Source organism: Ammospiza nelsoni, chromosome 1 (genome assembly GCF_027579445.1).
Source record: "Ammospiza nelsoni isolate bAmmNel1 chromosome 1, bAmmNel1.pri, whole genome shotgun sequence".
Classification (NCBI taxonomy): domain Eukaryota; kingdom Metazoa; phylum Chordata; class Aves; order Passeriformes; family Passerellidae; genus Ammospiza; species Ammospiza nelsoni.
The window spans coordinates 18,631,935-18,776,113 of record NC_080633.1 but is presented as its reverse complement, the minus strand read 5'-3'; the positions used below and the strand labels follow the sequence as shown (position 1 = coordinate 18,776,113).

The 144,179-nt window shown below is 41.6% G+C and overlaps 3 protein-coding genes across 3 annotated transcripts; all 3 read left to right on the top strand.

The window, feature by feature from the left end:
- Positions 1 to 32,963: 32,963 nt before the first annotated feature.
- ARMC3 (armadillo repeat containing 3) lies at positions 32,964 to 94,788 on the top strand. Its single transcript, XM_059477873.1, has 19 exons — positions 32,964 to 33,102; positions 39,836 to 39,879; positions 44,262 to 44,310; positions 51,701 to 51,818; positions 53,810 to 53,935; positions 54,998 to 55,066; positions 55,405 to 55,580; positions 56,915 to 57,109; positions 57,735 to 57,918; positions 63,144 to 63,296; positions 63,422 to 63,527; positions 75,744 to 75,993; positions 77,138 to 77,274; positions 80,696 to 80,864; positions 81,722 to 81,822; positions 84,634 to 84,696; positions 89,977 to 90,171; positions 92,604 to 92,766; positions 94,329 to 94,788. Exons 3-19 carry the CDS (start codon positions 44,263 to 44,265, stop codon positions 94,527 to 94,529), a joined length of 2,454 nt encoding a protein of 817 aa, XP_059333856.1. The 5' UTR covers positions 32,964 to 33,102; positions 39,836 to 39,879; position 44,262; the 3' UTR covers positions 94,530 to 94,788.
- Positions 94,789 to 107,115: 12,327 nt separating this feature from the next.
- On the top strand, positions 107,116 to 117,216 carry MSRB2 (methionine sulfoxide reductase B2). The gene is made up of 6 exons (XM_059484713.1): positions 107,116 to 107,203; positions 107,296 to 107,513; positions 108,471 to 108,577; positions 109,547 to 109,623; positions 113,568 to 113,715; positions 116,241 to 117,216. Exons 2-6 carry the CDS (start codon positions 107,351 to 107,353, stop codon positions 116,346 to 116,348), a joined length of 603 nt encoding a protein of 200 aa, XP_059340696.1. The 5' UTR covers positions 107,116 to 107,203; positions 107,296 to 107,350; the 3' UTR covers positions 116,349 to 117,216.
- A 23,302-nt stretch (positions 117,217 to 140,518) lies between these two features.
- Positions 140,519 to 141,778, top strand: PTF1A (pancreas associated transcription factor 1a). Its single transcript, XM_059483306.1, has 2 exons — positions 140,519 to 141,143; positions 141,238 to 141,778. The coding sequence occupies exons 1-2, from the start codon at positions 140,519 to 140,521 to the stop codon at positions 141,438 to 141,440; spliced, it is 828 nt and encodes a 275-aa protein (XP_059339289.1). The 3' UTR covers positions 141,441 to 141,778.
- Positions 141,779 to 144,179: the final 2,401 nt, after the last annotated feature.

Here is a 144,179-nt window from a genome sequence, read left to right as displayed (position 1 = left end):
TCCCACAGCTGAACACACCCAGGTGTCTCAGTCTGCCCTCAAGCACGTGATCCAGCTCCATAGCTCCTGGTGGCTCTCCACTGCACCTGCCCCAGTATGTCAATGCCATTCTTGTCCTGTGTACCCCCAAAGAGACACCTCAGATACAGCCTCAGAAGTGCTGAACAGAGGGCAATAAATGCTTTCCAGACAAGTGGCTACATTGTTGTTATAGCAACCTATTTAATCTGTCCCAGATGCAAGATCCCAGACCTCATTTGCCCTTGAACTTCATGAGTTTCTGTCAGATCATTCTCCAGTCAGCCCAGATTCTTTGAACCACAGCTGCTCCCTCCAGTGTCGTATTGCCTACAAACTTGCTGAGAGTGCACTCCATCCCACCACCCAGGTCATGAATAAAGATATTGAACAGTGTTATGCCCACTATGAATCCCTGAGGGAGGCCACTTGTACAACAAGTCACCAGTTCTGCTTCATGTTGTTGATTGCAACTCTTCCAGCATGGTGGTCCAGCTGATTTTCTACCCCTGCTATCATCCACTTCCAGAATCCATACACCACTAATTTGGCTCTAAGAAGATAATGGGAAACCATATCAAAGGCCTTGCTGGAATCAAAGTACACAACATTGACTGCTCCTCCCTTCATCCCAAAGCGAGTCAACTCATCACAGAAGGCAATCAGGTTGTTCAGGTATAATTTACCACTGATAATTCTGTGCTGCTTGTTCTCAATCACCTTCTTATCTTTCCTGTGCTTGGAAGTGCTTGTAGGAGATTCAGTATGTAACATTTCCAGGGAGTGCAGCTCAGCTGAGTGGCCTGTACAGCCTCAAATTCTCCTTGTCCTTCTTGAAGATGAATGCGTGTTTGCCTTCTTTCTTTCTGGCTTCTTTGTAATATTTTATTATTTTAGTCAATTAAAAAAAAAACTACAATGGACCCATATATGCTATTAGAGGGTTACAATCTATCAAGTCTCTCTTTTATGGAAATTTTTCATTCTAATGTAAGAAACTTGTAATATTTAGGTTTCAGGAAATTGTGATATGGTTCTGCTAGAGAAACTTTTACCCTAATAACAATATTGTCTCAAATTCTTTTGATTTACATGAAAAAGACACATTTTCCAGTAAGTATTCTGTAAGAAAATGAAAGCTACACATAGTAATCTCCTTAAATCACTTTCCATTACTTAAAAATGTTCCATGGTGCCAAAATATATTTAAAATATTACTTTTTTATAAAATAAATGCAAACAATCAGCTTTGTAAGTACCAGAATACAAAAGGAAAGAAAACAAATTATGTACTGGTCCATCTAACTACTTTGTAATTACTACATAAAACCAAAGGATTTCAGAGAAGAACAAACTGATTTCTCATGAGACCAGAAGGAATATTGGTATAAGAGCTGCTTAGGCACAAGACCAAAAGAGATTCTAGTGACATCTCCAAGAAACTGCACAAAATGCTGTAGACCAGAGGAGGAAGGTGTTTGTGCATGGCAATGTGCTGCAAACCTGTGCTTGGTCTCATCTTTGGAAGGCCTTTGCAGCTGCCACCCACAAGGCCACACTGCTCTACATGAGGCCATGGTAATGGTTTTGTTCTGTTCACTAAAACTCTTTGTACATGTTTGAAAGCACACATGTACAAGGCCTGATCTACACATTTCTTTTTTGCTGATGTTTTGTTATTAGATGGGTAGTGTAACATTTAATGTAAATAGTTATCCAGGTACAGAGGTAACTGCAACTGTTTACACTAAACAATCTTACTAGCAGAGGTGGGTTATTTCCTGCTCTTGGGAAAAGTTGCTACACTGTAAGAGCACCTGTATGTGCTACATTGTAAGGGCACATGTATGACATCCTCTACCCTCAGCTACTGTAGTGCTTTGCCTGTTCTGGTTTAAAAGAGTACCCTGAACAGAATCATTACAGCTGTTCTAGAGCTCAGGAGGTGCCTCTTTGCCCAGGGTTTCTCCTTGGTAAGCTTTAGCAGTGGAGGTGGCACTTCCTGGCGATTGTGGGGATGATAAGACACTGCTCAGTCAGCATGTGTGGCTTGGTGTCAGTAACCAGAGTCCTGGTGTGAGATTAATTAGCAGGGATTATCAGTGTTGTTCAAGCTCTGTGACCTGTGTGCAGACAAAGCTTTGATCATTATACGTCATAGAAAACTTCATAGCAGTCTTCAGCAGCACATCTCCCAGGTTTGTTATCAGAGCTAACAGGTTTTAGGTTCTCTCAATTTCACTAGAGAAGCATGACAATTTCCAGAAATTCGGCTTTGGAGAAAGCCAGTGGTCCCATGAGGAAAAAGGAGCCATGTAGGTAGGAGCTGGATCAGTTTGTTTGCTCCAAATTGATTATGTTACATTACTACCAATCTGTAGTAGAGGACACTGGAAGCTAGATATGGCCAGGGCTAGGACCAGCACCATTTACATTGCAGGTATTGTTTTGACAAGTAAATGAAAGTAGACTTGCCCAATTTTTCATTGGGAGCAAGATTTAAAAATGGAAAAATATGGCCAAATAATATGAGTTATGTTTTATTTTAAAGTGACACAATATAAGCATGAGATTAATAATAATTTAAAATTGGTTATTAGTGTATTCTTTGTTGTTTTTAACTACCTTCCTTACTTTTTGTTTTCATTTTGGTGTTCAAGAATCCAGTTTGTATTTATTTTCCATGAAAGCAAAATCCAGCAGAGTGGGATGACAATTGACATAGCACAGAGGAAGTGAGGGTATAGAATTATCTATGTGAATTACTATAAGCAAAAAAGAATGTTTTTTCTAAGCACAGAACATACTTTAACCCCAGCTAGTTCCTTTTCTCACAAAAGAAAAAAAAAAAACAAAAGAGCATAGCTCCTTTAAAATCAAAGAAGCTACAATGATTAGTACCAGGAGAGCATCTTGTCTGTGATTAAAGTAGACTTGGAGATTGATTCATTGTGAGGGTGGAGGATGTTGAAGGGGGAAGGACTGAAATCACAGGTGAACAAATATCTAAGCCCAAAGCTCGCTCTCTAAAGCAAATGGGTTTACATGTGTGAGGTGGGTAGGATTAGAGGGCAGAAAATGGAAGCAGAAGAAGAAATACCACAAACCACAGCTCATTTGGCCCTCTGCTTTCTTAAGTTGTCACTGTTTCTGCACTTGGAGATGAAGCTGCAGCCACATTTCCTCTGCAAGGAAAGCAGAAAGGGCAGCTGAGACACTTGCAAACTGCAGAGTTAAGTGCAGCACTGCAGGAGGTTTCATACTGATGAAAATGGCAGCTCTTTGATGTCAGGTACTGCACAGATCTGCAGAAAGTAAGGCAGAGTTCCCATCCTGTGTTGAAGAAGACAACAAGGAAGCCAAGAGGCTTTGTTTTTGCTTTGAAGCAAAGATAAACAGAGGGTGTCTACAAATGAAATATTCACATATTCCAGTGTGTTTTTTAGTTCCTTGAATAACTATGGTTTGGTTTGAGCTCAAGTGTAAGAAATGTTTTAAACTCCCACTCCATGGAAAGAAAAGGCTATAAGGCCTAAAGGCTGTGCTGAGTACAGAGGCAGGATATTGGTGACACTGGACCAGAACTACACTTACTGTTGCAGACACTTATAGAACCAATATTTACTCACAGAAAATTGTCAAAAAAAAAAAAAAAAATCAGACAGGCTTAAATACTTGTAATGGGGCAAGAAACCTTTTCCATCCTACTCACTGTTTGCAGAACCACATGATTTCTGTTCAGGTCCTGCTGGGAAAGAAAGGGGAAGAAAGAAAACCTGGGGCAGATTGTAAAGTCTCCTCTATTTCCAAAGCAGAGAAAACACCTAGTACAAGAGTAAATATAACTATGAAATCTAATATTTTTGTGTCCTTTTCTGTATTATTTTGGCTGCTGAATATTGCAAAGGAGAGCTTTTTTACCATCCTTATAAATGGCAAACAGGCCAGCTCTTCACTAATTGTTGGGCAGAATACATTTTTCAAGATCATTATCTGAGTACCAAAGGATAGTGTTGACACCATTAAAAATTACAAGAAAATATTATTTCTTATCATTTATTGCTTGCACAACTAGGCAGAAACACACACACACAAATACATAAGTTAGAAACACTGCTACAGTGAAGTGCTCAAAAAAAAAGGGAAATGGAGGAGAGACAAGTAAACAATATAATGAAGAGGGAGGGAGAAAGCAGTGGGTGTTTTCTTTCCTCTTCTGCACATTCTTTGTGACAAGAAGATTACTTTGGAGGTTTAGGCATCAGATTTTTTTTTTAAAAGAAGTAGCAGAGAAACCATGAATGAGACTGTTCTTTTGAAACAAGAATTAGCTTATAAATGAAATGAAATATCTTCTACTGGGACAGCAGGTGTCATGAAGTCTGTCATCAAAGTGACCCACTGTCAGATAGCAAGTTGTGTTTCCCCTTTTGCTCAGAGAAAAGAAACAATTTCTATGGCTTATCATGTCAGTATTTTACTAATTTGCATTATTATCCATTTTGGGATGTTTTCTATCAGTTACTAGGTTCCTCTTGGCTCTCTCCTTCATTATGTTCATCTGCAGAAAGTAGTATTAGCTTGAAACAAATCTCTCAAGGAAAAAGATGTATTTCTCTAAGCATTCAAATAAGCCTGAAATACTGTTGCTTCCAACAGTTTCTAAGGAAAAGTAGGAAAAAAGCCAAGTCAGAGTATCTTTTGGATGAGAAACTATTTAAAAATATATGTAATCTTTTGTATGTTAATTTTGTTTCTATGAAGAGAGCAGAGTTTGCATGTCAGGGAGCAGAGTGTATGGTAGAGGAGTGGTTTGAGCTGTGGTTAACCCTAACAGGCTGAAGTGGAGAACATGAGCCCTTCTGTGCCACGCAGGGGGAGCTGCACGGGCCAGCTCTTCACTGCCTTGCAGGAGTGTCACTGGCACCTTTCCTGACAGTTCTCCCTGTGCAGCTTCAGTGCATCCCAGCTGGTACTCACAGAAATTATACACTAAACTGCTACCATCCTTCCAAATACCACACCACTTGTTAGGTATACTAGCAGTAATACCTAAGCAGTAATTATGAATATAGCAGTAGTAAACATTGAAAAGATAAAAATATTCTCCTATGAAACTTATAGAGAAAGTAATTTCTCTACACTGCAGCCAAGATTATTCCCAAGTGTTTCAATAACAATGCTTTAACAATTGTAGGCTGCAGTCTAACAAAGTAGATAGATACATTAAATATAAAATGAATGTAGGATATATGTGGAAATTTACAGCCATGTAAATAACATGAGCATAAGGCATTAAAGCTGATGGCTGAACCAGTTAAAAGCTTCAGTTTCTAAAGGTTCTACCACTGTCCTTGAGAGTTTCATAACTGAATAGAAAATTTCACATGAGTTTCACATGAATACAAAATTTTAACATTTAAAATCTCATTCCTGAATACTGTCTATTAACATGCAGGCATATTTTCCATGATGTCCAGGTGAAATTTTTCAAGCTTAAAAGTAATGATCAATCTCAAAAATCAGCCTCCCATTTGGAGATTCCTTTTCTCTTTTTCTCCACTTATTTCTGACTCTCAGAGTTCAGCAGCATAACTGGTGCCCCCATTGACTTCACCTGGTGAACTGACTGGGCTGGACCTCAGGAAAGAGTTTTAGTCACACCCAAAGTCCTTTCAGAAAGATGAGCTCTGGGCTGTAGGAGGTAGTGAAGCACTGCAACAATATTTCAACCACTTGGGTAAAGAGTCATCTCACCAAATCTATACAAAGGAGGGATCTGAGGAGTAGGAAAGTATCAGTGATTACACATTTCTCACCTGAGCAGAAGTGCACTTGAAAAAACATTCAGATAAAAAGAACTACCTGAAAAAGAGCTATCCTATGCTAAAACTACTTCAAGCTGGTACCTAAAGTGAAGAAAATGTGACTAATGGCATCAAGGACTGGTTCTTTTGATTTTTACTCAGGAAAATCATTCAGATTGAGGAAAATTTACCCAAAGCATGAGATCCTTTGGGTGCCTTGGGGTTTACTTACACTGGTCTTGGCAAAACCGATTTTGCCTTGAAAATAAAAATTGATGGCTTAAAGGAAAGGCCTTTTTCAAAAGGAGGTAAAGCCTTGGGCCACTATGAAGTCAGATACAGCAGGGTCTCGGTGCATAACAAGTGACCACAGCATGGGAAGCTGCTGCAATGAAAAAAGAGGCAGCAGGCAGCCTTAATGTCTGAAATTAAATGAAACCATGCACCTCCCATCTCTAAGGCTAGAAACAACCACTTTGGTCTTTGTTAGCTTCCTGATGGGGAGAAATTTTCAACATTGTGGAAATTTCCAGAATGGACATCTTGCCTGCTGAGAGAAACCTAAAGTTTTAGCTGACAGGACATATAAGGCCCGTTGCTATCTTAGAAAAAGTTTATAACCTTTCCCAAAGGAAGTTACTAGTATTATTTAGTATTTATGTATTATATTAGCATTTTAAAGCATGGAACCAACTACAGTTGATTTCTTAATTAACTGTTTCTCAGCAGATGGGGAAAACAGACATTGAGAGGTTAGAATAGATTTGCCATACAAGTAAATGGCAGTCAGGAACATGAATCAGTATCTTCTGGCAAGCAGGGCACAAGTCTTTGCCAGTTCTGTGACAATATGGGCAAATCTGGTATCCTGTGCTTGCTCGCTCCTGTTTGCCTCCTGCCAAGAGGCAGTGCTTTATGTTTGCCCAGAGGCCCCTCATCCTGGCATGTGGGATGGTCTCACCACAGCCACTGCTCTACCCCACTCCTCTTTACCCAGGGAAGGACTTTTTGTACATGAACAATAAAAGCCTTAAGTTCAAGCTTCTTTCTTCACATCATTGTCAAAACCCTCAGAGACCTGATCCAAAGTAATTAGATTTACTAATGCCTTTTAATCCTCCACTCTTTTAGTAATATTCTAAAAAGTTATTTATGTGGTTCAAATTCTTAATTTCTTGAGATCTCTGAATTTCAGCCAATGAGTTTCAGGTACAGTGAACAGCTGTTCAATACAATCATCTTAAACAGTCTACAACTTATGACTTGGTTTGCTCTGTTAAAAATCTGTTGTTTTCCCCTTCCAGGCTGGAATCTGTCTTGTATGTCTCTCAGGATGACACACAACCTTTAAAGACCATTTAAAAACACCCCTCTGATGGCCTCCCTTTTTTCTGTAGAGAACTTCATTGCCATCTGGGGACACCAACACCAACACCCTACTACAAGGAGAGATGTCACATTGCAGGCTCAGCCCCTTAGGCTTGATTTCTGCCAAACCAGCAGCAGGTCTAATTGTACCTAGTGGGACAACTGCTGATGTTAGAGAAGGACTTGATTTTTGATTTAGGGTTTCAAAGCATTGTTGTCTGGATTAAAATCTAGATCTTTGGGAACAGTTTTCCCAAGATAAAATTGGACTACTCAATTCTTAAAACATTTCCATGTGAGGAGAAGATCAATTTCCGTGAGTCCCAAATCTGAAAATTTCTGCAGATATTCAAAGCATTTCTCATAAAACCACTTGGCCATGTACTAATTCCTTTCAGGGGAGCAACATATCTTCTATCTGTCAGCTTCACATGAATTCATTTTACTCCTAGAAAACTTATTATGAAATATAAAACATTATTCTTGGCATAATTGGAGAAGTACTTCCCTCTTGCAAATATTCAGAAGCATTCTGGATGTGTTCCTGGGCAACTGGCTTTTGGTGTCCCTTCTTGAGCAGAGGGGTTAGACCAGATGATCTCCCGAGGTCTCTCCTAACCTTAACAAGTATAAACATGTCACTAACTAATCTTTTGTCTCAACTTCCACTTATGCTGCAGTTCCATCACAATTTAGCAACTTTGAGTAAGTCCCTGAACTGGTGCACTGTGGATCAGATGAGTACCAACACCAGCACAAGAGAGAGGCGAGGAGGTAGGCAGGGTAATTGATCAGGGAATCACAGCCTTAGGCATTCTCTGAGGTGTGTTTTGGCCACAATAGCCAGGAGCCATCATCAGCACTATACTTCTAAAACACCAGCTTTAGGAGTATGTTCTCTTTCAGTAAACATACTGTTTCTCAAACAGTAAACTTGGAGGTTTTCTGTTTGCCACTGGATATGCAGAGAGAGTCAACAATTTTTTTAAGACCCTTCTGTTTCTCTACATACACTGTCTTTGTCTATCTCTGTATCTCTTTTATTATACTGTGATTAAAGGTGTAGATTAATTGCTCAGCATCTGTGAGAATGAAATGGAATAACCTGAAATTTGCTTGAGACCTCCTGTGATGTGCAAAGTTCTGTTTCTTCCACTCTTTTGTCTTAGGAATAGAAATTTAGACATATTTCACTGTAATTTCACTAATTTTGAGAATCACATGTAATTAAAATGTTGTTACTGTACGGAAGTTCCAGCCTTTTGAGATTAGTGGCGTTTTACAAATATCATGCTCACCATGATGACACTGCAGTTTTGGTTTCAGAGGTCAGTGTGGCCCACTGCCTCTGTGTCCCATTTGTACTCTCTGAAACATTGCTGCTTTTTTGCACTTTCAGAGACTTGGATGCATTCTTTCCTTGCAAATGGCCTAATTTGGACGCCTTGTTCTCCAAATATTGCTATTAAAATCAAAGAATGCTAATGGCTAAATAAGGTGCAACTCAATATTGCTAAATTAATGAGAATATACTCTTCATCTTTTGCAATATAGGAACCTGCTAAAGTGCTGGCTACAAATTTGTCAAAAGAAAAGATACTCAAAAAATATGAGAACTGCATTGGTATATAACTAATTTGAATCTGCCTTAGCCATAACAAGGCAAAAGCAGCTTTTTCATGTCTAATTTTAAAGAAATAGTAAAAAGAACCACAAGGACCACCTTCCTCCACCACACATACAGTAATATTATTTCTTACCCTTTCTAAAGATTCGGGGAAAAAACGGGGAATGGTTCAGTATTCCTTGTCATACTCATAATGTATAAATTGCTGTTGTAGGGGCAGCTTAGGGAGCAGATACTCAGGACATGCAAAGGCACTGAGCAGTTACTCATATGCTAACTGTGTTTTTGCCTTCATATTATCCTGCACACCAGTCTCTACCATTCAAATGTACTTCATCCTTTTGCTCTGTTCAGATCTGATCCCAGATTTTAAATGGAAAAAAATGTATTAATAGAGCCATAATCATATTGCTTCCCCAGGTTCCAATAGCTTTGGAAGAACTGCATTTCATACATTATATGTAACCAAATTAAAAGGCTCAAATTTTTTGTGTGTGATTTCTGGCTCAGAGTGGCTGGGTATAATTATTTCTTCTAGAGTATTGCATTATACTGTAATTTGCACATTGGCCCAAAAGCCTTCCAGTGTGCCAGCAGAATCAAAAACTCCACCACTTTATAGTCAAGTGCAGTGCTGCTGCTCTGCTTGTTTCAGCATGGGTAGACAATTAGATAAATAGGGTAGAATTAACCCCCTCATCCCCAAATTAGGGGTTGTATTAATATATAAAAAGAAACACTGAAGGTGGAACATAAACCTATTGATTTCATTTCATCAAAAGTCACCAACATAATATTAAATAACATACGAATTAATTATTTTGAAGTGTGCAACTTGAAATGTTGAAAAGGTTCTACAATAAATTTTCATACTGAGATTCATGAAATTGTTTCCCCCACACAGCTTTTGAAAGCAGAAACCGTCCTTTCTGTTCTTCTATACGAGTAAAATTAGGTACCACTGAGTCACAGCTGTCTCAGTGGACAGAAAACATTTTCATTGTGACAAAAAGTACCCTCATATGAAGCATTTCAGTAATGCCACCATTTCAGCTGTCAGCTGACATTCAGCTTGACATTTACAAGGTGACTTCAATGACATTTCTGTAATTCGACTAACTAATGAACCTGAATAATCAAGAGATGATAGCCAAGATAAAACCCAAGCATCTGAAGCACATCTTCAACTTACATTTTTGTCACAAATTCCTATAAAATTTTGATGATTTTAAATACTTTAGTGGTCTCTTTAAATCTTGGTTGGAGAATGAATATCACAAAAGCAAAAAATGTAAAGGTAAATTAATCTCAAATCATGGTTAAATTTGTACACCTGGGCTCACCATTCACTTCATACAGAACAGAATAGATTATCCTTCATATCACAGACATTTTTTAATAGCTTATAATAACACTCAAGAGTTTTTCTGGTCCCAGGTTAAATTGTGCTTTCTTGAGATTAGATTATTGCAGTGAATTGACACTTTCAAGACATTGGTTGAAATGCAAACAGTAGCTGTACCAAAGAGAAATGCCAAAAAAGTAAGTTCAACTTTTTTCTTTACTTGTCAAAGCAATTGTTTAAGATCTCATTTAATGAATTTTTGAAGCAATTTCAGAGTTTCCATTATATTCAGAAAATGATGCCAGCTTTCCTGCATTATTATGGGCTTTTTGGATATAGAAAATAAATTCTCAGGGAAGCATATAATATTTTATTTTTCATATACTGAAATGCACAATTTCATATATATTTTCTGTTAGTGTTCTGAGTTCACCTAGTACTTACACTGCAAGTATTCTTTTAAGAATATCTGGATCTGGAAAATTAAGGCATGTCACTGTAATGAGTTGCTGTTGTTACAGCGTGGCTAACATCAACATTGCAAGACATTACATCTATTCTTTAAATATGTTTATTCAGATGTATCCATTTTCTTTTTTACTTTGGAAGTGCTGGAAGCAAAATGTATTCTTTATTATTATAATTTTCTAAAGAAATGCAGTTGCTTTTAAAAAGTCAAAGAAACCTGTTACCTTTTCATCACTTCTCTCCTCTCCTCTCCTCTCCTCTCCTCTCCTCTCCTCTCCTCTCCTCTCCTCTCCTCTCCTCTCCTCTCCTCTCCTCTCCTCTCCTCTCCTCTCCTCTCCTCTCCTCTCCTCTCCTCTCCTCTCCTCTCCTCTCCTCTCCTCTCCTCTCCTCTCCTCTCCTCTCCTCTCCTCTCCTCTCCTCTCCTCTCCTCTCCTCTCCTCTCCTCTCCTCTCCTCTCCTCTCCTCTCCTCTCCTCTCCTCTCCATTTAAGAGGTTGCAGTTCTCTAAAAGCTTTGCTTTTTTGCTTAGAAGCAACTTACTGAATAGCAAAGGACAGGGAGATTTTAATTTCAATAGAGGGTGTTTTGTTCAACTCAGAAGACTTCATCTGAATTAGTTATCTGGACTCCTTTCTAAGCACTGAAGCTCTAATTATCATTATAGCAGGACTGTTGGACCATGCTTGGAAAGTTTCTTTTTCTTCTCAGTGGAATATGCAAGGAGGTTAGGATCACTTGGTCTGACAGACACTCTTGCATTGCCACCCAAAGTTAGAGATGAAGCTCTCCCAAAGCCCTACCTGTACATCAGCCATAAAAGAGCCACTGGAAACTGTCAGTTCTGGCTATGAAGAAAGATGAGCCTGCTTAAAAAACCAAACCACAATAAACAACACGTGGGGAAAAGATTTGTTTGAGGCAACCTAGAAAGAGTAACGCTATTAGGCATCTGGCATTTGGCTCCTATTACAGGGAACAGTAAGGACAGGTCAATGATATGAACAAGAGAAATTAATTTCTTCACAGGAAGTGTACTGGCTGTCTTTTTAATTACTTCTGTTCCAAATGCTTCTGTTTTATGACTTTGAAAGTGCACACTTAATTTTTATACTTCAGTGGGTGATCATGCACCTTTTTAGGTGGGTAACCAGAGTATTATCTAGAATGTTTTTTCAAGGGTGAAAAATCCCCCACATCTCACAGCATTTTGGAGAACTTAGAGTTTAATCGGTATTTTGGGTCATAGAGGCATTGGATGGAATAGTCTCTATTGGTACAGAACTTCTAGGGCATCACCCCAACCCAATTTGCATGATTATACCAGAATGCAGCTGCTTTCATGTAGCCACCCTCACTCTTCTTGTATCTAAGTCTATCTCAAAGGTGCAGTAGCTGCCTCAACTAACCAGATATAATCTGAGAGAAAGAAGTCCCTGAGTAGAGAGAAGAAGCTCAGAAGTCATCCTGACTTGGAATGTTATTTATAGGACTGAGTGGAGATTTTTTCTGAACAGACTGTTTTGTCATGAAATATTTATTTAATTAAAGAAAAAAACATTTGCAGGCATATTTGCACCTCTTTTGTAATGGTTTAGACTGCCAGCCTCCCACTTGCCTCTTGGTTGTTCTGTTGGCTTTTTTTGGTTCATACTTTCCTATTCCACTGTGCTTTTCTGGCTCATTACTTTGTCCACTGATGGGATACATGCCTGGGAAATTGTACAAGCACAGGGCAAGCTTGCAGTCACTCTACAAGTTCCCTAGTAAAATACTCTCAGGTCTCAGTACTCCTTAAGTTTTGTTATTTATTGTGTGTATCAATGGATTTCACATAGGACAGGATCAGTTTCCAGTTCAGCTTTATCTCTTCCAAAGTATAGCTCAACATAAAGAAAGTTCAGCTTTGTCTCTGAGTCCTCAGGTTGCAAAGATGCTCTTGTGAAATCTTGGCAATCCTGGGAGCTGTCAGATATATGACTACCCTAAGGAAGGGGGAATTTGCACATTTTTTACTTTCAAAATGCAAATGTCTCTACTGAACATGAGCAATCTGTGAGTTTATAAGAATTTACAAATCTTTTAAGAAAGGAAAATTGACTGATTTTTTTTTTTTTTTCTGCGCAAGATAGACCTTTTCAGCCACAAATGCTGGGGATGTGCAAATCTACAAGTAAGAGGAGAGAAAAAAATCTATAACAGGAAAAAAAAATCTATAACAGAAAGTATCAGCTGACCATGACAAGTGTGCTGATCTCTGCCCTGCCTCACAGTCATCTGCTGACCTATAGGGCACCACACTCATAGCACAGTGAATTAAGTACTTGAAATGCTGTTCACCCGTTGCTATAGACAAAACCAACATTGTACCACCGTACTAGGAACACATATTACCCTGCTTCCTTCTCTTAACACTGTAAGTGTTGGATATTTGCAACAGCTTGGCTTTCTCTGCCATCCCCTGTGATCTCTGCTCCTTCTGCCCTAGTCACTCAAAACTCAGGAATGATGCAAGTCTCTTTCACTGGGGACTTCAAGCTCTTGTCCCAAGCTCATCCTTCAGCTTGAAATGTAGGAGCCACACTCAAGTCCTAGATCTGGTCATAGCAGTTTTTGTATCTTGGCCACTTCAGTTGATGTTTCATGATGAGAGGCTGCATTTCACTCTGCATTCCAACAAAGTATCATTTGCTGAGCCTGGGGCTAATATCAGCTGAAATCAGCCTTTAAAGCAAGGAGGAGCAGATCCAGCAATCCTCATCTCCATCAGGAGACACTTCGTGTACTGCCAATGTAGACCAGAGAGGTAGACAGGGACTGCTGGTGTTGATGCTGATGTCATGAAGCAGCACAATATTCAGGAAAAGTATCACAGATAATACTGATAAAACGGATACATTTTGGAGGGGAGGGAGGTGGAGGGGAGAGTTTCAATAATGGTTTTTATCACAGTTTTTGCCATCTGTTCTCCCAGCATTTTGAAGAGCTATTTTTGGGCACCACAGTATAAAGCTGTTAGTGTCCAAAGGAGAGCCATGGTGAAGAGTCTGTCGGGGAAGCCTTATAAGGAGTGGCTGAGGTTACTTGGTCTGTCCAGCCTGGAGAAGAGGAGACTGAGGGGAGACCTCATTGTGGTCTTCAACATCCTCACAAGGAGAAGGCAGACATTGATCTCTTCACTCATATGAAGAGTGACAGGACCAGTGACAGGACCTGAGGGAGTGGCCTGAAGCTGTGTCAGGGGAGGTTTAGGTTGGATATCGGGAAAAGTTCTTCACCCAGAGGTTGGTTGGGCACTGGAACAGCTCCCCAGGGAAGTGGTCACAGTACCAGCCTGACAGAGTTCAAGAAGACTTTGGACAATGCTCTCAGGCACAGGGTGTGATTCTTGGAGTGCCCTGTGCAGGGCCAGCAGTTGGACTCAAAAATCCTAATGGGTCTCTTCCAACTCAGCATATTCATATAACCACTATGATTCTGTGATTCTATGTTCTCATCCCTCACATCCCTGCAATATCTTAATCTTTTTGTAAAGCCTTATAATTTCAACAAGGTCTACTTCCACTAGTATACCCCTTATTGCTCTTTATTGCAACATGCATAAAAAGCCAGGCAGCTAACAGAACACTGTACTTGCTTTGAGCCTTCCTCCTATGCACACAATTGCATGTAGGGAAACAATCATCTAAGGACACAATGGATTTTTGTTTACTTCTGTAGAAGCCTGTACAGCTAGCTAGTAAACAGAAAGCTTTAAGACATATTAATGTCTCTGACAGTCTTCAGGATGTATGGTTATTACAACGAAAAATCAAAATATACTAAATTAGTACCAGTGTGAAATACTGTTTATAGTCCATGGTCTGATTATATTTTATTTGGCTAAAAAAAATAAATTATACCACACAAAAGACTAATCCAAATTCCCCCAATACCTCAGTGGGTCTTAATTTCAAACTTATAATCACTGGTGATCTACAGAGGTAGCATATGGTCCATACCTTTAATCTTGATTGATATTAGCAGTTAGCTAATATAATACTCCATATGAAAAGATTTTGCTTACATTAATACAAATACATTAAGTAAAGAGAAAGACAAATGATGATGCAAGTAAGTTAGCAGAATTTGGTAAAAATATGAAGTAGAACATTTGTTCCTCAGATTTGGACAGTGATAGCTTACCACATTTATGAATAATTCCTTACATTTTTTATCATTTTCTGCCCCAGCAGCTAAATTAGTTTTACTTCTATTAATTGAATTGTCTAACTTCACTATGCACTGGGTGATAGAAAGGATTATTAGCTCCACTTTACAGATAAGGAAACTGAGACAGGGAGAGGAAATGATTAACTGGAGATCACACAGGGAATCAGAGACAGATAAATCCCAGATCTCTCCATCCAATGCATTAAGTGCTGAACATTGCTACTTCTCCTCACAAACAGCCATCAGAAATGAGACACATTTCAAAGAGAAACAATTAAAGCAACATTTCATCAAAGATAAAAGCTTCTGAAATTCATCCTACGCTGGTGACCCCAAACATTGTTCTCTTTTGTCTCTGTCACATTGTTTTAAGTGCAGATTATCCCTCCTTCCTTGCTTCCTGCACCATTAAATAGGCAGCACATGCATTTCCATCTCTCCTGTAGGCCCCCTGAAAATTTGTATGTACCTATATGCAGACACTGCTGTGTATGCATAAAACACTATTTCTATTGTACAAAAGCTGCTCATTCCTTAGGACTCCAGTACCTGAAGCACGTCTGCCACTCCAAAAAAGACAGTTCAATACACATGTAGGACATTTTTTTCTATTAAGAAGTTAGTGAGCAAGTTTAAGAACAAGTTGTGCCACATTCAATTCTCTGAGAGGATGAGGAGTGAGGGGTAACAAACAAACAAACAAATAGCAGTATACCTTATACATCAGAGATTTGCTTGGCCTGACCTCACTCACACTCTGGGTGACCAGGAGAGCTCTGGCATATTCAGCTTGTACAGCACTTGACAATTTCAGCTATCACTTCTCTAAATAAGGTTCTTGATTAAATTAATTAAAGTGGTATTTGTTAGCTGACAGCCATTAATAAGCAAGCTGGTTAAACACTTGCCACAATGTATCAATCAACAGATTAGAATTTTCTTTGTTTTACTGTAAGCCTACATGTGTTTTTTATAATTACCTTAGTACTTAGATCTAATCCTGAAATTCCATAAATCAACAGATGTGTTGCCATTAATTTACACAGGAAAAACAACAGGATATCTATTAAAAACTATTTATAAAGCACTGTATGTAAACAAATCAGGTGTCTATATGATTATGGTTTTGAAGAACTTTAGTTTCTGGCTTTAGCACTTCTATGCATACTCTATCCCAAATTAACACTTGTACAAAAATTCTTTGCTCTATTTCTAGCAGAGTGAATGCTGTCTAATGACTTTCATTTAATGGGTCAGGTCTATGCCACTAAAGAAGAAAACAAAATTATTAATAGCAAACATTAGGGCAGGTGTGTAGATTCACATCAAACAAAAAAAAATACTTAAAGAGATAGAATTAACTATTAAAAAAATATTGCTTGAGCTACAGCATTTTTGAAAACCATTCTTAAGTTTTGCTGTGCAAGTTTGTAAAATAAAGACTTTCCAAATAGCAGCATGGATCAAAAATCATTGTATTTTTAAAATAGTTCTTAATGATTGCTAATTTAGTGTGGAAATAGCCTTCCAAAATGTTCAAAGTTAAATAAAAGTATGTTTGTTTGGATTGGTTTAAGTGGAATCACTGGGAATATTATCCGATGAACAACGTGCTTAGCACTTGAAGATTAAGCTTCAAAAAACTACCTGAAAATCAAGAAAATGCAGTTAGATAAAATTAGAGTGACTTACTAATCATTACTGTCACTACGACAGTTGTCTTTGCCTATCGCTTTCCATAATTATAAATAGTCTTCTACTGGATTGTCCTGATGTCTCATACAAGGCCCAGAACACATTCTAATTTACCCATGACATTACTTAGCTAAAAACTACACTGCATTAAATTTTAATATTTGCTCTAGATACGTGAAAAGTCTTTCTTTTGCTTGTGAGGTGAATATTATGATTATTGACTTTTAATTATTCTTGGGACCAGTTCTATTTTGTTGGAACAAACTATAGTATGTAAAGAATGATAGAGGAACACTTTAAAAAAGCCAAAGTGAGTGTGGTTTTTAATAAGACTTTTTCAGGTTATCTAAGAAAAAGAATTTGTAATTAAAGACTTCTGTCTTCTTCATAACAGCTATAATAGTCCTTAAACACAAAGCCACCTGTTTAGACTTCAGCTGCCATTACACACCTGTGACCTTCTCCCACCAGCAGCTGAAGAACTTTCACACTGAATCTTTACCTAATGGCAACTGTGTTTTTTTAAAAAAAGACACCCCCCCCAAACCAAACCAAAACAACACAACAAAAAAACCCCAACAAAAGCAACGAAGCAACCAAACAAAATAAAAACACCCCTGTGCCCAGAATTCTGTGCCCAGAATTCTGGAATGAAGCACTGCCCCACTTCCAGGAGTCCCTGCCTCTATTCTTTCAGGCTAGAAGGGGCTCAGAAATCAGGGAAGTTCTTCCACCAGTGTTATTCTACAGAGGGAAAAATTCATGGTGTATGATCTCATTAAATGCCTAGGGCTGTGTCAAGGCACTGGATCGTCATGTCTGCACACAGATTAATTTTCAAACCCATCTCCAGAAATCCTTCTCATCCTTGCCTCCCAAGTCCCAGTGCAGAGCCTTGGTCTGCTTCAGTTCTATTTTAGATGCCAAGAAGGATTGAATGTTCTGCCACAAAATCCAGGCTACAACTCCATCTCTATTATTGGTGTGTTTTGAGGCAATGGAATTCCTGCACACTGGTGCAGTCCACAGAGCAGTGTTTATGCTAACTGGGTTTCCTTTCAGGGATGTCTATCTAACCTGGTGGTGGTGTTCCACATGGCCAGCAGTTTCACTCCAGCCCTGCTGGGGACATGAGTCTGTAACAGTTCTTGCTGCTCCAGAGCACCACACATTGCAGTGAGTCAGTTCCATCAAAAGTCTGTTTGAAGCAGATCTCCTGGCTGCCCACTCTTGGTTTGCACTGCAGAGGAGGCTCAGAGAGCCTAAACTGGATTCCTTGTAGGTGAAACTAAACTAGAAAATCTACCTAGGGGCACTGCAGCTATTAATGGACATTCAGTGTATAAGATCAGGTGAGATCCAATTTGAAATACATCCTCTGAAACACGTTGAACGTGGTCCTCAGCACCAGCTACTCCCCTCTGCAGGCTGCTTTTCTTGCAGCACACAATCTGCTAACTTAGACACAGCCTCAGAGAGTTTCAGATCATATCTGTGGTCATGATGATTGTGGGGGTTTGGCAGTCTAACTTCAAACTGCTGCACAGTAAAACCCCTGGACTGCACATAATGCAGATGTACAGGCCTCAGAACTGTTCAGTTCAATAACTCTTCCTTTTATTGCACCAAATTACTCACTAATGTGGACACAGTAGAGAGCTCTTTGCCATTAGACTTTGCCATTAGCTCTTTGCCTCTGTCAAGCAAACAGGTGTTTTAGACCTGTGAAAAAATATATGCCATGTTATCACAATTTTTACACCTGAACACTTCTGCTCATCTCTCTGTTGCTTTAACTGTGTGGCACTATGGACAGTAGGATTGCAAGCAGGGAGAGACCTGCCATCATGGAGACCCTGACATGGGTTGAGAACATTGGTTTTCATATCTCTGCTTAGTTAAGACTAAAATTCCATTATGCAGCTTTTACTAATGGTTTATTTAAATCCGGCAAATGCAGTTTTATTTTATTAATGTACTATACATCAGATTAAATTTTGTGTGGTTTTTTTTTTTTTTTTTAGCTTGGTATATCACCTAGAATTAAAAGTGGAGTCACTGAAATATAAATAAATACATAAGTGAACTCAAATCCACCATAATTCTGCCGGTCTAATTCTGATTTTATGCTAGCATTAATCAGAATTAAAACAACTGAAAAAAAATTCAGAGTGATATACTTCCAGAGCTGGTATGAGTGCACCTCACAGAATCAGAAGGTTGCCACCTAGCAGCACAGCAACTTCTGCTGTTGTAGATTGCAAATACTAAATGAAGAAAGAAATCATGATGGAGCCTAAAATTGATCTGATGCAAGCCCAAGAGAGAGATCCTTGATGATACTAGTCAAAAGAGAACATGAAAAATTCAACCAAGTATTACTGGTCAGGAATTAAAAAGGGAAATGAAGGTTTCCACATACCTCTGACTTCTGCCTTGTGATTTCAGTCTGCAATAGAATAGACGTACAAAAGAAAATAAATTATGACAGAACTACAGACAAAGGCCAAGGCTGCTTTAGATTAAGTTACATCAGGGATCTGCACCATCTGTTTTGTATTCCAAAAGAGCAATATTTTAAAACACGTTTATTTCAATATACTAAGCATCTTAAGAGCTCACATAGTCCTTTAAAATATATATTGAAGTTAAAGTCAAAGTCCAACAGTGGAAACTGAGAGTCCTCAGCATCTTTCAAGAGACATTCAACAATTTCACAATAGCACTGTAAATGGAAAACAAGCCTAATATATATGATTCTTGCCTGAATCCTGTAAAAGTAAACACCATTAGTTATACTGTGCTACTCACATATTTTACATTCATATCCTCATATCTGGAGAATAATCTCTAATCATAATATTTACAGATAAAGTTGTTATACCAGTTTATGGAGAATTTTATAAAACAAAGTATTTGTTTCTTTTTAGTCATGGATGGACCAACTGAATTTTCATACACTAGACTTTAGATAAACTGGATTTAAAATACATATGGCTTTTTATTTTTTCACTGGATAGAAAATTCACTGCTTTTGTTGGTTTGTATAACTTTTCTTTTATTATTCAAACTTCACGATGCCCTGTCGTATGCCTTGGTGAATTCCCTAACTTCAGGTTTTGTTAGCAAAAAACAATTGATGAACCACCATATATTATCCTTGAGCACTGCAGTTAGTTTCCTTTAGACAATTTAGGCAACTCATCCATGCTAGGAGAACTCTCAGAACTCTCAGTTGTTTTTTTAAATGAGTTATCAAACATCATGATAGATATAAAAGGGCCCTCTAATGGGATCTGGAATTTTTAAATGGTTCTCAGAAACTAGGGCTACAAAGATGGCTTCTCTGCAGCTCCCCATTTTCCAGGCTCTGGCTGTCAGTGCAGCAGACCTGATGCCATAGAGCTGCATGAGCAGCAGCACGGCCTCCTGGCTCACAGAACCAAGCAGGCCCCTCTAGTTGACACTCAAGTCCAATTTTGGCAACCACAGTACAAGAACAACACAGGCACACTGGACCAAGCCTGCAGACAGACACCAAGATATTTGAGGGACCAGAAACACAACATACAAGGAGAAGCTGAGGTATCTGGGTTTGCTCAGTCTGGAGGAGAGATGACTAAGTGGGAATCCAGTTTCTGCTTTCAACTGCCTAACTGGGTTTACAGGAAAGATGAAAACAGACTCTTCTGAGAGCTGCACAAGGAAAAGACAAGTCAGGTTGAAATAAAGGGAATTCTGAGTGGAGACAGAAAAAGCTCTTCTGTGAGAGTACTAAAGGACAGGAACAGGTTGCCCAGAAAGAACAGGAATCCATCCTTGAAGATACTCAGACTTCAGCAAGACTACTCACAGCAAACTGAAAGCCAATTCTGCTTTGAGCAGGGGGCTGTATGTGGTGACCTCCAATAGTCCTTTCCAACTAAATTCTAAGCCTGTGTGCATGGCCTGCTACTCCTACCACAGCAATACTTCTCATATCTAGCTTCTATATCTGCATCTATACACTAAATCTGTCATCTAGATCCTCATAATCCTCCATCCTGATTAATTCAAAACTGCTGCTTTCAGGCCATCTGTTGTACATATTCCTTCCTGCCCACCCCCCCTCCACTGAGTATAGACAAGATACAGTGGTTATGGTATTCCCTGACCACAATTCTGACATTACTGAGTTTTTGTGTCTCATCACAGCATTGCTTATCTCTCCCCCACAGCACAGCAGATTTGCTTGCCCATTTGTCAGATTCTGCCACAAGGTTCTGCCTGTGCTGGCAGATCTGCATGGCAAATTGTAGACCGTGACCAGTCCACCGAACTGGTGCGTGAATGCCTTCCTGCCTTCCACATTCTTCTGCACAGAGTTCAATTATTGAGATTTTCTGAAGAGGCTGCCAGATGAGGCATAACTGGAAGGGTTGTGGTGTTTGTCAGCAGCTTTCTTTAAAATGATGTGATACAGATTAGAAGATTAGGGAATATGCAGAATATGCTATGTCAAGAATTACATTCAATTAAATAATTACATGTGTCTAGATAACAATATAAAGAATCCCAGCAGTTTTTCAAAGTATATAAGTTCCCCCAGTACGGGACCTTTGTGGCAAGAGTCTAGGTGACAACAATAAAAATACTGCAAAGGCTCTTCATTAATCTAAGTTCATTTTCAGTCCAGTATTCTTTAGGCATTTTGATGGCTGTGTTTTTGGAGAAGACTGTAGGATATTGTGCTCTATATAAATTCATAATTCTGCAAAATAAAGTCCATCACAAATGTCTGATTCACATACTTGTACACAGGCACCTGGCGATCTCTGAGATGTCCTAATTTCTTGCAAACCCACCACAGCCTCTGTGTGGGCACTACAGAGAGAGAACCAATCATACACTACATTGGGCAGCTACCTGAGAATTCCTGAGATCCTCTGGGATGTCTGAAAAGATACAGAGTACCTTCAAATACAGGGAACTAAATTGGAGGCCCTAGTCCCCAGTTTGCATGTAACTTGTAAAAGAATAGAATAACAAAGGAAACAATTCAACAAAATACAGTGAAATCATGAAAAGAAAATTGTAAGGATTTCAATGGGAAAAAAAATCACCATCAGGTATACAATTTCAAATGTTGGGTGTATCAGTACTTGGCATGCTGGAATGGAAAGTGCTTTCAGTGCTGGTGAGTCTGGTCCCTGCCATTATTGGCATAACCTACAATCCTCTCCAGACCCACAAATTTAGTCCTTGAGCACATATCACCTGCTCTGCCAACTAACAGCCAAACCTGGTAATCAGTTATAACCCCTAGATATATGTGATACAAACATGGGTTATATTTTCCTGGAAATATCTACATTGTGTTTGTTTGTTTAGACCATGATTTTAAAGAACTGTCAAGCTGGTTGTCAAGCTACAAATTATGGAATACTTGTCTCCAACTATCTGACTATAATGTTCTTAGAAAAAAGTGAAAGTACTTTCTAGACAACAACCCTGTATTTTTCATGTATTTCAGATAAAAACTACAAATAATGATGTCTCCTTTTGTACTGCCTCTGTCCATTTTGGACAGACAATCAGTTGATGTTTGGTTTATATTATTCCATATAAAAAGAGAAGAAATAAATTCAGGACAGATCAACACAGAACAAAAACAAAATCCTCAATTTCAAAGTGGTCTGACAAAGTGGTCTGACAAACAACAGCTTCAGTAAGGGAAGATAAGTAATGCAACTAATAAATTAGGATTTTACTGAACTCTCTACCTAATGGGAAGTTAGAAACATTTGGGGCTGGACCTCAAACTACACAGTCAACAGAGGTCAAACCCACTAACTGGAACTGAGATGTGGATTTGATTCTCTTCACAAAGGAAGGGAATGCTGCTAACTTCCCATATTTTTGGCCATCTTTTTGCTTGAAACTCTTCACTGGAAAGTTCAAAAGTTCAAAATAATGTAGAAGAGGAGGACTAAAAACTTAGTGTTTCAAAAAAATGAAGGTAGTCTTCATCAAAACTATAGAGAGCCTTGTCCACCAGACCCCTATGAGGTCCTAGACTGTAAATAACTGCATAGCTCTGTGAATATAACTACAGGGAAAATAATTAATAATCCTGTCTACATTGGTCAAAATATTTGCATATTAAACCCACCAAAATACTCCCAAATGCACCCACACGATCATTATTCAGCACAATATATTAATTACAGATTGAACTTGACAACTATGACCAGCTTCATCAAAGCATTCTGACATTAAGTGTAACCTTTCATTTTACTTATAGTAAAGGATTCTTTTCTGGATTTAGGTGACTTGTTATAACAGTCTCTATCTTTTTTGGGATATTATTGCCATATTCTCTCCTTCTTTAGCAGAGAAATTAAAAATACCTGATGGTGCTAATTTTCTTGCTGTATGCTGCTTCTGGCATAATAAGCACAATGTGGTTACAGCCTTCTATCTCTTTTATCCAAAAGATGTGATTGAATGTACAAGATGCCAGTCTGTGATAATCACATCCATTACATAACTGAATTTAGACTTCCAAGTATTTCACACGGCTTGCAGGGCTCCCACAGTTGGCTCCTGCCTGGCCTTCTCCTGCAGCTGGGGATCCAACACACACATGTATTCAGCACTTACACAGATCCTTTGATTTGGGACATGAGATCATGGAGCAGGAATGAAGCTGCAAGCCCATCCCATCTGCTTGCAGAGGTCCTGCTGGGGGATGTGCTCTCTGGGTGCTGCCCAGTTCCCCAGCTGCATGCTAGCCCATCACTCAGTGCTCCCTCTGTGCCCTGGCCTCTCACAGCATTCTCACAGGTACTGAAATAAATAGGACAGAAAGCACCGATATCTGATACCATGCAATGCACAGAACTTGCAGTTTATTACTAAGCAGACAGTGCAATAAATCCCTCTGTATTATATTTAGTAATGGTATCATTTGTGCCATTCAGGAAAGTGATCTGGATAGTTTTGTAAAACCCCACGGCTTTGAATAAATCACTTCCAGAGGGAAGTATTTGACTGATGAGACACTAACTGTCCTACAGCGAGAAAATTATTCAGGCTGGGAAGATGGCAGGTTCAGAGCCCGAAAAACAATACACCATAGAGAGGCTGGAAAGAACAACATGTACAGAGACCAAAGGGCAATTGTCACTATCCCTGAGTAATGACCATAACAACAGGTGCTAAAACATACAATACAACTATATAGTACTAGCCAATTTCTAAACTGGCAGAAAGCTGAATAGCCAAGTGAAACCCTTTTATAAGCAAGAGAGTCTCATTAGCACAATGAAAGGGACAAATAAAAATGACTAGGTTTTGTTTGCAATACCCATTACAGTCGCCTGCAATGTGAAAGAACTTCCTGTTTTCTACTTATATTTGATTGCCCTATGCCATAGCTAATATAATGGCTGCCAAATGGAAAATAAGTAGAATCTGTTGTTAAAATTGTCTATGGCCTTGCAATGGTTATATTTTTTCCCCATCTTTCTTTCCAATGAGATCTGTGTCTTACCAAATACAATATATAACTATTCCAATTTTCCTTCTCAAAGATGTTTATCCTTTCTTATCTAGCCTGCCTGTCATATCTTATTATAATTTACAGAAATCTGAAATACACTGTTCTGATAAACCTGTCAGAATAATAACAGAAACACATATAGTTAATCATTGTGATAGGGTTTTCATATTATTCTGGGAAAGAGAGAACTGAATATTATGAAAAATGCTAAATATAATTTATATGAATATATAAATCCTTACCAGTGGTTTCAATTTTCTAATAAACTCGAAATTTTATCAGATACTAACTGCTAATAAGCATGATTCATTATGACTTACTATACACAGATTTACTATTTGTGACAGTGAAGTAGACAGCAGACATGGGAACAGAGTATTCCTGAAAATTTTTTAAAAAGGTGTAGCTATCGATAAGTCTGCCTAATATGAAATACTTGTTCTAAAGAATGTCAGTATGCCTGTGTTGGTCTTCAGTAACTTTTTTACTCTCAGCCTTTTTTTTAATATAACATGCAACCAGGCTGCGGTAGCTAGAGATAAGGATTGGCATCAAGCTGTCATTTGGGGAAATATTGCATCTAGATTCTTCAGGTCCAGTCAGGGAGACCTGAAGGGCGATTTATCTTCTCCCATAAATTGCTAATAACTTCAACATTGAATTCACAAGTTTGGAGAACAGAAAATTTAAACCCAAGAGAATGGGGTTTTTTGTTTGGAAGGCACATTAGCTGTAATCCTAAGCATATGACCTGCCCCCTGCACAAATATAGGAAAATCCAACAGAACAAGCAAAACCTTTCTTTGATTTATTTCTCTGACTGTTCATGCTCCAGCTTTGTCATCAAGCAATCCATTTCAGCCTCCTCTGTGCACCTTGCATGTCTTCTCATTTTGCTGTTTTTCACTGCAGCTCTTCTTGCTGCTACTGCCTCCTAAGTCACACACAAATAGATTTAGTAATGAACATTTAATGGCAAAGGCCTTTGAAAATGATAGAACTAATTTTTTTTTTGTCTAGTTGTAGCTTGCAGCACCAAACAAAACAGAATCATTAAACGGTTCAATGGACTAAGATCAAAGGGAGACACCTGTAAGCAAAATCCTCTATTATCCTTTCACTGTCAAAAGTAATTGTTGCTAATTGAACAAGTTTGTTTAATTGTAATATAGCTCAAGAGACCATATCCTGAGCTGCTGGAAATAGATCTGCTTCTGCTGAAGTCAGCTCTGCTAATCTATAGCAACTGAGGAACTGTCACAAGGAAACAGTTAACCCATTGCTTAACTGCATGGGCTGCATCACCAGCTTTTGCAAGCAAAAATGTCTCAAAAGTTGGGCTGAACAAGAAAAAGTGATCACATTAATCTTTGCCCAATTTGATGTGGGAAGCTATTAAATACACACTTTGGTATCAGTAGACTAAAAAACTTCCAATATGAAGGCCAAATTTAAAATATGCCAGCAAGTCTGCAAGCAGACACCAGCCATTCTTTTGTAAATGCTTTTAAAATCTGATTCCCCTTTGCAGGCAAGCCAGCAAGCTTCTCTCCTACCTGCTCAGTTTAACACATCACCACAACAAAGCAGCAAGTGACGAGAAGCAGTGCTAGTGTACAGATTTAAATGTTTAGAAAGCAAGTAATCATAAATCCAGCACATCTTCAAATCAGTCATCTTTATGAAAAGAGGTTAAAAAAAAAAAAAAGGGAATGCTTCTGAGTACCCTGGTTTGAGTGTGGTTAGCTTCATGTGTCTTGTGTCAGGAGCTAAACCCCGTGAAGTCTCTGCCTTGCATCCTTCCCCTTCTCACTCCTGCTTTAATTCTGCAAGACAGTTCCTGAATGTGAATGGTGAAAAGAACAAGATCCTGGGGTACCACGAAGACAGACCTGATTCCATCTGGCTACAGTCATTTGTGTATCTCACTGACCATAAGGTAGGCAACAAAATACACATATATCTAAAAGCTTTTCCCAATATCATTACTCTCTGCATTGGAAACCATATCCTCAAGCCTGAAATTCCCAAGTTCTTTGAAAAGTTTCTGCTCTGCTGTATAAATGAGCCATGTAAGGCAACTAACTTTGAATTATTGCTGTTCTGGACAACAGTGATTTTGCAAAACCACACAGCATTTGGTCCTCGTCCAATTTAAGCATAGCAAAAGGTGCATTAGTTAGTACGTATCCACTCAGAAATTAGGAATGGGCAAGAACAAAACCTGCAATTCTTCTCGAGTCAAAGGGAGTGCCAGATCCAATGACACCTAACTGAACACAGGAAAAGCAGAAAACAAAGGAGGCATGTATTGCAAGAAATGTTAATGTTAGTAAGCATCTTATTTAATATTCTAAACTAAACGCAGCTCTGGACCAATTCTGTGCAGAAATCCTACCAAAACTCCTCAATGCACCCCAACAAACACCTCAAAGGGCTGATGACCAATTTCTTAACATCCAGAAATATGGAGCATTTTGGTAGGCTGACAATATGCCAAGGTAATTTTCAACACAAATAATGCCAAACCAAGAACTGGATGGTAATTGACACAGGAAAGGAAATGTGTGAAATTCAAAATAATTTCAAGTAAAAATGAGAGTCTCATTTATTTCTATGCAGTTCAAGGTTACTGACTAAAGCACGGCTTATCTTGCTTTCTGTGCTCCTCTTCCACTTTGTCTAGCACTTTTAGGAGCAAAATTATAAGAAGAGCTTGGCTGATAGATCTAAATCTATATCTAGATCTAATTGAAAATGTGAATGACACTATTCTAACAGTAAGGCCTGGCACTGCAACCAGGTAGACAGCAGTGCTGGCTCCTTCCAAGTTACCCATTCACTGAGCAGTTGGCCAGCAAGATGCTGGGCTCTCATTCTGGCGGGTCTGGCAAAAGCGCTCCAAAACAAGCATGTGTAGGGTGTGGGAACAAATAGGTGCACTGAATCTTACAAAAGTTCCACTAACTGACTGTGATGGGAGAAGGGAAGAAAGCAGCTTGAAGATATTTTGATATCCCTAAATACAGGTATCTGACTTTTTGCAATAGTAACAGGCTATTGACATACTCTCACAACTTAATATCAGAAAGGACAACAGAGAGATGTATCCTGGGTAAAAGTAAAGAATGTAAGAAAGAATAATTAAAAATAATATATAGACTGACAACTTAAAATATTTTAAATAATATTGGGTTCATTTCTGAACCCATTCTCTAGACATAAAAGGAATTTCCAGTTAAAAAAAAAAAAAAAGCCACAATGGGACTTTCATCCAAACTAGTATTTTTCTAAGGAAAATTTATTGTTATGACTCATGTGCATAACCTCAAGCTTTAAAATGTTTATTTCTTTTCTGTTTGCAGAATTAAACAAAACAAACCCTATGCAGGGGATTCTTTTCCTCTTAAATGCAGTGATATTTTGCCTTAAGATTTTAAAAGTTGCACAGTAAGAAAAAGAAAAACGCAACTGTATTTGTGTACTCTGTACTGGTTTTTTGAGTTGAGAGAGTTATGTAAATTACAGAGTAGATTTATGAAGAGGAACTGAAGAAAAGTGAAAAAATTGCTCAATTTCCCCTACGAATCTGAAAGAAACATAAGGAGAAAAAGAAAGGGACCAAACCCTCAAATTCTGAGAAATCTATATCTATAATTAAAAGAGCAAAGACTTTGATAAAGAATAATTTTTATTTTGAATGCTGCAGTATTGAATCAACTTAAAAATATTCATTAAACTATCTTCTATATTTTGTGACTCCAGCCTTCAAATGCAAGAAAAGAAGGGAAAACAACACTGCCTTGCTGAAACACAGCCTTTGGCAAGGCTTCAGAGGATCGGTGCTGCTACAAGAATGGAAACAATGCAGCACAATGTGTTCTGAGGACACTACAGAATATTTCACCTTTGAAGAATGAAGCTGCACATTGAAATTTGGGCAAGAAAAGTCTTGGGGTTTTTAAAGACAATCTTCATTATTTTTAAGCACAATCTTCATTATGTGTATTCCTTCATTGGCACAGGAGAGTGCGGTCTCTGAGAACACCTGATATCAAACAATCTGTCCAGGATGACACTTAACAGTATCCTGAGAACTGACTCAGTTTAGCCTTTAAAAGGATCTATGTCTTGGGAAAACAAAGTTTAAAATATACTTGCTAAGAGATGTGAAAATATTTAGGCAGAATTATCTGATCTGTGTTAGATATAAAGTCAAAAATTTCTTCACTTTCTTCCCTTCCTTCAGTCATTCCTTGCAGTCATCCTTCAACATCTCTGATAATATCTGCAGTTTTCAAACACCACTTTAGATAAAAACCATACTTGTATATGTTCATTTATATTAGCTTACAGTGGTCACTCCTAACCTACTTTTACAAAAAATGTGATAGTAATGGTGACTCTCATTTTCTTGGGATGCATATGCCCTAAGGAATACGTGTGCCACATATTGATTTCCCAGGTACCAATCAAGCATCTCCTTCCTGATTTTGTAATGTTTATGTGCTGCAGCAACAATTTTTGAGGACTGTAATGAATTTCATCTCAAAACACTGTGTATGATGAAAATTTCAGAAGTCCCCAGTTTCATAGGCAGAAATTCACCAATAGAAACACTGAAGTATTTGGTCATTTCTGTTAAATAACTAAATTGGTTTCATTTTATGCATTTTATTCAAGATTACACAGAAAGTTCTGTGGTCACAACTCCTGGCTTAAAGCTTTCACTGCTGAACCACCTGTCCCTTCCTGAGAGTCTCAAGCTATGAAATAACACATACACCTGCACTGATGTGACATTTCATGACCAGCACTAGGTACAAGGTGTGGCTGCAGGTCATCAGTTTCTAAATGATAGTGCTATGCTATTTGCTAAAAGTTATAATTCATTAATTTAATGTTATTGTTTTATAGCAGAGAATACAACTACTGGGGGAACATTTTTCAATACTCCCATACCATACACTTGTTCAGGCAGGGTGCCTATGAAAAATGAAGACTTACAAATCTCACTTGCAAATTGAAAGAAGGAAAGGCTTGTTCTCCATTTTGATTTTTTTTTTTCCCTAGAGAAAGAGGTCCATTTACATTGATATTGAGTAATTTAATGTGTGAAGTAATACAGAAAACTGAAATGCCAAGATGATGTGTTGTAAATTCATCACTCCTTAAGCCAGCTGCTTCTTGTCAGAAAAGGAAAGTTCCTTTTAAGTGTCTTTTGAGACTGATATAAAACATGTTATATGACAAGACTGTTTGTACTGTATGTCATCAGGTATTTCTTAAAGCATAAATTATGATTTTTTTTTAATGGAAGAAAAGAATTATTTCATACAAGCACTGCAGCAAATAGTAATTCTACTTCTGATGTTTCAGGAAATGAGAAATTACTCCCCCAGTGGCACTTCCAGTAAAAGCAGAAAGATAATTTTGAACACTTCAACATGCAAATTTCCAACACTTAAATTCAACAAGTACTTTGATTTAGCTGTTGCTTATTCATTTAAATACCTTTTGAAATTAAATATTTTAAATGTTTTAAAATGTCGTTCCCCAATATTCTTTCAAATATGTTTTTAATTCATACTTGAGGGGTTTTTTTCAGAACCTTTAAATTAATCAAACTGATTAGCCCTGTCCCTTCATAGGACAGCACACAAATTCTATAGTGGCTTTATCAAAAGTTTAGTCACAAAATTTCATTAAAATGTGTAGTTAATGAAGCTCTTGTAATTATAGAGTTTTTCGCTCTGTTAGGTATTGAGTCTCTAGGAAGTTATTTTATTTCATAATCTCCTATCTTTAATGCAATACGTATTATTTTCGTTTATATATTTTTAGCATTAAAATAAATTATATTTCAATTAAATATTGAGCTCAAGTGTTTGGACAATGCTCTTAGGCTCATGCTGTTATTCTTGGGGCTGTCTTGAGCAGGGCCAAGATTTGGACTCAATGATCCTTGTGAATCCCCTCCAACTCAGAATATTCTGTTTTTCTGTGGATTCTGTCATTTCTGACTCTCTGTCTGTTGTGAGTTTTCATGGCATTTTGTAGCTGTTCTCATTTGTTCTCTCCCTTTGCTTCCTTATTAGTAAGTTGTTACTTAATGACACATTCAGAAAATTTCCACAAAATTAAATTTTAAAATATTTTTCTTGATATATTTGTATAATTTTGCGAAAACACAGGTAAAAATACTGCAATTATATGTCTGTCACACAGTGTTTGATTGCCACTTCTCATGGCAAACACAGATGAAAATAAAAACACCAAGTCTCCTTTCTGTCACTGCAGGCTTGACTTTCTCCTGGTCATCTGCTGTTGTCACCTTCCTTTCTGCTTGACAAAACAGACTCACACTCTTCACAAAATTTGTTAAAAGTCCTGGCTACGAGTCTGACAGTACCTGTGCTTTTCCTACCTGTAGAAGACCCTTTAGTCCTCAAGGACAACCAAGCCCATGGTTCCATGTGAGTGTATTGACATGCAGGGTGAATGTGCACCTGATTACCATGTCCCTCCTCTTCCACATGGACTCTGCATCTCTACATATCTTCTATGTGATCATTTATATGAAATAAGGAAAATATCTAACCAGCTAGCAGTTGGCCAGAATTATGTTTGAAATAGCAACAAGAACTACCATTACTGAAGGCCAAAAAAAAAAAAAAAGACAAGCTTTCCCAGTAATGGGCATTATGTTTGGCATAAGGAGATCCCAAGCAGCAACTATGTACCAGTGGGCTGCTTGATCACTGTACCTCCACACCCACAGCAGGATGCAGGACAGAATTAGAAAAAGAGAAGTGAGAAAAGAACAAATGGCTCAAGATAAAGACTGTGTAATAAATGAAGAAAAGGTTTTAAAAAACTCCAATGATCTGCAAAGACTTAGCACCTCCCAGCAGCAGGCAAGGGCCCAGCCAGTCCCCAAGGAAGACCACCCTCGAGCTTTATAGCTCAGCCTAATGTGATTGGGCATAAAATCGCCCCTTGGTCAGTCAGGGTCAGCTCTCCCAGCTGTGTCCCCTTCCCAAACTCCTGCCCACCCCCAGCCTACCCCCTGGCAGGGCAGTGAGAGAAACAGAAGTGGCCTTGACATTGTGCAAGCACTGCTTAGCAAGAGTGTAATTAGCACAGTTTGGTCACAAACCTACAACATGGCAACATACAAGCTGCTATGAAGACAAGTATCTGCAGCCCAGCCACGTCCAGCATAGAGTTAAACCCAAATTTTTGCCTTTACTATTTACATCCATCTCTTACATTTATAGCACCTACTTGTCACTGTGGTGCCTACCTTTTAGAGAAAAGTCCATGAAGAAGTTAGGGAAGCTGGTGACTTGCCTCTACCAAAAATTTTTGCTTCCTTTCCTGCCAGGGTGAGATTATACTAACCATTGTAAACCTGAGACTTCCATTGGTCAGGCTTTATGGAAAGTCAGCCAGTCAGTCACAAAGTTTCTGAAAACAAAGTGTGATTTCCTCTGTCTCCAGAGGTACCAGTCAGTATAAATTGTTCTTGACTTGTCATGGCAGTTGCTTTCCAAGGAAGACGACTATAAATCTCCATACATTTCCTATAGGAGTTATGATGTTGAAAGTGGAAGGAGATGCCTTTACATGTGTCTTGCCTATGGCTGAAAATGACCCACTGGCTCTTCTGTTATGATGGTACATATTTGTCATAGTGTGAGGCCAGGATATGTTTCTGCCATGATCTCAACAGAATGATATGGCTTATAAAAATAGAACTAAATTTATACTTATAACATTGTAAAAAATCTGGGGAGAAAGCAATGATATTTATGATTAAAAGGAATCACAGGAGAGACACGGTAGCAGCTGTAATTTCTTTACCTATTACTTACCTGACTTTGAGGCCCCAAATGATTATATTTGCCTGATTTCTGTTACTCCTGCAGCTACTGATAGCAATTATGCTGCTTTTCAAGTAGAAAATGTTATTTGATTCCAGAATTCAGCTTAGGATTCCTTCCAAAACAGCCCTGGCTGGCAAAAGAGAACACTGGAATGAATTATTATTGAGACTAGCACAATTGTCCACAGGGCACAGCTTCCTGCACTACCAGCCCAGAGCTGAGGAAAGGAGGTCGCCCCTCGGGCCCACTGTGCCTCTGGGCCGATGTCTGCCCCCACGGGGCTCCGACTGACACAGCTTCGCCTGAGCCGTGCTCTACCTGGGGAGAGGCTTTGCCCATTTCTCCTGAAAGCTGCTGGCTTCCACTTTTTTTTCCTTTTTTTTTTTTTATGAATGCTCTGAAAATAGACAGTGAAACGGGGTAGAGAAAAATCACAAAATTAAGTCGTGAACACAGCAACTTGCAAATTTTAGACAGACTGCACACAGTTAATTTTCAAAAATTGTGTCTTTGGGTGAGTAAGTAGCCTTTTCCTTTAGTCTGCAGAAATAACTGCTTCCTTTTTCCATCATTACCCAGCACCCATCAGCATTTACGACTTGAAGTTTCCCTCAAAGCAGCGTCACCGGCACTTCGGAGTCGGGATACACCGTGAAGAACTGGATTAAACGCGTGTGCCACCGCGAACCGCTTCCCTGAAGGCTTCTGGGAGCTCACACGAAACGCTCGAAGCCGTTGCCCAGGGACAACCGGCAGAGCAGAGGGAAGGAAGGAGGCGCGGCGGCGGCGGGCCCGGCTCCCTCAGGCCCGGCCTCCCTCAGGCGCGGCCGCCGCCGTCTCCCGGCAACGCCGAAGCAACGGCGCGGGCGGCGCTGCGCGATCGCCCCCGGGCGGCGCGGGGGGCGCGGGCGAGGCCGGGCAGCGTTGGCAGCGCCGAGGGCAGCGGGGCTCGGGGCAGTGAGCACAAATCACCGGTACAGCCCCCGGGCCGCGGCGGTGCCGGGCGGCAGCGGCGGTGTCGGGCGGGCGGTGCGTTAGCGGCCGGAGCCCTCGGGCCGTGCCGCGGCTCCCGGGGGGTCTGGCTCCTCGGCGCTTGCCCGTGAACTGAGGGCCAAGTGTCTGTAGACCTTCAAAGTGAGTTAAAGTTTTAACAGTTGGGGGTTTCTTTTTGTTTGTTTTGGTTTTGGCGTTTTTTGGTGTTTTTTGTTGTTGGTGGGGTTTTTTGTTTTGGTTTTTGTGTTGGTGTTTTGGCGTTGATTTTGTTTGTGTGTTTTTGTTTTGGTTTTAGTGTTTTTGTTTGGTTTTTTTTGTTGTTTTTTTTTTTTTTTTTTTTTTTAATATCATCCTTCCAGGTACCAGAAGAGAACTTACAGAAAGGACGGAGCAAGACTGTTTACGAGAGCACATAGTGACAGGATAAGGGGGAATGGGTTTGAGCTGAAAGACAGTAGGTTTAGATTAGATCTTGGGAAAAAATTCTTGACTGAGAGGGTGGTGAGGCACTGGAACAGGTTGCCCAGGGAAGTTGTGGATACCCCGTCCCTGGAGGTGCTCAAGGCCAGGTTGGATGGGGCTCTGAGAAACCTGGTCTACTGGAAAGTGTGCCCTGCCCACAGCAGAACTAGATAATTGTCAAGATCACGTTCCAACTATCATTCTAAGATTCTATAATTCTTAAAGGCATACATTGAAGTTTCCTCCAACCACAGCCAAAAAGCCCACTAAAAACTTACTGTCTGCATGATAAGGATATCTACTAACAGTAGTGGCAATTGCAAGATTTATATTAAAATTGTGGTGTTTAATAACAACTGAAGTGCATTAGTATGAATATAAATAAAATTTAGACCCAGACAGAATATCCTGCACTGAAGGGCTCCTCACACTATTTCATACTAGAAACTGGGAATTTAGGAACTGATGTCAGCAATGAGTGGACACATTCAACTGTACCAGTCTTTTTAGATGTGAATTGGGAAGCAAGAAACTGCAGTAAGGAATGACCTGCCATAAGGAAGCTTAGATGGTAGAGGAAAAAGAATTTTATTCTAAAATCTAGATAGATAATATGGAAAAAGAAAAATAACAGTTCTCTTCAGTGAGACGTGGAATTTCTGTGTGACAGTAACATGAGAGGTCTGAAATCTAAGGTTCTGTGGATTTGAGATGAGAATTTAAAAAAACCCAATTGGATACAGAGGCTTGCTCTAAAAGAACAGTAACAGGTGATTAGGCTATTAGGAGGAAAACCTCACCTCATTTATTAATATTTCAAATGTCTTGGGACTATTGTAGATGGAATTTCAAAGCAAAATATGGATCAGCTTGTAGAGAAGCATTGTCTATAGTACAGAACTCTTTTAAAATCTTTTTGGCTATCTGATGTTATCAATACAAGATAGTCTGAGATTATGCAAGGTAAAGACATCTGCTTTCTATTGTTCATTGACAGTGAGCAAGATCACTTTCACATTTATTGATGAAAGCAAGATTTCCTTTTTTAACTTCCTTTCATTTTTTTATTTTTATCAGGTTGCCATTGTCTGATTATCTAATATTCCTCTAACACAATGAACACTTACATGAGCCTATATGTCCACTGCTGTCCTTAGGTTTGCAAATCTGCTACCTGCATATTTGTCTTAAACTGCAACAAATGTCTTTTTTTTTTTTTTTTTTTACTGCAAACATAATAGAGCCTGGTAAATGAGCAGTTCAAATGAAACAATAGGGCTACCATTGCAGACATAACCATCAAATCATGAACGTGATAGTAACACATCTGAGACGTTTCCCGTGTTGACAAAGAAGTATGAGTACAATTTTGTACGAGGCAGGAGAGGTTTCATCTGGGGTGCTCAGCAGAGGTCATCCATGTTTTCAAAAGGACTTAAAAACGTTTATGAGGATGATCTTTCTAAAGCAAAAATTCAGAAAAGGAAACAGCCAATACATTTCTTTGAAGATAAAATTATTAATGGAAATATTCCTATATTCTTCTTCCTATTAATTCCATATCCCTATATTCTTACTGGGTCTTGGAAAAGTAAGGGCTAAACTTAGAGTTTATCTCATTTCCTGGAGTTCTACTTATGTTATGGTGTTCCTTACTCATAATTCGTGTGTGTGTGTGTGTGTTTTGTGGTTGCTGCCTTATTTTTTTTTTTTTTGAGTCCCCTTTACAGCCTGCAGAAACTCTTTTGTTGCCTTTACTATGTTGCATCATAGCCATTTTTCAGAGCCTATTTATATTGTTTAAAATAGCTTCATTTTCTGAAAAATACTTCATGCTCTTCACCTGTACTTTAGTTAGCCAGATGGTGACATATGGCCATGTCTCTTCTTGCTCTTTTGGTTGTACATGCATAAACTCCATATTTGCAGTGGTAAACTTTTTTACCAAGAAAGAAAAGAACATAGCATTTCAGTATGTGCAGTGTGAGAAGACCTTTGATTAAGGTTGCAGTTTTGTATCCTTAAAATAGAGCCTACTATATATGTAATGTACATATATACATGAAAAATTATTATAGATAATATATATTGTGTATTATATGTGTATTATTAATTGAAATAGAGAGGGGGATAAATATTCTGTTTGTGTTTAATTTAGGATTTCTATTTCTTAAAAGTCTGAATAATTATAAAATTTCACTCTAAGTTATTATAATGTTTTACAATTTTTATTAAAACATTATTCAATGAATAACACCCTGCTGGGACATGATTTTTCTTTCTAAAGCAATCTGAACACTCAACAGCAAGTGTCTTCAGAGAGCTTGGGAAGCCCCTTATTTGAGCATCTTTTTCTGTAGATAAGTTTTTAAACATTCTGGTTGAATTTAGATACATGTTTCTTCAGTTATTTACATTAAAAGAGGCCCTGGGGAAAGATCTGGACTAATTAGAGTATTGGGCAATTACCAGACATGTGAAATTTAATGAGGTCAAGTGTCAGGGACGGGACAGCCTGGATGTATGAACAGGAAGGGGACCTGGGGGTCCTGGTCCATGGCAAGCTGAACCTGAGCCAGCAGTGCCCTGGCAGCCAGGAGGGCCAACCCTGTCCTGGGGGCATCAGGCACAGCATGGCCAGCAGGGCAAGGGAGGGATTGTCCTGCTCTGCTCTGCTCTGCTCTGCGGCGGCCTCACCTCAAGTGCTGGGGGCAGTTTTGGGTGCCACAATGTAAAAAAGACATAAAACTGTTAGAGTGTCCAAAGGAGGGCCATGAGAATGGTGAAAGTCTGGAGAGGAAGCTGTGTGAGAAGCAGCTGAGATCACTCCTCTTGTTCAGCCTGAAGGAGACCAAGAGGAGCCCCCTCTCCCCCCACCTTCACAGGGAAAAGTGGAAGGTCAGGCACTGATCTCTTCTCTGTGGTGACCAGTGACATGACCTGAGGGAATGGCTTCAAGATGTGTGAAGGGAGATTTCTTTTTTAGGAAAAATTTCTTCACCCAGAGGGTGGTTGGAAGAGGTCCCCAGGGACCTGTTCACTGAAGCAGGTCCCCAGGGAAGTGGTCACAGCACTGGAACAGGTCCCCAGGGAAGTGGTCACAGCAGCAAGCCTGACAGAGTTCAAGAAGCTCTTGGACTCTCAGGCACATGGTGTGACTTTTGGGGATGGTGCTGTGCAGGGCCACGAGCTAGACTCGATGATCCTGATGGGTCCCTTCCAACCCAGCAGATTCTATGAGTCTATGTGGGAAGTAAGGAATCTTTCTTTTTGAGGAAAGTAGAATTCTTTAGGCTAACAAAATGAAATGTTACCTTCAGGTAGAGGAAGGGCATGACCAGAGGACTGGAGTACCTGTCCTGTGCAGATAGGCTGAGAGAGTTGGTGGTTTTCAGCCTGGAGAGGAGAAGGCTCTGGGGACACCTTAGAGCACCTTTCAGTACCTAAAATGAGCCCACAGGAGAGCTGGAAAGGGACTTTTTACGAGGGCATGCAGGGATTGGGCACAGGGGACTGGCTTTAAAAATCTAAGAGAGTGGGTTTAGGTTACATAGTCACTCAGAGGGTGGTGAGACATTGGAAGAAGTTGCCCAAAGAAGTTGTGGATCCATCCCTGGCAGTGTTCAAGGCCTGGTTGGGTGGGGGTTTGAGCAGCCATGTCTAGTGGAGATGTCCTTGCCCATGGCAGCGGGGCTGGAATAAGACGATCTTTAAGGGCCCTTCCAACCAAACCATTCTAGGATTCTAAATGTATTCTGATTCTATATTTGTAAATATATGTGGAATTTATATAATATACTATATGGCATGAATAGAATACAGTAAATATATATTTTATAGTATAAATACTTATAATAAATATTTTCATACATGCCAGCAAAGAAAGTAATTGAAATAATTGAACAACTTTTTTTTAACAACTTCTTAATGAGAGAGGTGGGAAAAGTATTTAAGGTTTTTAAGATATAGTGTGATAGGTGGGATTAACATGATGCAGTGGCTGTGATGGGGAGAGGGACAAGTCCACTCATTCAGAATGTCCCTTTCCCCCAGTGTCCCCATGAAACTGACAGGAGGAAGCATTCATTTTAATTCAGGTAGATTGTCACAGCTGGCTAAAATCTTAGGAGTGTCTTTAATTTTTTACTAGTACTTCTTCCTGAGTCAGACCATCTTTGCCTTCTAAATGGGAAGTGTCCGGCTATTATAGTTCAGATTGTGCAACTAGTGTCTCTCATTTGGTTTAGATTAAGTCAATTTTTCTTTAGTCTGTTTTTCATGGGATGAGGGATTTCACTATGCATCTCAGACATTTAGAATCACACTTGAAAATCTCCTCAATTCATCTTGTCACAGCTTGGATTCTCCAAGGATAGATCCTAGGTCTGATGTTATTCAATCTGTTCATTTTAATTTGGAAATTAGCAATAACATAGAGAAATAAAAATATTCTGATGAGATTAAAATAATTTGTTGCAACTAAAGAAGACCTTTAGAAACTTCTGAGAGCTCTTCTGCATTTGGGTGAACAAGTAACACCATGACAAATAAAACTCATTGTTGATGAAAGCAGTGTAATTTATGTCAGGAATACTTAGAACAATATTCTCTTCAGTAGTAAATCTAAATTAATTGTGATCAACTGAGTAAATGAGCTGTTTACCATATGTGGATAACTTAGTGAGAATCTTCACTGAGGAAACTGGGTTAAAAGAAATTCCCTGAAAGTTACAATGTCACTCGAATAAGTCAGTAGTGTTCTAGAATTGATTACAGTATTTCTCCTTAGGTAAGTCACATCTGAGAAAGGTTTCACAGTCACAGAGGGACTCTGAGACAGGAAACATACATGTCTGGAAAAGCTATATGGAAAAAAATAATTAAGACAGCTTAGAAAGGAGGTAAATCAGAATGTACAGTGACTTATAAAGGAAGGTAGAAAAGATCAAGTCAAGGCATCTGGTAACTAAAGTTGTAATATAAGAAGGAGGGATTATTGTGTTGGATTGAATAACACATTTAAACTATTTACATATTTTTAAATCTAAGGAGTAGTTCCTTATACAGGACACTTGACAATTGGATATATGCTGTAGCATGTCTAAGAATGAGGAGTAAAAGGATTAGGCATTTATGTGGACAGTAAAAATAGCTACTATTGTTAGGAAGAACATAAAAACTTTAGGAGATCTAAACCTTGGTACTTTAGGGAAATAGAAACCCTGTAACAGATGGAAGAAATCTGACTTTTGGGATTAGTTTCAGGCATTTATCAGAAACATTTGTCTGTTGTCATTCTGGAGGCTGGATACTGATCAGCCATGTGGAAAACTGTTCTTATTCACTGAATCACAGAATCACAGGGTGGGTCAGATTGGAAGGGGCCGGAGTGGGTCATCTGGTCCAACCTCCCTGCTCAAGCAAGGCCATCCCAGAGCACATTGCACAGGATTGCATCCAGATGGTTCTTAAATCTCTCCAGTGAGGGAGACTCCACACCCTCTCTGGACAATCTGTTCCGGTGCTTGATCACCTGCAGAGTAAAGAAGCTTTTCCTCATTCAGGTGGAACTTCCTCATCATTTTTTCAACAAATATACACATGCACACAGATAAAACAGTGGGTAAATTCAAAGGCCTTGACTTAATTGGTCTCCCATATAATGTATTATTTTCATATGGCACAAATATCTATATCTGCAGGAACTGAATATTAAATTGGACCTGCTATCTCTTTTTAACTCTCTTATTATATGAAGCCAAGTTTTTTAATAGTGTGGTAATGCTTGCACTGTCATGACAACACAGGGAAAGGGAAGTCTATTGATCCATATTTAAGGATTTGGGCAGAAAAAAAGATGAAAGGAGAATTTTGGAGAAGGAAAGGAGTTTCAAGACTATTCCACATTATTCTCTTAGTTAAGGTGAAGCTATCTGAGAATGATGAGGATATTAAGGCTGATATACAGAGGACATATTGTTTTATGGACTCAAGAAAGGAGTGAGATTGTCTGCTGATGATATGATTATCTTTTGATTCCATTGGAGGGCAGCAGTACTAGAATGTCCATACAAAAATCAGTTGGAATAATCAATGATAATGACGGATTTATAGGCAATTTTCACTGTTATCATAAGAAAAAATAATACTTTCTCTGAGACAAAAATAAACAGCTATACTTCAATTAAATTTGCTCAACTAAATTGACATGATGAAATTATCACCTGTAAGGCAAAAAGAGTCTCACTTGTGCATCATTTTCAGTAAGAACCTGAAAATCGTGGCTAGGTTGTACTAACACAGATTGAGACTATCTTTAAGAATTGGACTGTTAATTTGAAAGTGGATCATGTAATAAACAACTGGTTAGAAGCTATTTCTAAATCCTTCTCCTTGCATTGCTTTTCCACAGGGGTAATTGCTCTGAGCCCAGACCTTTGATTCCTTGACTAAGAGGTAAGTTCCACTGCTGGCAGTGCCTCTGACTTATTCCTGTTCTTCGACTCAGCTCTCACACTATGTGCAGGGTCCTAGATTGTTGCAGCTGTTATTTAAGGTTTTAGAAAACAGAAGATGCAAATGGAACAGGAAGTGTTTTTTAAGTGCATTGTCTGATTTAAACCCAGGAAATACTATGTTCTTTAGGTGTATGCAACAGGACTCTAACAGGGTAAAGGAAGTATTTATAAGACTTCAATATTTCAAACAGAAAAACAATCAGAAATATTTCCTCATATTTCAAAGTACAATTTATAGATTCTTTCTTTGTTAAAGCTCACTTGCTAGCCATCATCTTGTATTTTTAAAAAATAAAAAGTGTAGTGACTAGATATAAGTGGATATCTCAAATTTGCAATCTAAGAGACTGAGAAAAACAACTATTCACATTAAAGCGTCACAGTAAAAATAAATAAGTACAGGGATCAGGGCCACCATTATCTTATGATCTAGTACTTGGAGTCTGCTCCTCTGAGCAGGAATCTGCAGCAACTCTTCCAAAAACTAAATAAATTTTCTGTATTTTATTTGACATGGCAGAGATGCCAGTTCCTGATAAAATAGTTTAGAAGTTAGAGGCTTCCACTTTGAACCAAAAAATCTGCATTTGTGACCTTCTGCAAAATCATTTTCCACTCACAGGCAGATTTTTCTGGTCATAGAGATATAACTGGTGGTGTGCCTGTTCCTGCAGCCATTGCAAAAAAGACAAGGTGGCTGTGTTTTTTTATATGCCTGGTTCTGCTGGTGTTCAGTCTGCTATGATAGTGTCTGCCAGACCTAGCCTGGCATGTGGATTCATGTGGAGAAATGGGGTAATAAACTTAGCTCACAAACTTCAATGTCAATGTAAATACATGAGCTAACAACTCCAGACTCTGGTCTTGGTCCAAGGAAAAAGTTACTTTTAAGGTGCTATTCCATTTTAGGTACCTGCTTTAAGATGAATCTGCCTTAAGAGCTATTGAATATGTTGACTAGATCTCCATCAATTATCAAGCAGAGTGATTAACTTTAGTGCTGATACTTAGTTTTGTTTAATGGACACTACTCATGGATTCTGGATATGGGTTTAACTTAGGATGCTCATACTGGAGTGGTTCTGGTCCTGTGGGAAAGCTAATGAAGTTCAGAGTGAAACAGGGAACTGCCTACTGAGCTAAGGCACTAAGAATAGCCAGAGCTGAGGGAGAGCTTTGGGGATTGTGGTTTTGGAATGAGGGTTTAGTTAGACATAATGACTGTCCTGCTGCTTGAGAGACACCACCTGATTGCACCACTGCACTAAAACTGGTTTGGAGAAGGAAAAGCAGGCTAGGTTGTCTACCACTGAGGCAATAAATTCCAGGTGAAGGACAGGAAGTAGCATGGAATGATAACTTCATGGATTGCTTGGCTATGTATTGGCTACATCTGTTAGGTCAAAGTACTTTATTACCTCTAGCTCTACATGATTTAAAACAATCAACCCTTTAATCTCAAAAAACATATGTAGAAAGGGCATGCTCCTATGATTCAGAAATGTGCAGGACATGAAGTAGAGGATATTACTCAAATGAGAATATTATTTTGTCTTTAAAATTTAGAAACACAGAATCGTTTAGTTTGGAAAAGACCTTTTAGAACAAGTCCAACTCTTAACCTAACACTGCCCAGCCCACTACTAAGCCATGTCCCTGAGCACCAACTGTCTTAATACCTCCAGGACAGGTGGCTCAAGCACTTCCCTGGGCGGCCTGTTCCAATGCTTACAATCCTTTTGGTGAATAAATATTTCCTAATATCCAATCTAAACCAGCCCTGGCACAACTTGAGGCCATTTTCTCTTGCTGTAATCCTTGTTATGTGGAAGAAGACACCAGCCCCCACCTTGGTGCACCCTCCTTTCAGGCAGTTGCAGAGAGCAGTAAGGTCCCCCTGAGTCTCCTCCAGGCAAAGTGTTAACCCATCCAAACCATGAACAGCAAGTTTTTTCCAGGAATTAATTAATTTAATTACATGTATATGTAATTACTAGTGAATAATTTTCATTTTTAAAATAAGTTTTACAGGGAACATTAAGCCAGAATTTTATAGGTATAAAAATTTAAGCCCTACTACAATTGTTGTCCAAATTCTAAATATTTAGATTGGTTAACTGAGAACCTACTGAGAAAAAGACAGCATGCAGTTATCTTGGAGAGAAAGGGATTTGAATAAAGAAGCTCTTTTATGGGTCAGTAGCCTTTCAATACCTGCACACATTGATTGTCTGTGATAATTACAGTTCAATGCAGAAGACACATTTTTAATTATCAGTAAGCCAAAGAATTCCATGTCCATCATTCCCTCAAGTCAGAGAATGACCACTGAATACAGAGAGGTTTATGGAAACAAAGCTCACACCAACGTTTGATGGCAGAATGTATTGAAACTTAGATTAGTAACTGCACCGAAGAAACAGACTGAGTGGCATAACTGAGAGTAAAGTAATCGACCTGTTCTCTCTGCTTGTTGCTACAAATCACACTGCTTGTTTTTAAATGAAATTTTTTAAGGAACCAAATATTTCTGAACACTGAGAAATATGTAAAAGTTTCTTTAAAATATGCTCAGAAATTGGATGTATTTATACAGAGTGAAGAAATATTTGCCATTAAAAGCCTCAGTTATTCTTGGTCTTGAAATATATATAATTTGAATCTGAGAACATTAATTATATAACATTATAAATAATTTTGCATTAATTAACTTATAAAATTAGTTGGTTTAAACTTAATTAAACTCACTCAGAATTAAAATTGCCTTTTATGACTGCAGCTTAATTTATATCTGAAATGAATTGAGCTGAACCGAATGATTCTGAGTATGTGTCCATATCTCCATACCGGAATCAGCACAGTCTAAATAACGCAGATTTCCTGAATGTCCATCTAAATTTGGTTCTTGCATCTGTGCATGAGTCTTTCTTTCTACAGTGACTGCATAAATCAGAAGGTAGTATGTCCATCACACCTGTTGAATATACTGTCAGTAAATTGTCCTTATGCTTTTTCTTATATAAATTAATTTGTCTCTGGCCAAAGCTGTGCTTTCTGACACACTGAATTTATGTGTGTGCATTTCATGTGTGTGTGTGTACAGATGCAAAAGGATAAAGCAGATTAGAGCTGAAAAGTCTTTGGCTGTGTGGATCTTCCTCTCAAAATTGTAATTAGTGACCTGCCTATGAAGTTTGAAATTTCATATCTGTTTTTAGGATGTGCTTTATCAACTGCTTTCATTAGTGCTGTGTTAATTTATTTGCAGAGATTGGTAGAGGAGCAGTACTGGAAAATTCAAGAACAGCTTGAAATTTTTGTTTAAAACAACAAATAAGCACCCAGGTTACATCTCATGCTGCACTAGAAAATAATCTCTTATAGCAGAGGTAGGATTTCAATAAACTCTGGCTGAGGGTGAATGTGTGGTCTCCCTTTGAGAAATAACCAAGCAATTAACAAGGGGTACTAGCGGTGCACATTTCACTTTTACACAGTGTTAAAACAAACTTAAGTTTGCCGTAACTTGAGTTATGTTCTATGCTAGTGGCTCATGTTGCCCTTTACTTTTGCCTGTACCTCAACTGGAAGGCTCTGCTGAAGTTTTGCAAGCTACATGAAATTAGGTCCACATGAGGTATTACATCCATATGCTTCAGAAGCTGCTATTAGATGCAGCTGAGGAGGTCTTCTTGGTTATGTGCACGTGTGCTGATACAAAAAGAAAAATTAATAAGACAAGCTGGACTTTGTGTAAATAAATGTAACTTTTTAAAAATCAATGACATTTATACTGTGCAGAACTGTTTCTTAATACCTGCAGACCTGATTTTTGTCTCCTGTGAAATATGAACATAGAATTCAAATTGTATTTGAGCCATGTTTTCAAGGTAGAACTGATTTGTACATTCTGCAGTTGTATGGAATGTTTGACAACATAGAATGTATAGACAAACATGGGGAAATGCCCTAAAGGGACTTTCAAGTTCGTATATGATTTATAGATGCAAATAAAACTAATTTACAGAAAGGGATATTCTGTGTATTTGTACCACATTACAGCCTCAGCCTGTACTGAGTTTTTAGCTATATATATTGTTGACAGATGTATTTTACCAAATGTGTACAAATGTTAGAAAGAAGGACTACTTTCTCTATAGAAATTACTAAGTCAAAGAAATTTTCAGACTGATTTGGAGGGTCAAATGAATAAGAAAGTCTGTCTTAAAAGGTTCCCTGAATTACTGGTAAACTGGTTCCTAAAACACAAAAGAGAGTTTGTTTGCCTGCTTTTATTTTTGTTTGTTTGTTTGTTTTTAGAATGGGTAAAAAAGTAAAGAAGGAAACAGAGTCTCCACCCAAGGATGTGGTAAGTTTATAAACTGCTATGTGCTATAAAATAAACATTACACAATTACAGGCCCAGCTCTACCGTCCTTACATAGTTCCTTATTCTCCCAGTTTACCCACATTATTCTAAAAATGGCTTTTAAAGATGTCTCTGTTTCTGCTTTTCTTGGACAGCATACAAACCAGAGTGACTGGGCATGTGTAGCTCTTTGTAGAGATTGTTGTCTTTGGCAGGCATTGCAAACAGTTATGTATGAAACAATCCTGGCTTCTTTTTATTTGAAGAACAGTGTTAGCTTTCTCTTTGTAAAAATCAAAGGAGAATGGAGAAGAGCAACCTGAAATCTGCCTGTCTTTTTAACTGTGAATACATTCTCTTTCTTTAAGGATGAAAGAGTTAAAAGCCTAGATAGATCTGTGTTTTTTTACAGAACACAAAATTTGACAAATATTTTGAATAATACTACATACTCTGTCTCTTTTGCAAATATGTACAGTCTTAAGAAGCAGTTTAGGTTTTTCTGTTGTCATTGGAAGTAGAGTGAAAAGTAGAGAAGCTGTAGCCCAATATAGAATAATGGTGATAGAGAGACTTTTTTTTTTTCAAAAGGTGGAGGTTAAGGGTCTGATACTAGCACACTTTTCAAGAATTTCTGTAAATTCACAAGGTACAAAGAGGCTCCCAAAAAGACAATTGTTTGAAACACAGCTAGTTTTTAATGTTTAGTTGTTTTCTTCAGAAAGAAGTAGAGGAAATATAGAACATTGAAAAGAGTACAGTATCAACTCTGTGTCAAATAACAAGAAAATTAATGAAAATAGGGACCTCAATGAGTCCCACAGAGGGAGTCCCACTCCTTCAGTGAGTCCCACTAAATGCCAAGTTCTTTACACTGTTTAAAAAACCCAGTGGATTTATGTGTAAAGAGTTGTAGTACTGCAAGAGCTTTTTCAAAGTCACAGAAAAGTCAGCAGAAACTACATTGCAATTTCAATATTAAATAAGCATATATAGTTTTGACTAAGACAGTAATATCCAATGGTCATGATGTCCCTGAGACATAGCAGTTGACATCAGGTTTACCCAGCTGTTCTGTGGAAAGGTGAATATTACAAATGTAATTCATAACCTCCAATCAATAATAAATCCTTATGAAAGGAAATTGCATAAAACCTCAACATAACTTCTATCTGTATAAAGAATATACTCACAAAGAAGGTGTATGTGGATGAGTCTAATTCAAACAGGCCTGAGAAATTAAGACTAAGTATCTTTGCAGCCTAAGAAAAGGTTTGAAGGGCAGGGCAACACATTAAAGTCATACAGAGGAGCTGAAGTAAATAGCTAGAAAATCAGTAGATGCAGCACCACAATTTCTATATCCCAAATATACAATTAGATTTTCCAGAGAAAATGGTGGTACAGCGTGCTAGGTACTACAATAACCTGTGAATACACAGACAAAGTCAGTAAAACTATCAAAAGGAATGAATTGGAAAGAGTGAATTCCAGATGGCATCTACAGCTTTTGGCTTAGTTTTTACCCTTTTTGTACTTCAGCCTAGCATGTCTATTCTGGCAGTTGTAGCAGGAGAAATGTGTCATATCAGGACAGTATTAAACATGGAAATAGATAATTTTAACTATTAATGAAGAAAATCTTACCATAATAAGAATTTTGTTCATAATGATTAAGTAAAATCAAATCTGAAAACTTTAAATTTCACCTGGGTGTTTCAGATGGCAGGAAATGAGATGCAGACAAAATAAAAGATGTATTAGCTATTATCTTGTGATTGATAATCTGTTTATGAAAATGTCAAGTCCAAGAAAAGAAGCCTTGAGATAATGTAGACGGGCTTATAAAAGAAGGCCTTTGTGCATGTGGAATGCTCTGAGAATATATGGTACTGCAGATGACCACTAATTTTTTATAGATTTCTAGGAACAGGTGGGAAACACATCTCTTAGCCTAGCCACTGCTTATATGTTTCAGGAAGTATTCCTGAGGTCTCTGTTTTCACTACCTTTCCTAATTTGTCTTTTAGTATTCTCTGTTCTAAGAATTGGTCTCCAAGAAGAAAAACTTTGCTTTGAGCCACTATCTCTATATGAATGACCTAAGACAGCAATTCAGGCAGATAAAATATGCTAGCTTTGACATAGATTGATAGGGACTTTTCACATGATATCTACATTAGGTTGGTCTAGACAATACTATTATTTGATCATCAGCTAGGTCATGGATATTGAAAGGGGAGCCTGAGATTATCCCTGGAGAAAATATTGAAGTGTTATCACTTAAAGAAAGCTATAGATACCTGAGTATTTCTGAGAAAGGCTTAATTCACAAGACTGATGTTAAAAAAAGTGGAATGTATGAATTGGCCCAGTCAGCTCCTGAAATTGTCCCCACATAAACATCTTCTTTTGATTAACGCCTAAATATTAATTTGACTTGACTTTAGTGAGGCTTTCAAACTGCCTCTTGTAACATCCTCATAGGTAAACTGGTGAAGAGCAGAAGAGATAAACAGACAGTGTGAATGAACCAAAAGGTAGCTGAACTGACAGGCTCAGAAGGTTGTGATCAGCCTCATGAGATCCTGTTAGAGGCCAGGCACTCGTGTTGTGCTCCAGGGGGTGATCCTGGAGCAGATACTGTTCAACCTCTTCCTTAGTGACCTGAATGATGGGACAGAGTGCACACCCAGCAAGTTTGCAGAAGATACAAAATTAAGAGGAGTGATTGACTGACCAGATGGTTGTGCAGCCATTCAGGGGGACCTCAACAATTTCCTAGAGGAATAGGAAATTGGGAATTTAATTAAGTTCAATAAAGGGAAATGGCTAAGTCCTGCACCTGGGGGAAGAATATCCGGTAGAGACTGGGTGAAGACCAGCTGGAAAGCAGCTTTACAGGAAAGAACCTGGTGATTCTGGTGGACATGAACCAGAAATGGGAACTTGGAACAAAGAAAGCTGACAAAATCCTGGGCATTAGGCAGAGTGTTGCCAGCAACCTGGGAGAGGGGACTCTTGTGTTTCACTCAGTTTTGGTGAGTGAGGCCACACCTGGAGTGCTGTGTTCTGTTCTGCATTCTCTGGTACGAGAGAGATGAGGCCTTAGTGGAACAAAGTCTTGGAGCATTTGTCTCAGGAGGAGAGATTGACAGTTGGGACTGCTTGGTCTTGAGAGAAGGTTTGGAGGAGTCTTGTAAGTGTGAAACTTACTGATGGGAAGAAGTAAAGAAATCAAGCCAGGCTCTTCTCAGTGGTGCCCTGTGAAAAGATGAGAGGCAGTAGGCACAAAGGGAAATGCAGGAGGTTTCCATTTAAGCATAAGGAAAAAAATTCTTCTTTTGCCTTAACAATGATGGAGCATGGCATAGGTTGTCCAGGGAGCTTGTGGAGTCTCCATCCTTGGGGTTACTCAAAATCAGACTGTGCACTAGCCCAGAGCTCTAGCTCACCCTGCTCTGGTCAGAGCAGCTGGACCAGATCATCTTTGGAGGTGCCTTCTAATACCAACTATTTGTGATTCAGTGAATATCTTGGGGTTTATTGTTAGGAGATCAGACACTCACAGAACTGAAATAATTAGCATATCTAGGTATCTACTAAAATCTGGTTTTCTAGGTAAAGGGACTAAGAGTAGTGAAGATATCTGTAGTGCTTCTGAAGATTCTATGAGAGGTGAAAGGTTAAAACTGACCTTAAATCAAATATAAGGGATTAAAAAAAAGAAAAACCAGCATGATTAAACAATAGAATAATTAGCAGATAAATGCATCCTTCAAAGTGTGGGATTTTCATCCAAATGAGAAAACAAAAAAATGCTTCCACTCCCAAATGAGAAATAAAAGCACTGTCACCCTGCATCAAAATATTTTGGGAGAGATGCAAAAACTGCAGTAAAGCTTTTTCAAATTGACTAGATGCAAGAAACTTCTTAGGGGAAACACTATTAGGTGATTGCAGTCATGAAAGAAAAGCAAAATTACTTATTTTTCTGTCAAAAGAGAAAGCAATGTGGTAATCCCTAAAATAAATGTGATAAAATTGCCCACGTTGGAATAAATAGTGTTTGCCCGGGTCTTGTGCTAAATGAAAAATAGCTAACATCAGAAAATGTGGTACTGGAAGAATGGATGGTAGAAAATTGTGCTTTTGAAAGGAAATATAGCAATAATTACATGAAGTTTATCTTCTGTGCTGTGTTAATTGGTAGAAATAGTTCTTGAAAAAAACAAAACCAAACCCATGGATAAATATGATAGTAATGGGGAAGAATCATTAGTGCTTGTGTAGAGGAGAGTTTGAGCTATGAAATCTACTTGAATTCTTTCAAGTAGAGGGGTATTTTTGGGATAATGGTATTCTAATTGGTACAGTTGCTTAGCTTTTCCAAAAGTTTTCAGACCAGGCTTTTCACTCTCATAAAGATGAGCAGGTAAAAAGCAATTACTCTTGTAGCAATAATGTCTGGTTATAAAATACGAAGTGAAGGTGAGAAAACAAGTTATTGTTCAGATGTCGTAATGGGGAGAAATTGCCAGTCATGGAATTTTTGTTCTGCAGCTGTCTTCCAGTGTACCAGAATTAATGTGGATATTTTCATGAAAATGGCATCTAGTTCCTAAGTAGGAGAAAGTGAATAAGTACAAAATTTCAAGTTCCAGAAATAAAAGACAAAACATCATATTACTAGGAAATTCCCTGTACATGCACATGAATGCCATTAACAGTTCTGGTGTTCCCATCCCAAAAAGGTAGAGCTGAACTATAAGAAGACAACAGAATGAACAAAGAATGAACTAAGAAAGACCATAAGAACAGACAGGGTGATCTCTGTTTTAGGAGAGATCAAAGGGAGTCAGTTTCTTCATTCTCAGAAGGAATCACTGTGAAGAGGAATATCATAGAAACCTCTGAAATGATAAATATACAGCGAAAGCAAATGAGTGTAATTTATTTAACTTTTTCTTATAGTGAATGAACTGTGGAGGATAAATAAAATTATCAGGTGGTATTTTTAAAACAAAGAAGAGGCACAGTTATTTTATGAATATTTAACTGTGATACTTGTGTCTCAGAATATTAAGAGTGTTAAAATACAGATGGTTTCAAAAATTACGTAGCAAATTTTTCCTGGACTTTTTGAACACAGATAAAATCACTAGATTCTCCAGTTCTCTGGGTTGCAGAGCTGGTATCTGAGAGGGAATATAAGTAAAATTTAATCGTCTGCTTGCCCACACCTATTACTTGGCCCTTGTCAGAAACAGGATGTGGGACTAGGTGGATCTTTGGTCTGACTGGAGACATATTTTGTATTACATTTCATTTCAACTAAATTAAGTTCATGGAAGTAAAAAACACCCCAAAAATGAAAAACAAAACACCCCCCCTCCCCCCTAAAAAAATCCCTAACAGAAACAAATAAAAAACCAAAACAAGCAAACAAACAAACAAAAAAATTCCAAACCAGAACCAAACCCCAAATGCTCTTCAGTTGCTAATGGCTTTGAGGTCAAACATACACAGAAGCCAAGATCAAAGACACATTATAGCTTTCTTTTTCATTTAACTTGCTATTTTCTTAATACAAATGGAATGATAGAAATGTTGTTGCTTATAAATTAGTTAAATTTCTGTGTTTAATTCAAGGTTGTTTGTAACTTCAAATATTTTATTCTAGCACATATAATATGCTGTATGTGCCATTGCAGGAAGAATCTGCAATAATGTATGAAGATTTAGATGCAAGCCTTGGATTAAAAAAAAAGGTGGAACACTAGCTATGCTAACATAATGATAAGGAGAAGTCATAAGCAGTTCTATGATAGTTTTGATGAACAGCATTACCTCCCAGCAAATCACAGAGTGGAAAGGGACCACAGTGGGCATCTGGTCCAACCTCCCTGTTCCAGCAGGGTCATCCCAGAGCACATGGCACAGGATTGCATCCTGTGGTTCTTGGATAGCTCCAGTGAGGGAGACTCCACAGCCTCTCTGGGCAACCTGTTCCAGTGCACAGTCACCACACATTAAAGAAATTCTTCCTTAATCCCTCACTTGCTCAGGCCTCTGATTCTTAAAGATACATTTATTTCAGTGACTATTTTTACTGCGTTTTAAGCACAAAAGTGCTTTTAATAGGAAAGTTCCTATTGAATATTGCATACAGTAATAGCAAATATAATGCCTAATCAAATGGGTAGAGATTAGACTAATTTCACTCTGCTCATGTGCCAACCTGTCATTAAATCCCAGGAATTTTCATTGAGTTGGGGTTCATACAATTACTTGTAAACATGAGAAATGCTGAAAATGGAGCAATGCAGTGCTGACTTTGGTATTAGATCAATGTATAAATAGTATACATGTGCCTCTGTTGTAGCTATTAGAAGCTTTTTCAATGAAGTAAATCAAATGATTGACATTTGTAAACATGTATGTATATATATTGTAATAACATTTAAAATTAATTTGTATTGCTATCTTATAGTCTGCTATATTTTAAACACATTGTTTTTGAAAAACTGCATGACTCCAGTATCTAGTAGTTTCTGTATGTAACACAGATACTGTATAAGCCTGAAGTGTGAGGATACAAACCATGCTAAACATTTAGTTTAAATTCAAGGAAGCTTAAAACTTTTTAATAAGTAGAATTTTCAGAATTCCTTGAGTCTTCTTAGGAAACAAAACGCTTTTTTAGAGGATTCCCTTGCTGAAGTGATGTTAGTCCTAAGGAGTCTATTAAGAGGGTGAAAACTGTCCGATTTGTTGGAAGGTTTCTTTCTGCATGAGGGAGCTCAGAAATGGAAATGAAACCTTTGTATCATTTCTAGCTGGGTGAGCAGGAATTGTATCTTGGAAGTCCTTCATCTAGTACAGGATCATGGTGAGCTGGTGAACTGAGCTGACAAAGGCACAGAAAGTGTTCTTTTATTTTGTAAGCAGCAGCAAAATGATATTGCCACAGAGTAACGAAATCCTCTTCCTTGTACACCTGCTGAGTCCACGGGCTCTGTGTACAGCTGCTCAAAAAAACTTCTCATGTCTGGTTCTGAAGTCTCAGAATGCTCTTACATGTATAACAACTACATAGCTTGTTACCTTCAAAAATTTCTAGATTTGCAGGGAAGCATGAAGGTTTTCCCAAAATCCTCATATGTGATGAAATCATAGTTGGATTTATTTGGAAGTCAATTATTCTTTCTAATTTTTCAAAAATTGACTTTTCCAAGGAAACAGTGACTCATTAATATTTCTTAATCAGTGTAGATATCAAACAAGATTTTATTTTATTTTAAATGAAATGTGGGAGTCTACTGCAGCACACAGGAAGACTCAGTATAAATCAAACTTTTCTATTCCTTTTTTTTTGTTTTGTTTTTAGTTTGATCCTTTAATGATTGAAAGCAAAACACCAGCAACAGTTGTGCTAATGCTTAGTTCTCCTGAAAATGAAGTTTTGGCCAAAGCATGTGATGCTCTATATAAATTTGCATCAAAAGGTTAGTATTTTTGCCATAGGCTTTGTTTTGCGGTGCTTATATTTTGATAGTTGTTTCATTTCCTAGCATTGAAATCTTACTTTCTCCTCAAAGGCATCTGTTGAAGTTTGGGGGAGTTTTTTTGAAATGTCTATCCAACCTGTAGTTGCAGTAATAAAGAAGTCTTGTAGTTTGCATGAAGGAAACTTTCATAATTTTGTTGGAGATTTTTATGTTTACTGTTTAATAGAGCTCATTTTAATATAAGATAGATAGAGGTTTTTATAAGCAACAGATCTGCAGCTGATAAATAATTCTATTTTTATGTTGGAGTTTGAAACATCTGTACCAGTGTAGTAATTTTAAACTTCAGTTTTCAATGACAAGAACCTCTTAGCCTTTTTCAGTTATTTTGACACAAAGTTGTTGTGTTGGTGTTTCTGTACAGGTGATTCATTGGAGGCTGCTCAGCCTCCCTTATCAAGCGTATTTCTGTATGAGCTGGGAATCTAACAAGTCTCCAAGATTCCAAATCTTCCAAAGGTTCCTGTATAATCTATAGCTAAACATCATGTTCAAGGTGCTCAGGAGACAAACAGCTGTATAACAAAGGCTAAAATTTATGTAGCACATAATTTCCTAAGTTGTCTGCTACTTATTCCATGTTATTCAATGTTAGCCACTCACATTGGTATGCACTGGTGGTATTCTTGCTCTGATTAATCTGGTTTAATTTTAATTTCCATTTCATTTGTGTTTTCTTTAAAAATTATGCATTTATATGCTGATTATTAAACTGATGTAAATTACCAACACTGATGAAGTTGTGAGAATGGCTGAAGTCTTTGACAGCTGGCTAGGGGTCACTGGGTTCTGAAAGATATTTAGGTTCTGCTTAATATGGCAAGCTTGGTTGAGGGCATGAGATTGAATTCTGAATATGTGAAGAGAGAATGTGGACTGTAGGGAGACAGCCATGAACCATAAGCTCTTGCTGGCTCCTTCCCTCCTGTCCACAGCAAAATATGTCACACTGCAGAAGGACAGATGTGTTATGTCTTTTATGTTTAAAAGAATAATCCTTTAAATTATTAATGTAGATATTCCCGTAATCTTCCAGAAGAGTAGACTCTAACTTTGTGGTGTGGCACAAGAGAAGGGGTTGTTTTCAGTTAATTAATTGCACTTAATCTATTTTTTGGAGTGTTGCTGGTAAATAAAGTCCCATAATAAATAATACCTTCTCCATTTTAAGCATGTCTTGGCCTGAGAATGAGCACAGATCTCCAGTTTCCTCTCACATTTCTCACTTGTAGCCAGGAAGGGCAGGCACGGTTCATTAGAAAATGTTGTGGGAACTGAGAATAGGAGTAGAATTGCGATTTTGTTTCTTGGGGCTTGTGTGTGTTTTGTGTGAGCAGGAACAGAAAGCTGTCATCACACTAAACTACTCTGTTCTTTGCATGTCCAGCACCTATTCAGCTACAAAACACTTCATTCTCAGGTGCTAGAAATCTCAGGTAGGAATTAATGATGCAAATCCTGGTAGTTGCTTCCCTTGAGGAATAGTAAAGATTCACAGAATCAGTGAACTGTTATGTTGGGAAAAATGCAATTGGGAGGCAAGAGAGGAGGAAAATAAAATGCATATTCACCTGAATTTTATCAGGTGTAGAGTATTCACCTGATACTATTCACCTATACTTTGCTAAGTAGGAAGCTTTCCTTTGTACTTCCACTTCCATTTTTCTCCAACAACTGAGTGGAGTGTCCAATAGACAGAAGCATCCTTTGCTTGAAAAATGTGAATTAATCTGAGATACTATTAATCCTTAAACTATCTGACACATATTTATTAGGGGTGTAAATCAGATGATCTTCAAAGGAGCTGTCAGGCCTCTGTTCTTTGGTTCTGCTGTTCAATAAAAGATTGGTAGTGGTTTTACCTAGATTCATTAGAGCTGTGAGGTTGCTGGCCTTTTTCTTGGGCTTTTAACCCAGTTCCTTTTCAGGTGATGAAAACAAGGTGACACTTCTTGGTCTTGGAGCATTGGAACATCTGTATAAGCTCCTCTCACACGAAGATCCACTTGTACGCAGAAATGCCGTCATGGTAGTTGGCATCATGGCTTCTAATAGTAAGAGTCTCGAGGTTTTACTATTTTTCAGTGTGTGGTCATCAAAACAAGAGGTTGATCATGTGAAAAAATCCTATATTGATGCCCAGACTAAAGTGATGTAAGGTTGAGTTTCAGTGGCTGTTATTTTATAGTGCTTTATAGACCTGTATCTGATTAATGTAATTAAACAGGTCTTAATTTGGTGAATGTCTTACCCAGTTGTCTTCCACGAGGATATCCCAACCACACTCTCAGTCTTTTCATCAGCTGCTTGTCATGCTGCACTGGACCTTGCCCTCTTAGATTACTTTTAATTCAGCATTAGCATATTGTCAGTGGTGCTGCACAAACATGGATTTGAATGAACAAATATCTCCCATTTATATTCACATCTTAATTGTTTTTTTATTTAGAAGTAAATTAAACTCATACCTTTTTTTTTCCTCACATTTCAACATGTTGAATATGTTGATAATAACAACACAGCCCTGTAGGATCACATGAAGTCTGTCCCAAAAAATATTACTCAATTTTTCTATCCAAGGGTTGAGGTTTTGCTACTTTGCCATTGACAACATTAGAAATGCAATCTGAAAGACTTTACTGTGATTTTAGTAAGACCTGTGTAATTCATGTTTTCCATTTGCTGTGTGGGCTGGCATCAGCACAAAATTGCAAAGTGATGGCTTGAAAACTAAACAACAGAAGGATTGCTTTTAATTTGATAATTTTAACCACAAATAATTTTAACTATCAGGGTATGACTTCTTTGGCAGCTAAAATCATGCAATATTTAATCAGTACTTGCTAGATGGAAGTATTTTGAATAGAGTTTCAATGAAATATAGAGGAACTTCATGTGTATCAAATGTCATAGAATGTCATCTGCAACTTGAAAGTCTCTGCTTTTTTTTCTGGGCCCATTATGATCTTGGTCTAACTTGTGTGTCTTTCCCAGTCAGGTCTTTTTGTCACTCAGGGAATAACCATAAGTACATTTTGCTTGGAGAAGATTCTGTTTCCTTACTCAGCTAAGACTGCCAAACAAATGACTTGATATTTGTATTTTCTTCATCGTAGATGATGTGAGGAAGTTACTGAGGGAACTGGACGTCACTAATTCACTTATATCACAGCTGGCTCCAGAAGGTACCTTATAGTATTCATTCCTTGTACAAAAGTACAGTCAGAAATAATTTATGATTGCCATTTTATCAGACAATTAAATAAAATCTATCTTGTAAAATTATATTTCTTAGTACATGTTTAATAGGTAAGTGCTTTTATAGGAGTAGCTCTGTAGCTCACTGAGTAGTGTTTTGTGTTGTACAGATGGAACAAGTATGGACATATTGGGTATGGTTAACAACTATTGTTTATTGATTTCAAATAATGCTTTAAATGAAAATTAATTCTCTATTGGATTAGTGAAAATATTCTGTGCTGAATAAAACTTAATCAAAATGTTTATTTTTTTTTCCCCACAGAAGATGTAGTTATCCATGAGTTTGCTACTCTTTGTCTAGCATATATGGCTGTTGAATATACTACTAAAGTAAAAATATTTGAGCAAGGTGGGTTAGAACCACTTATCAGACTGTTAGGTAGCCCTGATCCTGATGTTACGAAGAATTCACTTGAGTGTATCTACCTTTTGGTACAGGTAAAGTTTGCTCTTGTTTGTTGTGTTAAACTTCAGAGGCAGATAAGCATTTGCACCCCTACCCCTGACATTCTCTATGGGGTTTAGTAATTTTAAAATATTTGCTCCCTTTACTCCACAGTGTTTGTGAATGTTTTTGAAATATTGAGTCCTTGCACCTGAGTCTCTAAATGTTAAATTGGTTATGAATAGAGCTGTTTTTAATTCTGTTAAACTTAATGCAGTTGTCTGTGCTGTACTGCAGTAAAAGTAAAATCAGTAGGAGGTTCCGATTTTTAAAACTAAATAACAATTTGCCTTCTGTCTTAGTTGAAAAATGTTAATCTTAGTAATGAGAGTTGTAATCTGTCTATCCAAAAGGCTGGAATCACCCTGTAAATTAAAGAACTACCAATTGCATTGTTTCTTGTTTTGACCAGCAAGTCCATAGCACAATTTGGAACATCTTTTAATGATAGGTGAATGCTGTCAACAGCTACTTTCCATACTGGGAGGAATAGATTCGTTATTGGCTACTTCCACTAATGTCATCCATATGCTGCTTAGCAAAAGAATGGTGCATTTGTGTGGCAGTTCTTTCCCATGGCTTAAGCGAATCAATTCAGTAATGAATTCAGTTTATAACTCTATCTCTTTTGGGGCATCAGAGCATGTCTATTCAGAATCACATTTTACTCTTTCTCCTTTTTTACTATCTCGCTGTCTTTGTTGCAGGGTATATCTGGATAACTGCACCTGGTGCTTGCTTATATTGATAAGGATAATTGCATGCTGCACATGTGCAATAAGCTATTTAAAAGCAAATTGTAATTTATTTATTTATTTTCTTTTTTAATATAATCAACTACTGTCTTTTTATTAAGCTGCACATTCACTGTTTAAAGTTGAAATTTTAAATTGTCATTTTATAATTACTAAAACAAAAGAAGATATAACCAGGCAACCACAGCAGAGTGCAAAATACTGTTTTCCTCCCACTGAGGTAAATAAAAATGGTGAAACTAAATTTAAAAACTTTCTCAAAGAAACATTTATGTTGAGGCAAACATGGTAAAATAAAGAGTGAATAGGGTTTTTTACACAGGACTAGATTTTGTGGTGAGTATGTCAGTCATGCAGAAAACCTCTAGAATTTCAGGTTTCTGGGGCTTGATTATATTCAGTTTGATTCTTAACTTAAAAGAAAGAAGTCTGCAGAACTGGAAGCTCTGCAGTATTGACTCATTGTTTAATATCTGAATTCAGATTTTTGGTGTTCTTTCTGCAAAGTGAGAAATTGATGTATTGTTATATTCTCTATCACTAACATTCTTTGTTGGACTATTTTACTGCAGGATTTTCAAAACCGTGCTGCAGTTCGGGAACTGAATGTAATTCCACCCTTGCTGGGACTACTGGAATCTGAATATCCAGTCATTCAGTCCTTGGCCCTTCAAACCTTAGAAGTAATTAGCAAAGACAGAGAAACCAGGATATTACTGGAAGAATATAAGGGATTAGATTGCCTTCTGAATATACTGGAAAACAATGTATGGTTTACTTGCCTTAAGATTTTTTTTTGTTCTTGGTGCTGATGCTTGTATTACTACTGAGAAATAATACTTACTTTATGGAAGAGAGATATAAGAATAAAGATTTACTTAGTTGTAGGGAACTTTGATAGAAATAGGATAATTTAGGATATCTAAGAAAAGAAGCAAAGACATTTCCCAAAATGTTTATTATTCAGTTTTTGAATTAAGTTTACTTTATAAAATGGCTTTAGACACAATTTACTAGCATTGTTTCTGTTATTATGAGAATCAGAGGACTACCTGGGTTCAGATGTCACAGTGGGAAATATAATGCACAGAGATACTAGTGAAGTTTTTTAAGATCACAGGCACATTCGGAGTACCTGTCTAGCCCACTTTGATGTAAATTAAAAACTTCTGGGAGTTTTACTATTTTTAATAAATTGTATTGAATCCTAGAGTCATCATCAAATAAATTATATGAAAATATGTATTTTTAAATGTGTACTTTGCTGTATGAATAAACTGTCCAAAAGAAAGTTGCAACAATTATCTTACAAACTTAAAAGCCTAAGATATTTTAGTCCTGATTTCAAGGTTGTTTGGGTTTTTTGCTTTAATTTTTTTTTTTTTTAATTAGGAACTCAACGATCTACATGTCGAAACTCTTGCTGTGTTGGGAAATTGCCTCGAGGATGTGCATACTCTGCAACAGATTCAGCTGACAGGAGGCATTCAAAAACTACTTTCATTTTTAAAAGTCTCTACTGTTCCTGATATTCAGAAGAATGCAGCAAAGGCAATTACCAATGCAGCTTATGACTGTATGTGACTTTTCAACAATCCATAGACATGAAATTGTTTATGAAGTAAATTTTTATCGAGAATGAGGTCATCTTCTCTGGTTGAGGGTAGTACTTGTGTTGAAGAAAGCACTGGCAAGAATTAATTACAGTGATGAATCTTGCCAATCAGAGCAGCAATTGAATGCTAGGAGGTTTTATATCTATATATATTTTAAAATGTTATGGTTTTGCCTCATTTTATTTTCAATTTATTTTTATTATTTTATTTTATAATGGTCTTGTAAAATTATGTCCTCAAAGGAAAATGGACCTCTGAAAATATGATCCCTGTCTTTTATTTAGTGATGCCAGCTGATTGCCATCTTAAGCCACCTTTGCTGGCACTATTTCTGCCTCTATCTGTTAAGACTTCATTGCAAGCTGACTTCCTTTTGCATTCAACTGCTCTTCTAAATGTCAGGCAATTTCAAATACAAATTCCTTTAACAGAGGCATGAAAGGAAACCTTTCAAATGGCTTGCAGATTATTATTCCCAGGGGAGTTAAATAGTTTCATTGTAATCTTTTTATAATTATTCATCCTATAGTTCTTTTTCGTATACTTTTCTTTAATTCACTGAGGAATTCTGAATTAGGCAGAACATGCTCATTATTTATGCCCACAAGGATGCTCTTTTAATCAAACTACATTTGAAATTCCTTCCATACATTGGCTACTGAGTTGCAACGTGCCAAGTAGTGTTGTATAACAAAATGCAATGTAACTAATAACATACTTCTGACTATAGATTTTACTTCTGTCAAGGGACTTTTATGACAGTAGAATTTAAATATTTCATTCATAATTCTGGCACCTTGTGGTTGAATCATGGCTTTATGTGTATTTTAAAAATAGGTCATTTACTTTAATACATGGATAAAATAATCTCTCCTTTCTGCCATATTTCAGACCTCCTTTCATCTCTCCCCATGCTATCTTTCTGATTCTTTTCTCACCTTGCTTAGTTTGATATCCTGAATATTTGTAATTATTTGGATTGAAAATGATACACAGAAAGAATGTCCGAGCATTCTGTAGATTTTTCTTTGCTTTTATCATTATCTGTTAGAAGCTTGTCAAGTCACTGAAAATTGTTTTCATTAATGTTCAGTTATCAAAGGCAGAAAGGGACCTTCTTATGTCAGTATTTTCTTTGTGTATTTTCTGTGTTGTTATTTTATTACGCTACTTAGGACTGTCAGTATCATTTTTATAGTCCTGTGACAGGCTTGTAAGTTGTATGCTAAGCAGATTTATACTTGCTCCCACTGCTTTCTACTGCGTCTTCCTCCTTTATCATATTTATTTTCAAATAACCATAGCCTTCTTTTCCTCTTTCACACTTTTTTTTCAGTTTTTGTGGCCTAATATTTTAGCAGCTGTTAGTAGAAGCATGTCTGAGCACATTTTTAAAGCACGGTTGCAAGAACCACAGATAATATATTACAGTACTGCCTGTGATCTTATATCATGGGATGTTACCGTCAGTGAAGATGCATCTTCTTGTCATGCTTCTTTACAAATGGAGTCAATGAGGTTTCATTATAAAGGTTTGCTCTCTTCTTCAGCCTATGACAGTTAGTATGGATGCAGCAAGCTAGGAAAATACATCAAAAGGAGATTTAAAATATTTGCTTTCAAGCTGTGGAATTTTGGTGACACCCAGTTAGACAACAGGAAACTTCTTGTCCTGGTGCAGTGGAAAACACAGTCCAGTAAAATTGCTGCTCAATGTAGTCCCCAAAAGCACTGAAAATTTTTCAGCTACCCAGAGATACTGGTCTAAAGTCAGCCTTGCAGTGAAAAGAAAAGGCCATTATAAGAAACAGCCCAAGTGCAAAAAGAAAACAGAAATATTTTCAGTTCTTTGATTGGATTGTGGTTGTAAGCATACTAAACAGCCTATCCAAAATGCAACACTAGCATATACTATACTAGTACTTGCCTTGATTTGAATCCAGTATAAGACAACACAGCTCTTAGTTCTCTAGTGACTTTTTCATTAAATTTGCAATAGCTATACCCACATTCTTCAGGCTTGATAATCATGATTGCAATTTACCAACATTTCCTGTATACTTGGGTAAAAAAATACTGCTTTTCATTGGAATGAAAAACCTACTTTTGCCATGACAGAACATGTATCTAGCTGTTTTTTTTTTTTAATCCTGGCAGCTGAGTATACAGCAGTATCTGGTTTTGAAATTATTATTGTTGACAGATGGAATTTGGTTTTGGATTGGGTTTTTTTTTCCTGATAGATGTGATCATAGCAAGCATTTTTGTTTTATGTCCCTTTCAACCCTTTGGAAAGGGACTCTTGTAACTTGGTGTTGTTGTTATAAGAAATATATATATATCCCTTAAGAGTTATTCTCAGTATCAGAATAAATTACACAGTATAAACATGATATTCAGCTTTAAATAGCATCTTTAGGATGCTTCTCTGTTTAAGTACATTAAAATGGATCATATTTCTATACATAATCATTATGCCCTTGTCTCTGAATTTTTTTTTTTGTTCTCTAACATAATTTTGAATTTATTATATTAATTTATTGATAATTTTGTTTTGTTTGCTCAGAATTACACTGGTGAATTGTACTGTAATTCTTGCCTTGCCCACCAAATAATGCAGTCAATTCAGAATGCTAAATTATAATCTAATGCTATAAATTATTGAATGTCTGTGAGTGGATTATCTGGGCTGTTGATTAAGGAGAGCCTGATTTTCCCCTGACAATGCCAGACACACCAGCCACAACAAAATGCTGTGGAGTGTATATGGGGAAAGTGGTGATCACTCTGTGCTAAGCCAAACTTCTGGTTTGAAGCTCTCCACATTCTTTCTGTGTATCTCAGTGCATCTCATGCTCAAAGGGAAGCACACTAAACATGCTCTGTGTCCTGAATAACAAAGGCAATTCATAATACAGATCTTTGTTTATCTCAGTTAGCTCAAGATCAGTGGGAGGTCATGATACTATTTAGCATTAACTTTTTCCATTTGAAAATTGTATAAATAATTACATAAGGTGATGACAGTGACCTGAAAAGTAATCAGTAGAATTCAGATCATGATTTCGGGGTAAGAGGGAGAAATAGGAAAATATATTGAAAAATAAAGGTTGTCTCACCATCAGGTCAGTGCATTAAAATCTGGACTGAATGGTAGATACTACAAACTCTTTTGGAGTTGTGTATGCTTTATTTTCCTTCATGTTAAATCAATGTATTCAAATAATTTAGGGGTCAAGAAATTAATCACTGTAAAATTGGTGTTGGCACTGACGTCCGAAGTACTTCAGTATAAACTATGCTTTTCAGTTGTGCAATCTTTCTAGTCTGTAGTAAAGGACACAAAGGAAACAACTCATGCACACAGAGAGAGGATCAGCAGAAAATGTTCAATCCTTAGGTAGAATTGGCACTTGGATATTGAAATATTAATAATTTTCATTGATCTAACTACCTAAATATACATCCATACTCTATATTGTAAGTTCAATTTCAAGATGACTTTGTTATTATAAAATTCTTTTTCTGTTTAAAGTATTTTAATTACTGTTTTCAGTCATTCAAATTATTTATTCATATTATTATTTCGTATAGGCATAAATTGTCTTTAAAATAAATGCTTACCCATCATCATAGGTGCTTTTAAAAGCAAGAATAATTTAAAAGAAAATCTGTAAACAAATAAGTAACTTGCTGTAGAATAAACAAATTACTGAGGCATGAAGAACCTCTGGAGATCATTATTAGGGATTATGGACTACCTTGGCAAGCAGCAGGCCAGCAACACACTTGACAACTTGTCAAAACAGTCTCTCATCCCAATGAGGCCTTCTCTTGAGAGCTGGCTGATATGCATCAAGCTTGTGGCCAAAGTTCTGCTGATACTTAAAATCCTCCCTGTTTTATTTGTTGCATCTTTGTTTTGAGATTTCATTTGTGTATCTGAGGGTTCTAAAAGAGTTTAAAACTGAGCTGAAGAGGAGAAATCGGCTGCACCTGTCTCATCTCCATGCTTTGAGTAATTTCTGCTCTATTACATTTTTGATCAAACTTGCTTTGCTTTTCATTGACTTTGTGGACTTGTATTTGTTTACTTTTATTCACTACAGATTCAGATCTATCTAAAATAATACTTAAAATATTTTTTCCCCTTTAATTTTTTTTTGGGGGGGGACAGCAATCCAAACAAGGGAGTGATCCCTCAGAATGGTAGAATGCAGTGGTAAAATTTCTAAATATTTTGAAGTCCCACTGAATTTTCAGTCCCTGAAATTCTTTAATACTTTCCAAATTCTACTATGTCGATATAACTTTCAGCATGTAATTAGTCCAGTTTAAATTATGCATATGGTTAAATGTCTATTCTCTCTCCTTGTAGAGTTTCCGTGCTCTCCAGTGCCTTTCTGCATGAGAAAGTTTCTTTCAGGGATCTTTCTAGCAAATACCTGCATTTCTGGTCTCATCAGTTTTGAGATGAGGGAGTTTATCAGTTTGTTGGTATCTACATACAGATGTCTGTAGGTACTTCATGGGTGCTGTGTGTTGTTACTTGTGCAGAGGGAGGAACATCTCTGTCCTTCTACAGCTGCTGCTGGTCAGTGCAGTGTAGGTCAGCAGTGCTAAACTGTAAAATTCAAATTCTCTGCAAAGTGGGCAGAAAATTTTCTTTGTACTACTCCTTGCCTATTTTTGGCTATTTTAATACATTGAGTGATATTTCACCAAGTTCAATTGTACATTTACTGGTATGTTCTTCAGTTTTATACACTTGGACTTTGTTAGCATAAACTGAAGTTCTGCACAATCCTGAATAAGTATGATCTGTTGTGTTGGAAAAGCTGTTTCCATCAAGCCTGTATACACTCTGTGGTTTTAAAGTCTTGCAGAGAACAAACTTTGCATTCTGTTGGGCTATGTATACTGTGGTTAATAGTCATTATTTGGGCTTGGTTCAGAGTTCAATGAAGCCTAATCCAGGAGCTGGATTTTGGATGATCCTTGTGCATCCCTTCCAACTCAGAATGTTCTGTGATGGGATTTGGCTCAGGTCCTTTGTGCATATTTCTTAGTGGCTGGTGCCTCTGTTACCAAAATATTTCCAACAACTAAATTAAATCAAATTAATGTCCTTTACTGATTTAGAAAACAAATGCAGATTAATGCTGTTGTTATTTCTCATTTAAAGCTGAAATACGAAAAATCTTACATTGGGAAGAGGTTGAGACATTTCTCCTAAGGCTTTTGGAAACTAACAATGATGATGTTAAAATTGCTGCTTCCCAAGCCATTTCTGCCATGTGTGAGAATATAGACAGTAAATGTGTCCTTGGACTCCAGGGTAAGTATGGTGGGAAAGGATGAAATATGAATTTGTGTTTTTTCTGTTTATAAGGAGAATATTATAATTTTGCAGATTGCTATGGCTTATTTAAATGTTCATATATATAATTATTTCTTTCAAAGGGATTCCTCAGCTAGTAAAGTTGCTAAGCAGTGATAATGAAGAACTAAAAGAAGTTGTAGTGACAGCATTAACTAATTTGACAACAGCCAATCTTAGAAATGCAAGGTGAGTCTGCAATAATTAAATTATTATTTTAAACACTTATCCAAAGTGTTAATATTTGGATTTTTAAAGAATACCTCATCTTGTTCTTATGCTACAAGGCAGGTGTGTTTGAATTTGACTGTCAGGCACTTTTTGGTGCTTATGAGTCACCTGGAATAACTAGGTTCTCATCAGTGTTACAAGAGTTGTGCTGTCTCTACTAAGGTTAGCGTCATCAAGGAAAGGTATGAAGCAGATGTAATGAAGGCAGAGCTGTAAATCATGTTTTGAAGAGAACATATGAGCAAAATATGCCTTATAGTCTAAAGCATTTGATGTGGAGGCTTTTTTTAAAATCCAAAATCATTGATATATTTTAAAGCTTAATGGTTCATACAACCTTTTTGACTGATCTAAATCCATTCTTTGGGGGAGATAGATCTCCTGAATATTGGCATTGTTTTGCTCTTCCTTTTTGTAATTATTTCCCAAGTCATAGAGAATGCTTGTAGTGCATTCTCTGAAAGAAAAGAAGTGTACCTTCAGAATCCAAACTTACTAACAAAGGTAACAATGGTTAGCTCACTATACATTCCAAAACAATTATATAAACTAAATTCTACTGTCAGCTATGCAGCATTCTTTTATCCCAACTCTACTAGAAGTCTCTTCCTAGAAGAAGAGTAACACAGCAGTGTGATGTATATGAGCAATCACATGTAATTTACAAACAAACAAAAAAAAGCTCCTTCAAAGTTTCTTGGAATATACTTAAAGAAGTTCTAATGGAGTCAAGGGTTTTCTTTGAAGTGAAAAAGTAAAGTAACTCACAAAACAAATTGTTTCAATTTATTGATTCAGCTCTAATAGTTACTCGTATTCACTTAATGTTACCAGATGGAGCAATAATTTGACAAAAGAGAATAATACTCTGCTCTCAGATTCACATAGTACATTTTTTTTGTCTGATATTCTGCTCTCCTCATGTGCTGGACTCTTCAGTTGGTGTCAGTGGGAGTCACACACACATTAAACGAGCACAGTGCTGGAGTCCAGAGGTCAAACTTTCAGCTCTGCTACAGCTGGTTTTCGTAGTGCAGCCCTTTGAGGTTTCACATTGTGAAAAGGGGATCTCTGGAGAGTTTTGAGTTGGTATAGCAGCTTATGCCAACTCATTCCATTTCTTTTGCTAAGGAGATAGTCAGGACATTGTTTAGCTCAACTGCTGGAACAATTCTCTGAGACCTCAGGCAGGGAAATAGCTGTCTCTGTTCCTCTGCATTATAATGAAGTCCGTATTTGTTTCTTGCTGGGCAGAGTCAGGAAATTGTAAAGGTGGCTTACATATACTTCTCTCTCCTTGCAATCCAGCTTCAAGTACAATATGGAAGCACCAGATAATCTAATCAGAGGTCTTCTGTGAAAATCAGGAAGCAATAATTTACATTAAATATGTATATTGGATGAATTCCATGTGACTATATAATTACTTCAAAGCTTCATTTCTAAATCAAAACCATTAATAAGTCACAGAAGGGTCTGAGTGTGACTAGGATCTATAAATGAATATATAGTGTTGAACCCTTAGCTGATACAAATTGGTATAGTTCCAGCTCACTGACTGACTATCAGGCCCATATTTATTTTACATTCACATAATAGGAAAAAAAAATAGTTTGGAGAAAATTCGTTCCATATTGAGTTACCATAATCATATTCCATACCAGAATGTTTCATTTGTATGTCCTGTAGACCACTGAAAATAAGTGTATAAATAATGAAGATGTTGATGCACTTTTATAATAATGTGACTTCACTGTGTGATTATGTTGACAGTATTCTGATCTCAAATGAAACTGATGAGACTAGTGCCCTTTTATCAGTTATGTGTTAGATTCTTGTTATAAATTCTACAAGAATATAAAATCAGAAAGGTAGTAGCAGCAGGTGGACTTTATATAGCAAGAACAAAATGGGTCCAGTGATGGGGAAGACTATTTGCTGTAAGTGCTTTTCACTGGCCAGTCAAATATTCAACGTTGTTGAACTCATTTGCATGCATTCTGCTGTATTTCATTTCATAAGCATTCTTCTATATTATGTTGATTGAAGGATGCCCTTTTATTTGGTACAGTATATGTTTGAGGATATAAAATGAATACAAGATGTTTCTATTTTTGCTGGAGATTTGTTGTTCTTATTAGGTGTATCAAAAGGTGCTGCCAGCTTTTCATATAATACAGAAAAAAATGCAATTTAAAGCAATCGTGTAATTAAAACTCCCACCATCGGTAGCTCATAATGATAAAGTCTTTCATTGATTAATAGCACAAGAGCAGCATAGGCAATGGGCAATACTACCCCCCACTAATGTATATTAACCTTGACCTTTAGGTGCTTCCCCACAGCAATGAAAGGCTGGTTCTATACCCCTACCCAATCAATCCTTTGTTCCTCCACTGAGACAGCTAATAACAGTGTCAAATACGGTGGAGGTTTGGTAATTAGAACACCTGTTCACAATGAACGGGACAGAGACCAGCTTGTCATTTGACACGAGTCCTCAAGCAACCACAATTCAGCAAAAATAAATAAATTAATTAATTACTCTGCTTCCCGGTGTATTTTAACAAAAAATCTAGAGCAGAACAGGACACGAGTCCCATACAAGTGGTTTGGGTTTTCAGGTTTACTGGACAACGTGGATTTTTCAATAGGCTCTCTACCAGAAAACATAGCAGTTAATACAAATAACTTATAAAATGTTTCAGCATTTAGGTTTTTGCTGCAGAGCTGATGTTGTGTCCCACTTCAATAGCACATAGGAAGAAATATGGTGGTCAAATGCCTCCTTAGTTTACAGACTGACATCCTCAGAATATGCTTTTATAAGAATTTTACCATAAGGACAGAGTTTTAATGCTGATCAATATTGATGATAAATCCTTGTTAATACTTAGGCTCAGTAAAAATAAATTTGCAAAGTATATTGCAATTAAAAATCTCATGGGCTCATTCTAATGTCTTATGTTGCTATGTGTGCATAGCTCTGAGGTCATCCTTGATATATATGTCAGAATTTGTTTCTGTGGCCTGCTTCTGGAAAAAAGGAGAATTATGTTCAGCTGGGTATTTGCATCCATCTTTTCTATCACATTTTTTTAATCCAGAGCAATAACTTGCTTTACTGAAAACATTTATTTGGGCAGCAGAATGCCATTTAAAGAATCCTGAAGCTCTGTGGGTTTGCTGTGTCCAGGCACCGGGCAGTGTGGGTGCAGTCACTCCAGTAACGGATGTGATGCACAAGTGGAACAATTGCACATGAACAAAGAAACAGCAGCGTCATCTGTTGGGCAGGAAAATAAGCGATTCTGTGCCACACATCTAATCCTGGAACAAATGGCTTACCTCAGCCTCTGCCTATTTTTTCTCATTTGAAGTATAATCAATTATTTTCGCTTTTCATGTATTTAGGATTAGATAATCATGTTAAATATAAGTACGATATGAGAAGTAGCACATAGAAATCAGCTCTCGTGTATACCAGTTAGTCAGACATGAATTTGACCAGCTCTTTCCTTCAGTATTGTCGTAGCACAAATGCCATTTCTAATAGCTGCCTTCATAAATCTGGCAATGTCTGAATTCTGGGCACCTAATGGATTTGCCACTAAAGGAAAACATATGCTCTGAAATTTAGAACTTTGTGCTGGACAAGAAAACTTATTTTAAGCCTCAATAATATTTGTTCTCAATTGTTTATTTTAACATCAAAATTTATAGCATTCAGTTAGAATTTGGTATGAGGGAAGAAGGAAAAGAATGGTTTTTCTTCATTTGTACTAAGGACTGCAGAAAGTTTTGGTACATGACAGACTTATGGCAGAATATTTCTCCTGATATTTATAATAAATGTCAGGTGACAAAATTCTGTTTTATATCTGGATTCAAGATAGTGAAGTATCATCCCAAAATTTACAAAGTCAGCAAGCTTGATGTAATTTAATTTTCTAATTCTTAAATTCACAGGAATCAGAGAACCTATTTGAATTCACAAAGATTATATCCATATAGGCAGTTCCAGGCATTGGTGCAGCATCTGAAAGTATGCTTTCTGAAATGTACCAAGATTGTCAAGATTTGAGAACAATTTGGGATAGGAACAGAGGTTGGGAACTCATTGGTCATAGACAGTGCCCAGAGAGGAGAAAGTGAGTTGTTCCCTTGACTTTAGTGGGTGTTATATCTTTTATTCCAAACTGAAATTCATACACTGATCTAATGACTCAAAATACATCCTCAATCTGTTTCACCTGTAGTGAGAGCGTCTCACCTTTTTCAGCTGAGATTTTCAGTGCACAATAGATTTTTTTTATTGTTTATAAGACGAGTATGGCTGTCAAGGAAAAAAATTGAAATTGAAGAACATCAGGTTTTTTTTACATTCAAAATATTGTTATTATTAGGAAGTAGGGATTAATACCATTAGGTAGTAATATCTCTAGGTAGTAATCTTCTCTATTAGAAAATGGGAAACTTACTAATAGCTTTTCTCTTTCAAGACTGTAAATAGTACCTAATTCACATAAATATTAAAGTGTTGATATTATTTAAGATAATACATTTGCATCAATATATGTGTTAATTTATGAGAACAGGAACACAAATTTAATAACATAAAAAGATGATGATTCACTGTAGGTTTTGTCTTTTTTTGTGGTTTTAGTTCTTTATGACATAAGTTCGTTTTTCTGAAGGAGGAAATCAACAATAGAATGCTGACTGTATTGTGTAGCAGTAATATGTTTTAATACTGACCCCTAGTGACAGAATTATATTTTTGAGCTAATGTGCTGCAAGGTAAAGGGATGTTTTTGAATTTTTTGGGTTGTGCTGTTACTTTTTTACGTTAGCATCCACGTCTACACTCTGTAAAATACACTTATTTCAGGCCACCAACAGTTTCTTCTTTTTCCTTTCTCTTACTTTATATACATATTATGGGAGGAACTGTTTTTTAAAAAAACAAACCAAAAAAACAAAAGACAACAAAGTCATGACCCACTACCTAAGAGCTCACAAGCTTTTCCCTGCAAGTTCCATCCTGACTTCCATTGAAAACTGCAAAATGTTTTATGACAAGTTTCTCCCTTGGCAGAAGAGCTAAGTCCTGTGCCTGGGATGTCACAGAGAAATGGGCTTCCATTGACTTTAACATCACATCAGATATCTGATACACAACCCACGGACATGGGGCTGTGCCCTGCTGGCAGTCAAAACCTTTCATACAGCCAGCTGTTGTGTTTTTCTCTTAGATTGGGAAGGTGTGGCTGCATGGGAAAGTCCTTCTCTAGGCTCAGGCACTGTAACTGTTTTCTTCCCAGTAGACTTTCACCAAAAAAAGAAAAAAATTGTTATGCATTCTCCTGGATGGTTTTTTTTTTTTTGGTGGTTGTTTTTTAACTTTGGGGTTATATTCAATATAGAACATTTATCTCTATCTAACACAGATCTCATGTCACCACATCCTAAAGTGAATGGAAACCTAAGTAGATCCAAAATAGTTTCAGACAGAACACAGAATGCTTCTGATCTGGGATGATGATAACTGCATAGAAATTTTACTCCTTGTAGATACTGCAGAATGTTTTGGCCTGTTTGTACAACCCTACTTTCAAAGCCTTACAGCATGATCACTGTTTATCTTAGCTGTGGACAGCTGGAATTTCACTTAGAGCATGTTTGTTGTCACCTGTAACTTCCTGTGATGGATTTCTGTGGGATCAGGTGAAAACTTTTTCTTTCTGGATGGAGACTCCTTAGCCTAGGAGAGAAAACTTTCTTTTGTGTAGTGGCACAAGTACCATGATTATTCTTGAGTGTGTATCCTTGCAATGTCATTCAGTGATATGCACTGAGATAATTTATGCTTTTTATGAATTAAAAGTGGCAAGGGTTGTTCTACATAAAAGTAAATATTTCAGACAAATGTATTGGTGCTTTTGTGTACACATTTTCTTTGTAGTAGATTTCTAAGTTAAATTATTTAAGTGTACATTTTCAGGTACTTAAGTATAGTGTGAAGTTGTTTATTTGAAGTAAGGAAATTTTTCTGTAAGGAAATTTCAGGGTTATGACTAACCATGCAAACTTAATTCTGCCCTGCTGTGAATTAAACCTGTGCACTGACTACAACATGTTGGCCACTTGGACTGTCATCTGGTAAACATAGGGTTTCACAAGTAACTTTAACATTTTGACATACAACCTTAGGAATTTTATCATAACATAGTCATATATATGTATTTTCTTAGAGATGTAATTTAAAGAGAGAAAGCTAAAAGCATAAATTTCTGCACTCTAAATCATTGTAAGAGCTTGAGCTTGTAGCAAGGCAAAACAGAGAGCTGCCATTTGAGATATGTTCACAGTTGTCCAGAAAAGAGTTATCCAGAAGTGAAAGCTCAAGTTCAAAATCCAAAGTACTGTGTGTAGAGACTGACTTGACACAGCTCTTTTATCCTTCCTCAGCTGGTGCTTCCAAAGAAGAACCACGGGATCTTTCAGGAGCAAAAAGGGTTTCTATTGTTGAATTTTAAGCCTTTCACATAATAGTGGAAATATCAGAAATTCTTTACAAAGGTTGCAAATATTGTTATAGCTGGAAGTCTCAGGCATCATGAACAGATAGTTCATTACCAATGCTCCTGTAATATTTTAAATTAGGTATATTACAGTTTTAGAACTGAGATCTGTGTAACTTTGTCAGATGAGTTCAATGATAGACATTAGATCTCTGTGAATTGCTAAATGAGAGTCAGGTATTAGAGTCTCTACTAACCCAGACAGTTTAAGTTTTTATTGCATCCAGACTATGAGGTTTATTGAGTTTTGGTTTTGTTACAGTTTTAACAAGATACTTGTCATTATAAAATAGGAAAATAGGCTTCAATTCCTGAAATGAAAAATTAATATGGTTTGTTGATATCATCAATATTTTTATTGGAGCACAAAGGGCCCCCAGATTGTAGATCAGAGTCTCTTGTGCTAGATTCCCTTACTCAGAATAAACATTCTGACATTAATCTCCCTTGTCTAGTGAAGAAAACGGAAGTAATATCAGTCTTTAAATAAAATGTGAGTGACTATTTACAACAGTCAATTGCTTTTGAAAATAATTAAATCACAAAGTGAAATTTTTGATAAGTGCAGAAGACATTTATTGGATGTGATTATTCTGATGGCATAACAAGGCTAATGAAGAATATGAATACATTTCAGGAATAAAAAAGGAAGCTATTTCTTGATGCTTTTTCAAACTTCTGGTTATGATATTCTTTCTCAGACAGAAATTGCATTAGAGAGCTGGATCAAAAATGTCTTGTGTGAAAAAGAAGTCATATGATTTAACACAGATAGAGTTGATTTTAAAAAATGTGTGTAATTAGATGCATAATTCTTATGCATAATTTACATGCAATTATGTATGAAAATTAGCTATGCACAGGCATAAATGGCTAGCTAAGCACCTCACACACAATCACAGTAATTTTGCACAGAAATTAAACATGCAGTTGCAAACACATTTGAAAAAAATGAAGTCCAGTGAGGAGGAAAAATTTGAATTTTTTCTGAGCACAAATTGTGTTAAATCATCAGTCAGGAGTGGGGGAGTAAACAACATAGAAGTGAATAAAAATATAATTGATTACAAACCAGTTTATGTTCAGTCATGGTAGAAGAAACAAAACCAAACATACTTTACCATTTTTATGAAGTGTCAGTCTCACTAGTGTAAATTTAGTACAGTCCTGAGTAAACAGTGGTGTCAAGCTGTACAGCTCTTCTCCTCTCTGTCCCCTCCCCCAGAGGTTGTTTAGCTTGGGGGTTTGAGGGGCAATCTCAGTGTTTTCTGGCAGCTCTTTGAGCACTCTTAGTTGCTTTCTCCCTTAGGCTAGACTTTCTTTTCAGGAAAAAAAGCTAGCTGGATCATTCCTGATGCTCTAAGTAAATAATCTGTTATTTTTCTTGCCATGGCTAGAAGGTTTGGTCACTGACCAGAGCTTTTATGGTCCTGTGATACCAACAAAGAGGTGTTTCTTGCTGCGGAGTGCAAGTAAAATGAAGTATAAAAACCTACAGGATTTTCATCAAATTTTTAGTGCTGATTGTTTTCACAGCACACTCCAGTATCTGAGCTTTCATATCACACCCCTGACAACTAAAGCAACAAAATACTCACTTCAGTGACATTCATACACATCTCTAAAATGTCTGTTAAAAAAAAGTTTATATTGTGAAGTTTTTGGTAATGATTTTGTTGTCAACTTTTAATTTATTTTTGCAGTAAAATCAGTAAAGAAAATGTTTGTTTATCCTCAGTCTTTCAGCATTTATTATTTGAGTTTTGTGCTATCTTTTAGAGAATTTTCAAGAAAATGTCTTAACATTGCAGTGCATATTTAAAATGAATAAATTAAATATTTATTATATAACCTTTTAATATTTGTGTTCCAAATGACAGCTGAAAAAATATTTTAGCTATTCTTGCATACAGTAATTTGAATCCAGTTGTAATCAGAATTTTACTGTTTCACTAAAGAGCATGCTTAGGCTCCTTTGGGTACCTGAACTGTGTATACTTTGATTAAGGTAAATGCCTAACCGTGTTAGGTTAGGCATTCTAAGGATCATAATATGTGCTTATAATTAATAGCATTTAATTTATTTTAACTTTAATTAAACTCTGAAATTCCTACTCCTGTCCTGTATTTTTTCTTCCTGTTTGTAGTTCAAATAGGCAGCTTTCACTTTTGAGGAAAAAAAAGATGATGTGGCAGATGCACCATCCTTTTTTTTTTCTTCTCTTGTTGTTATCTTCTTTCCTTTTCCTAACGTCTTTTCTTCTTGTTTAGGAAAGTATGTTCTTTGAATCTATACAAAACATGGAGGAAAAAACTTGTGAATTCATTTAATTTACTCCTTTCCCACATCAAAAAGTATCATCTTCTTTTCAGCTAAACCAAGGCTCACTTCTTCCTTGAAGTAGTATAGTGGAAGAACTGGTGATAAATTGCACAGTCTCAGTAGGATGTGTCTGAAGGAGAGTGCTCTGGAGGCAGGGAGAGTCTAGTGCTGATCTGCAGTAACTGAAGACAGAGCTGGTAAAAACATTCTCTGACTTTTGTTGGCTCATAATAAAAAAATTACACAGTGCATGTCTCTGCCCAAGATAAAAGGGGAACAAGGACCTCCATACTTAAGTGTTGTGGTATTTCAGCACCTTAAACTTAGCCATGTTCATTCTCTCAGCTCCCTTCTGAGGTCAGGTTCTGTGGGCCAGGGTGACAGTGCTATTTCTGTGTTCTCCAGAGGCCTGTGGAGTAGGAGTGAGTTGAACTACGGATTCCCCATTCCTCCTCCTATGTGCATCTCTGTTAGCAGGACACAGCACTGGCCTCAGATGTTCATGCCCTCTTAAAAACTTATTCTCAAATGTATTGGTTACCTTCAACTCTTGTTACCAGCCATTGTCTCTCCAAACAAATTCTTTTTGCCTTGTGCTCAGATGTGCTACTTGACTAAACTGTGTGCATGAAACTGGGATTCAAAACGAGTCTGCGCAGAAGTAGAGTGTAGGATAGAAATAAATATGTATGATCTTCTAAATCAGTGGTTCTCAACCTTTTTGAAGTTGAGTGGCACTTGAGAAAATTGGCTGTGCTCTGTACCTTGCTGAGGTCAGCTCTGAGCTCATGAGGAGCCGTCACCTTGCTCTTTTGTTAAGTGCCTGTGTACTTGCTGTTTTATGGAAATTATAATAAATCTGCTTATGATGTGAGCTATGTCATTCAGTGCTGTGTATCATTCTGTAGCCAGTCTGTTAGGGACTGTGTGTTTACTAGGAGATCCTGTGGGAGAATATGTGTATTCTTGGGTGTACTGTAGGAATAGTAAGTCCTGTACTTACTGCAGAAATATTGGATATACTACACCTGTGAGATGCAGTGCTGCATTTTATGACTAGTGAATCTGTCCCATAAATCCTGGAATTTCTGTGTATCCATTGTAAAGAAGAAACAGCTTGATTTTGGTTTTGGTTTTTTTTGGTTTTTTTTCCTTCCTGGGTAAAGTGTGTGTATGCATTGCATGACGCAGTAAATCTGATAGCTCATAGACACCCAGCTCACTGTGTGCAGCTCTGTGTGTATAGTGGGTCTCACCCAAGCTGTGCCAGCAGGTACCTCATGCCATTGTTACACATGCTGTTAATGAGATGTTTTCCAGCAAGCCTGTGATACATGTGGTGTACAGCTCACTCTTACATGTGCAATCAGCATGTCCAGAATTTCTTCACATACAGCAGCCTGGATAGAGCTACAACAGTCCTGAAGCTGAAAATTTGGATAACATTTTCATGGGCAAGATAAGATAGTATTAACTAAATAAGTATAGTGGCCTTACCTAAGTAAAAAACCCAAAACAACTACAGGGAAAAAAAGCCACCCAACAAATGAAACATTTTCAGCTCTTCTTGTTCTGGTCAAGTAGGAAAGGGGAAAGAGGACACAAAGGGAAATCCAGCTACTTGAAGGAAGATAGAGGGGTGCAGTGTGGGACATCTGAAAACATGGGAATTACTTCTGAATAGAGACCAAAGTGCTTGCATTAAAGTTACTGGTGTTCCAGGAGGGTTAATTAGAAAACACCAAACTGACCCCGTATCTTAATGCTGCACCTTCAGTCCCTGGATTGCTGCTTTTCCCTGGTTTTCTAAACAAGTTAACTGTTGTCTGCCTGCCAGATATTGTTAGATCCATGCTCCAGCACTGCTTGTGAGCTGCCACTGCCTTGCACCTGAGGCAGAGATGAGAGTAACAAACCCCATTAGGCTCTGCTCGTTCATCGCAGGTATGCTCAGGAGCATCTGTATCCCCCTCTCTGACCATGTGGAGATACTTGCACTAAGATGAGTTCACAGTAAGACCTACATCATCTTGCCCATGTATTGGGATTATTTTAGTAATTATCATTAGTTTCACAGGTTGGTATGTGTTCTACTTTCTGTCCTGTTTGCATAAAAGTGTGACTGTCAGCTTTCCTCATGGTTTTTTTTGTTATCAATGCCAACAGTCTTTGGTAGTATATTGGTTTCTTTTATATGTGATGCTTCTAATCTTGGTTTATTTTGTGACGGTGAAAGTTACCCAAATATTAATCAAATTTTGGTAAGGTACTGTTACAGTAAAGGATTTTCACATAGAGATGCCTTTTATTACTGTGTTCACAGAAATTCGGCAGAACTTATAAAAAGTGTAAACTCTTTTTTTGAAGATTTTTTATGGTTTTGATGTAGACAACATGTAGAGGGCATAAAAAGCAGTTGCAGTGAAAATTCAGCTTTCCATCTGTGCATTCACATTGCTAACAATATTGCCAACTTTTGTTTAACAAACATATTAGCCTTAAGTAAAATTATATATCCTCTAATAGTACAGCACCTTTCACCTTCTGCTGTCTCCTGCTCAAAGTTGCTATTTCATTAATAATGCTTCTTCAACTATTTTTTTCCCTTGACTGCTCTCTAACCTAAATCTATGAGGTTCTCCTTAGGAAAAAATCCCAACCATCTTCCCCAATATTATTTGAAATAATATTAACATATATTGAAATAACAATAAAATAATAGATTATTTTGCACATCTATCTTGGGTCTTGTCCACAGGAGCATTTGTTCCAGCACTGCTGAGGGGCACACCCTTCAGCCATGGATGCAATATCATGTGGTAACAGAGGGAATATGTAAACTGGATCTGCTGTTGATAGACTAGATGATCTGGATACTCTGTTTGCTATAATCCTCATTAGTAGTGCTGGAATGATTATGGGGAGAGGTGGTAAGAGGCTGTAGCAAGAAGCATTTGCCTGGAACTAAAGATAATATGCAGGATTTAATTGACTTGTTCAATACCTCAGAAAAAATCCATGTCCTTGTAAGTTAAAATCCAAAAGTTTGTGACTTGATCTGTCTGTGGTTCTACCTCTTGAACTTCTCACCATGAGTCATATAGAAATCACACAAACACACATGTACATGTACATGTACAGATGCCTACATATGTGTATATGTAAACCTTGAATTGTAATACTAGTTTAGTTGATAAAAACAGCATACTGACAAGAAAAAACGGTCCTAAAATAACAAATATTTTTTCCTGTTTTTCATTTTGCTAGTGTCGTAGCTAAGGCTGAAGGAATTGCGCCATTAATTAAAACCTTGAATGCCCAGAGGGATGGAGCCATTTCCAATGCCATTGCAGTGCTCACCAATCTGGCCCTGCAAGAGCCCATCCGTGCCAGTATCCAGAGCCAGGGCATCATGAGTGCCCTTGTGGGGCCACTGCGCTCAACCAACAGCCAAGTGCAGAGCAAAGCAGCCTTTGCCGTGGCTGCCTTTGCTTGTGATGCTGGTGCACGAGCTGAGGTAAAACTGAGGTTGTGTTTATTGATGATGTTTCTAGATCTGAGGTGGGAGTTATATTGACCAAGAATCTGTTGTGTCTGACCTAGAAGTCCTGAGTTTTCTATGTAGTTACTTATTTTTGTGATACTTGTTCTGCTAAATATAGCTCAGTTTTTTAGGAGATTTTGGAAAGGGTTTTCTTTAACTTGAATTTCCACGACTGTGTTTGCTTGCACCAAATTAATGCTTTGCAGCTTTTCAGTGGCTTCAATGAACTTTAACTAGGGCTATATCTTGATCTGTATATTTAGGAGCATTAAACATCAAGGTTTCTTTCAGCTGCAACTGTCGGCTCAACTTTGAAGATGGGAAGTTCAGTCCTCTTTACTCTCCCTCAGTGTTCTTTTGCCCATTTTCAAGGCCTGAACGGCAATGTCTGACCTTGATTAATGAGATACTGGATGTGCATGGAGTAAATGTATTTCAGACAAAACTCAAAATATAATTAATCCTTTGATCAGTGACATCTAGCAAGTTGAACTCTTTTCTGTTTATGAATTGGTCATAGTATTTTCTTCTCATAAATAAGAATGATGCTATGTGCATTCATAAATCATAAGCTAGGGTTTTCTCATGGGTCAAGGCTATTAATTAGGACATGAATAAGGGGCATAGATAATTAATCTACCTCTTTCAGTGTCCTTAAAATGTCTTTCTCTTCAAAAATCCAAATGAGCAATATTTCCTCCAGCATGTATAGGAAAGATACTGTAGCACACAAGAGAATAGGATGTTAATAAGATTGTCATACATACAATACAAATTCAAATGTATTGTGATGGAAATTAGTTGCTAGGAGGCACCAGAGCACAGAAAAAGCTGTGTAAGTCTCTGTGGCAGTCTTGGGTTGCATAGTCTCTTTGGGTTCCACACTGCAGCCTAATAACTGAAGAGCAGGGCAGAGCCAGAAGGGATGACTGCCTTGTACCACTTTAAAGTTCCAGCCTATGCAGACTTCACAGAAGCACAGAATCCCCATAAATTACCTTTTTTTTCAGTGTGGCTTTTCTACAAAACTTGAATGTTTTGGGAGGTGAATTTCACAAGCTGTTCTTGCTGGAATAGATGAAATATGTAAGTGGCAGTGTTTTCACCTTTTTAATAGTTAAGAAATGTCGGCGGGCTGGGACCACTCGTTGAATTGCTGCATTCCAATTATGAAGAAGTCAGAAGAAATGCCTGTTGGGCTGTTATGGTCTGTGGAAGTGATGAAGTAACTGCTTTTGAACTGTGCAGGCTAGGGTGAGTAGAAATAATATCAAAAGTCAAAAGAAAATTTTTGATGAGAGAACTCAATTTAAGTGAATCTTTGCATATTTATAGCTGAATAACAAAGCTTTCTGATAAGCTGAAACTACTTTTGCACCACAGATGTTACAGATGAAATGGTATTGATTTTAAGGAACAAGATCTTCTGACAAAATATAAGCCTGTTGATAGAACTGTCTAGAATTATAAAACATTTATTGTTTCAGTGACTGAAATAGGCTTTATATTGAAGATAACTTATATCAGTCAATATTAGGGACTACAGTACCCCATACATTTGAAAGTGAAATAAAGGTTTCAGACTAAGTTTAATATACAGTAAATTGCACTTACTACACACAGGCTAGATTTGATTTAAAAGCTCTGGTTAACTGCAGGTGTGCTGAAGTGTCATGGAAAAGTGGATCTGTTTTATTCTTTCTTAGGAACTCCCAGGTCCATATATTAATATCTGAATTAGAAAGGCTGGTTTAGGTTATAAGAATTATGACTCGGGACTCCTCAGTCAAGGCAACTCTTTTAGTTACTGTTAAATTAAAATATTTGTAATTGCCCTGCTCCCTCTGCTGGGCACTTCTCTGGTGGCTGCACAGATACTTTAAATCCATCTATGAGGGAATTTCAGAGACTCTCAGAAATTCAGATCAGGAGGGGCCCTCAAAGGTGATATTATCCATCTATCCTAGTGTAAGACTGAATAAGGTACACTGCCATATTTTGGCTTGGGTAAATTTGGGTGAATACTGATCCTGCTGGAGTTTGACAACATTCTGAGGTAACCTGTTCCAGTGCTAGAATATCTTACACTTAAAAGGGGTTTCTCAGTTCTAAATATCCCTTTAAATGAATCATGTTGACGTGCTTTCAGTGAGATTGAATAACCACTTTTAATAGCAATTTGAGTTTAACTCACTGAATTTTCTCATTCTCAAACCCCCTTGTTTCTTTTTCATGACAAAGTAAAAATGTTAGACAAGTTTTTTTTGTATCATTTCGTCACACATGTCTGAGTTTCTCTAATTTTTTATGCCATTTTGAAGTACCATCTCCCAGCCTGGATGAGGTACTTCAGGTGAGGTCATGCCACCATCAAATAAAGCTCAATAATTATTTTCTCTGTCCTGCATATGGCACTGTTCTTATTTAATCCTTTTTTTTTTTTGACAGTATCCAAGCAGGACTCCAATTTAAGTGTCCTTCAAGTTTGACAGCATATTATTGATAATAATACATTAAGCATAGTTTTTCAGCTAGTCAAGCACTACTTCATGTTATTTTCATGTCGATCATATTTCCCTGACCTGCTCATGAGTATCCAAGTAGGAATAAGTGAAAAGACTTATAAAAGTCAAAATGTATCTCAAATTCAGCTCATATCTCACAACTACTTCTTCTGCCTAGATTTTGAGTCAATTACCCTATTGCAGCAAGGATCAGATTGACTTTTCATGGTTGATTCTTGACAAATGTGTAATGGCTATTTCTCATCTCTTGTTGCTTGCCTGCTGATGGTTTAATAATTTGCTATGGTGTTCTTCAGACACTGAAATTTGGCTGAATGATCTCTATTATAATTTCCTTGTTCGTCGTTTTTTGCAAAACTAGATAGTATCTTTGCCCTTCTCCACTCTCCAGCCGTCTAGCCTAGAATTTTCCTATACAAGTATAAATACTTCCAATGTTGCTTTTGCAAACTAATAAATTGTATGAGGTAAGTGTCCTCAGGGACTGCTAACCCTGTCTCCTCAAACTTATCCTCAACATTTTCAGACTATTGTTTCTACCTCCTTGTTAATATTACTGCCAGGCATCTGCTTGAAACCTTTCTATGAAAACTGAAACAAAAAAGGTATCAGACTCTTCAGTCTTTCTGTGCCATTTGTTATGAGTTTTCTTCCCACATTGAGTAATAGATGTACATTTTCCTCTCTTACTTGGAGCATGTGAAACATTCATTTTTGCTTCAGTCCCTGAATAGTTGTGTCTCATCTTTCAGGTTTGTCCCTTTTTCTATTTTGTTGAAAGTGTCAATGTTTCCATTTCTGTTTGATTCCTGGCATATTTTTCTTTTTTTTTTTTTTTTTTTTTTGCTTTTCAACTCTTTATGGAATTTTTGGTGTAGCCATTTTATTTGTCTTTTGTTTTGGCTTATCTTTGTTCCATATGAGGGTAATTGGGCCTGTAATGTCATTTGATTTAGACCCTGCTGTACACATTTTACCTGCCTGCCTTTATTCATTTTCCCCTTTAAAATTGTTCCCTGTGTTACTTGCTGATTATCTGCGAGATGCTGTGGATACACAGCTTGAACTTCTCTTCCACTATCTTCTCCCACTTCTCTCTACTGTAAGAGAAAGATGTCATTTGCCTTACCTGAAAAACTTCTTCTCTGGAATTCATCCAAATTCATCCCTTCAGAAGTCTACATTGTAGATGTCCACAGCTGAAGACATCTAGTTCACAGAAATATATATATATATATATACTGTATATATAAAATTGATTCCTTGGGACATGAAGAATGTCTGCATGTGTGCATAGTCACACACAGATATTTGAATATGTGCTTTTACACACACATGAGAATATATAATCCTTTTTTCCTAGGTTTTTTTTTTCATTCCTGAACAGTCTTAGAACTGCAGAATGCAATGTTTTCCTGATTCAGTTTCCTTTATTTTTTGGTGATGTTTTCATAAGTTTTTCAGGTCAAAAAGTTGTCAGTTTGTGGATCTCAGCACCAGAAAAAGCTCAGGAAATTAATTCCTGTCTTCCCATGTCCCCATGTTACTATTTGTTTCTATGTCTATACTGCAAAAATCCTGCCGTTCTGGTGGTGTTGATACGACTCCTTGTGTCCTTGTGTTTCCATGCTTGTTCATGTTTAGCAAATATCTGCCAGCTGTGCTCCCCCAAACACTGTAACAATGCTAGACCAGAAGGATTCACACATTGCATAATGCACAACTGAATCTGCAAATTGCCTTGCAGCTGAAAAGAGAGAGGGAGGGAGAGAGGTTGCCTGGACTGTATCATATGGTCAGCTCTGATTATTATTCCTTTTACATGTTTTTTCTCCCAAGCTCTCTGAGGTGCTCTATAACATCCTTCTAGATAAAAGGTTGTGGCATCCTGTCTGCATTTCTTTAGGTAGCATTTAACTACCTAAAGGATTTGCTTTTGAGCACTGCTTTTGCTTTTGAGCACTGTTTTCCTTCCCTAGAGAAGGAATTCTGAGCAGCACAGCCACTCCTTGCTGGCCCAGAGGGCACAGGACCAGCACTTGGAAGTGAATCTATCTTGGCCTTGGTAATGCTGAAAACTAACTCTGAGCTGTATAATAACATTTAATTCGTATTTCATGATTAATTAGCCTTTGTATTTAATTTATCAGTGCTTTAGACATCCTAGAAGAAATTAATCTGTCTTCAAAGCGTAAAAATAAGTTCAGTGAAGCTGCTCTGGAAACGCTACTTGATAATAATCTTTCCCAAAAGTACAGCCGGATGGGATATTTATCACCAAGTAATATCATTACTAATGGATTCTATGATTGTGGTCAGGTAAGCTATTCTAAACAAATTACTCTATTTAGAAAGAGTAGCAGTTTCCTCTTAATTTAGAAAGAGTATTGTAGCAACAGCCAAATTCTGGCTACAGAAAATATATCATTTTCTTGTCCTGAAATTTCACGGCTGTTATACAGATCTCTTTTGATTATCTTTCTTAATGGATGAAATCATCTTCATGGTATTCCCTAGTTGTGATCTTCCCAATCCTATCTGAGCTGTTCAGACCCTTCCAGATCCTTTCTCAAACTTTAGTTCTTCTGGTCTCTCTCCCTGCACTATACTTAATGCTAGCTTGACATTGTATGACCTATGGACATTTTGTTTGTTAATTTTTACATAAGGAAGCAAAGAGTTCATATTTTCACCTTGGGCATGACTCCTTCTCTTACAAAAGAAGTGTTTGTGTATAAAGTCTGACTCCACTATCACTTATTAGTACTGTGCTCAATTTAAATCTGAGAAGGACTTTTCCAAATACTCAGAAAAATTAGAAATACCAGTCTTACTGACAATCAGTAAAATATCTGCTCCTAAAGCACTTGGTTGCTTTTGAAAACTCCATCCTCTGTTGTGAAGCCTTCAGAGGCAGGAACATAACCTTATTCTGGAACAGTTTGGAATGCTTCAAACCAATAACTACATTCTTTTCTAAGAAAAAATGATTAAGAAAATTCAAATTTAGGGGAAAATAATTTCAGATGTTTTGAATAGCTTTATAAGTTCTAACACAGTCTTTGGCTTAGGATTAGGAATTTTAAATTACTGTTTAGGTATCTTTTAAATAGATTTTTCTTTCTGCATCTTTAACTTAGCAGAAAACCTTGTATTTTATGCTAATTTTCTTGTAGGTAAAACATGGAGGGAAATTTTTGTCTTTGGAAGAACTAAGCAAGCAAGAGCTCACTGACCGTCGGGCAATAATCTTCATTAATGCTAAACCCCAAGAAAGGTGAGTCATATTAGATCTGTTAGTATTTGTTGTAATAGCTCATCTTTTTAATGGTTTTCACTGTTTCCAGTACAAACTTCATTCTATCTATCTATCTATCTATCTATCTATCTATCTGTCTGTCTGTCTGTGTCTATCTATCTATCTATCCATCCATCCATCCATCCATCCATGTATCCACACACACATATATATAAATAGCAACGTCTATTTTATTCCCACCATGGTGCTTTTATGTCCTAGGAGTCAAAGCATTCGTATTTTATAAAATAAGAATTCAGAAAATAGCTCATTCAGTTGAATTGCTTTATTTATCTTAGCCTTGAAGACTCATTCATTTAACTCTCTTTGATTCCTGATGATGGGACACCCAGTGTTTTATTAGTTGTAACAAAGCTTGTCATCTGCTGTAATAATTATGTCATCTGAGCTGAATGTCAACATTCGACAGTGAAAGCTATGATTTGATGGTCCTCTTGTACAGACAAATGCATGGAATTTTAACCACATCATTCTAAGGGGTGGGACAAAGCCAAGCATTAAGCTCTCAGGCTTGATAAAGAACCTGTGTCCATTTCTTCTCTGTTTAAGTTGAAGCCAGCCTAACAAATCTTTTTAGATTTGAATGCAGGAAATTGGTATTGGGCTTGTTTAACTGGGAGCCATTTCCTGTAAACAGTCTCACAGATCAAAGATCACTCTACCAACATTTTGCAAGTCCAAAAACTTCTTCTCTGCCAACACATCACATATTTGGGTTACAGTATCATTAGCTTCCCTTTTAAGCTTGTATATGACACCATAAAGATGTCTGGGAATATCTGTGACAAATTAGACTTCCATGCTCTTTGTTGATCCCTCAAGCTGTCTCTAACTATCAGGTCTTCATTCTTTGACTTTGAGACAACTTCTTGCTTTTGCACATTGACAGCAGCCTTACTCCCCAGTTATTTTTGTGTTCATCATTGAGCATTCTCAGAAGTAAAAAAGAATTCTAGCACAGGAACTGGTAGGGCTCATTGGCAGAGCTTTAAACCAGCCTGGAAGGGGGAAAGGGATAAAGCCAGGTTGCCCAGTGATGAGTGATGGGATGGGGTGTCAGTACATGAGGAAAGGAACACCAACAGGATCCCTCAGTCTGCCTCAGGAGGTGTTGGCTACAATGCACCACACCTGAAATGTGTCCACACTAAAGCACCCAGCAAGAGAGACAAACAAGGGGAATCCAGGCTTTGGCCCAGTCCCAGAGATTTGACATCTCTGGAAGAATGAAACCTGGTGGGATGGATCCTGTGCCTGGAGTGCCCTGTTGGATGGTTCCAGGCTCTCCAGGAGGGACAGGCAGGGCAGGAGAGCTGCAGGGGTGGCACTCTATGGAATAGAAGGGGCAGAATGTGTGGAGCTCACAGCTGCCAATGGCACAGCTGAGAGCCTCTGGGTAAGAATCAAGGGACAAACAAATAATGCAGATGCCATTGTGGGAGTTCACTACAGACCTTCTGGACAGGACGAGGATGAATTATTCTTTGAGGAACTAAGAGACACTTCCAAGTCAACTGCCCTTGTCCTTATGGGAGACTTCAACTTGCCAGAAATTAACTGGGAACATCACACAGCTGGTACAACCCAGGCCAGAAGATTCCTAAAAACCTTATGGATCAGGCTTGGAAAGATGCCCTCCTTGATCTACTCCTTGTCAACAGGGTGGATCTTGTGAGCAAGTGGAGATTGGAAGCCATTTTGGCCACAGTGACCAGGAAGAGATCAAGTTTAAAATCTCTGTTAACAGAAGGAAAAATGCAAAAACCTCTCTGGACCTGAGGAGAGCAGGCTACAGACTGCTCAGGGAATTAGTGAGTAAGATCCCTTGGGAAAAAGCTTTTGCAGGTGCTGCAGTCCATCAGTGCTGGTCACTTTTTAAACATCACTTCCTAAGGGCACAGGAGCAGACAATTCCCAAATGTCAGAAGTCAGTCATACAAGGCAGAAGGCCATCTTGGTTGAACAGGATTCTTCTCTTAAAAATAAGGAAAAATAGAAAGGTGTATGCCCAGTGGAAGCAAGGTCAGGTGACATGGGAAAAACAGAGCCTCTGCTGGCCACTGTTGGGAGAAAATTCATGTGGCCAAAGTTTGTCTGGAGTTGAAGCCAGCCAGAACTGGGGGGGGCAAGGAAAAGAGTTTTTTCAAATATATTAAATGGCAACATGCAGTGCCTTGAGGGGAAGCCATGTGAGAAGTGACTGACATCTGTTCAGATTGGAGGAGACTGAGGGGAGCCCTCATGGCAATCTACAACTTCCTCCTGAGGGGAAGAGGAGGGTCAGGCACTGATCTCTTCTCTGTGGTCACCAGTGACAGGACCCAAGGGAATGGCCTGAGGTTGTGTCAGGGGAGGTTTAGGTTGGATATTAGGAAAAGGTTCTTCCCCCAGAAGGTGGTTGAGAACTGGAACAGCTGCCCAGGGAACTGGTCACAGCACCAAGCCCTACAAAGTTCAAGAAGAATTTGGACAATGCTCTCAGGCACATGGCATGACTCCTGGGGATGGTTCTGTGTAGAGCCAGGAGTTGGATATGATGATCTTGATGGGTCCCTTCTAGCTTAGCATATTCTGTCATTCTGTGATTCCATACTTCATTTTTGATCTCTGAATTAATGTCTGGTTTATTAGTAGTTATGTTATTTCTTTCACTTATATACCACCTATGAATATATTTATTGTCCTTTAAAGTCCAAACTCCATTTTCATAGCTTCACATGCAAATATTAACTTTGCAAACAAATGCAAAAATATCTTCTTCTGTTTCAGTGTTGTAGAAGTACCTGAAGTATCACCATCTGTTTCAGGAAGAAGCAGCAAAGAAAAACCAAGGTATGGCTCTCAGATTTGCTAGTTGTCAATGTTGTGTTATTGCTGTAGCATTAGAAATAGAAGTCTGAGAAAATAGTGACAGATAGTTTCTGAATGGAGTACAAATACCTAAACACAATGTTAAATATATTTTGGGAGTCTTTCTGTCATTCTTTCATCTCCTATTTGCAGTAATATTCCTTTGTTTATCTTAGTGATTATTCTTCCTCTCTTCCCATGCTGTATTTGAACAGCTCATGCTTATTTGCTCTTTTTTTTTTTTCTTCATTATCCCTTGGAAGCAGTGAAATGCTGTTATTTTACAACTTAACAACCAAGACACGGAGAAATTACAGTAGAAGTTCCTTCTCAGTTTAGAACCAAAACCCATTAAATGTTCCTACCCTGCCTACAGGCCTCCTTATTTCTAGATTAAATTTCTTCCAGTGCAGTTGACAGATGACTAAAAGCTGAGAAGGATGTGCTCAGAGCTGTCCTGATTTTTAGGCAAGTAGCCTAAAAATGCTTGAGTCTTGCAGCACTTGTCCTGAGCCATACAATGCACCAGGTACAGTGCTGCAGTCTGTCTCTTCGTACCAAGTAGATCAGAACCACTATTCTTGTAGTGGAAAATTAATTTCCTTCTTTTACAGAAAGAGGATTTGAGTCTGTCCCTCACACCTGCAGAGAGCTGACCACAAGATATTTAGGGTTTAGCAGTCTCTTTGTGGTTTGTTGTAGCTGGTCACTAACGATGAGGTGCAATGAACAGGGTGTTTTACTTGACCTGTTCAGGTACTTAACTCTCCTTACTCTCACCAAGACCAGGCTTTTAGTCCTTGTCTAATATAAAATAATTGATCTGTAGTTTGTTCCCGTGGAAGGAAACTGAGCCATGGTCTCCCAGCTGTCCTTCCTGTAAAACAGCTGCACAGTTGTGACCACAACAGTGCCTTCTGCAGAAGGCAGGTGTGCATGCCTGATTCCAGGGGAATCCAAAAGCAGTCCCAATGGAGCCTCCTTGCCAAAAGTGGAATGGCCTCTAGTTTTTGATAGGAATGTCATACAACCTACAACTGTCCTTGGCTTTTCTGTTAGCTAACTTAGTGCAGTGACTATTTATCATGCTGGTTTCTGTGGGTCCCAGGCCTAACTTCCTAATTTTCCATTCTTTATGGTAAAGGGAGCCTTGGTAATGGCTAAGGGCTGTGAGTTCCAGTCAGTGGTGGAAATGCTGAGTGCTTCAGGGTTGGAGAAAAAGGAGAAATGGTGTGTCTGTTGTAGGAGCTGATGTACTGTGTTTCCAATTTTTATTGTGGAGCTCATTCATGAACTGATACCCTACTGTCTGTACAGGTGTTTTATTGACAGAGATAATGGCTTATTTCTGACACTGCTTGTAGGTTTCTGTGTGTGATTGCATCTGCACTTGAGAAATGAAATTTGCAGTAAGAAAATCAAGACAAAACTGAAACCTGCTTTTGATCTCAATAACTCAGTGGTATCTCCAATAGAGGAAAATCTGAAGTTACCTGGACAATGGTGTTCACTCAGCAAAAGCAGCACTAGAGAAAAAGGCTAAAAGTATTATACTTTGAGTTATATTTGAATATGTTTGAATTATATAAATTTGTTTGGAACAGACATGCAATGAGAGAGATGCAAATTACTGACAGATAATAGCTACTGACTGTGAATTTTTGAGGTTTTGACTTAAATCAGGACCCAGATTGTCAGACTAGTCCATCCAAAAGTTATTGACTTACAAGGCAGACATTCCCATTTGACTAGTTATTTGGACTGCAAGCACTTCTGAAATTCAGTTTAAATAATTTTATAGTAGATACCTGAAATGGATTGAAATGGATATGAATTGTGTTGTGGAAGGTTCCTGTTTCAGGAGGCACCAGAGTAGATACAGCAGCTTGAGTGCCTTAGGAGACCTGTCCCAGCTTCTGCCCCCTCCCAGGTCCCCCTGCTGCCCCATGTGCCCTGCTCATGACCCACTGTGCCTCTGCCAATTTAGTCAAAGGGAGCAGAGGCAAGGGGAGATACTGAGCCCCACTTATTTTTTCTCTGCTCCAGTGGGGAGTTCCTTCACCTTGGAAGATGCTTTAGAGTCATAGGCCATTTTATATAGTCTCAGGAGCTGGGAGACCTGTTCTGACAAGATAATATATTTGTTTATTACAGTGTGTGATGAAGATACACTTGGATAGTTGCTTTCTAATGTAATTTATATCACTTACAGTGTAAATGACTGCTCTGTTTGCAACCATAGCTCCTTTGAAAAGCAAAAAATTTTCTTTAGGAAAAAATAAATGCCTGACTCAATTTCCCATAGTAAACCTTGCAGGAGTACAAGGACTCCTTTCTTCAAGTAAGAAATAATTGCTTTTGAATGTCATGATCAAGTTTTATGATTTATAACCCCATTGTCATTCATTTTGAATCCATAATTCATACATCATTATTATTATTAATTTCTGAGATATATGGGAGTTACTTGAAGGTCAGTAGCTGACTCCAAGTCTCAAACATGCTTAGACTTTTTCCTGCATATTTTTTCCTTTGATCATATTTTCTGTTCATCATTATTTTGCAAAGTACTACTGAACACTGTTTAAAACCATTGTTTTGAAAAAGTGATACTACTTTATATAAACCATAGTTGAAAGCCAAGAGAAAGGGCAGTTGTAATTGTCTGCTGGAAATGTTTGAATTAGATGTGAGGAAGTGCTTAGTTGATAGTTTGACATATATTTTCATTGACAGCAACATTTTTAATCAGGCAGTTTCATATCTGATATACACATTGACTGGGCTAAAAGATTGTACTGAATGTAGACTAATAAATGTGTATTTATTCCCTCCTATGTTTCAATACTGCATTTAAGGAAATACTTCCCAATGCCCACTTGCTCCTTTTCAAAAGAGAACCAGGGCATTTAAGCTATGCAAAATGGGAAAGAACATAGGTGTCATGGCCGCTTTTGATGGTAGAATATTGTATTGGCTGCCTTCTTCCTCCAGCTGATGCTCTGGTGACCCGTTGGACTCTTGTACTAAAGTTGCAAAGAATCAGAAACAGCTTGGAGACTATTAAGTGCCATGAGCTCTCCTTTGCAATATTCCTCTGCTTTCACAGCAAGTAGTCTCACAAGTAGGAAGACAGCTCTGAGAAATGAGAGTGATTTTTTTTTTCTGATGTCACAATTCCCACTGGCAAGAAAATGGGGATTAAAAAAGAGGGCAAGAAAAGAGGGCAGTAGAAGTCTCCTGTAGAGGTTACTGGTTATTTTATAGCACTGAGCTGTAAGACTGCAGCTCCACAGTTCCTTATGAGATAAGGATTAGACAGATATGATGAACTGAAGAGTTGAGGAGTAAGAGAGAGACAAGTGTGGAAGACAACCTTAAATCAGCTATTCCTCCAAGGAACACAACATAGTCATACCTGAGAGAAATAAGCAGCAGCATAAAACCTAAACAAATCACTGTTCAAACTCATCTCTCTCAGGTGTTTTGTTCCTGAAAATTGGAAAGGAGGAGAATAAGTGTGATTCTAGAGTCATTTGAATAGGTAGGAATAGGAAACAAATTCTCCTACAGCACTGTAATTTAATGGTGCACTTCTCATAGAGAAAAGAAAGTACTGGAAGGATAGAAGGGAAGAAGGGGGGGAAAGGGAAAATGGCAGAGAAACAAGAATTACAGCATTTGTAAATGTTGTTCTCTTGAAAACCTCCTAAACTGGACACCAGACAGTTGGGAATAATTCAAGATTTTTAAAATACAGTATTTTTGACCATAATGATAAGTATGATAAGAATGATAAGAAATTGATAAGTAGATAGCTATTTAATCTAGCATTATAAGGTTCACTGGCTATAGTTAGATAGAGTTCAAATTAGATAAAGAAAACTGTTTGTGTGCTTTTTTCCAAGTGTAAGTGTAATTAATAACCAGAACAGTTTATTTAAGAGGGTGGTGAATTTTCTATAATTTTAAGATTAAATCTTAATTGGTTACCCTAATAAAATAATGTCCTTTGTGACACGTATTTAAAGGGCTCTTTGTGAATATGGTAAATCCCCGTAGGTTAAAGAAAAGTTTGCAAAGTATTCTGAAGACAAATTGCTTGAATTCAACTACTGATAATGATGTATGCCCTTTTGCTTTGTTCAATGCCTTCCATCTTAAAGAGTGCTATTCATAGTATAAATTTCAAGAATAATTTGAAGAGCATGCAATAATGATAGTGTGTCTTGAAGCCATGTACTCTAGTAGTCCTTTATTTATTTTTTTTTCTTTTTCCTTCCAAGATCACCAGAAGTATTATAGATTTTAAAAAATGAGCCAGAACTGTAAAATTAAATAAAGAAGTTTTGTTTGTATTTCACAGTAAAAATTTTCAGGATCTACACTGAAAAAAGACACAATGCTTACAAAACACTCATTTCATGTGTTCCCACAAATAAAAGATCCTAAAATGTCTGATTGTATAGACCTTAATAATACCTTTTGTAAGATAATGATTTTATAGTTGCTGCTTAACTTGTGAAATGCACAGTATTTAATTTAAGCAGAACAGTAATTTCATTTATACTTATGCTGGGTGCTTAAGATGCCTGTTTAGGATCATAGTAATTTTTCAGATCCTGAGCATTAGGAAAATGTGAAGCATGTGCATTGAAAAAGAGTCAGCAAAACCACAGAATTGTTGTAAAATCTTTCTCTGACAAGCCATGCTCTAGTTTGCATAATGCTTTAAGTACCTGAACTTGCAATTACAGAGGCTGTCTTTTGGGAAGTCCTGTCGAGATTTCAGCTGTGCTTTTGATACCATTTTTTCCTTTATTTGAAGACCAGATTTTTATCAAGTAAAAAATCATTGGAGTTTGTGGTTTTTAGTTCATATCCATACAAAACCAAACCATAACTAAAAATATGCCCTATATGTATATAGTAGGTAAGTAAGTATCTCCTCCTCTATATGATCCATACATGGGAAAGGCATATCAGAGCCATTAACTAAAAATAAAATGAGAATTGACAACAATGTTAATACAGAGCTAGTGGCATTTATTCCTAACCACCTCCTGTAGGCATGTTCCACAAGTGTTCTCTACAGCTTTGTAGATTTTGGATATTTGTTATCAAGATAAAAGATGTCTCCTACCTTCCACCTCTCCCTAGTCAATATGTCTAAATGTCCTGCTGGAGAACTTACGTGTTTGAATTTGAACTTTAGAGAATACAGTATTCTAGATAAGTGTATCATTTTTTTTTCTATGTAAGAAAAGGGAGAGGGAAAAAAGAGGAGGAAAAACCAAAAGTTATTCAAGTTGCACCGACAATCCTGGAGGAAATAAAGCTAGAAAATTCCCATTGGGTACCACCACCTGACTACGTTTTAATGGATTACATTAATGATGCTTCCAAAACAATTCTACCAATAACTTCTACCCGGGAACAGGTTGTGGCTCTTGCACAGTGAGTACCAAATCGTATTTCCATAAGCTGAATTAGTAAAATAACTGTTTTCTTATCCAAAGTCAACTTTTTCAAAATAGTTATTTTCCCATGCTTAAGTGGAATCCAAATCTGCTTTGGCCCAGAATGCTGACATATTTCGATTTTAAGCTTCTTGTTTCTAATTTTGTTGCAATTAATTTAATGTATTTTAAAATAAAGTATTACTTGCAACAAAATAGTATCAATTTCTCATTTAAAAAAATATTGTCATAGACAATTCCAGGTTATTTTTCACATTTATACATCTATACTGATTCTTTCCAGTGAACACATCAACTGCATATAGCATCTACATAATCAAGGAGCCCCAGAGTTCCAAGTTTTGCAAAGCCTAAAAGCATGGTTAGAACCCAGACCTAATAGTCAAAATGGTTGCAAGTGACATGTATCATGTCTGTTCTCCTATCATCTTTTCTGCCTACTTGGTTTTGGAAACCCTTGGGACTGCAACTCTGTTGTATTTTGTTTTCTATTGAACCAAAAGCATAATACAAGTTTTCTAACATAGCTTTTAAGTGCTCTTGTAATTAACATCCTGACGATTTAATAGTGCCAGAATATTGCAGTAGTGCATGTACAGACTGTTGGTATCAATGTGTGATTCATTGGTTGCACTGACTGCTCAGCCTGGGCACCAATCACTGTCACCTCCAAGCAGTGCGTCTGTTTTCATCTTTTCCATAGTTTAACCTTTATATCTTAGCAGTTTCCAGGCTGCCTCCTGAATCTGGAGATTTTGGCATCAGATCCCACTTACTTTCACAAAATTTGTTACTTTTACTAACTCTCGTTTTTAATGAAGTCATCTAATGTGATATGAGGAATGAATTTTCCATTGATTGCAGAATTTGACAGGACAGAAATTCATCCTTAACTATCCATCTGTGTATAAATCATGCTGCCTTCCTCAAGGTGGAATCCATAAAATTCTCTTATAAATCTGCTCTTCTAACACACCAGTGAAATACTTGCAGGCACACAACCCAGTGAAACACTTGCAGGCACACAACCCAGTGAAACAATCATGGAAAATTTACTGGAATGTTTTCTGTGGGGATTTTTCTATCTGTGTTCCATTTCAGGCACCTGCCTGAATAGCATGTGTTGAATAGGGAGTGGGGGAGAAGGCAGCTGCAGCGTCCCTCAGTAGCCTGACAGCCTGGCTGGAGTTCCTCCTGTGCTCATTGGGGATGAGGTCAGGCTACATGAGGGACATGAGAAATGCTGGATGTGTCCTTTGGAACAAACATAGCCCACCTTTGTGGTGGTGAGCATGCTGGCTGGGGCAGCATTGCTCTCTTTAATGAGGGCTGCCCATGGGCACACACAGCACAAGGGGCTGCTGTGCTGCCCCACACTTTCTCAGCTTCACCCAGTAATTGCCAGCTTCAAGATACCCTGTCTGACACGCTTGGTGATAGCTCCCTGTGCCCATGCTATTGCAACCAATGCTTCCTCAACTCTAAATTTTGAAAAGTGAGGCCTCAGAGGTTGCCTTGCTTGTGCTGGGCAGAGGAACACATTTACTGCTTCTGCAGAGGAGGGGATGCAAGTTTTAGCTCTCTGTTGGAAGCAATGGCTTGTGATTTTCATGTCAGCTCTGCAACATCTTGTCCAGAGTGAGACCTCAATAACGCTTGTGCCTGTGGCTGAGGCACTGAGGGGAACAAAGGTCTTTACATACAGTGACCTGCACAGGGGAGATGAAGGTGTGTGTGTATGGGGAGACTTACAAACCAGGGCTTGGTCCTGTGTGTGCACAGTCCCCCAAAAGATGTGGTTTTGGCAGAGCTTGCACTGACAGTGAGTTCTGATCTGTTTCTGAGCCATTTGTTTAAATGGATAAATACTGCTCACCCCCAAAATATTGGCTTCAATATAAGAAAGCACACGTTGAAGATAGTACCTTCAACGAATACAGCTGCTTTTCTCTGCTGGGATCATTGCCTATGGCTTTATTTTTGTCATATATATTCTCATGCCTTTATTACTATTTCAAACAAATAATAGGTCTGGAGACTATAATATGTAACTCACCTAATCTGTTACCTGTAAACATGACCATCAGCTTCTGTAATTACTTCTTCAGTAATTACACTGTTATTGATGACTTTTTCTGGTGACTTTGTGCCTATACTAGAGCTCTCCAGAATCTCTGCTTTTGCACCTTGGTTTAGGTGACAAAATATGAATTACCTAAGTTATGGTTATCTGTTTTAATCAGTAAGCATATTTAAAATACCAATTACTGAATTTAAAAAATTAAGCAAAAGTAGAAAAAGTATTACAGTCTTAAAGGTCATTCACGTCTTGCTTGTATACATTTTATTGTGCTACAGAAATACAAGAGGAATTATAGATGTAATTGATCCCAGTTGCATTTGAAACAGGTTTGTTGCAGAGAGGATGGGTGGCCCTGTTGAAAAAGAGGAACTACATAATTTCTGCTGGGAACTTGACATGAGTGAAATAGAATTTGACCTGAAAAGCAACATTGTGCCTATCGGGAAAATCAAAAGAGGGACATTCTATCACAGGGCTTTACTTTTCAAGGTACACTATCATTTATTTTGCAACATAACATATTGTTGTTAAATGGATAATCTAAACTAAAGTATACTTGCATCATTTTGATACATTATTTATAATCATGTAAAATCTTTGGTATACAGTTTCATAATTTTTCGACAGCAAGGTTGATTTCCCAGTGAATGAAAGCCAGCATCACTTCTTTCTGTAAACATTCTTGTTGTCATTAAATTGTCTTAAGTGATATCAGCAGAATACTTGATAAATGGCAAAAAGCCAAAGTATTTGATTTGGAGTCAAAACATTTTACATTTTCTGTAAACTGCAAAATATTGAATTATGCATCTTGCTTCTTTTTCCATGCTGCAAATGTAAACTTTTTGAGACAATTTTTTATTTGGTATCTATCCAGTATTATGTGATAGTATATAACAGCGTCTATGTTCTAGTTTCTTAGAAGAAACTGGGAAGTTTTATTTCTTTTTTCTTTCTATGAAGATGTACTGGTGCAGCCTGGTTATCTGTCCCATCCTTTTTCCTTGCCTGGATTTTTCTCTTTCTTGAATGGAAAGAAACAGAGAATCAAACACATTACAAAGGAAGAACCTAGGAAAGAGTACACAGGAGAAAGTGTACAACCCTAAATTTATGATATCCATATGGAGATAAAGTTTCCAACTTATTTTATGACATTCTGAGGGTGTGAATTAATTATGCTCCACTGTCCTAAGAAACTTTTGTAGGGACAGGTCATCTCTCTTAAAGCCACAGCACTCTAAGCAATGGGTATCTGTCCATTTGTAACAAGTTAAAAATCTTCCAGGGTTTCATTCCTTCCCAGCAGATGTGTGTTGAAAAAGCAGTTTGGTAGCTGGAAACGATTATAGGTCTGTCTGTGATAGTGCAGCCCAGAGGAAGGGCAGGTGTTTCATCTAGCAGACACTTGCCTCACATTTCATTGCTTCCCACATTTCCAGGGCTGAAAAGCAAGGAGTGTGCTTCAGAGTGAAGCTACAGTCCTAAACTTACACAGATAAAAATGTTACCTTTTTACACTTCATATTTCATGCTAGCTGTATGTGTGCAGCGTGCCTACGCCTCATTGCTTGAATATACTTTAAAATGTTATCTGGAAGTAAGTCTTCCAAGTAGACAAAAAGCATTGCTGGGTACTGTGGGTGTTGCACTTCATTTGAGATCTGAAGGGCTGGCTGATAACCATATCAGTGTTTGAAAAGAGTTAAAATGAATGTTTTTCATGCTGTGCATTGGAAATGTGAGAAATAACATTTAAAAGCTTACATTTTCTACACAAAACCAACAATAAAGGTTTGAGGTTTGGAACACTTGAAAAATTTATAAAGTATATTTCAAGAAAGCTCTAGGCCTTCCAGGTGTTGGTTTTGTTTTTTAAGTATCACTGGGCCTTGCTGTATATCACAGAAGCTACATGAATTAACTGCATTAACTACTTTTTCTTTCTTTTTCAGGTGTTGGTTTTGTTTTTTAAGTATCACTGGGCCTTGCTGTATATCACAGAAGCTACATGAATTAACTGCATTAACTACTTTTTCTTTCTTTTTTAGGTGATAGCAGACAGAATCGGCATTGGCTGTAGTTTAGTTCGTGGCAAGTATAACAGATGTTGGAATGAAGTTAAATTGGTTGAATACACTCCCAAAGGGCTTCTGCTTCCTCCTCAAGAGTATGTTGTAGATGTAATGTTTGAACCAGGCTTATTGTTTAAACAAGGAAGTGCAAAGGCTGATCAATACAAACGAATTTAATAATCTTGATGAATATCACCAAAATAAATATTTTAAATATGTTTGCAGTGCTGTATTTATGAAACATGAGGGGGTTCATATCCAACTATCAAAAAGAAGCGTATCTGGTATGTTTTCTGAAATGTTTAATTAAATGTTGTTTTGGTATCTAGCTTCAGTGCTAAGAAATTTTGTTAATTTTTTGTAGTATTTGAAGACTAAATTGCAAAACTACAGATTAAACTTGGTAATCAATAATATTTGGTGTATGCTAACATTACAATGCTTATTAAATAAGTTAAATTCCAATACAGCATATTCTTTTTTTTTTAATTTTCCTTCAAATCCCGTGCACACTTATAGGAATTTCATGTCCATAAAGCAAAAAAATGTGACATCTGATGAAATGACAAGACACCTAAAAACAACTGGACAATTTTTGTGTGAAATAACCAAATAACTGAGAACTAGAACTACAATAACATTATACTTTCAGCCTCCATAGAAAAAAAATCCCATTTATATTTCTTAAAACTTGGCAGAGTTAATATTTACAGATAATAGGATACTCTGGATGAAAGTATATACTGTTTGTCCTGGCACAGGAAAGACAGATGATTGATAAGTTAGTGCTTGTGATATAAGTTCTTTATTTTTGACTTGGAGATGAAATGGACTCCGAGAAGGCAGCAGTTTTAGACAGGGAATTTGCATTTCCTGCTGTCTGGGGTAAACTGGTGCTGCTGAAGAGTGGTGGTGCTTTTAAGAGAGGTAAAACACTGGCTAGAACACTCTGGGAAACACTTCCTGGTGAAACTGTCAGGGATGCACTGGAGTATTTCAGAGATCACCACTATCAATTGAGTTCACTGTGGAAAGCTGAGAGAATGTACTGTACAGCAGTTAGGCCAGTGCAGGCCTAACAGAACTGAATTTCAGAAGACCAGAACACCTACAACAAGGAATTTACTTCCTGCCTACCAAAAATGTGATTTAAAAAATTGGAGTCTGTATTCTTTTAGCTTTTTAATGTTTGTATAAGCACAGTCACTTGCCTTGACTGCTTTGGTTGAGGAGGAGGAGGTTTGTATCTGTTGTGTTCATTACTGCTCATGAGCATGATCCCACCTCTCCCTCTCCTCCCTCCTCTGACATGCAGTCTGATTTCCTGGTAGCCCTTAGGGGAACATTTTATCTAAATTTATGTTATAAATTTGCTTATATGGCCTCGTGTTCATTTTTTTTTACCTTATGTTCAGCAGTCCTCTAGACATCAGAATGAAAAAGAAATCTGGAAACAAAATGCAAGATGTGCTGGCAGAACTGAGAGAAAGGTGAGGGTGTGTTTCTTATCATTGCTATGTAGCAGGTAGGAGACTGATGGAAGGTCATATGCTCTCACTGACAGGTATGATTTGGTATAGAAACCCACAACTTTGAAAGTCCAGTAAGTTGAAGTAAAATAAGAATTAATTTCCTGCTAGCTATAATTTTGTATAGTTTTCTTACACTGGAATTTCATTATTTTGTATTGGAACCATAATGTTAAAGTATGACTTGCTGTGTTTGAGGAGGTCTTGAAAAGAAAGCAATTTCTGTTGTTTCTAATAAAAATCAATATGAAAAAAAACAGACAAAATGCAGTTTTTCAAAATAAAAATTGGGAATTTTCTAGACATATAAGCTCACTTTACATAAAATAATTATCTACATAAATAAAACCAAATACTCTACCCTGCATTGCATAATGCAGAATTTGATGATCTGGAAATGTAGGATCCAGAAATGTTTTATGTCTTTCACAGTTTTGAACTTTGTACTGTCTGAATTCTGTCACTTCAAAATTGTAATGCACTTGGATGTCAGAATTAAGATCTAGGTAGAACATAAACACTTCAATCTAAAATGGTTACTTTGAAAACTGCACTTTATTTGTCAAGTACGTCAAGAAATGCCACACTTTTTTATTTAATGTTAATCAGGGACCTGTAATTGTGTCCATGGCCTGGTGAAGAATCCCCCCACCTTTTATAAGAGCAGCTCAGCTCACACTCATTCCAGAACTGAATCAGAAAACAAAATGTTTTAACATTTCTACAGAGCTCAGCTGGGTGAGTATTCCCAGGACATGCTCAGCACACACCATTTGGCTTGGGCTGTTCCTGAGGGAATTGATTGCCTACCTTCATTTAAGGAGCAGATGGGGAAGGGCTCGTATTTCCTTTTACATAATAGTTCACTGGGCAGATCAGTCACACAGAAGGAGTCAGGCTTGATGCCTTCCTAAGCACAAACAAAACAGTCTGCAGTTACCTCATTGCAGGATCTGTTCTGGCCACTAAGCACTCTGCATCCCTTTTTAAAGATCTGCTGTCATGCAGAAAAGAGTGCAGGATTAATAGACTACAGAAACAGAAAAGTTGAGCAAGCTCTTCAACTTAATATTTGGAAGCAGCAATTAGGCTTTTCCTTTGGGAAAAAATAGTCTGGGACTCCAGTACCCACTTCCAGAAATGTTCTTATGTTTTACTGCCTAGACATGTAAATATCTACTGTAAAATGTAGAAACTGTACCCTACCTAGAACAAGATCCTCATAATTGGGTGTTCTCCTGCAAGGTGAAAAGCTGTCTTAAGCAAAGGTAAGAACTGAGACAAGGTTCATTCCTCCAGAGCTGTAACCACCAGGCAAAAACACAGAAATGGCCTCATGGCCAGCAGCTGTGCAGAATGAAAACCAAATGAGATGTGCTCAGCTTCTTGAAAGAGAGGGCATGTAGGTGGTTATCCGAGGACAGTGATGGGGACTAGAGATCCTGATTTGAATGAAGCACCCCCAAGTCATCCTTACTGTCATGTCTGTGCTTCTGAGAGAAGCTGGCATGAAGACACTTTCCTCCTGTTCATGGGAACTGCCCAGCTTAGTATTGGCTGTGCAGAAATGATGAAGTGCCCTGCTCAGCTTCCTGCATGGTCTCTTCCAAGGCATCTGCAAGTGACACACCACACATGCACACGCATACACACCCTGCTGCCCCCACTACTCATTAAAAAGAATTTTAGTTTTGATTAGGCATTGAAAAGCACAATACTTAATATATAGCACATCTGCATATCAAGAAATACAAATCTGGGCTGTATTAATAAAAGGTCTGGTATGATTCCTATCTCTCTGATGCATGTGAGTCAGTAAAGCAGCAGACCAAAGTGATGAGGCAATGGGATTGCAACTTCCAGTAGAGGTTTAGGTATGAGAGAGTCTAATGCTTTGGCCCTGCAAACCTCTGCTTTTGCTTGTCTGTGTATCTGGGACCATTGTGTCAAAGGGAGTAATTCCAGTCTCTGCAGATGATTTTTTGGCTGAGACCTGTTTCTGAGGGATGCTTCTGGTAATCATCCCACTGCAGAAGTGGACTCTGCTTCCCCCAGCAGTACAGATTGCTGGCAGCAGCAGTACCAGCTCTTCCATGCTTGTCCTCTATTGCCCTCGATCCTGAGCAGTAGGAACACTGAGGGTAGCTTACACTTGTTTTATCTTGATGCTAGCAGGGAACAACTGCAGTGTAATTTATAGATTTGGGACATTTCAAATGGTTTCTGATTACCTACTACTAAACTAGAGCATTGGCTTGATATCCCTCCCTCAAACTGTGCACTCCCGTGATTGTAGAAATTGAAATGAACTCTTCCTCCAGGACATCTCTGTTGCTGATTAACTCTGGGTCCTGAGAAGAATCCAGAGCTCTCAGAACAAAATGTGTATTTATTTTCAGATGCAAGAGGAACTTTTTTCTGTTACTTTTCTCCCTAAACTTGTCTTCAGGGAAAAACAAGTCTTTTATTAGTAAATGTGGGCTTTGAATGGTGACATATTATTTCATCTACAACTTCTTTGCATGGATCTGCACCTCTTCTACTACATGATTCATTTCTCTGTAAATCCAGCTCATTATCGACACAGAGTGTCAGAATGGAAACTGCAGAGGCAGTAGACATTTACTGGTCAGCATGTCAACTTAGTTAACAAGAAAAGTGCACTAAAACATTTATTATTTTCATAGCTGCCTTGCTGGTTTATACAAAGGTCTTCCTCACAACAACTCTTTGACACTACCTATTTTCCTTCAGAAGACTGAAAAAAAAGAAAAAAATCCCTATATAATTAAAAGCCCAAACACATCGCAACAAAGTAGAAGAAGAAAGCATAGGAATGGACAGACAGACTCTAGCCAGGAGTCTGTCCTTGAAAGTAATCTATCTCCAACAATGGTCAGTTTAGAGAAGGTAAAAAGCATGGCTCAAATACATTTCTGCATTTCCAGAGTACTCTGCTATGTTCAGCACTTCACAGCTGAGGGGATTTCTGTGTGTCTAGGGATTTAATAACACATTACAGAGATGAAAACACATAGCACAGATACACCTCTGCAACCACCCACTGGCACATCCAATACACAAACCCTCTAACTCTGCAGCTGTGGCACTGGACCTCCTCTCCTCCCAGACAGCTGTACCTCCTCCCAGACAGCGCAGATGGAAACAACCAAAGGACTCTGCTCTGGCACTGGCTGTGGCCTTTGCAATACAACTGTGTAAATGGGACATGGGACAGTTCTCCAGAACTGCTACTACAGCAGATCTTTGCAGATAAACTAACAGCTCTTTGGCCCTCTTAATGAGCTTATTATTTTTATATTATACAAACACTGTCTCTGACACTGAAAGATATCAGAAATAGTGGAATAACTTTATCTGGCCTTCCTTGTCCACTGTCACCCAGGCAGAATTTAGACTTCACCTACAGGTAAAGTATGCACAGGAATGAGTGAAACGCAGCTGGAGAGACATACAGGAGAGAGACATGACCCTAACCCTAACCCTAACCTATACACACCCACATATGTGTCTCTGACCTATAAAAATGTATTTGTAGGACATGGAAGAAATTGGAGTATTGGAGATAAAATGAGATAGTAAAAGCTTTTCTTTCATGAAGAGTGAGCTTATTTGCATGGTACTGAACCAGCTGGTTCTTCCAGGTCATTGATGTTTCACTGATATGCTAAGAGACAGCATTTATGGAAACCTTGTACAAAGCAAGTTCTTACTTGAAGTTGGATAGATGTTGGGGGAAATACAGCAAGATGAGAAGAACAATTGTATCAGAGTAGGCAGCAGATCCTGTTAGTCATGCAGCCCTTTGCCCAGGCTAGGCCCCCCTACTCAAATACTGTCCACAAGCAGCTCCCCTCTGCTGCTCCTACCTTGCAAGTGAGCAGAGCAGACCCTGTCTTCCAGCAGACCAAATGCTTGGGCTCCACGGGATCTCTTTGCTTATTTTAGAATAAGAGACAAAAAAAGCTCTTCAGCAAGAGCTGCTCACTGATGGTTTTCACTCCCTCATCCATGCTGCATAAAAGTAACAAAACTCCCCCCAGGTCCCACAGAGGGTAACATCTTTCCTTTTTGTGGTGCCAGTGTTGTGCAAGTTTGCTGTAAAAACATGGTGCCAAGTTCTTGTGAAGCAGAAACTGCTCCAAAGTCACTTCATTCTTTTGTTGCAAGAAAGGTTGAGCTAACCACCCAACCAGAGACCTCAGTTCCTGCTGCTCCCACAGCTTGCAGTCTGGCTGTTCTCCATTTCTTTGTTGCTTTATCTTACTGTTTCCAGGAGACATCCTTAGATTGTTTTACTGTGTCTGATACTCATCTCTTGTGTTTTCTCATCCTGTTGTGGTTTAACATTAGCCATCAGCCCCACACAGCCTCTCATGCACTCCTTCTCCTGTAACTGCAGAGAGAGAATCAGAAAATTCAGTTTAATAGGTAAAACAAAAGCTGCACTTGCAAGCAAAGCAACCCTAGGAATTCATCACCGCTTCCCATGGCCAGGCAGGTATTCAGCCATCCCCAGCCATCCCTAGGAGAACAGGGCTCCATCACATGTTAACAGTGACTCAGCAAGACAAACAGAATCACAGAATCACAGAATCACAGAATCACAGAATCACAGAATCACAGAATCACAGAACCAATTGGGTTGGAACAGACCTCTGAGATCTCTGAGTCCAACCTTTGACCAGACACCACCAAGTCAGTCAGACCATGGTTGTAAGTACCATGTCTAGTCTTTTCTAAACACCTACAGGGAGTGGGCCTCCACCAACACCATAAGGACACCACCCTGAATGTCCTTCCCCTTCCTCCTTCTCCCCCCTGTTTTATACATGGAGCATGATGCTACATGCTATAGAATAATGCCTCTGGTCACTTGGGGTCAGCATCCTGGCTCTGTCCCTCACAGGTTCTTGTGCAACCCCAGCCCACTCACAGGTGGAGAAAGGAGCAGGAAAGGCCTTAGTGCTGTGTAAGGGCTGCTCAGCAGTAACAAGCATCCCCATGTTATCAACAATGTCTCCAGCACAAAACCAAAACACAGCCCCACACCAGCTACTGTGAAATAAATTAACTCTATCCCATTCAAAATCAGCACACCTTTTCCTACAGATCAGCTGTTCTTCCTAGTTATAAGAAGGATTTGAACAAAAACCCCCACACCATAGCATGTTTTTAATTCCTTTTTAGTATGAGCTTCCCTGAACAAGGTGCTTTTAGTGACACAGTCTGAAAGAAGATTCCTTAAAGGCCAGGTGTCAAAAAGATTTTAAAGAGTCAAAAGGCTTTTCAAAATGTCAACTCATTAGTTTTAATTGGCATTAGGGAACATATTATGAAAGACTGGAGGTCTGCTCAGTGTCCCAAGATATAACAGATGTTGGTAATGATACCTAATTTCCAAAGTTGGAGAATTCTCTGACAAATGGGCACTCTTAAGACACGGTTTATCCATGGTAGATCATACAGAAGAATAATATGCTGTGAGTGCCAGTTTCTTTTCATTACACTGTTTCTTCTGCAGACTTCTAATGTAAGTGGGTTTAATCTGAGATTCACCTGCTATTAATGGGAGCTGCATTACCAAAGAGAGACCTAGTGACTAAAGGCTGGCTCCTAGGTATAAATATGTGCAAAAAAAGCCAGGGACTATAAGCCCAAATATTGGGCCATTCAGGTACTAAATTTCTCCAAGAACTCCCAATGACAAGACAGCATCTGGAACTGACAGGGACTTGGACTTTGCAGCACTGGGCCAAATTTAAGGTTGGGCCTAAGTAAGCTCTCTGCAGGTTCCACAGGGCAAGAGCTGTGTGGCATGTGATACAGGTCTAAAACACAAATAATGTGAAATGCAGGGCGAGCTCAGGAAGCAGGGTTCCATGTGACAGGGATCACACTGGTCCAACGCTCAGGGTGCCTTCTTCTGAGCAAAACCTCTGGTTGGAATTCTGGAGTTATTTACACAGGGATTACTCTGTAGCATTTGTTACCATGGCATAGAGGAGGGATGGGAGTCACAGAATCCTAGAATGGTTTGGGTTGGGAGGGCTCCTAAAGATCATCTCATTCCAACCCCCACAGTGGGCAGGGACACTTTCCACTAGACCAAGCTGTCCCAAGCACCATCCAATCAAACCTTGAACATTTCTAGGCGTGGGACATCCACAGTTTCTCAGGGGAACCTGTTCCAGTGCCTCATCCAGGGGCTGCCACTGACTCAGTGTGTTGTTGCCTCTTGCTGTGTATTTGCTGACCATAGAAATTCCGTAGTAGAGAGTAGCACAGGTTTCAGTCAGGTCAGTGCTCAGTTTTGATACTGAAACACTGCTGGACAATTAGGTGTGGTGGGGAGGTATCTTTGCTTGGCACTCAGAAATTAAAGCAATTCACTAACAAATGGGCTAGCAATACCTGGCTTATCAGAATTTTTTCTTGCTAGATGAATGGCAGTATGGTGCAGAAAGAAGAGGTCCATCTGAAACCTAGAGCCTGCTCTGATCCTTTCTACCCTCTTCCTACATAGCAGATAGGGACCAAAACATCTACCGCAGCAGCACTGACTCAGTACACTCTGCCTTTTCAAAAGCTCCTCACTTAAGGCTCCCGCATAAGCAGGTTGTCCCCGCAGATCTGGCCAAATTTTATATGACATGAAGCTGGAGAAATTTTTGCTCAGTTCAGAGTTGCTCAGATAGGTCCTGGAAAAGAAACCCCAACTCCTGTTCCAGTGGGAGCAGGGTGTGCTGGGCCAGATTGCTACCAGGCACTTCATTTTCATGAAGTGGAAAACCAGCTCATGCCTTGAGAACAGAATGGTAGTTTTTCCAACAAAAATAAATCTTTGGGGGCTCACCTAAGAGAGAAGGAAAGGAAGATTCATAGCTTCACTTACATGAATCCCAAATTTAAAAATACATCTAAGATGAATGAGTGGAAATAAAACTTGTTCTAGCGAGCCTCATTCCTCAGTAATTCCCATTTGCTGGGAGAAAGGCAAACTCTCTTATCAGGGAAGTTGCTCTAGGAAGAGAGGCATTTTCCTAATCGGAGTGTGAAGCATGCCCTACTCTTAAATCATTTATATTTTACTTTTTTATGATGCAATCAAGAATCAGCTTTTTCTGTGTTTGTAATGAGAGAATAGAACAGATGGTCAGGGCTTAGTTCAGGGTGATAAATGCATTAAGATAACCTACAGAAAGTTGCTACTGTGACAGTTGCTGCCATTCAATTTTCTGTTCAGGCTTTGGGTACTGTGTGGAAGAACCAACTCAGTTCTTCACTATCTTGGGATAAAAGGGATAAGAAATCACACACAAATTTGTGGAATGTATTATTACTCTCTACATGGTTCAAGGAACTGGACGGTATGGTATAGGGGATGCACAAGGTAATGCAGGGAAATATCCTGGATTTGTTGCTTCCCAATAGCTGCCCTGGAAGCTACACATGCTCCACACAGACTGCATATCTACTTTTAGCTGAACCAATGGCTCAATTGCAGACTTGAGTTTTCTATCAAGGAGTGATTGCAAATTCCCGTTTAACTTTGAATTCATGCCTTCACTTGTGATGCAAGAAATTTCTCAAAGCACTTAGAATCCTGGTATAATTTATACTGGACAGGACCTGTGGAGGGCATTTGGTCTAATCCAACTCAAAACATTTGTCACAGTGGACCAAACCTCTAGGTCTCTTCCAACTATTCTATTCTATTCTATTCTATTCTATTCTATTCTATTCTATTCTATTCTATTCTATTCTATTCTATTCTATTCTATTCCATTCCATTCCATTCCATTCCATTCTATTCTATTCTATTCTATTCTATTCTATTCTATCCTCTTCAAATTCCACCCTTATACTCCAAAAGAAGGCTCCCACTTAAGCTAGCCCACAAATATGACCTATTACTTTCCAAAAACAAACATTAGAACAATCAGGTATCCTTATAGCTTATGATTAGCAAAAAGAGATATTAAACCATAAATCAAACAAAATGAGAAGCTGTGTCTTCATTATTTCTGATGATGTCTTTGACCTAAATCACATCAGGCTGCTCCATAAATTAATCTAAGCAGAATGCATAGATCAGCTTCAGGGAGGTTCAGATCTGCATTCAGTTTCTGTGTGTCTCTGGAAACCAGCAGTACCCTTTTCCAAGGTACTTTGACACTTCTGCTTGTAATAACTGTTGCCAAAATCCCTTTCCATCACTGGAATTCAGCACCAGAGCACTACCACAAATCTTTAGATAGTCCTTCCATGTGGAAACAGTATCTCCATATACCATGAGCTCTTAGTTTATCACACCTGAGCAGCTAGAGGCTGGCTGTGGAGCTGTATCCAATCTATCAGAGGAGAGAGAAGACTCTGCTGAGGAAGGATGGGGAGTTCCTGCAGTATCTCCTACAAAAGCCTTGAGGGTTTCCATGGAGGTGACAGACCCCCCCACTGATACAAGCCACCACTGAAGGGCTCATGCCAGACCCTGCTCTTCACTCCCCGGGCTCCTGGGCACACAGCACCCCACATATGACAGGTCCAAGACAAATTGCTGCCTGGTGAGCTCCCACCTGTTCCAGTGGAACCACCCCATGGGAGGAGACACACATAGGTCTGACAAAGTGAGCTGAGGAAAACTGATTGGATACAAATGCATATAAAATAAAACCACCACAATTTACTTCAGCGTTTTCTTCCATACGTGGTAATGCCATGGGGCTTTATTAACAAAATTTGTGTAAGCAGAGGTTTGAATTTGAACAGTTGTGGTTTTTTTTCCACTTTTTCACCTTGTTGCTGCCTGGCTGAGTGCTCAGTGTCTGCCAGCACAGGCATTACATGATGCTCTGCTTGTCCCCACAGCCACCAGTCCAGGCAGAGCCTGAGCGGGGAAATGGCTGGAGCCTGAATAGATATTAGCAGGATAGTCTGGGCTGAGACTGCTTCTCTCTTGCCTTCTGCTCTCACCTGCACATGTGCTGCTGCTGCCTCAGCACTGAGCCACACTGCAGGAGGAGCTGAGGAGCTTCTCCCCATCCACATGTGTCTAATGGGACACTGTGCTTTGGATAAGTGACCCCGTCCTAGATGCAGCTTGTGTACATGCTGGACGCAGGTGACATTTTAACAATAAAGCTGCTGAATTACAACTCAGGGAGAATTTACTTGGAAATTTACATAATGTAGCTAGGGGAGATTTTTAAATGCTTCCTCTTGTGCATAAGGGAGAAAAAAAATAGGAGGAAAATTAAGTAACAGTTTAATTGGCTTTCAGAACAGTCTATGGGGAGAAAGGCAGGCCGGATGTCTGCCTAGCTACACGGCTTGGTGTGTGCTGTAACCATGGGAGGCAACATTACAGGCATGACAGGACAATGATTTGGTTTTTCAGCACTGAAGATCTGAAAAATGAATTACCTCCAGCTGGGGGGTTGTTTTCCACTTGAGGAAGACCTGTCATGCTGCTTTGGATGACTGCAGGTCAGGCTTCTGTTGGAGGGGAAAATGGAGGATTTTCTCCTGGTCTGCCATGCACCACCTCAAATATGGATCACAGCTGTTGGGATGAATGGGATCTGCCTCTTCCACCACCCCCCTCATTTTAACCAATGTGTGGCTTGTAATGAACGGGGTAACTGAGAGGATGATGAGGCTTGGGCTGATGAGCCTGATGCCTTGTGCTCCTTCTGCTCCCACTGCCCCCCAGACCCCTACTTCCCCGCTCCAGAATCTGGGGAAAATGGTACAGCAGCAGAACTGTGTTGGTTCAGTTCCCACTGCCTCAAAACTGCTGCATTTTGGGATGGTACCAGTAAAAGAGACCTGCAAGAAAGACACTGACAGTTCATTTTTTATTTAATTTTGTCTTTAGAAAAAGCACCAGTTAAATCGATGTCAATTACATGAAAACATGCAAGTTTCAGGAGTAACTACTTTCTCTCAGCCTCCTTCATTTCTCAGATAATTCAGGGAGAACTCTATTGATTACCTGTCCTCCTCAGGAGCAAACACCATCTGAGTGAGATTAAGACCAGGAATGTGAGGGAAATACCTCTTTTCTACAGAACTGGAGACAGAGGCTGGGAGTGACACTGTCACCTGCTACCACTTTCTGGCCTCAAGCCACTTGCCAGAACTGGGGATGCATCAGACTGGGCCTCTCCTCACCAAAGGCTCCCTAACCTGTTCCACCTCCCTCCTGAACCATGGCTAAATGACTGAAATAAGATGCCATAGGGGCAAGCTAGAAAGTGTATGGAAAGATCACAGGATCATCACTTGCCAAAATGGCTGAACATGGAAAAATGCTGTCCCTCTGCCTATAGCATGGATGCTGCCTTCTGCCAGCACCAAAGTGGGGTGGCAAGGCCCTCTCCTCCCTGCCAGCAACACTGCTCTGACAGCCTGACCCACAGTCCTGAGGACTCTCAGGCATCACACCTCCAGGGTTTTTATCCAGGTACTCTGCCTTCACTCCACCGTGTGTTATTGCACAGGACAAAGCCATAAATCAGCCGTGTGCCCTGCTCCCCCCTGCAGCACGGGGGAGCCTCGCTGACATCGTGCTATGCTGCAGTGCTCTGTGGATCCCAGCAGAGGCAGTGGTTGCAGCTGTGGTACTGATCAGATGCTGTGTTGGATGTCCTCAGCTGCCATGGAACTCACTGTCTAAGGCATAAGGATGGTTCAATACAAACGTGTATATACAGGACTGATTACACAGGACTATTTTTTAGCTTTGGTTTTAGAATTAGGCTAGAAGAACTAGATTAAAATTAAAGTAAATTTATTATTAGCTTTGTTTATTATTAGCATCATTATTAGCTTTGTTGTCTAATGTAATCAAAACCCTTCCCCATTCTTCTGAAATTATGAACTAATTCCAAATCAGAAATTAAATTATTGGAAGAGAAGCAGACATTAAGGCTTAATCTAGAAAACTAACTTGTGTTTAGATCTACCTTTAAAGGATGGGCTGCCAAACTAACACACGTGTCCGATTACAGGTATATTTATAGGCCAAGCCAAGGCAGCTGTGACTGCAAATCACTGCAGGAAAGCCTCAGATGGCAGAAAGCAGGAAAGCCTCAGCACAGCTCCTTCGCCATTCCTCGAGCAACAGCGCTGAGAGCAGTGCCTGTAACACACATCCAGGACAGCAAGAGCGCTTTTGCATGCAAGTACCAGACCTGTTCTCCTTAAAAACAACCTAGAATAGCTGCAAGCAAATGTCTCAACGGGATTTTGTTGCGTTTACGGCTGCAGCGAGTGCTCATTTTTAAGCTGCTCTGGGTAAGAAGTGGTTGAAACCTTTACCTGCAAATGCTGCATCGGCATTTAAGCGGGTGCTTTACTCATAGCTTTTATGAGGTCTGATTCTTTAGGTGGAACGCAGGGATTACACACGGCCGGAATCTTTCCCGGTGCCGCCTCGCCGCTATGGCGGCTCGTCCGCTCGGGAGGATGCTCGGGGAGATGCCCGGGAGGATGCTCGGGAGGATGCTCGGGGAGATGCCCGGGAGGATGCTCGGGAGCCGCCGCCCGCTCCTCCCGCTGCGCTCCCCGCTGCCGAGCGCCGCCCGCGCTGCGCACAGAGACACAGGTACCGCACGGGGAGAGGAAAGGAGCCCCTGCTCGCCGGCTCCTGGCCGCTTAGGAAGGGCTGCGTTAGCCTGCTGTAGGTTTTTGTCTTGAACTGGCCAGCTAAGCTCTAGGTTTTATGGTTAAACTATCATGTTCAAATTAATTTCCCCCTGCCCCCAGTCTCACTTCTACCTTGCAAGGGATGAATTCAGGTTCGTTCCTCAGGAGCTGATTGTTTATCAAGGATCCTGTGCTGATGGGAGACAGGCTGGGAGGCACTTCCCCCCCCCTCAGGCTTTTTGATTCGGAGAGTATTAAACTATTTTACTCCCTGTTTTTCAGCCAGTCTATTAATTCTTTGCCAATCCCATACCACCACAAGAGTTCTTGGTGTGTATAAACTCACAGGACATGTTGCTGGAGGTTTGCACCATGATGGGCGACTTCTGCTCTGCTGTTGTGTGTCCCTCACTTAACTGTGGCCCCATTTCTCTTGGGCTGTAGGTGATGCTTTCTTCCAGTCCTCCTTCTTAGCACCACTTTTCACTGGGGCCTGTGGGAGTTGCCAGTGTTCCACAGCCCACAGATGAACATTACTTCTGGTTTCTAAGGGTTTCCAAGAGGTTTGCCAAACCTTTTAGTGCTATCCAAGGATAAAGAAGGAGCACTGGCAGACCAGGGGTTATCCTGAGCCAGGACAGAGGGCTGTGCTGGGAGAGTGGGTAGTACCTGGGCTCAGAGGTGCCCATTTCCTTTACAAGCATTCCCAAGTGGTTTGCTGGAGCAGCTCACTGGATGTAGCACTCCAAATGGAAAGCAGATGCCAAGTCCTGCACGTGCCCCTGCCCATGCCCCTGAACTGCCCTCTGTGCTTTGTCTGTACCCACAGAAACTTTTGGAGAACTGAGATGATGATGGAAAGCATCAATGGAATCTAAGCTATCTGACTAAACTATCTTTCCATATCTAATTGAAGACACAGATCCCCTCACTAAACAAGCTCAAGAAGCTGCTGCTACTGACTGGAAAAAAAAATTGACTCCGGAGCAATTCTATGTGACACGAGGAAAAGGAACAGAACCGGTGAGCAGTGATGCTGATGCTGCCCAAGAGTGAGCCACCTCCTCTGCCTGCTGGGCACAGAAAACCTGCCCTGGGGAGCTCTCACCATTCCCTTTATTCAAGGACTTCCCCTGCCTTCCTGTGGATGAAAGTTAGACTCAACATACGGAACAGGGTGGATTTTGTTCTGACCCAGACTGTTTTGCAGATGAAAAACATTCTGCATTCTTTTCATATTTTATTGGATTTTTTTTCTGGGATACTTTCCTGCCAGATTAACTGTTTGTGTGGTGAGAGTAGAGGCCTGTCCAGAGGGCAGGGAGATCCTCAGATATTTTTATCCTGTAGCCTCCTTTTTATGGCCATATGTAGATTAGCCGTGGAAATCATAAACATAGCACTCCCTTCAAGGGATGGCTTCTCCCTCAGGTGCCAGATCACCCACCCACATGTCCCCACATTTCCTCCTCCTGGGAAGGAAGCCATGTAGCATTGTGGGTGGAGTGCTGGCTGTCCCTAGCCCAGAGACAGGACTTCTGCACACATGGAGCATGTACCTGTGATCTGTGCCCAAATCCATATCTGAAAAATAGGGATCCCAGTACCAGACCATGCAGGGAGGAGGAGAATCTCTTTGTAAAGCCACTTTAAAGTTGTGGCAGTCCATAGCAGAGCCCTGGCCTTTGGGATACTGCACATCTCACCAGTTTCTTGGAGGTCATGACTCCATCTTTGGTACCTGGATGATTTATGCATCTGACTGGTGTCAAAGTTTGTGGGGGTAGGGGGTAGTCTTCACTGCTAGCCCAAAGGTATCCTCCCCTTCATTTTTTCAGGCTGCTAATGTTTGTTCTTCAAAGCCCCCCTGCAAAGCCTTCTTTTTATGTTTTTTCTCCTGTTTTGAATCTGATTCCTACATGCTTCTTCCAGATGGTGAGCTTTTAAAGACCTACATTATTAACTTCTCTTTTTTCCTTCCTTTTTGAAAAGCCATTCAGTGGGATCTATCTGAATAACACAGAATCAGGAATATACTGCTGTGTGTGCTGCAATGCCCCCCTCTTCAGGTAACAGCCTCTGGATTTCCCAGCATCTTTAACATGTACTGATTGTGGCAGGAAGGGCAATGTCTTTTCATGGATGGTATGGAAAATGTTGGTCAGAAGAACAATCCCTTGGTGCCCAAGGGCTGTGTGTAAGTGTTCCAGGATGCCTGTGGTGGCACAGATCCATGGTATGCCTTTTCCTTGAGCTGATGAGGATTGCCCATGGCCAGCACACAGCTTCAGGCTGCAGTCTGCCTGTTTCTCCTGACACACTTCCTTCTAGTTGATAATAATTTTCTGGTTAAAAGGTCCTTAAGCCACAAGCTGCTGCAAAATCCACGTATTTATGCATGAGTATCACTGTGTGTTTGCTCTGTTCTTGTGCTCCTCCATACTCACCTTCTGCCACTCGTGCTGCTGGGCTGGAGAGACCATGGTCTGCCTTTGTCTGCTGTTGTGTTGTTCCCATTGCTGGGTCCCTCACACTGCAGTGAGACCTTCTCTCCACCCCCACCCCCTCCTTGTTCTCTAAATTAAATCCCACTATTCTTGCCTTTTTGGTTACATCTACTTTTTGAAGCCTGGCTGTAAATGATTGCACAGTTAACCTCTATGCTCTTTACAACACTACGTATTTTGCAACTTCATTAATGTCTAAGTAAAAGGAAATAAAGTGCCTTGGAGTAGGATGTGCAGAGAGTGCTCTGTTCTCTGTAACCGAACAAGGAAAGACAGTTTCTCTTATTTTTGGTCTAGAAAATAGTCATTATTTATTCCCAACTGAGAATTGAATGAAATGTGGCTGATTTAAAGGATGAATCACAGATCAGAACTTCAAATTGGATGCTAAGGATCAAGAGATCTGGATAGTAAGAAAGGAGGGGAAAATGTAATGAATGTATTGAAAATAAACCTAAACTAAGCAATTAAACTAATTGTACACAATTTTCATTTTCCTTTGGCTAAGTGCTGAAAACTATTGTTATGCAAACATGCATTTGCTTAAATGTATTATTTTCCACAGAGGTTTGCTAATGAATACTTCCAAATAAATTAATTTCTGGTGTTTGCTCAGCATCACAAAATACTCTGAAGAGAAATATAAAACCTAAAAACCTCTGGAAAATTCAGATAAATTAGAGAAAATGTAAAGTACTAAGCTATGGAAGAGTTCTTTCCATTCCTTCAGGTTTTCCTTCAATTTTGGCCCCTTTTATATTAGACAATTGATATTGACAGGCCAACATGAGGAGAGACAAACACTGGAGGGAATTGCTTCTGTTGTTAAACTGGTAACAAAACAGCAATATAACCAAACAGCCAGGCTGCCCTTTGCACTATCCAGCTCTCAGGGAATATAAGCACTTTCCTTTGCAGCACAAGATAATGCTAAGCCTCACAGACAAAAAAGGCCAAACTTTCTGGAAAAAAAAAATCTTGTAGGAAAAAAGAAAGGAAACTATTAAATGTGAAAAATCACCTGAAAATATATTTTCCATGGAGATATTGTGCTGTGGAGATCACAAGCAATGAGGGGGAGAAGTGGTATTGATTAAGAGATTCATTCATCATATTTATTTTTTCCTAGTCCATTAAAAATGTTCTTGTGAATTTTTGTTTTTTTCAAATGCATTAGATCAATAGCTGCATGTAAACATGAAGTATTTCTTCCTTTCTTTGAAACATGTGTGTATACATTTAAATCATAATTTAGTACCTTCTGCTACCAAATATACATTTGAAAGAGTTGGAAATACATGGAACAAACCCCTAACCTTTACAGATAGCAATTTGTGGTGCTTTAATGAAATCTCAAACCTTCATCAAACCATAAACCTACAGCTGAGATTCATACAGCAAAAAGCACTTTTTAGAATTATCTGGATTCCATCCAGGACAACAGAAACAGGGATCAAAGTAAATGACATGTGCTGGAGGAATGGTGTGTTGAGGTCTAATCTAATGCATATGTTTAGGGAAAGTCCATTTATCCATAAATTAAGTGGTGAAATACTTCAAAGGACAAATATGATCTTGAACAGCAATATTTTTGGGTACTAAAATGTTTCTATTAGGGAGTCTAAGTGATATTACTCTTAATAAAACCACACAGAGACCATTTCTGTTGAGAGCTAGTTTAACAGCTCAAAAGATTGTTCCTTTAGCAGTGGAAAACATCTACAATAAACTTAAGTATTGTGAGTGGCATGTAAGGGACAGAGTCACTCAGGGTCAGATGCAAAACCCACACAGTGTTAAAGACCTTCCTTGACTCTGTGGGTTTTCAAAGAGGATCTTTGTATCTATGTGTGAATAAACAGAAGGATTCCTATGTCAAAAAATAAAAGAGTTTTGATAAAAAGAAACAGGACAGATGTATGTCAGGGAAGCTCAGAAGTCATGTATGGATTTGTGTCCCTCAGGTCATTCTTGGGGACTCTGTGGCTGGTAGGGACAGTGTTCCTGTGGGTTTGTGGCAGGGAAAGCAGGGAGCCTTCTTGAGCTGGAAACAAACAGGCCTGTAGCCCTGAGGACCTTGGTGCACAAACACAGAGTCTGCAAACTGCATTTGCTTCAGAGCAGGCTGCTCCTGTGCTGTGCCCTGTTTCTCTCCAGCTTTATGGAGAGGAGGGAAGGAGAACATTTCTCATGGCTATCTGTGTGTTGATGTAAGCCACTAAGCAACAGCCCACACAAAAACTAGCCTTTGGTCATTCTGTGCTACCAAATCCTCTTTTATTTCCACAGCTGCATTACTCAGCGACAGCCCTGTACAGATGATTATAAAAATGCCGACTCATGCACTGCTCTTTGGCTTGGATTTTTAAAGGTTTTTGTCCAGTTTGTTTGCCTTATCTTTCTAAAAGGCACTGCAATTAAGATTTTCAGTTTTTTCTTTGCCGTGTGAACAACCCACCAAAATATACATGATGTGTATTACATACTTTGTTTTAAATTCTGTCGTAGCTAACCTTTCAATCCCCTTGATCGAGCTGCTAGTGGTGCTGATGTCTCCATCCACCACTAGATGCCAGTAAGAGCATTGGGTTTGCAAAACTGGGAAAAAACCATGAGAAATCGTGAGTAAATGGTTGTGGTGAGTCTCCAGATTACTAATCTGAGAAGTATGTGAACCTATCTTAATTTCTTGTTCTAATTCATGCTAGGTCCCTCTTTGATGAGAGAAGGTTCATATTGCCGTCAAAACTTGCACAATTTTAAACAAAAGGGATTATCTCATTTCTGTACCAAATCTCTAAAATGTATTTTGATCATATTTGCCAACACACTCTGGGTTTTAATACACAGCTAAACAGGGCTGGTCACCCTGGATGTTAACAGGGGCACCCACAAGCTGACAGTCTGTTGTACTGTTTCTTATGGCTGCCATTATCTCTTGGGAAAAGTAGATCTTTATGCTGTGAGGATTTGTCATTGGTTGATTGATGGTTTGAGCAAGGCTCTGTTTGATTTTCCAAACCAGCTTGATGGCTGACTGCAAGACAAAGCCTCCATCATCATCAGGCACGAGCCTGGTCTGGTGGGCCAGCCCAGCCTTTGTCTACTCTTCATTTCTTCTTGCAAACTCTCTTCTCTGGGACTGCTGGATTGAGCCAGGCTTCAAACTGCAGCTCTGTAGGTGTAATTCAGCTAAACACTACAGCACAATGTTAGTATAGCACAGTTGTCAGGAAAAAACTCCTTTTCTAAACTTTATAAATAACAACCTGACATTGAAATAGAAACAGTGAGACAAAAATCTCCTGTTGTGAGCTGATTGAGAATTCCCTTTGGAAGAGAGCTTCCAGCACAGTTTGATGCCAATGAGAAAACTTCTACTGGGCCAAATATCAATATTGGTACAACACAGGAATGAGGGAAGAAACCAATGTTCTTTAATAGAAGCAGACTCTTTTGTAACATCTCTGCTATTAACTAACAAGAAGATCTGGTTTCCACTACAGCTCAGAGAAGAAGTACAATTCTGGCACTGGATGGCCATCTTTTTCTGAGGCTTATGGTACTTGTGGCAGAGATGAAAGTAACACCAATATTGTGAGACGACCAGACAACTCCCTGGGGTTAAGAAGAACTGAAGTTGTCTGCAAACAGGTATGTTTATTTTGGAGATGATACACAAAGACACAAAACTTAGCAGACAAATTTTCTTTGTGCCCATGAATTTACCAAAATGAATCTACCTAAATACAAAGTGAGAATTACAGTATCACTGGAGCCATTCTTTCCAAGTCTGAGCTGAAGAAAAGTATGTGACTGGGGAAAGCAATTGTGTATGTATAGCCAAATGCTGGAGCTCACAGAGAAAATGTACTCAAGGTGTGCTGCAAGGTGTGACAAGAGATGGTAGAAGAGACTGAGATAGGGTCCATGCATTTGGCTCATCATAGGGACAGTTCTTCCTCCTTCAGCCTTACTAAATATTTGCTGTAGATGTTCTTAAAATATTCAGAGATTGAGACACTAGCCCTTGAAACCATTTGCAGCCATTGCTATTTGTCCTGCAGGGTGGTAGCTGTGCTCTGCATCTCCACAGCTATTTTCTGTGGATTCTCTTGTTTCACAAAAGGTACCCTTCTCTTTTTTCTAGCTATTTTGACTCCCTCAGTCATTTTCCCTCCTCTTAGTCATCTCTTTTCTAGACTAGAAAGTTCCAGCTCCTTCAGCTGCTCCTTTTTATGCAGTGCTTTTTAGTGTGCTCGCCATTCTGTTGCTCTGTTCTGCATCCTTCCCAACTGACCCTTTTCCTTCTTGTAGTAGAGTGCAAGGTTGGATGCAGCTGGGCCCAGCCTGCAGCAGGGTTAGAGGCTGTTCAGGTGTGTTAGAAATTATGTTCCTGTCCTTACACCTTTACCTTTCCACAGACCATATTACACAGACACCGATTTATTTTGCAACCTGCTGTAATACCCAGGTTCTTTTTCTAAGCAACTGTCACCTTTAACCATTTCTTCCCAAGCCTGAATCTTTTTTTTTACTTATGTTAAAGTATAAAAGTATGCAATTGAATTTAATGAATTGCATCTTGGATTTGGGTTTTTTTTATGTCTCTGTGTGTCTGTTTTTGTAAACTGTTAAGATTGTTAATACTTCCTTCAGTGTGCTTGCAGCAGGCTTAGGTACCTCTGCAAATGTAACCAGAATTTGATGCAGCCCTTTATCTTGGAAGTGTTCACATTTGCAGCCATATGCAGCAAGCACCTTCAAGAACCCCAGCTGAAGACATTCCAATTTTATAATGTCACTGATAGCTATACTGTGTCTAATATTTTCATGTCAGTAATTTGAGAGGGGAATCCTCAGTTGATCTGTGAGAATGACCTACAGTGACTTATTAACTTGAAATTCTCATGACATATTGAGATGTTTAGATCCTCTCATTTATTTCCTATACTTTCTGGCAATAATACCTTTTGAATGTCTCTTCTGGTATCTGCTTGTTTGGGGGCAGATACTTGCCCACTAACAAAATGTGACTCCTTGTCACTCCCCAGGACTCTCCCACTCACACAACTCCACAGTGATTTAATCATGGAAGTTTCTTAATTCAGGATAGCACAGTAATAATAATGTTGGTCCATAATTCCAATGATAATAATGCAATGACAATGGTTTCTGGTCACCAGCAGCGCTGCCCAGGGCTCAGTGCTGGCACAGCTCTGTTCAATGTCTCTAGCAATGATCCACGTGAGGGGATCCGGGGCACCCTCAGGCCCTGCAGACACACTGAGCTGGCTGGGAGTGTTGAGCTGCTGGAGGGCAGCAAGGCTCTGCAGGGGGATCTGCACAGGCTGCGCTGATGGGCAGAGCCCAGAGCTCTGAGGCCCAACAAGGCCAAGGGCCTGGGCCTGCTCCTGCCCCTGGCTCACAACAACCCCTGCAGCTCCAGCCTGGGCAGAGTGGCTGCAAAGATGCCTGGAGGGAAAGGTGCTGGGGGTGCTGCTCAACAGCAGCTGAACATGAGCCACAGAGTGCCCAGGTGGCCAAGAGGCCAATGGCATCCTGGCCTGGCTCAGCAATGGAGTGGCAGCAGGGCCAGGGCAGAGATCATCCATCCCCTGCACTTGGCACTGGTGAGGCCACACCTTGAGTTCTGTGTTCAGCTTTGGGTCCCTCAGTACAAGAAGGACATTGAGGTGCTGGGGAGAGGCCAGGGAAGGGCAATGGAGCTGGGGAAGGGTCTGGAGCACAACTTTGATGAGGAGAAGCTGAGGGAGCTGGGGATGCTTAGCCTGGAGAAAGGGAGGCTCAGGGGAGACCTCATTACTCTCAACAACTGCCTGAAAGGAGGGTGCAGCCAGGTGAGGGTTGGGCTGTTCTCCCAGGCAATGGTGACAGGACAAGAGGACATGGCTTCAGGCTGTACCAGGGAGCTTCAGGCTGGACATCAGCGGGAATTTCTTCGTGAAAAGGGTTGTTAAGCATTGGAATGGACTGCTGAGGGAGGTGGTGGAGTCACCATGCCTGGAGGTGTTCAAGAAACCACTGGACATGGCAATGAGTGCCATGGTGGTGATCAGTCAAAGATGGGCTCTGTGAATAAGAGGTCTTTCCCAACCTAAATGACTCTGTCATTTTGCAGCAATACAATAATAAAGTGGTAATGATTTCTGTTGCAGTGTGATGCCCATCTAGGCCATGTGTTTGATGATGGACCCACACCTTCTGGGCAGAGGTTCTGTATCAACAGCATTTCATTGAACTTCAAACCAAGCTCTGGTCAGTGAGAGGTGGCTCTCTCTGGCTTCCAGAACATTCTTTCTCTGCTCCTACAGCATGCTTGTGGAAAACTCTCATTTAATATATAACTCAAATTTTAGTATTTATGCTGTAGTAGCTTTGTTTCCCAGCTGTTATCATTGTTGATAAAATACATATTTTTGTTTTAACTCTTTGGCAGTCTGTCTTTTCATTATTAGTGCGGTGTGTTGATCTGCTTATTGTATTTTTAATTTTAAAAAATCTGTGCATTAATTCACATTTGCAGCTATCATCATTAGTTGTATTGAGGCTGTGAAATGAGGTGCTCTCCTGAACCTGACTGCCTGTTCTGAGCAGTAGTTGTGGCACTAAGAAACACAGATGGACATGACTGATCATGGTAAACTCACATTTCTATAAAATCATCATATCCTTCTAAAGGGAAGCAAAAAATAACATGAATCTTCAAATAAGGTCTGAGGGGTTTTTTTCCCATGATGTGAGAGACCCTTAGGTGAGCCAAGTGACTTTTCAGTGAACCCATAAAAGCAAAGTCCTGAAGGAGGACCTAATTAAAACTATTTCAGGCAATGGAACTAGTGGAGACGTGAAGTCTTTCTTCTTTTAAATCAATTATTTTGATTCTATATCCAATAGCAGAGTTGAAATAGGGTTTGCTCCAGAAACTTCTCTTACAGCAATTAAATGATAATAATATAATGATATGTGTAATATTTGCAGACTTCTGTTATCACTTATGTATTTCAGAATCCAAAAATAAAAATCAATATGGTATTTACTGTATTTGGGGGAAATAGATCAGCATTAAAAAATCAGGCTTGGTAAAGTGTTGCTTTTGATGCCTTGTCTGTTCTTGCTTGTACAAGTTTGTAAATACTTCTGTATTCTCCCAAGCATTGTCATTATGGTTTGCCCTAAAAGCAAAATAAATCCTATGTCTGTTAAACTGAGCTTTCCTTCCTTCAGAATTTTTTCCAGGGAAAATAATCTCTGACTCAGAACATCAGCTTCACTAAACTGGCTGGGTTTAAATGCTTCCCTGCTGAGAGTTACTAGGCAACATCTCATTTGGCTTTACCTATAACAGCCTGTTTCCACTCTCCCCACTTTGGTTGCCTCAGTGATAAAAAGGGTGTGTTCATTTACTAGTGTAGTCTTAAAGCTGTTTAGTGTCTTCAGAAAATGGACCTCTACTGCACTGAATTTATTTCTGCTCCTTCCATCTTGGAGCTCTGTGGTTTTTCATTCTCCTCTGCTTTCTACAGGGGAGCTCTACAATTCCCTGACATCATAACTCTACAAATCCAAAAACATCATAGAAGCAATGATCACTACAGCCAACCTAAACCAGAATGGCACAAAGCCCACCAGAGGTGTGGGGCAGCATAAGTGAAGCCAACACTTGGTGCTACTGATTTTATGCAGTGTCTGAGCTGGTGCCAGTCCCATTGCCATCAGAGGTGTCTGTTAACAGCACTAACACCCTGCTGCTGTGCCTGTGCTGCATCCTGCTCTGCCTCTCAGGGCTGCCCTTGCAGCACCCACTGTATTTTCTGTCTGCTCTGGCCAGGCTGTGCATGCCCAGCCTGCTCAGGTCTCTGCTCTCAAGGGTCTCCACAGAAGAAATGTACAGAAATCACAGTCTTTGCACTATCTGAATTCACGTGCCCCCTTATCCTGATATACTTTCATCCACTGTTTGTATGTTTCTTTGTCTTAAAATCCATTGCACCGCAAATGAAAATGTTATTTTACCTTTAAAGGCATTCTTTAGTCAGGCAGCCTCCTCTCCTCTCCCTGCGTTTCCTAGCACAAGAGGGTTCTCTCAGAAAGGGGGAAGGTTTTCCCACAAGGACTGCTGTGTTCAGCCAAGTGCTGGTGGAAGAAGCCAGCACCTGCCTTAGAAGAGTGACATTTGGAGCGACACTTAGAGGAGTGACGTTTGGCTGGGATACCAATGGAAATGCTCCTCACTTCTGCAAGTGGCCTAAAGTAGAACAGAATGGGCAAAATACCTGTTTTTTTCCTGCCCTTAGCGATTCCAGGTCTCACTGACACCTTTTACAAATTTAAATGCCATACAAACAAAACAGACCATGAAGCTGACATAACAAGTATCCACACAGACCTACATGCAAACCACACTCAGTTTAGTACCTTGGATGGGTGGACAAGGTTGGTGGAGATCAGCTCTTAGTAAACTGGCAAGTTAGTGCCTACTACTCACAGAGGGAGCTTGCCAGAGCAGAGAGCACATTTATTTCACACCTACAAAGATCATTGTATGCAACTGCACATTTGGGGTTAGCAGCATGGAGCAGGATGACCTGAGGAAAGAGTCCTGGAAGGCCTCAGTCCACTTGTGCAGTGTTTCTGATACACAATCACATGAGCAGATCCACAGCTCCAAGAGCAGCACTGACCTGCCCTGCACTGGTGTGACACCAAGCAAACACAGCAAGGTCCCACTGAGGGGGGAGTCAGAGATAAGCAGCCTTGTTCTGCTTCATGTGAAACAGGGGAAAAGGGAGAATTTGAGCACGTGTGTAAAATAAGAGCAATGGTACAAGGCCTTCCAGTGCCATGTAAACTGTTGGGCACTTGGAATCTCTGACCAAAAGCTCTTTGGGGCAGGGCCCTTCATTGTCTTCTGTGTCTGTGGTACCAACCACACCAGCACAGATCCCAGCTAAAGGCCCAAAGTGTTATAAGATAATGAAAAATAAAGACTAACAATAATGGAAGGCATTATCAAGGAGTATCATGGGCTACAAGAATTTCCTTGTGTGTCTGCAATTACTTTGTTCCACCATAGTGAACAAAGAGCAGTTGCTTTTCCAAGTGGAATGTACTCTGCCAGGCAACTGCAGATTTATGTTCCATTCTTCATATCTGAGGAGTTTTTACCATGGTTATTTCATTAATTAATTTCAATGGTAATACTTTTTATCCCATTGTGCTTTTAAATAGCCTGTTTATAAACCCTAACTGAGGTTTCTATGTAATTCTTAAGAGATTTTTTACATATTAAATAAACTATTTAATTACTTTCTCAGTCTTTATAGCATCTCTACAAGGCAAGTAACTATTCCCTCTTTTGCTGAGGGAAGACTTGATGAGAAAAATTTATTAGCTTGCTCAAGACTTCAAATTAAATTTGCAGCCAAGCCAGAATTAGACTCTGCATGGCTCAAGACAGCATCCATATCTTCAGACCCTACTTTTTCTTGGTAATTGGTTATTTAGGGGGGAAAGCATGTCTATTGCCATAAAAGAGGAAGTAAATTTAGCATATGTTTGCTAAGCTATGGTGTTAACACCAAGTCTAAGCCAACACAGGCAACTTGGCTCATAAAGAGAAATTTGACCTCTTTCCTAGAGCAAATGCGATAAGGGCTTGGTTAGAAATTATAGAATAAAAGAGAGAAAAGAGGACAGAAGGAGCAGGTTGTTCTTATATTACTAGAAACTTAACTCAGAAGAAAATCAGAATGGGCAGAAATGGGCAGAAGTCGTAATGCCCATTATTTTAGCCATGTATCCACAGAATTGTAGTGGTGCTCTTTTCTACTGCACCATGCTGCAAATCATTTGGACTCTTTTTAATGCTTGCGGACAGCCTAGTCTAATTTTGGTCAGAGCAGGAAAAGAAGGGAGACTACTGTCAGTGCAAACACAGGATTTTTGCCACCCCTAAACACCTCCAGCATAAGGTGGCTCAGGAGATAGCCTGCATGAGAAGGAACTGGAAAAGTTTCAGCTTGAGTTTTTCTTTATTTCTGAGTATTTAGCTGGTACTCCTAAGCATGTTTGTATTTTCTGTTCTTAAACTTTGACCCTAGTGTGTAGAAGGAGTAAGTCCTGTGACATGGCTCCACTGCCTCCTCTTTCATTCACTTTATGGAGTTCTGCACCGGGCAGTGAAGTGTTTTAAACCTTACTCCAGGGCCTGCCCCACCTCCTGCCATAGCCGAGGGATGAGCTGATGGTAACACAACGCTCACAGCACGTCATGTGCTGCTCAGCACCTCATGGATTTATTCCTCAGCTCTTCACACACCAACGGTGCCTCGCCCCAGCGCTTTGAGGTGGTGCTGAGCCACACGTCACGGAATTGGAAGCTGAGGGACAGCTGTGGGAAGTCCCCTGGAGCAGGGCAGGGAAATCTCATTACAGAAAGGGTTCTCAAAAGCTCTCCAAGTGTGAGCTGCTGCCAAAATTCACAAAGCCAAAGCAGTTTAAAAGCAAAGCGCCTTATTGAAGAAGTGCCCAGATTTTTTCAAGACTAAAAGAATTTGTCTCAAGGCAGGTGTGTCCATGGGGACTGGTTTTAGTAGCACTGAGGAATTTGTGTGGAAGAGATTGGCGGCCTGCCACGGGGCAGAAGAAAGAGAAATGCATGCCCATTATTGCGCTCCCTTTTACTGTCTTCTCTTTTGTTGTGATGTTATTTTTTTTTCTGTTGCTTTGTGGTGTTCTTCCTCCCTCCTCCTCCCTGGGCTCTGGGTTTCTTGACTGCACTCACCCTCACCTTGTGCCTGACCCTTCCCAGCTCCGCACTCACTTCGGTCCCCTTGGTGCCCGAGGGATGAGTGAGCACACGGGGCCCACGGAGCACACGGAGCACACGGAGCACACGGGAACACACGGAGCACACACGGAGCACACGGGGAGCACACGGGGAGCACACGGAGCACACACGGAGCACACGGGGAGCACACGGCAGCACACGGGGACACACGGAGCACACGGAGCACACGGGGAGCACACGGAGCACACGGGAACACACGGAACACACGGCAGCACACGGCAGCACACGGGGCACACGGGGAGCACACGGAGCACACGGAGCACACAGGAACACACGGGGAGCACAGAGAAACACACGGGGAGCACACGGGAGCACACGGGGCACACGGGAGCACACGGGAGCACACAGAAACACACGGGGAGCACACAGAAACACACGGGGAGCACACGAGAGCACATGGAGCACACGGGAGCACACGGGAGCACACAGAAACACACGGGGAGCACACAGAAACACACGGGGAGCACACAGAAACACACGGGGAGCACACGGGAGCACACGGGAGCACACAGAAACACACGGGGAGCACACGGGAGCACACGGGAGCACACAGAAACACACGGGGAGCACACGGGAGCACACGGGAGCACACGGGGAGCACACAAGAGCACATGGAGCACACGGGAGCGCAAGGGAGCACTAGTGGTACACGGAGCACACGGTCCTGCAGCCACGTCCGAGCCGGCAGCTCCCTGCCCGTGCCGGGAGTGACTGCGGGGATCCGGCCGGCAGCTCCGGGCTTTGGATCCCCTGCAGGCTCCGGGGTTGGATCCCCTGCAGGCTCCGGGGTTGGATCCCTACAGGCTCCGGGATTTGCATCCCCTGCAGGATCTGGGGTTGGATCCCCTGCAGGTGCTTGGGGTCCGATCCCGGCAGGCTCCGGGGTTTGTATCCCTGCAGGCTCCGGGGTTGGATCCCCTGCCAGAGCAAACCTCGGCTGTGCTCATTCTGCTCGCCTGCTTTGCACACACGGTTTGACAACATTTACAAGACAACTTCCAGAAAAACTTATCAAGGGCAGAGGAGTTGCCACAGAAACCAGGAAAAAGATGGTAAAATGTCACGCGGGATTCTTGCACAGCCTGCTTCATTCAGCAAACAAGGGCTGTGCTGCCCTGTTGCACTATTGATGAATGAGATGTAGAAATGTGGACCACAACCGGGTCATCTTTGCTCAGGTGTCATTTGTGGAAGATCAAAAGATGGATCCAGACATTTTGTAACAGCAGGAAAAGGAACAGGAAAGAACAGCAGCTGTTGCCCACCTTCTATGGAAGAGGCAAAGGCAGCACAGAGGAAGGTGCTGGAGTCAGGGACAACCAGAATTTGTGTTTTCCTTTTCAGAGGAGTCAGCACTGAAAGATGATGACACAGCTGGTGGATGTCAGATGAAGAGCTGTCTGTGAGCTCTCAGAAATGGGAGAGCTGAGATCAATCCTCCCTGGTGTGAAAGTCTCTTGGGGATGGTTCTGCCAGAGACATGGGATGCCTGTGCATTTCCTGGGATTACTGAAGGAGAAAGCCTGGTGAAGGGCTGGGATATGAGCAGGGCTAGAAGCAGGTGTTCATGTTGGGACGTTCGGGAGATTGACCTCATTGTTAATCAGAATACCAGGTGCAAAATGAACCCGCATACGTTCACTGCCCCAGGAATGACCCTATCCCAATCCAGAAAATGTTCCCTCCCTATTTCAGCCTTTACATTTTACCTCTTGGTCCTGGGCCTTTCCTGAATGCACTTGGGTTCATGCTTGGATCCATTATGAACAAAGATTGTTAAACCTTGTCATGTACAATATGTCTAGCTGGAGTTTCCTTAGGCCCCCAGAGAAGGAGAAAAGGGGCCTCCATGACTCTTCTCCTTGGCAGTAGCTAAAATAGCCTCTGCCTCTGGGCTTAGTCTGTAAGAAGGGCATTTTCCAAAACTGGATCACATGTAACTTTCTATGACCTTGTAGCCTTCACTTAAGTTTTATGAATGAATCTCTATTAAAAGCGGGGGGTAAATGTTTTTCTTTTGTCCCTCTTTCAGTTTACAAATTTGTCTTCTCCTATAGCCAGCTGTTAAAAGATTGGTTCTGCCCCTGCTTTCACCTTTCCTGTTTTATCAGCTGAGACGTCAAACTGAGGGCCTGACCACTTGGTCTTAAAGATCCATGGCTTTTTTTGTAAGGCAGTGGCCTGGCCAACTCTCTAAATGCTGCCTTGTCCTACAGTTTGAGTTAGCCTCTCATACCCTAAATCACCAGGCATCCTTGCCTTGAGCAATGAACAGCTTCTCTCTCCTAATTCGGGGGTGACAGCAGTGAAGCAATAGGTGAAAGAAACTGCACATTTCTGGTGTGTGGGCACTGCTGAGAGGCTTGATTCTTTTAGCTCTTGAAAATTGCTTGGCTTGCACAGAGGAAAAGGGCTGTAGAAATACTTATGACAGCTTATTATTTTGATCCTGTTGCTATTTTTATTTCTATTACCTCTGTACCAGTTTATCTTTTCTGCAAAATTTCACCTTTTTGCTCTACACCTGCCTCATGAATAACCAGAAATTGCCAATTGATAAGTGTTGGAGGAAGCAGATGAACTTCTCCAAAGAGGCAATAAAACTCCTCCACTCCACCCATACCACAGTGTTTACCAAAGTCCCCAAAGCACCTCTCCACAGATAAATACAGCTGATCAGAGGGGTACAGCTGTGCTTGGGGTGACTTCCCAGCCTGTGGCAAGGACCTGTCCCTCTGTGCCATCAGAACCACTCCTCTGGATGGAGGAAGGCAAACAAATCTCTTTGGTGGAACCACGGTGGGGTGAGGGGGAACCTGTGCATGCTGGGAAGATGTGACACAGACAGGATGATGATTCGGGGCTGCTCCACAGCAGGAACACCTCACGGGGCGAGGTGTGGCAGAGGGAGAGGTGGGAATATGAGGTGGAGGGTGCGGCATGAAGGAGGTGACATTCTGCCTGAGAAAGGTAACCAGGCAGAGCTTTGGGATCCTGCTCTGTGGAGGTATGGTACATTGTTGGGTGGTTTTGGAGAGAGGTGGACAATGGCTACTGAGAATCACCTCAAATAAATCTGATATTCCAAGGTGTTCTGACAATTTTCCCTCGAACACATTGCGACTCAATGACTGCTCTGCAGTGACCTCTAGGGCACGTTTGCTTTCAGACCTGCTGCACACTCAATCACCTCGGAAAAACAGCTTCCCCAAACACATTATATGGATCTACTTTCTCTTCTAAGAGTGGCTTGTGCCATTGCCAGGCTGAAAGTCCTTCTTCACATAATGCCCTACACAGGGATGTAGAGAAGAGAGGCTTGTTATCTGCAGTTTGCTGGTGCATCAAAGGAAGTTGCAGATGGTCTGCATGAATCTGATCCAACACTCTTTGAAGTCAATGAACCCCTTCCCTCGACCCCTCATTCAGTTCTCTCTTAGCTCCTTATGCAAATCACAGTCTATTTTGTGTGTGTCTCCAACAAAACCAACGTGTTCCTCCCAAGCACATCCCTTTGTGGAACCTGATAGCAAACCTTTCAAAATTCTTGGTGTTCTCTTTTTCTGATGAAGCGTGACTTGAAAGTAGATTGATGCTGTCCAAAGCAGGGGGGAAGAAGTGAGCCCCAACCTACAAATGTGTTTAAGTACTAATTACAGACAGCTATTATCACTGACTGCAGCAGGACTGCTCACCTGGGCAACAGCCAGGAGAAAGAGGCTTCAGAGAGGAACCTGATGAAAATCAGACACAAGGCCAATGAATGCAGGCCACTTGATGAAGGAGGTTGTCAGGAAGCCAAACTGGGAAGTGCTGTCCAAGCCTAAAATGAAATCGATTGCATTTGCTACAAACAAACAAACAAACGGATGGATGGACGGATGAAAGGACAGAGTGCAGACGTCCTAGAAAACTCAGGAGGAAAATGTTGAAAAATTAGACCAAAATTCACAGTGAGGGCTAAACCAAAAAACGGGCAGCCCTAATTGTGGTGCCTGGGACACAATCCTAATGCTTTGTGCCTTACAAGATAGTCCTCATGTATTCATGTGCCAACTGCACCCCCACCCCCAATAACAATTAAAAATCCGGGATACGGATTAAAGCGATAGCAGGTGGCAATCTAATTACTATCAATCTCACATCTGAATCTCTCATTTGTCATATAAGCCCACAACAGCTGGCTCTCAGCCCCGGTTATCCCCGTGGCTGTTACAGCAGGTTCAAAGAAGGTGCGGAGGGATGGGAGGGACGGTCCGGGATCTGCCCGCTGCCAGGATCGAGGGGAGCAGGGGCTGTCCGGTGCTGTGAGGAGGTGGAGGCAGCACCAGTTAAACCTTTGCTCTTTCTCTTCACTGGGGTCGTTCGCGGCCGGGCTCGGCTCCGGCTTCCATGCCATCCATGCCAGGGCGGGCTGGATGGCATCGCCGAGCCCGGGCTGCGGCCGGGCAGCAGCGCAGCAAACGAGAGGCCATTCCAGTGAGAGCTAGGGAGAAAGCAAATCTCTGGTTTTCGGGGCTGTTTCGGTCGTGTCACGGCGGAGCGATCCCAGCGCGGCTCCCGGCCCGCTCCGAGCGCGACACGAGGTGGCGGCAGAGCCCCGAGGCTCCCGCTCCTGGCGCTGCTCCCGGGGGGAATGCGGAGAACTGCCTGGGAAAGGGGGAGTAAACTATCGTGTGGGGAGTTTTGGGGGTGTCTGTGCTCACACTAAACGGAAACTTGGCCGATTTTTGCCGCCAGGTACATCACACACACATCACACACGTTTCCTTCCTAGCAGGTCGCACTTCCACCCCGGAGTGCAATCCAGGCACAAACTTATTCATGGTCTTGAGAGCTCTATATGGCATTTGCCTCTGGAATTAAAGCATGGAGGCTGGCAGCACCATCAGCATCTTCTCTGCCAGCATTTGGTGAGAGACAGTCGCCTTTGAAATGAAGAGGGACAGATCTTGGGTAGGGAAGGAGAAGAGGGAGCAAAAGTCGGTGACAGACACAGGGCAGAAAGGGAATGAGGCACCCACTGAAGTGAGGCAGCATGGACAGGGGTTTCAGCAGGTAACTGGAATGAGTGAAGGAAGAGACTGAGGTCACATTGTAGCATCACAGAATGGTTTGGGTTGGAAGGGACCTAAAGGATCCAATCCTCTATCATGGGCAGGAGCACCTCTCTCTACACCAGGTTGCTCTGAGCCCCATTCAGCCTTGTACACATCAAGAGATGGGGCATCCACAACTTCTCTGGGCAGCCTGTTCCAGTGCCTTACTACCTTTACAGTAAATAATTTCTTCATAAAGTCTAGTTTAAACCTACTCTCAATTTAAAGCCATTCTCTCTTGTCCTAGCACTACACACCATTTTAAATAGTCTCTCTTCATCTTTCTTGTGGGCTCCCTTTAGGTACTGGAAGGTCACAATTAAGTCACTCTTCTCTTTTCCAGTCTGAACAATCCAAATTTTCTTAGCCTTTCCTCATAGGTGGTCAATCCCTCTAATAAACTTCATGGTCTCCTCTGGACTTGCTCCAACAGGCCCACACCTTCCCTGCTAGAGACCCCAGAGCTGGATGCAGCACTGCAGGTGGGGTGTCGCCAGAACAGGGTATGGGGACAGAATCCCCCCCCCCCCCCCCCCCCCTTTACCAGCTGCCCAGGCTGCTTTTGATGCAGCCCAGTGCAGGTTTGGCTCTCTGGGCTGTGAGTGCCCATGGCTGGGTCATGTCCAGCCTCTCACCCACCAGACCCCCAAACCCCTCTGGGCAGGGCTGCTCTCACTCTGCCCATTCCCCAGCCTGGGTTGATACCATGGATAACAGCATCTCTGAGGACTCCTTAGCCTGTGTAACCTGGATGTGTCTTGTGGCTCAAGCTATCCTTGCTAACACAACAACACAAAATACATGGGGATATGTTTACCAGGTAAACTCCATTTGCATCTGATAACACTACAAAAACTGGCAATGTTATAACCAAAAAAGTTAATGTTAACTTAAAATGTGTTATTGTGTCTTGGCTGCTATTCCTAAACAATTGCAGTCTCCAGGGATCCAAACTAAAGGGAGGCAGCATCTCTGCCCTCTGAAGAGAGGACAATCTGGTGTGTGAAACACCAGGCAGGAGCCCTGGGAATGCAGCTGAGCCGTGAAGCCCTATGGAGGATTTGCAATGAATGCTGGCATGGTAGAAAGAGGGCACTGAATTCACACGACTGCCCCGAGCCTTTGTGTGCCAGGGTGCAGGGCCAGCTCTGCTGCCCATCCCACAGCCATAATTAAGGGATTCCCACTCACCACGAACAGGTGCAGCCCCACCCAAACAACAAGGCTGCAGACAAAAGATTACAAATAAGGCCTAAATCCCTCTACTGTACATTGCAGTGGTGAGGGGGGACAGGTGGCCTGGGGCAATTCAGGTTCAGTCCCCATGCTGCAGTGGGAAATTGCAGCAGCTCATTTGGATTTGATAACTCCTTGCTGGCTCTGTTGATTGGGAAGCCGATGGAGCCATGGATTAAATCAAATCAAACAGCCTGTAAGATACTGGCAGTGGAACTTCTTCTACAGGTTTCTGACAGCTTGCAAATAAAGGCACAGATGATGGAGAAGCTGTTTTCTCAAGCTATCCTTTTCTCACACATATTCTATGTAATTTATTCATTCATTAATTCATTAAGCTATAATTGATTATAAAAGCCTCATACATTAGATGAGCCTGACTGTATGCATGCAGGGCATTTGCAGTGCTCACACACCTTTGGGACTTGCTATGTCCAGAAGAGGTCTTGAGAGTTTTGGTAACAAGAAATTGTTCAAAATATTAAATTGTCATCTGATGTGATATTTCCAAATTTATTGCTTATGACTGTTGCATATTTTTGGGTTTGGCATGTCTTGCCACTGGCGTCCTGTCTGTAGATTTGGAGGGAGCTGTTACCCAGCTCATGCAAATTCCCAGTTTCATAGTCTGCACTACTTCATGCATCTGCCTTGGGTGCCTGTGGCTCTGTTAGCACAAATCAGAGTGCTCTGCAAGCTTTCCTCTGGTTATCCTCACCTGAGAGGGAGTGAAAGGCTGTTTTCTGCATTCAGTAGGTAGGGCTGTGTTATGAAATCCTGGATTCTCCTGAATCAAGAAAAACACATAAGCTAAAGTTTAAACCATGCAAGTTCTCTTTGTAGTTGTTAGTGACCTATAAGCATGTAAAGATGGTCTAGAAATAATTTGAATTAGCTTCCTACATGGCATATCTTCAGTAGTGCTAAAAAATCAGCCAGACTAAGTATGGACCAGACTGAGTGCAAGGTGCTTGAGTTCTTCAAAACTCTCGTTAGGCTTTTGAATCATTAATGGCAGGATGCCTTGAGAAACATGTAGCTGCCTAAATACTAGTCCTTTGACTTGCAGGTAAACTGTTTCAGTTCCTTCTGTTGCCAGTGAACCAAGAGTGGCATCTTCAATGGCCACCAGACTCCACCTTAAAAAGGTTCCCTCCTGAGGGTGGTTTGTTGCACCCATCTTTTCCCCTTGACTATAAATGAACACCTTATACTTAGGAGGGCAGTTACATTAGCATAGATGTAGATGCCCAATCCTGTTGTAAATCAGGTATCCCACAAGGACAGCCTGCATGGAAGTTCCAGCTGAGCCCCCAGAAAGGTGCAGGTCTCCTGTTGATCCTGTGTCATATCTGCAAGCCCCAAGTTCTGGATACTCTGTAGTACTTAACAGAGTATTAGACCATGTATGTCATTGCTCTGTGTGAGGGACTGAATCCCTCTTCTAATTAGTGTCCAGCTCTTGACTGGATGAAGTTAATGAGGGCTCACACCCTAAGTGACTTGCTTGAGGACATTGATGCCAGAGGCATGTGTTTACAAGCCTAAAAAAGAGCAAAGAAGAGAGTCCTGGGAAGGATAAATCCATCAGCCTAACGATGATAATGAGAGTCAATTATTAATCAATTTGTAAGCACATAAGTGATAAGAAGGCAGTAAAACATATCAGCATGGATTAATCAAGAACATATCACTTCCAATTAATTCAGTGCTCTTATTTGAAGGACTAACCAACCAAGTGTGTAAAGGCATATATGTAATATATGTCAACTCTGTTAGTGTCCAAAGCATTTACTCTTCTTATAAACAAAGCCATTTAATGAGATCTAAATAAAATAGGGATTGAAATGAGCCTATAAAGTTTGAATAATGTGAAAGTGCTCACCCACAGTTCACTGTCAAAGCTGGATGTGCCAAGTGGAGTCCTGCAGGTGTCTGTTGCAGCTCCAATGTTTCAACAATAAATAGGCTACAAGGAAAGAGAGTGCTTAATTCCACTCCTGAGAGCGCTGGCTGGGAGAGGTTGATTTGGAGAACAGGATTGGGACTCACATTGATCTTCACAGATTGGAGAGCTTGCCTGAAATCAATAAGCTGCACTGTAATAAGACAAGTACAAAATGCAATCTTGGGAGAAAAGACAGATCAAATGCATGATTTGTGAAATAAATAACTAATAAGGCAGCAGCAGTGCAGGAATAGATCAGATAGCTGTTGTGAACTATGCACTATGCAAAATGGGAGATGCAGAAAAAACAAATGTCATTTGAGGGTACACTAATGGCAGTGTTTTGGGTAAAGCACTGAGGTAATTATTCTGCTCTACTTGGCGCTGGTGAGGATTAGCCTAAGTACAGCTTTGGACACTACACTTAAAGAAATGGTACAGGGAAATTAGCAGCAAACACCATAAAAATGTTAATATGTTTTAGAAGTGCACACTTGAAGGGATATGGATTTGCTTAGTCTCAGGAAAAGGTCATTCAGAAGAGACATGAAAACAATCTTTGTTGTAAGAAAGTTTTTCATAGAGTGGCATGAACAGTGTTCTCCCATGCCTCCCAGAAGGTGAGCTCTGGAGAAGAGCTACCAGGCTGAGTAAAACAGTACCTTCAGTGTGTTGACAACTTCCAAAGGAAATGCAGCATCTCCTTGTGTAGATGTTTTTCATGTCCCTGGCTTGGTTAATAATTTGCCACAAAGATAAAAGCCTCAGGGCTAAATGGATGCAGAGATGTGGTTTTGCAATGCCTAAACTGTAGGTGCTGGGCACACAGCCCCAAGGCTCCTGGGATAGTGAGAGGCAGGTGATCAACAAAGAATGTAGGAGAGACCCACTGGGCTCAGTAGGGAGCCAAAAAATATCTCTGACTCTGGGCAAAAATATCTCTGACTCTGGACAAAAACAACTGCATTGAGAAGTGGGGGTTGAGGGATCTTCTGCAGAAATCCTTTCCTGGAACTGAGCAACCATGACAGGTCAGCCATTCTCGTCAAAAGTCATCATGATAGTTTTTACGTGATATTACACCCAAGACTACTCAAAAAAACATCAACTATGTAGAGTATTTCCTTGTGAGAGGCATTTGTAATGTTATGTGGTAGTTGATGGGTGATTCCTGAGAAATGTGGACTCTTAAGGTGCTTTTAAGTCTCTGGTTTTTCCTGCATCTCCAAGCCTTATCTCTTTCCAAGACAGGAATCATAATTTCAAAACTCAGCTCTACTAAACAGTGCCTAATACCTTTAATAAAATTGTTTTAGTTTTAAAAGCCATTAGACAAGTTCATGGAAGGGAGGGAGAGGGAAATGTATCAAGAACTCTTCGACACATGGATCTATGCCATGGCCCAGGATAGTAATCTCATTGCTCTTATGGTCAAAACATAAAATTTTTCAGGAAGAACTGTAGAACAAAAGAAGGATTGTAAACAGTATTTGTCAGTCATGGAGCAGGAAAGGCATCCCATGTGGAAGGGGCTTGAACAATAATCAGAAGAAGCCTAGCACTGTGAGGACCAAAGTGGCAGAGAAGGAAAGAAATCCAGCGTTACGAGGTGGCACTTGAGGCACGTGTGTTAAGAACATGTGCTGTGGCTGTGTCTCCATAGTCCTTGCCAGGAAGAGGAGGGAAAAGACCTTGGGTCGCCAGCTAATGACAAAGTGGTCATGGGCCACTGAAGGAACATGGCCATGAAAAAGGTAAATGTAACCTTTGCAGTACAAATGAGGGATTTTGGCAGAAAGGCAAATGCTGACATCATTCTCCAAGGAGCTGTGAGAACTCTGTGGACAGCTGTGCACCCTTACGGTTCCGGCTATCCCAGAAGATTAACTTATATGGGGAAAAGGGCAGGGAAAGGTGATAAAGAAAGGGGGAGTCCAACCCTGAGCTTGCTTTGCTTGCCCTGGCAAAGTGAGAGGTGGAAAGGAGCATGCATCTATCGACCTAAGGGAAAATCCCATGGAGACTGAGATCTTTCGTGGGAACCAACAACCCACATTGGAACAGATGGGCATAAACCAGGAAGGAAGAATTCAAGGGAGGAGGATAGAAAATTAATGGAGTCTCTAACCAACAAAAAGGGTCAATGACTGGAAAGCTTAATTTCTATTTAATCTAGAGCTGGTTTTATTTATGGAAGAAATGACATAACGCAGGTGCTTAACAGAGTGAAGAAGTGCTCTGTTACCCACTGGGATAAGACTCTGAGTTGTTGGAAATTGCCAGGAATAAAAAATTGACGCCAAATCACAGCGCCTCCTGCCAGCTGGTGTTGGGGAGCCTTAGTGCCCTTGTTACATGGTAAAGCAAGTCTCTAGCGCTCCTCCAGCTGCGCCCTGCCCCGCTGTGTTTCAGCGAACCCTTTTGCGCTCGTGGGGACAGCCTCGTGCAGTGTTTCAAACGAGCGATCCTGCCTCAGAGCAGGGCTGTCAGGACCCCGTCTCAAGGAACCATTTCCCCTTCTCTTGGGTGGTTTTGTGTCTTGGAAGATGAGAGACTCCTTACCAAATGTGCTTTTTACATACTGCTTCCCTCCAGGGCCCTGTTTATGCATTCCCCACGGGGAACGGGAGGGACACCGCACCCGCGTACGGCATGGCATGGGCGGGGGGCATGGGAGAGCCCTACCGGGGGCTCTGGGCAGCCCGGGCAGCCAGCCCCTGCTCCCAGCCTGCCCGCGCCTTCTGGGGCGGCCACGGCCCCTCGGAGGAGCCCGATCCCTGCAGGGACCAGCGGGGTTTGCTGCGGTCTCATTCCCCTGCGCCGCACTGAAGGAGAGACTGCGCCGACCCCGTCCTGCAAAACCGGCACTCACCCGGTATCCCGCACCCTGCAGCCCCGTGGCTGCATTTCCCTCCGGCGTGTCCGTGCCCCGGGCCGGGCAGGGCAGCCCCGGTGGCCCCACAGGCCGGGCAGGGCAGCCCCGGTGGCCCCACAGGCCGGGCACGGCCGCCCCGCTCGCACCTGAGCAGCTCCCGCAGGGAGCGCCGGGCACAGCCGCGGAGCCTCGAGCCCGGGCACCTCCCTGGTGGGAATGATATTAACTTTGGGCCCTTCTATTGACGGGTCAATTTAGAAGCTGATGAAACAGTAAATTGTTGGTGGAAACGCAGGCAGTTTTGTGCTTTGCCAAGCAGGTGCCTGGCGGTTTTCGTCAAGGATTGGTAAATTTACAAGAGCGCAGTGAACGTGCCCTTCCCGGGCTATTGTGAAATTCAGGGGCGAACAAAGGAGAACGTGAATATTCACACAGCCGCCTTTCAGCGTGTGGCATTGCTTCGCAATTTTAAAGCGCTGCGCTTTTTTGTTGTTGTTGTTTTGTCTAGGAAAAAAACTACCAACACTCCTCCCCCCCGAATTAGAAAGTACCTGTTTGCGTTTTAAAGAACATGGAAATCATCCGTGAGCAACCATATAATTTGATTTGCTAGGCAATCTGCGAGGCGATTGCACATCATTTATAATGTTCATTGAGCATTTTGCTTAATTGTGTCTCTTTTTGTAAAGGAAGCACAGCCCCCTCCCGGCTGCGGCCGGCACAAGTGGCCAGATTCCCATGGAGCCGCCGACAACCGCCGGCCCCGCGCGGAGCTTTCCCAAGAGGAGCCGAACCCGTACGCGCGTCTGGGGGGCGAGAAAGGGCTCAGGTACGAGCTCGCTGTCTGAAACCCCTCCGCTCACAGCCCGCGGCTTCGGCAGGTGCTGCCGTGCGGGCTGGCGGGTGCCCGGCTCGCCTCTGGCCGGGGCGCTGCGGCCCCGGGATCCGCAGGTGCGGGACGGGCCCGTCCCCTTTGCCAGTCCCAGGCCCGGGAGAGGAGCTCGGAGAGACCTGAAACGGGCACCAGAAGAGAAGGGAGGACCTCGCTGCGGTCCGCCCCATCCCGTTCCCCCGCACACGCTTTGCCGTAGCCGCCGGGGAACCTTTGCGCGGGCCGGGAGCCCGTCCGACCCCTCGGGGTGGGCAGGGACCGGCCGAGGAACGGCGTTTAGCGGGAATGGGGCGAGCCCCTCGCAGCCGGCGAGCCCCCGCCTTTCAGCCCCCGTAGGGAGCGGCAGGGGAAGCCAAGCGGGGCTCGGTGGGAGCGCGGCTGGCGCTGGCAGCCGCTCCGCTCTCCGGCGCAGGGAAGCCGGCAGCCCGCCCGCCGCCAGCCCGCACCTTTTGCCTGCCGCGACCGCCCAGCCGCACCATATAATTTGATTTTCCCCCGTGCCCGCAGATCGATTGCAGCTCATTTGATACATTCAGCGGTTCCTCGGGACGGGGAGGGGGGAGAAGGGCGGGCCGAGGGAGCCGGCGGCACAAGTGTTGGGATTCCCATGGGCTGTGCCTGCTCTCCAGCTTGCCGCACTGGCACCGCGGCCGGAGGAGGGGGGTTTGCAGACACGGTGACCTCCGCGATCTCGGCTTGAAAGAGCCTGAAAGGCGGCCCGCCATGGTGCATTACCAGCCCAGCGCCCAGGTACCGGCTCGGAGGGGAGGGCGCACAGCCGGGCCGACCCCGGCTGCAGGTGCCGCCTCCTCCTCTGGGCGGGCGAGCCCCGGGGCCGCCGCGCCGCCTTTGTGGGGCCACGTCCCGCCGCGCCGCGCTCGCCCCGGAGCGGCTCCGAGGGGGGAGAGCCGTTCCCCGCCTTGTTTATGGGCCGCACATGGTCGAGGGGGAAGGGGTGGGCTCGCCGCGGCCCGTTCTGCTCCCTCCGCACCCCCCGGGCCCGTCCCTGCTCCGGGGATGCTTGGGCTGCAAAGCCGGGGGTGCCGTGGGCTGGGGAGGTTCTGCTGGCCCGCGGGAAGCAAACGAGCTCCCGCAGACGTATCTGCAAAGTGGTTTTGGGTCTCCAGTACCTGGCAGCTCAATTCTGCCTGGTGCCTGGCGGGCGGGACTCCTCACCGCGTCTTGAGACCAGGAAAGTTGTGTAAATGTCTATTACCATGAAAAACACAGTGCCCCAAGGTTGCACTGAACAAAGTGGGATTTTAATTATGCTATCAGTGGTAAAAAATTCCTAGAAGTTGATCAACAAAGTGCAGGGGTTTTTTTTCTCACTTACCTGGTGGGAAATTACCTCTCCTGGTAATTATCATTTGCACAGATGCTGGGCAAACTCTAGTCTTTTAAAATACTCTTGCTTCCTTTCTCAATCAAACATTGCAACTCAGAATAATTGTAGCAAGCCAAGGAATCCCAGCAGGTGAGCTATTGAGTTTTATAATCTGAGGGGAAAATAATCATACTCAGAATTTGCTCCACTGAGACTTTATGGACTTCAGACTTCTTGTTTAACCAAACGCTGACAGTGTGGATATGAAGATTTGAGAAGAATATTGGGTAGAGCCTGCATGGATGAAGATGGAGCTCTCCTGACTTGTCTTTCCATGGCTGTGGAATGACCCCCATGAAGAGTATTGGATCAACAATAGAAGTCAGGAAAATTATGCAGGTAATAAAGGAATAAGAGTTGGATGGGAAACCAAACGCACCTGAGCACTTTCTGGGGACCTGGGGTTTTACCTCAGCTTGGCTAACAGGATTCGTTGTTCTGGAATATCACTTGAGTTTGCAGCTGCTTCACAAGACTCTGGGCTGAAAGGCAGCGTGCGGGGTGCGGATCTCCCCCCTCACCTGTGTGTCCCCTTCCCCTCGGACTGCTGCCCCTGTAACGCCCCCCGTTATGCATTTTCCGTGTCCCAGCTGTTGGGTGAGACGTGGCAGACAGTGGAAGCCGGGCCCCTGCGGGCTGGGGCGGTTCGGAGGCAGCGGGGCCGGGCAGCTCCTGCCTCTCCCGCAGCACCCGCGGGGCTCCGGGGGCGCGGACAGGAGCAAACGGGCGCTGCCCCTCCTCACCCGCGGCTCATCCCCGCCGAGGGCTGAGGAGCAGCGCCCGGTGCCTGCTGCCCGACGGGAGACGCTCCCCGCCGCGCCCGCCGCTAAGACAGCCCGGACATGGGCGTGTGAAGGTGCTCGTGGGGATCGGGGCAGACCTTTGGGGAGTGCAAAGCCCGCCAGGACCCGACCCTCGGGCCCGGCCCGACGTGCTGAGCGCGGCAGGTGCTGGGACAGTCAGCGAGCCGGGACGGGCAGCCTGTCCCACTAAGGACAGAGCATGGCAGGGGCCGTGAGCTTTGCAGCCCCTCGGGGCGAGGGACTGCTCCCGCTTCCCGTCCCGCTTCCGAGAGACCTCGAGAGGAAAGCTCTCTATCAGCGGGAAGCGATAGGTGGCGGCAGGCCAGGCGCGCCTCTTGCCCTGGACAAGACGAGCCCCTGAAACTCCCCAGCTGGCTGGATCTGGGTAAGGATCCGCCGCCAGCGACACTGAATAAACAAACACCACCAACATTCCCCCTAAATAAACCATAACAAGCACCAGAGACACAAAGGAAACCCCCAAGCTTACCAACCAACCAGCCAACCAACCAACCAACCAACCAACCAACCAACCAACTAACCAACCAACTAACCAACCAGCCAACCAACCAACCAGCCAGCCAACCAACCACACCCTGCAGCTGCCGCTAAACCAGCCCAGCACCCCGTCACAATGGGAGCGGTTAGACGCAACTGCCAACCCCCCTAAAACAAAGCACAACCCTAAAAATAAAACAAATTCTATCATAAATTCCTATTCGACCTCTCTCCTGGGCTGGGCTCGCTTTACTCTGCGGGGACGGGCAGAGGACCGAGCACCCCAGCAGAGTCAGGGCCGAGAGTGCTCTGGGTCTCCTCAATGCAAAGTCCGTGCCCTTTCCTTATTCCCGCTGCGAAGGGCTCTGCGTGGTCCCGTGGGGTGTCGGGAGTGGGTGCTGCTGGGCCAGACTCCCCAGGCAGCCCTGCATGGCCCCGTGTCCCGCCCTGTCTCTGGACCTTTGGCGAATCCTGGTTCCCATTAAGGTGGCTGCCAGCTAGACTTGTCGTGTGGGCACTGACTCCGAGGGAAAGGCGATGCGCCTTTTGGCGTGCGCCCAAAAGTGTCCAAAGGTGTTTTCGTTGTCCACCCCCCTTCCCCCTCCCCCTTAACACTTGTTACTGCCTTCGGTGAATAGAAATAGCGAAGTGCCAAGCGCTGTTCATCCATTTTCATTGCTGGAGAGCGGTGCAGGGAGGTGCCCTTCCCGAGAGCAAAACGGGACCGGGTGAGACATCCGTGCTGGACAAATATTGAAAGAAGGGAGTTTGCGACACAGGCGGTGGTGCCCAAGTGCTGCGCGGCGGCCCAGGCTCCGCTTGTACACGTTCCTGGTTTTCGCACATTTCCTTTTGTAATATCTTGGCCAACCCGAGAGGAACCTTCCCGCACCTCAGGCGGTTCCTTCGGAGACGGTACTCATCTCCCAAAGGCAAATGTACGAACTGGAATCGTTCGTCTTTAAAGCCATCACTGCCGCAGGGATGAGGGCTGAGTCCGGCACAGCGAGGGAACCGCTCCTGCCGGGTGTCGCATCGAGCGCTGCGGAGCCGGAGAGCGATGTTCCATTCATTGCCTGCGCACCCAGCGCACGGGCAGAGCGCTAGCCGCGCCTGTCCTGGGGCTCTCCCTGCATCGCTTTCCTCCCTGGGACACTGCTCCCAAATTTTCCAATGATCTGCTAGGTCTGACCTAGTTTCAAGACAAGCTCCGAGCCTCCAACAGTTTGGAACAGTGGCTTCTCAAAATATCCCTCCGCTTCCCTTTGCCACTGGCTCCCTTCGCCGTCGGTCCTGACGGAGCTGCCTCTCAGGGACAGACAGACCGCACAGACTGACTTCCCAGGCTACCTGCCTGAGTTCTGTGGCCCGGTGGTGTCGCGCCACCCCGCCAGTGTGGCATTCGCATCACTCCGGCTGCGCGGCACCACCGTGCGCCAGAGCTGAGCGCACTGGCAGCCCTGGGGGAGAGGGAAAGACTGCCATGGTAAATGAACTGCCATGGTAAATGAGCTGGGGTCCCCAGCCCCTCTGGGTATATGTTGCTCTTGGACCAACAGGAGAGATCCTCTTCTCCTCTTAAGACCTTCAGTAAGGCTGTCGGGAAGATGCTCCACCACGGCGTTAAGAAGAGGCAGCCTGGTGCCTTGTCGTGCTCTCGAGCAGAGGGACATACCGTGCTCAAAACGCTGCGCTCGCAGAAGGCTGGTGGCAGAGATTTTGGGGAAAGAGCCTGTTTGATGGTGTTACTCCCCTTCAGGATCTGGCGGCACTTAGCCTGTCTGACCTGGGAGAAACTTTGTAGGGTGGGTGTATGTGGCTCTGCGTGTCTTGAGCGGAGGCAGTGGGGTCAGGAGCCACTCGACATGGTTTGCTCATCGGCTTTCAAGTGTCCGGCCCCAGCCAGAAAGTGGAATGAGCAAGGACTCGCCGCCCCATGGGTGATGACTCCTTGGGAGGATGGGAACAGAGCCAGCTCTGTGGCCAGGATATTCCCCGGAAATCACGTCGGTGTTGCTAGGGGTTTGCTTTCTTCATTTTCCGTGTGTTTTGCGGTAGGTGTGACATGGATTTGAGAGGGATGCAAGGTCTATGTTAGATTTATACTTGTGCTTCTGGCTATGGTAGCGATAATTCCCTGGCTGCACTCAAGTCCATTTGCTTTTGAAAAAGGAGATTGCTCTGCGTTGCACGGGGCCAAGGTGGGGAAGGGGCAGGCTCCCGTTCAGATGTGTCCCAGCGGGACAGGAAGAGTCAGGAGCCGAGCCCCTGTTCCCCGGCTCTGCACAGGCCCGGAGCCCGGGCTGCTGGAGGGGAGCGGGCACCGCACCTCGGCACAGCAGCGCAGCTGCGGCACCGGCTGCGGTAACCTGGGGGCCCTGGGGCTGCTGGGCGGACGGGGACTCTCCCGGACTCTCCACCGCCCCCGGCAGCCTCAAGGGCTGGCCACGCCAGGTCCCTGGCCTCACACCCAGTTACCGTGGGGTGGCGAAGCGTTTAATCCAGCCAGCCCTGAGGAGGGCAAAGGAGGGACTGGGATGCTCTCAGGGGGCAGCACGACCCCTCGGGGAGCCCCGGGGCGGGGAAGGGAAAACATCTCTGTCGGTGCGGTGCCGAAGCTGTGTTTGCTCTCCCAGGTGGATCTTTCGGCTCAGCGGGACAGGGCTGCTCGGGAAGAGTGCTCCGAGGGCGAGCGATGCCTCTGCCAAGCTACAGCCTGGCCGCCGTGCTCGGTGCCGCTCGGAGCGGTCCCTCCCAAGCCACCGAGCAGCGAGCAGGACAGAGGCCACAGCCGTGTGCCCCGGCCGCACGGAACGCCAGCGGCAGCTCTGAGCGGTGTGGGCACCATCACAGCCCACGGGACCGAGGGAAGGGATAATTGACCGCACCCGACGCTCGTCAGACCGCATCGAAGACTTGCGGGCGTTTTTGGGACAGCCGGTGCAGCAAACAGCCGTGAGGGGCGAAGGGCTGGCGAGGCAGAGGAAGCCGGGGCAGCTGCCTGGGGCGGGAAGGCTCCCTTGGAGCGGGGCTGGCTCAGCCTGGGGCAGAGGCGGTGTCGGGAGCATCCCGCCGCGCTGTGGGGACGGGCATCCAGCAGCCTGGCTCTTGGCAGAGTGCGGGGTGAGAGATCGAGGGGTGGCGGGCGTCAATGGGAACAGGAGCCCGGACGCGCTCATCCCAGTCCCCTCCGAGGTCCCTGGTCCCGCCCCGCGGGTGGACGTGAACGGGGAATAGCACTGCAGTCACATCGACCCTGTAACGGGACACTCCCACAGCTTCCCCTTTCCCGGACGGTGGGAGCAGCCCCACGGCCACGCGTGGGCGGTTCCTGACTTCGCGCACAGGTCTCCGCCTTCCCTTCTCGCTCTTTTCGCGTGGGCCGTCTGCAGGCGGGACTTCCCAAGAAGCGGCTCTTGCAAAGCTCTTTGTTCCCTCCCGTGACTCACGCGTTTCCCTGCCCTTATCACGGCCATGTCAGCGGCTTTGAAGTCCGGTCATTTATCACCTTCCCGGAGCTGGCCCTGTCTTACTCTGCTGATAGACCCGGGGACGTTTCCACGCGGAGTTTGATCTCTGCCCGCGTTGGTGGCGCGCTGCAAAGTCACTTTCGATAAACCTCGACAGACTCTGCCGGACAAACTATTGCAGCGCTAATGACAGAGATAATCCTCTCCTAATCTGGCGGGTAATCCATTTCACTCTAGTGAGAATTTTTAAGGCTTTAATCAGTGAGAGTCTGTTAGGGAATTATTAACAGAGCCTCCGCCGAGCGAGCACGTCCAGAGAGGAGCAATGGGAATGGGAAAGGGAGGACGCAATGAGGCCCGATGAGGTCAAAATCGATGCACGGCCGGGCGCGAGAGCTGACGTGATGAATTTTGATGTTGCGATAGAATTGCCTTCACTTCGAACGCCACGAAAAACCCGCGCCATCGATTCCCCTATGCCCGCTGTGACAGCGGCTCTGCTGGCGGCGGGGACCGGCACTCCCGGGGAGCGGGAGAAGCGCTGGGGGTAAAACGCGCCGGGTGACGCTTCCCGGTGCCGAGAGGGAGGCCGTGCCAAAGCCCAGAGGCGCGTTTCGGTAGCGGCTCCTGAGGAGAGGTGCCGAGGCGCTCCGGGGCCCCTCGCCCGACGTGCGGGGCCGCCCTTGGGAGCGGCGCCGGGAGGTGCGGGGCGGTACCGGGCCGTGCGGGGCAGTGCGGGGCGGTGTCGGGAGGTGTGGGGCGGTGCGGACGGTGCCGAGCGGTGCGAGGCGGTGCGGACGGTGCCGAGCGGTGCGGGACGGTCCGGGGCAGTGCCGGACGGTGCCGGGCGGGGCGGGGCTGTGCCGAGCCGTGCGGGACGGTGCCGGGCGGTACCGGGGGGTGTCGGGCGGGGCGGGGCGGGGCGGTGCGGGGCTGTGCCGCGCCGGGCGGTACCGGGGGGTGTCGGGCGGGGCGGGGCTGTGCCGTGCCGGGCTGTGCCGGGCGGGGGCTCCGTCGGGTCCCGCCCGCCCCCCCCGCCCGGTGCTGGGCGCCTCCCCCCGGCCGCGCGCGGGGTCCCCCGCCCCCCCCGGCGCGCCCTGATTGGCTGGCGGCGGCGCCCGGCGGCACGCGCCCGGGGATGTCGTTATAAGACCCCTCGCGTGCCGGCCCGCGGCGCCAGCGGCTCCGGCCCCTCCCGGAGAGCGGCGGCGAGGCCCGGCCCCGCCACAGCGCGGCGGGCAGGGCGGGGCGGCCCCGCCACCGGCACCGCCACCGCCGGGGCGGCTCGGGCAGCGGGCCGGACACAGCGGCTGCGGGCGCGTCCCGGCGGGGCGGCCCCCCTGCCCCGTCCCGTCCGCGCCGGGCCCGGGAGCATCATGGAGACCGTGCTGCTGGAGCACTTCCCCGGGGGGCTGGACTCTTTCTCCTCGCCCCCCTACTTCGACGAGGAGGATTTTTTCTCCGAGCCTCCTCCGCGGGACGCGCTGGCCGCGGACGGGCTGCTGGAGCCGGACGTGGATTTCCTCAGCCGGCAGCTGCAGGAGTACTACCGCGACGGCGGCGACCCCGAGGGCGGCTACCGCTGCCCGGCGCCGGCCGCCGCCTTCCCGCCGTCTCCCGCCTCGCCCGGCTTCGCCTACGAATGCTGCGGGGCGGCGGGCGCGGCCCTGCTGTCCCCCGGGGGGCGGCTCCAGGCGCTGGGCTCGGCCAAGCGGCGGCGGCGGGTGCGCTCCGAGGCGGAGCTGCAGCAGCTCCGTCAGGCCGCCAACGTGCGGGAGCGGCGGCGGATGCAGTCCATCAACGACGCCTTCGAGGGGCTGCGCTCGCACATCCCCACCCTGCCCTACGAGAAGCGCCTTTCCAAGGTGGACACGCTGCGCCTGGCCATCGGCTACATCAACTTCCTCAGCGAGCTGGTGCAGTCCGACCTGCCGCTGCGCAGCGCCAGCAGCGAGAGCCCCAGCCAGCCCAAGAAAATCATCATCTGCCACCGCGGCACAAGTAAGTGGCGGCCCGGTACGGCCTGGCACCGCGCTCCGCAGGAATGCCGGCCCCGGCAATAACCCCCTGCTCCCTTTTCCCTCCTGCCCTCCAGGATCTCCCTCTCCGAGCGACCCCGACTACGGACTCCCCCCTCTGGCCGGTCACTCGCTGTCGTGGACTGATGAAAAGCAGCTCAAGGAACAAAACATCATCCGGACAGCCAAAGTGTGGACCCCCGAGGACCCGCGGAAGGTGAACAGCAAACCCTCCGTCAACGACATAGAGAACGAGCCCCCCTTCGACTACGTGGCGTGAGGCGCCGCGCGGGTGGTCCCCGCCCCCGCCCGCTCTGTACATGCTGTATGTAGAGACTATATTGTAAATGTAATTTAAGATTCAGACTCTAAGGGCAATCAAATTTATTTATCTATTTATTACGGAATAGTGATAATGAGGTAGAATCGTTTGTTTTGAATATATAATTTATATAATTTATCTTGATTTTTTTAAAGATATGCAATAGGTTTATTCCACCAGCACCTTTTTTTTTTTTAATTTTAATGGGAGAAATACGTCAGAACCTGTGAAAATAATTTATTGCCGCACGTGGACTCTCCTTGTGTTTGTTAATAATAAACCCGAATTGTACCTTGTGGAGCAGTATATTTGTGGGAAGCGGCTTCCGAGAGCGCCGCCACATCCCAAGGAAGCCTTGCAATGAACGCCTGGACCGGTGTCCCGGCGGGGCGAGCCCCAAGGCTCATGGCACCCTCAGGCCTGATGCTGGCCCCACTCTGCCCCACCGCCGGCTCGGGCTGCGCTTATAGCGCCGGGGGGACGGGGACGGGCGGGGACACACTTTCGCCTTCTCTCCACCCCTTTTGACGTCCTCTTCTGAAGTGCTTCCAACTGATGTCTTTGTGTATCTCTAGAAGGTCCCCTCCTTTCAGTGTCTCAGCACCGCTTATGGTTTCCAGCTGGAAGACCCGAGTCCCCCAACACAAACCTTGCGAGGGTGTGCGTCCCCCGCCTCGTACCCCCGACCGCGCCGCCGTGGGAATGGGCGCGCTGTCCAGAGCCGCCCAAAGCTGCTCCTGAAGCTGCCGGGGAGGGAAGGGCGTAGGCCGGGCCCGGGCGGGCTTGGGGGTCTGCCGGCTGCCCCGAGCCTTCCGCGGTTCCCCCCGCGGCCGCGCCTTGGAAACAAACCCCGCGCTCCTCGCCCCGGGGCTGCCGCTGTGGGCGGGGGAGGGGGGACAGGGGCATGGCAAAGCCATCGTGCAACTGGTGGCAGAATGGCTCCGGTAGCCCCAGCTGAGCGTGCCCGGCTGCGGAAGGGACGGCTGGGCTGCACCTGCCCGGGGGCGAGGGGCGGGGGCGGCCGGGGCCGGGCGGGCCGGGGGCTGCGAGCGCTCCCGGCGGGGGCGGGGGGCTCGGCCCGACGCCGCAGGTGCTGATTTTCCCGTGGCACCCGCGGCTCGGCCCCGACGGCTCAGCCCCCGGCAGAGCCCCAGATGCCCGGGCCGGCCCGCGGCCGGAGCAGCGCTGTCCCAGCGCGGTGCCCAGGCGGATGGGAACGGCCCGGGTGAGCCAAGGCATAATTATAACTCATCATATACTGTACATCTCTCCTTCTCCTTTTTTTTTCCGAACTGCCTCAAAGTGGGAGCAATATGTTGCATGCATGCTAATTGCATTAACCTAGTTAAACACATTTAGTTCCCTAGCGCGGATGGCATGGATCTATTCCAATAGCAATTAGAGGAGCTACTTACGCACACAAACACGCCGAGGCTGGGCCGGGCCGGGGGCTGGGTGGGGAGGGAGGGGGTCATTGCTTATTTATTTGGTCACTTTTCGTGCGATTCTGGGCTGCGGCGGGGCTGACCGGCCGCAAGCCTCGCCCCGTCCGGCGGCAGGCGGGCGGTACCGGTGTCATTGAACTTAAACGGGGCTCTTTGAGAGAAAAAGAGCCGACCTATAATTCGATCTTGTCCTGTATTAGGACCTCATTAAACACAGAAAGTCGCTTTTTCACAAATGCTTCCATCAGGCATGTAATCTCATTACACTCATTAGAAAGTCAAATGTTAGTCGGACTTCAGTTTAATTATAAGTTATGGAAGTGTTGTACCGTTTCCTTCTGTGCATAGCCTCGTTCGTCTCAATTGGCTTTGGTGATGCGATTCCCCCACAATTAAAACACTACAATCATTGTTATGTGGCACCTTTTCTTTGGCGTGCCACTTTTTTGTGATTCAATGCTTCAACACATCCTTTAGTATGGTGCAGATGAAGCGGAAGAGCCGGCCTTCGCATGTAAAGCACCATGGTCTCTATCTTGTCACTCTCCCGTCTTGACTTGGCAAGTCCCTTTAAACGCAATCTTCAAAGAGACTGACAGCTCCTTTTGACTGACTCATCATCCATTCACCCCAGCGCCGCGCTCCTGCGACAGAATCCGCGGCGCAGGGCAGGAGGGACCCGCCTGTGCAGGTCCCCGGCCCAGAGGCGGCTCACGCAACGCCGCTCGCAGCTCTTGCGGCAGCTCTGGGGGGTTTGCTGCTGGGGAACACGGCTCGGCGCGGTACGGACCGGCGTGGGGAAGGCGTGACTGACAGCCCCGCAACCCCCGTTCGCAGCCGCCCGCCCCCTCCTCCCTGCGGCCGTGAGCTGCACCCTCTAGCGCTGCCCCCGGAGCCCCGTGGGCAGCGGCTCCCCGCCCCCTGCCCCGCTCCCAGAGCCCCCGCTGTCCCCCCAAATCCGCACCGGCTCCGCGGGGCCGCCCCTCCGCGCCCGCACTGCCCCGACGGCGCCCCGGGGGCGGGGGAGGCCGGTCCGAGCCCCGGGACCGTCCCGCCTCCCTCCGCCGCTGCCCGCGGCCCCGCGGGAGCTGGAAGGGAGGGCCGGAGAGAACAAAAGGGGGGAATCCCCAGCCCCGCTTGGGGCGGGAGGGAATGTTAGAGGCACTTGCGGGCGGTTTGCTTCCCGCAGGGTCGCAGCAGGGAGGTGCGGATTCTAGGTGTGCGGGCCGGTGCTGTGCTTCCCGAGCCAGCA

Coding starts and splice junctions, on each gene's coding strand:
- ARMC3 (XM_059477873.1), top strand. CDS start 44,263: ATGGGTAAAAAAGTAAAGAAGGAAACAGAGTCTCCACCCAAGGATGTG. Junction 63,297..63,421: donor ATGTGTCCTTGGACTCCAGG/GTAAGTATGGTG, acceptor TTTCTTTCAAAG/GGATTCCTCAGCTAGTAAAG. Junction 80,865..81,721: donor GATTCTATGATTGTGGTCAG/GTAAGCTATTCT, acceptor ATTTTCTTGTAG/GTAAAACATGGAGGGAAATT.
- MSRB2 (XM_059484713.1), top strand. CDS start 107,351: ATGGCGGCTCGTCCGCTCGGGAGGATGCTCGGGGAGATGCCCGGGAGG. Junction 108,578..109,546: donor GAGGAAAAGGAACAGAACCG/GTGAGCAGTGAT, acceptor CTTTTTGAAAAG/CCATTCAGTGGGATCTATCT. Junction 109,624..113,567: donor TGCAATGCCCCCCTCTTCAG/GTAACAGCCTCT, acceptor TTTCCACTACAG/CTCAGAGAAGAAGTACAATT.
- PTF1A (XM_059483306.1), top strand. CDS start 140,519: ATGGAGACCGTGCTGCTGGAGCACTTCCCCGGGGGGCTGGACTCTTTC. Junction 141,144..141,237: donor CATCTGCCACCGCGGCACAA/GTAAGTGGCGGC, acceptor CCTGCCCTCCAG/GATCTCCCTCTCCGAGCGAC.